The sequence below is a fragment of the Thunnus thynnus genome, chromosome 9 (genome assembly GCF_963924715.1).
Source record: "Thunnus thynnus chromosome 9, fThuThy2.1, whole genome shotgun sequence".
In the NCBI taxonomy this organism is placed as follows: Eukaryota; Metazoa; Chordata; class Actinopteri; order Scombriformes; family Scombridae; genus Thunnus; species Thunnus thynnus.
The window spans coordinates 10937926-11082104 of NC_089525.1; the positions used below are offsets into that span (position 1 = coordinate 10937926).

Consider the following 144179-nt stretch of genomic DNA (forward strand, 5'->3'; position numbering starts at 1 on the left):
AACAAATTTCCCAAAATGTCAAACTATTCCTTCAGCCTTAAAAGAGAGTTGTCTCATTAGATTGCTTGGCACTGTTGGAAAAATAGAGATGAGAAAGTGAAAGAGGTTTGCTACAATGATGTCAACAATGGATAGTGAAAACAGGAATATAGAAGCAGGATAGAGACAATAATGATGGTAATCTGAGGTGTTGAGGACAGTTTTCAGCATAGTTAATGGGAATGGTTACGCTCCAGTCTCTCTATAGGCAGCTCTCACACTGTGGCCCTTCATTCCTCAGAGCTTATCCTTTCACTATCTCAATCTCTATCTTTTTCTCAGCACAGCATCCACCTGCAGTTAACTGGTCCCACCGGTGCCTTGCAATTTAATGTTTACATGGGCATTAAAAGCATTTCATTGCAATCCTAAAACCCTACCGCTACATTTTCGCTATGTTCCCCTTCGTTGCTTTTGGAGTTAACCCATGACAGGTAAGACTGATTGACTGATTGAATGAGAGATTGCAAACTCTAATTGGGGTGAAGTGCCTCAGAATCCCAAGTGACTAGCCACTGTGACGGCTTAAGGGAATAGTGAAGTCCCACAGCTATGCTAGGGGATGGTAAAAATTGAATTTCTGATATGATAGGAAGACTTTCCTTCCTTGTGAGTCTTGATACATCGTGTCCATAGGGAGGACTTTTCAGTCTGTTGCTGACAGCTCTAATAACAGCCCAAGTGGACCTGAGGGCAGAAAAGGCAGGAGCTCTGTGGCCAGGAGAGTGTGGCTCCTTCTATCAGGGTGCATACTAACCATGTACTGTTTCTCTGAGCATGCACATAGTCAAAATAAAAAGTGTGAATTTGTGTGAAATCTGTATTATTATTGTATCAACAGAAACTGTACAGCTTTATCCCTGAGGATAAAATGATCAATGCTAGTTTGATAAAGATAAGATTGGAGGCAGATGTGTATGGGTGTTATTATGTGGAGACTAAGATTAACAGTCTGTTAAAATCATGCAAATTTTCTCTTCCCTACAAGCTATATCTAAGATCAAAGAGTGACTCTCAGGTGGATGCCCAACTTTATAGCGAGTCACAGTGTCAGTTTGCCTTTCCTGAAGATAATCATCTCACATCATTGGCTACAGGACTGAAAAAATAACTGTACTTATTGTGTTGTTTTTGTTTTTTTTTTGCATTCTGCAGCCGTGATGTTTTCCAATGTGGGGGATACAATGGTTGAGGCTTAAGTAACCTCCCAGCCATTTCAAGTGGCAGCCGGGTAAAGACAGAAAATAAGATGTTAATGTCGAGGGAGTAAGCAGCTTATTTCACTTACTGGATTATTCTATTTTCACTCCCTCTGGGCAGAGATCCAAATCCCAAAGTCCTCAAGGGAAAGCAGCTGCTCTTCTAATTGATCCAAAATGTTCATGGTGTGGTTCTGATGGCTAAAAGTTTTCCTCAAGTGGACATTTTCTAACTTTATAACTTTTCTATCTTTATAACTTAAGCAGTACTTTGCAGACCAGGAAATTCACAATGAATTTTCCTCACCTCTGGTGTTTTTTTTTTTTTTGTTTTTTGTTTTTTTAGGATTTTAGGATTTTCATGTTCAACACACACCTAAATCTACAATATTCTGAGCCAAAGAATCTTTAGTTAGAGAGCCTTTCAGTCTTTATTTATACTGCATGTGTGATTTTTAAGTTCATGTTCAAAATATCTGAAATTTTCTGCCAGGCTATCTTGTGGCCACATAACCAAAATATCCCTGGTTAGATTCCAGCTGGAGACCTTTGTTGCATATCTTACCCCTCTCTCTCTCCACTCATGTACTTCCTGCTTCTATACTGCTACTCACCATCCAATAAAAAGGGGGAGAAAAAGCCAAAATAGGATCCTAAAAAACCTAACAAATTACACCTACTACCATATATTTTAAGGTCAGTGCAAATCTGCTAAAAACAAAAAAAGACCAAAGAAGAAGCAAATCAAATTATGTTAAAAGAAAATATAATGTTGATTTTATAGTTGTGTTGTTGAAGTGGAGGGATAGTGCAGTGATCACTTGGCTCTTTCACATTTATTGTCAGTATTCTTATCACTTACTATTGTATGAAGCTTTGTGGGCAATTGCTGACTTAAGAGTGCAAACATAAGAGTTAATTTCAAAGTTGATCTATTAGCAGAGAGTATGCTGGCTGAGACTAATCAATTCAAATAGCCAGAGGCTTTCTGAACCAGAGGTCCCCTCCAGCGATAATTTTGTCATGTTGTTTCTAATCCTGAGGGGCTGTATTTTTAATAAGGTACTCTACTGGTGTACCAAATGCAGTTGTGGTTAGTAGTCCTGAAGGTTGCTTTCTGTTCCCAGTCCCAAACAGAATGCTATGCCATGCTCTATGAACAATGTTTTCAAAGCATTTTAATTATACTTTTGTGAATATTCTATTCTTGAGGGACCGGGTAGCTATTTACATGATCATATGCAGGAAAAAGAATAAAAACATTTCACCAAAACTTTAACAGCAAAGAGATGAAAGGAAGAGTGATGTAAATGATAAGGGGATTGATAATAATAAATTCTCTGTGAGATTTCTGTGCCTGACAGGAAGTTATTTTTTTAAGCAACCTCTGAGGCAAGAATGATGGGGTACAGGACTGGAGCCAGTTGAGAGACTATGTGACTACAGTGGCGGAAGGAGGATGTGATTTACTTCATCCACAAATTGACAGACTGCACAAAGGAAAGAGATTCACAAAAGAAGTGCCTTGAGCCTTGCCACAGGTAATACCTAGGGCACCAGCCAACAGGGCCTGGCTGGTTGAGATTAATGTTAAATTACAATTTCATATCTGTTGATCTGAAGAAAGACAACAGAAAACACTTTAACCACCTCACCGGTCGACACAATATCATGGGGAGATATGTCAGCTGGCTCAGAGTGGAAGCCAGTGCACAGGGCTGAGTGTCTACGCCACATTAATTCATACGTGTTCCTCCTGGACATGGCAGCTGTCACAGTCATTTAAGAGAGATTTATCTCTGTCCCTCTCATGGGCAGTCCTGTGACATTTTCATTTGTCACATGACAGCAAATCACCGGGCCTATGTGTGGGCAGTAATGATTCTATTTTCTGGTAACGCCGCAAAGACAAGGGCAGCGGCACCTGAAACATGATGTCATCACAATGCTTATTTATACTGATAGAGAAACAGAGAGAGAGAGAGAAATAGAAAGTGAGTTTAAGACAGAGAGGAAAAGAGATTCAAAGAAAGATGGTTACGCAACAGGGGATTGATGGGAAAGAAACCAAAGTGCAGCATTAAGTGTTCTTGGCTAGACAGGAGATGATAGGGGAGGATGTGTGTTGGTATGTTTTATGGAATGGATGGATGGATGAGGGATGGTGGGAGGGAAAGCAAGAAGCCGAGGGTTGTAAAGGTGAGCTGACACACAACACACAAGGAAGGTCACTGAGGTGTGTATATGGTGTTGGGGTGCCGTTACACAAGGCTAACTGACTGCATTTAAAAATGAAAAATGAACTAAGGGCATGGTCAAAACAGACTAGATACTGAAATATGGACCTTAACAAGTGAGGCTGACACTGGAATGATCTTGCCCAGCAGTGTAGCATTACATACTTATTTATGTACACGTAAACACTTAATGTAACCTCAGCACTAAATACAGGAATGTATATTCAAGAATGAACAGGAATGGATTACACCAGCTAGTTGTAAATCCATCACAAAGTCCCTCCTAACTTCTTAGTGACTACTATACCCCATTTACAGCTAGTAAAATGTTAATGCAAGATGTAAATACACACAGAAGGCAGACTGTGATCAGATCAGCCAGACCACACTTGGAGGTGGTCAGGCTCGCATTACAGTGTGACCACTTTCATAAGGACAAAATCCACCTAACTTAGCAAGTTGAAAGGTCACTTAACTCTTATTCATCCTACAAGCTTAAGCAAGTCCCACAAAGGCTACAAATAGTAGCAGTGGCTAAAATTCTTCCCTTGCTAAGAAATGAATGAATGTAACTGCCGGTCCCTGTAGGTATGATTTTTGTGTATATGCATACAAACAGTATAACACTAGTGTGTTTTAGACTGAGTATGCTGACCTAACAAACCTGATCACTGGTCATTCATTCTAATATTATTAGTGCATTGTTATTCCTCACTCTAAAAAGTAATATATTAAAAAGCAAATGTAACCCCCATAAATTTAACAGAAAACATTCAAATTCAATTGTGGGGTTAATATTGCAGTTTTCAAAATATTCTGCAGGCTAGGTGCCTGCAGAAAGGGTTCATATTCAGGCGAGGTCAAAGGGAAAAAACTGGAAGGAGAGAGAAAAACAAGAAGAAAAACAAGCAGAGTCCGGTATGCAAGCTAGCTACAGAGAGAAGAAAAAGTTGTTAATACATTTTAAAGTATTTATTGACCTCGCTATTTTGTTGTTCACAAGAATGTTTTGGAAGACCAGACTTTGATGGGTTGATGATGATGATGACTCTCCGATGAGTGTATTTTATTTTTTTGTGCCAGCTTAAGCCAAATGTAGCATGTGTTCATTGAAAAAAATTGGGTTTTTTTCTATGGTTGATTTCTGAAAGAGGATGACTAAGGATTTTCAGCGAGCGGGAGGCACAACAACAGCCGCTGCTGCATGTGGATTTTGGATGGATTTTGGATTTTCAGAGCGACCTGAGAGCAGAGAGAGATAAAGAGAGAGAGAGTGCAGCGGTGATCGAGCAAGCTAGAAAGTAAATGAAGAGAGCAAGGTCCTGAATCGTGAAGTTGTGAATCAGATAAATAAAACATTATTTTCTGATTGTTTCATGGTGGTTACGTTCTAAAGCACAAATAAACAAATCCACATCTCCACACATCCCTGCAGGAAGGTGCCACATTGCCAGATTTTGTGTGAATGCAGAGCTTCATCCTGTCCGCTGTGGCCTCTCTGCTCTGTGTGAGTGTAGATCAGCCCCACTCTCAGTCAAGCAGACACATAGACCTGCAGCTCTTTTTACATCCATGACACAGAGACAGAGAGCAGAGGAGAGAGATTGAGACAGCCGGGGACCTAGTTGCTACGCTATGAGTCCTGACCATAGACTGTAAAAAATAGTGGACGTAGCCAATGTGATGTCACCCATTGGTTTGTGGACTCCTGTTCTGAGGCCTCGAGTTTGCATTTTGACCTTCGCCACCTTGGATTTTTGGAGCCAGAAGTGACCATATTTGGATGGGAGGGTGGAGCTGAACCTAACGCAAGCTACTAGCTACTAGCTTGGTTAGCATAGTGCAATTACAGTCTATGGTTAACTGTGATAATGCTAATGCTAATGCTAATTTTCCCCAGCAAAAACTAGGCTTAAAACCATTGAAACAAAATGTACTTACTGGAAAAAAATTGACCATCCAACTCCTTAGAGGGTCTTTTAGCACAACCAAATGCTAAACTTTTTTAAGAAGATTTTTTTAGGTGACCAAAATGTTACAGTTGACTTTTATGAACTGAATATGCACTGAAATAGGTACAACTACCCCTATACTCGGTGAATCGTTATAACAATGGTTACATTACCTAACCAATGTTGTTGCTGTGGCAGCGACTTGCCTGTGACAGCACCCACTGGTCACGCAAAGTGGCTACAACCTTAATCATGCATAACTTTAAGCCCAATAAAATTTAAACAGTTGAGTTATATAAAAATTCATCACCTATATAATCTCAACCCCGTGTACCTTTATTGGCTCGGGACTACACACCCACTGCCCAAAGGTTGGCACCCAGAAGCATCCTGAACACAGCAAAATAATAAGAAAATAAGAAAATACAGGCCGAAGGCAGAGTCACTGCCATACACTTCTGGTGGTTCATTAAAGGGGATTGAGAGGGATTATTTTTCATGAGTCTATACATTGTTTTTTAGGAACATCCTGCATAGTATACCTTCAAACAAAATATAGTGGGCCCCTAACTGAACTGAAACTACGTAGTTGCTGAAAAAAAAAAGCTTATTTACTTGACCGAACTGAACTGAACTAAACTTCAAGAAAAATGAAACTTGCATCTGAAGAGGAAATAAACAAGGACTAAAGAAAATGTATTGAACTCAAAATGTAACATTACCCGGGTATTAACAGAGACTGAAAGGTGGACAATTTAATATCTTTTCTTTTTGGTTTGGTATCTGAATAAGAGCTCTGAATGAAAGGGACAAATTTAAGTTGGTTTGTCTTATTTTAAAGGGTCTGTATTTTTTTCATACAGCCAATCTAAGTGATTTTTTACAAAGTAGTATTTGTATCTTACTTATCATCCTCTTTACAGGGCCTAGATTAAAGACACTGGTGTATAACTATTTAACTGGCTTTTAACCTATTTCACTATAATAAGTAGTTACACAAACATTGGCTTTGTCAGTTGGCTTAGTAAGCTATGTAACAGTAACAGCTGGCAGTTAGTCAGTGAAAACATTTAATGGCAACTAATCTCTACATAAATATCAGTATTTGTGGGGAAACCTGTTTTAATTTAGCAATGTATAAATCTCCACTTAGTCAAGACTTAAGTAGGCTAAACTCGAGCATATGAACAGCTGGTGCAACCAGCTCTTGGTCCAGAACACCATTTGTTCGGCTTTGAGAAACCAACTGGTGCCAGTTGTGCCTCAGCCAGGCTCAGACTTCAGCTTTTGGCACATCCATAATGCCTGGACGTTTAGATTCAACTGCAGACACAATCAAACTTCTAATATATGAAGCATTGACCAAGGAAGGTGAAGATGAAACCACCGCATAAATACACAAACGATGTATGGTCATAAAGAGGCGGCTACAGAGCAACTGACAAAAGAATATGAAGAGTGAGCTGGATAAAAAATGACTGAGAGAAACTGGCATGCAGACAGATCTGGATAAACAAAGATTTCACAGACAGTTAGGCGGTGAGAGACATACAAAGATAAACATACTCAACCACAGGCAGATGTGCGTATAGAAAGAGAAATTAAAATGCAGACAGGTAGACAGAGGCAGCCAGGTGGATGCTGACTAACACTGAGTTGTCTGCCACTCTGACATCGCAGCTCTGACTATAATTATTCATTATCCCCCCTAACTCGAAAATCAAACATTTACATCCTCCCCTTCAGGTGGTTCACAAATGTCTCCATTCGTCTCTTTCACTGTCAGTGACTGTGTGCACTTTGATTCACATGATTCTCGAGGTGGATGCAGATCAGATTATCGTATGTTCATTCCACAGCAATCCTTAACACAATCATTAAGGGTAAAAAGACAGAATACAGCCATCAGAGCATGAAATTAACAATAAGAGAGCTTTATTTATTTTTATTATTAGTTTATTTGTCAGGGACGATGCAAAAATACATCGTAACAGGTTAAAATAACATGAAACAGATGTATTACATATAGGATTTCTAGCCAAGGCTAATTTGCGACCCCTGTCCCTGGTAAGGCTTTTCTACTTAAAATAGTCATAACATATCACTACCAGAAATATATTAATTAAATAAAGGTATGACTACAGTGCATCACTGAATGACTAAATAACCCAGAGTAGCAACGTATCAGCTTGTTAGCGATCAGTCAACATCATTAGTCAGTACTGAGGAATGTAGATCGAACACCTGCACTGAAATCTCATAAGATGTTATTAGGCAGTGTATCCTCAGGGCTTTCTCACACATGCTGAAGCTCCTACTAGTGGGCTCTTGCAGGTCAGGCCATACAATTAGAGTTAAAGCTGAGTTTCTGAGCCTGAGAACAAAGAGCTAATGGAGATTAATCACAAGATGTCACTGGTCCTGGAGCTGAATTATTGACCATTTTGCACAAAAAGACCTTAGGTCTGTGGTTGTCTGTTGATTGTGAGCAGATGAACTACATCATCATTGTCACCATCCAAGAAGGGTTGAATCGAGGGCAAATGATGTAGGGGTGTGCCCGAATACAAATACATTATTCAGCAAAGCACAAATAGTGGGTTTTTTTTTTTTTTTTTACAAATATTTGTTTCATACTAATATTTTAAAAATTATTTGTTTTGGGAAGAAAAATAAGCCCATGTCTAATACCAGCGCACAGGTCGGTTACATCGCTATCTCAGTCTCTCTCCTCTGCTCCGATGAGGGGAGTCACATCCACCTTTTACATGACGCACATTTCCTAATTTGGACATCACTCCCAGAGTTGGGGGTGTTCCCCAGAGATAAAGCTGAGCTACTGACACACAGGAAGTGCTCCCAAGGGACTCTCCTTAACCTGTTGTTCCACTTCTCCTTTCCACAAAGTTAGGTTGTAAAAAATAGGCAATAAATGAAAAGTGCAAAGCAAAAATCACCTTTGATGTTCTTCTCTACACATTACATGCTGTGCTGTCTCTGTATTATGGGTGTATATACAGGTAGAGGTCTGTCTGTAATGAGGCGATGAGTAAAGTTTTAGCTCAGTAGTCAGCGCAGTCGTCTATGATCTGGGAGACTCCGGTTTGAGACCTGATGTGAGGACCTACTTCGTAAGGTAGTTTATTCATGAACACTTATTGTAACACTTTAATTTTCTAAAATTAAAAGTGTAATAAAAACAAAAACAGGATTTTTAAGCCTCTTTCCACTTTTATTTGAATACAAATACAAATAATTTTGCTGCCTCAACAAATACAAATACAAATACAAATACATGGCTCTCTGCAAATCACTAAAATGATGAGAGGTGAAATGTTTTCAAATATCTATAACCAAGTCCAGTTGCCCTTGATTCAACCCTCCTTGAATAACCTTGACCTGGATGACTTAGAATCTTCACAGACATTATCACCATCATCATCATCATCATTACCAATACCAGGATTCTGCACCCGGTTATTACCAGCAATCACCATCCGCAACCTCAACAGCAATGTGTCCACAAAAAAATGACAGGACAGCAGCTGTTACTGTAGGTTGGATAACAATAGGGTTAGAAGAATGAATCATTCATTCTAAGCTGCAATAGAGGAGGGAAGACAAGAAGATGATGTTCAACTGTTTTTTAAAGAGAGATCGATAAGAATAAGTGCTCCAAAACAGCCCTTTCATCTCATACTGGGAGCCACATAGGTATTTTACTGAAATGAAGCTAGAGACGAGAGACAGAGCTGAGAGGAAACTAATTCAGATGATGACACTGATACAAGGGAACAGAGACAGAGGTGAGGAGGGGGAATAAGACAGAGGAGAGGTGAGACGCCCAGGAGGGGGTGCAGTGTCAGTGTAAATTGGAGGAGAGGGGGGTAGATGGAGATTAAGGGCCAAAAGAATAAAAAAACGTGTGGGAGGAGGAGAATGCGAAAGAAGAAGTGATATGGGGGATCAAGCTGGATCTAAATGTGTGTGCATGCATACAGTAAATGGGTGCATGCATGTTTGTGTGTGTGTGTGTGTGTGTGTGTGTGTGTGTGTGTGTGTGTGTGTATGGAGGTGGTGATGGGGGGGCAGTGAAAAAGGGGAGAGATGCAGCGTAAATGAGAGGGTGAGTGGCATAAACAGAGAAGGAGAGAAAGCGAGGGAGGAGGGGGCTGCACAGCAGCTCTGTGGGGAGATGAATACAGCTGTGCAGAGAGACAGAGGGAGATGCACAAACAGTAGAACAACCAATACTAGCTCCACACACACCAGGACCAAATAATAGAAGCAACAGTGATTTATCGGTAGATGGAGTAAATACTGGGCTATAATCATACACAGCGGAGGAAAGAGAGCAATCCCTGGCACTGGCAACACTTGGGACGCAGAGAGAGGCAGAAGACTGGAAGAGGAAACAAAGGAAAGAGAGGAGCAGGTGGAAAGAGAAAACCAGAAGATTAGTGTGGCATCACTGGAATAGGTAAGAGAAAAGAGAAGGAGAACAAACCTGAAATTTGTTTGCATAAAAAATGAGCAGGTATGCAATTTTTTAGAGTAAAAATAAAAAAAGAAATTTAAAGTCAAATGTATATTTGGAAGTGCATGCACAGGCAACTCTGAGCTAAGGTTAAGAACAGAAAAAATATACTGTGTACCACAGACTATTATGCTGCTCTGTAGTCCAATACATGGCTTTAGGGAAAGCGGTGACAAGTTAAAAGTGGACTGGAAGAGGAATGAAGGAATAAAGGGAAGCTCGTAACACAAAGAATCAAAGGTGCTTTAGTCTGAGCTACAAGAAAATGCATGAACACATGAAAAATGGTGGAATTAATTAATCATATTTGGCAAGTGTAGAGAAAACAAATACAACTAACAACCATCTGTGGTTCATTTTGCCCATTAGAAAAGGAATGTGTTCATACATCCTCATTCATAATGTCACCACTGTGTCAATAATAAACTGAATATTCAATAGGACTGGTTGCTGATTCTCTGGCATGTCTGATTAATATAATTTGCATTCAAACATTACTTTGGGAATAGCTGGAAACACATGCGCTGCATGATAGATTTAGATTGTTTTTGATGAAAGTAAGTGGTAAGGAGAGCTGAAGTCTATTGCTGAATCCTTGATGAGTTAGAGACGGGATTAGTTATCTGGCAGGCTCTGTGAATAAACCATGAGGTGGTGGCCACATAAATCAGCAGATGACAGACTCTACAACACACTTGCATACAAGAACAAAGACAAACATGTTAATATGTAAGTGGGCTCGTGTATCTTTATCAAGACAGTGTCTTAATCTCTTTCTGTGTATTAGTGCGCGTGCGTGTGTGTGTGTTTGTGTGTGTAAGCCAAATGGAGCAGCTAATAAGATATTCATGAAACACAGAGGCGGAGATCAATACAAGTCTCTGCTGTATTTTACAAGTATGAGGGCAGGAAGAAAGCAGTTTATAACATTAAACAGTGAGAGTGGCTGCTGCGCTACACATTTCCCCTAAGGTTTGTAATCACTTTCAGTTAGGTGCTGCCACCCTATGGTGAAACTGCATTATCCTGCGCTCACGACTGAAACCAACATGTGTTGCTGCTGTAAATGTGCAGGATAATTATTTGTGGAAAGCAATAATTTGCTCATATTTTGGCCTCTGTCACATTTTCAGTTGCTGACCTCTGCCTGCTGATCCACAATGCCTGTCCAGCTGTATACACTGCTGATCCTCTGCCTGACCTTCACACATGGGTGAGAGACCTGAAGTCAAAAACACACACAGGGTTAAGGATACATGTTGATATTGATATTTATCAGGTTTCTAAATCGTTACATCTACACTTGGCAAACATGGAAGCAAAATGTTGTTCTTTCACAGTGCAACATTCGACAAACGAGACACCACTAAAAGTCATTTAAAATCATTAAAAGCAGAAATACAATCACTAAAAACAGATATACACTGGTCAGCCATAGTCACGTCTTGTGTTTATGCTGCTGAATATGTTTGCGTGCAATAACAATCCTTTCCTGCATACTGCGACAACTTTTATAGTCCATTTTCCATCTCTGGTCTCTCCTTTCATTTTCATCTCTCCATTGTTATCAGCGGTTGTATGTTCCCAAGCCATCACTGGGGAGAATGGAACGGCTCTCAGCTTCAGCCAACGATTCAGAAGTTGATGAAAGGATACAACCGCTACCTCAGACCCAATTTCAATGGTAGGATGCGGCTTGATAAGAAATTGTTTCATTAAAACATCTTAGAGTTGAGTTTAAGCCCTCGTTGCAAACATTTCATGCAGTGGTCATTTTTCTTTGTCAAAGCAGCCAGTGCTAATGTAAGCTGACTCTGTTTCTGTCTTTGATAGAGGGTCCTGTGGAAATCGGAATGAGTCTTGACATTGCCAGCATCGATGCCATCTCTGAAATAAATATGGTATAGCACATTTTGCTATTATTTTTGAGTGGCAGATCAGACCAGTGTGTGAATGAGGGAGCAGGTGAATGAGTGTGTGAGTTGGTAAAATGAACGAAGGTTTCTGTTTTCAGGACTACACTGCAACTATCTTCCTCCGTCAGCGGTGGCGTGATTCCAGACTGGTGTTCCCGGGGAATGAGAGCGTGAGTGTGGATGGACGACTTGTGTCACTGCTCTGGATCCCTGACACCTTCATCCCCGACTCCAAGCGTTCCTTCCTGCATGACGTCACAGTGGAAAACCGCCTCATACGCATTTTCAGCAATGGAACTGTTCTCTATGCTCTTCGGTACTTTCTTTTTTTTAAAGGTTTAAGTTTATTGATTTGACATTTACTGACATTTGATACTCATACTTGTAACTGCGTTTGTAGAATAAGCTTTACAGACTCAGCTGACTCTCAATTTATGAGGAAAAAGATACATGAGAGGAAGGAAAAATGTACTCACAAAAACAACATGAAATGTTGTTTTTGTGATTGCTGTGGTAATCAACCATGAACTGCCCTCGGGTTCCACAAAAGAAAGAAGAAGAAAAAGCAGTTATGTATCATCACTCAGTCATATAACTTAGGGAAATGCCACTGAATTTCTGTATTCAGAATTTCTCATGCCCTTCAAACAGTTCACTTTTTGTTAGATAAGAGTTGCCGTGTCCCCTGAGGCCATGGTGAAAATTTGACCTGACGTCTAATCTCTCATGTCACACCAAAGCAGGACTTTTATTATGACTAGACAGCTTTATTGAGGACAGAAAGGGCAGTTTTGAACAGTAGCATTCTTCATTCTTCTGGAGTGCAGAATACCATTTTGATTTGCAGTGTCCTCACTGCATAACTGCATAAATAGTTGTTATACATGAGATCCATCTCACTTTGGCCTTGATTGCAGAGGATTTAGTATGTAAATGAACATGTTGGTTTTCTTACAAAATTAGTATAATTTGATATAGCAATATATCAGGACACTATGATGTCCTGAACAATATTTCCACTAATGATATAAGTAATATATCAGGACAAGAAGTTCAGTTATAAAGCTCAGAGGCTATTCATGAATTCTAATAAGTCAGCCACTTATACATAATAAATGCACAAGATAGATGGAAAATATCTATTGTTGACACTTCAGATGTTAGTCTTTGTTCTTGTGATTATTGCAGTGTTGCTCAGAGAGAGAGTTCTTTGTGTGTTCACAAATTATTAATTGCCCTGTCTTACATCAAAGGAGTAGCAGTGTTTTGGGGGGAGTTTTTGGTGGTTGTTAATGATCTCGCTATGAATACACAACAGCATCACTGCTACGATTGCCTGCAACATGGACCTGACCAAGTACCCTATGGACAGACAGGTGTGCACCCTGCAGTTGGAGAGCTGTGAGTACCTGTGAACGCCACCCACCCCCTCATCAACCCCTCATCAAGCCAAGTTGGTGGACAAAATCATCCCATTCCTCACCACCTTCACCATATTATTCTCATCATCATCTTCATCAGTGTAGTGAGTATCAAAATGAATACAAAATGTTATGCGTAGGGGCTGAGAATCATCAAAACTCAGTGTGTGTTTGTTCTTGTGTGTGTGTGTGTGTGTGTGTGTGTGTGTGTGTGTGTGTGTGTGTGTGTGTGTGTGTGTGCATGTGATCAGGGGGCTACAACCTGCAGGATGTGGTGTTTTACTGGACTAGAGGGAATGATTCAGTGAAGGGTCTGGACATACTGAGGCTGGCTCAGTACAGTGTAGAGAGCTACTATACATCAGTGTCAGAGGCTGTGTATGAGACAGGTAGGAATATTTCAACTTTCAGAACTCCAGTTGACATGAAAATAAAATATACGTAAAGGAATTATGACAATATGTCTCGTAAAGCACAACACTTTTTTTCTGTCTGTGGTTTAAGAATGATGTGTGTTTCTATGTGTTTCCTCACAGGAAATTACCCTAAGTTGGTGCTGCATTTTACGCTGCGTAGAAATGTGTTGTTCTTTATCTTGGAGACGTATGTTCCCTCCATCCTGCTGGTGGTTCTCTCCTGGGTCTCTTTCTGGATCAGTCAGTCCTCTGTACCAGCCAGAACCTGCATTGGTTAGTACAGCATTTCACTGTAGGTTTATGTATGTTGATGTTGGTACATTTGAGCACAAACTGGAATTACTATCACAGTCATATCATCATAATATTGCCTTTCTATGTATTGATTCGCACAGTATAGCTGCCTAATTATATTATAACTTTGTCATACGTTTAAATGGACAACTGTTAACACTGAAAAAGCTCCCAGTTGGTGGATGAACCATTTTATGACCAATTCTTTTATGGTACAATTAAGAGGAATGAACAAATATTTTCTCTTCAAGGAATATATAACTTACTCTATTGACACTATTTTAATTGAAAATCGTATTCCTGGTGTTGCTAATATGTCTGGAGTTAATGTATAACTTATTGTGTGTTTATGTGGTATCTAACAAAAAGATGACTATGACCTCAGCCACTTGACAACTCCTGAACTCATCAACTGTAAATATGCAGTTCAGTGCACCAAGTTCAGAAATGCATTCTACTGTTGTGTATTCATGGACAAAACATACATGTCAATACATCATCATCAGTGCATCAAACAGACCTTTAGTCTTAAGGGTGGGAAATGAGAGCAGTAGAGGATGACTTGACCTGGATACATCTCTACATCAGAATTGATTTCCAATAGACTGATTACCGATTCAAACACAATCTTACACAACAATATTGTGATCTGTTCTTCAGGGGTGACTACAGTCTTGACAATGACCACTCTGATGATGGGAGCCCGCACCTCCCTACCCAATGCCAACTGCTTCATCAAGGCCATAGATGTTTACCTGGGCATCTGCTTCACCTTCATCTTTGGTGCACTGCTGGAGTACGCCTGCGCTCACTTCTACACCATGCAGCACCATACCATAGAGGATTTACACAGGGTGAGCAAGAAGTTTACATTTACACATGAAATAAAAAAAGATCATTGCAACATCTATCTATCTATCTTTTAGGATCTTTTGAGAGAGTTAAATGAATCCAATGGAAATGGCTCCATCCCCATTGTCAGCTCCACCCAACCAAACCACTCTGTGGAGATGGGCTCCAGCGTTGACGAGCCCACGGAGCAGTCAGTAAACAGCAACACAAAGAACGATGCTGGATCAAAGGAGAACATGTCACGACAGGGCTGCGGCCTGTCATCAGTGAAGGATGCATCACGTAGGGCTGCATCCATCTTCGTTGTGGAAAATCCACACAACATTGATCGCCATGCCCGCACTGTTTTCCCCACTGCATTCCTCTTTGTCAATATCCTTTATTGGCTTTACTATCTCTTCCTCTGAATGCTGGTTCCAAGATGCTGCCTAGTTAATTTCTTCATCCTAATGATGCTCTACCTCCTTATTTGTGACCCAATACCAGTCGCCACTGCCTGGATCTAAAGTGACCATACAAACTTTTGGTTAAAGCCTTTTTGTACCACACATATTAAACCGTTTTGTCTAACAGATAAGGCTACAAATTAATGAAAAGCAGCTGGTTAGGATCAGAAAGCAAAAATGTATCTTGGTACCACAGTCTGTATTGAAAACTATTATTGATCATGTATGAATGGATGGCTAGCAACATATTAACATGTAAAATTGATTACACAAAGCCTGTGTTTGCCTATTTACTGACAAATCCATAGAGCAAATGAGGATGAGTTAACTAGCTACAAAGAATAGGCTGCCTGAACTGCATCACACTATACTGTGCTGCATTGAATTGCCTTCATCAAATGACTGATGTAGATGTGTTTTCTCTTGTTTTAGATTTCATACGTTTGTATGAGAGCATATTCTGTAGGTTTACGTCACAGCATATCATGTGATATTAAAAGAATAAATCAGTGACTGAGAATGTGTTGTTGCATTGTATTATTTTATGACAAATGATGAAAATAATTTTAAGAAGCATTCAAGAGCAAATGTTTGGGAAATAAGACACATATTTATTATTCCCTTATCCAGGTAGGAGAACAGTAAAGTGCAAAAGTCAACCACAGGTTCTGCAGAAAAGTTGTTAAAAATGACATATAGTGAGATTTTCCCACTCAAGAAAGATTGGTTTGCATTACTGAATAGCACCACGTTGTTAGTCATTCAATTACCTTTAGCAAGAGAGCTCAACTGTGTGCCAAAAGGGTCAAGTGGATGCAGGATTTCTTTCCAACCAAATCATTCAGCAGATGCTTTCGCAGAATAGCACAGCTAGGAGCAGTCAAATAATAATGATAGTCAGCCCTCCTAAGGCACATCACTGAATACTCCTGACAGGTTTGTCTTGTGATAATGATGAGAAATGAGACCTTGAACAGTATAAAAGTATAAAACATACAAAACAGTAGTCATGGCTCACTATGTACAGGCAGAAAAAATTACATTATGTCATATAAAGACACATCATGGCTTAAACTGACTTCCATCCTCACACATCACATTTATATTGTTTTATATTCCCACATGGAACCTTAAAAAAAATCAACATTTCACCTACTGCAACACTGGTGCCAACACAATCCTGTGTTGTCTTTCCATTACAGTACTCACTGTGCTTTTCAATACACTTTTCTTGTGTCTTTCTTCCATAAGCCCTAGTTTATCTGTTTTCTGTTTGCCACATTTGAATCTCAGACATTATTTCAGACAATGATATAGAGACAGACTGTTGTCTGTGGATTTCTGGCATTTGGAGACCTCTTAGAAGGACAGAAGGGTAAATATTTAGTAAGATGTACCTCCACCTAGTGGCTGATTTCTTTCATTACAACATAATTTCCTCAGTAATCGAAAATGAAAGAAGTGAAGTTTGTGCTTTGGGATGTCGAAAAGGAAGGTTATCCTTTGTAGGATTGAATGTGGCAACAGTCACATCCTGATATCCATTATATCTTTCCACAGTCCTTTCCATGATACTGAACTTAGGTTCCTTTCTTTGACTCCCATTCCTGTAAAAATAGAAAAGAAGCAAGTGATGGTAACAACATGAGAATAAGGCATCAAAAGTTCTATTTCAAATGATTGCAGGTAAAACAAAAATAAATGGAACCAAATGAGAAAATTTCATTTATACAAGCCCATGTTTGTAGATGAGTCATTTCCATCTCAATACAGCAAATGGTAGAGCTGGACAATACTGTTAAAACATAATGTCTCCATATTTGTAAGCTTTGATGAAATTAAGAAATCTAAACACCATTAGATTCAATTTATCTAGAGTTTCATTGAAAATGATTTAGTTATTAAATCAATGGATGTTAAGGAAAAATTTTTTTTAAAATTGGAAATTTAGAGGCAAAGTTAAGGTTCTGGTTGAGTGGCTGTATAGCAATGCAAATTACTGTTATGACCATGAATTAAATCATCAAAGCAGGTTGTCAATAATCAGAACATGGAGCACATCTATTAATTTTTTGTTGCTTTCCAGTTTCCTCACTGACATTTTGTTCGATATGTTCACACATTCTCAAAAAAAAACGTACTGTAAATGTAGATGAAAGAGCTTAAAAACAGTAAAGTCACTGTGACAATGACAACAAACCCAAAGAACCCAAAAGTTGCAAGTTGCATTTCCAACAAAACTACTGCAAATATATTGCAATTAAAAACTCCACCATCCTGAGTGAGTTGTATCAGGGTGACTACAAAAAGGCAGCAGTAGCTGAACGTAGTGATATGTAATGTCTGTGTGCGCTGAAAGAATCATGTTCCATCATTGTCAGTCAAGTTCACTCACACTTACAGATACTTGATTGTGAATATTCAATGTTAAAGCACCAACACACACTGACTATATATCTATTTTTATATGGGAAGTGTGAAAATCAATTATATGATGACACATGATGCTGTGATTGTATTAAACCTTTGTGGAGCCTGACAGACAAATCTGTCCATAATGACAGATGAGGCTGAGGAGTTATTCAGGAAGTGAGTGTAAGAGTTAGATCACTGTTACCTTTGCCTTCTGCATGACAGTTCCTGTAGAAGAAGCATACACAGATGGAGGTCTCTTACGCATCTCTAGAGCACAGTTAACTGGTAAAGACTCCATGTAGATATTCTGGGTCTTTTTGCTGGAACCCTACACAAATAGAAAAAAATCAATAAAAATGTATATAGAGGCAGGTGTGCATATATTTATCTTTCCACTCAAAGCACCCAAAATACCTTGACAGGTGGTTTAGCCTCCACTGGTGCACCAAGCGCTCCACCTGCCTGGCTCTTCTTGAGGTTTTCTTTGACTTGGGTCAGTCGGAGCTCCAGGTCCACCCTCTCTGCCTCCTTAGCCCGACATGCTTCCTCCAGTTGAGAAACACGTTTGTTCAGAGAGGGCTTCCTCTTCTCTGCTCCACGGGAACACAGCGACACATACAACATACAGAATTTATGTTTTCATGTCCTCCTTTAGATGGTGATAGTCTCAAAATTCGTGATGGCTTTCAAAACAGAAGTACATTTTCACAAGTGCTGTACTTATTGTGGGTACACCTTTGGGCTACTGCTTTATACATTAAAATGTTGCATACATTTTAATACACCTGTTAAAAAAATATTTCAATATCACAACAATAGAATTTTCACTTGTAATGGATCATTTTGACATTGTGGTGTTGCAACTTTTACTTTAAAAAACGATCTGAATACTTCTCCCTCCATCGCTGTCAGCAAACTACAATATGTGTAAATAGAGGAAATTAATTTGATTAAGGAGGAATTTTCATAGCCATGTTGTTGATTTTAATAACAATTAGATGTTTTATTTATCCCTGTAGGGCAATTCTCTTCTCACATCACCATCTAATAATGGAGGTCAGACTTCAGGGTCAGACACAGGGATGCAGTATGTAGACCAGAAATGCAAGCCTTCTGGTTGATTTGAAGACAAATTCTCAGACATCCAGCTCCCAAAATATGACTTATATGCAAAAGACGATAGCCAATGCATTAGTAGTAGAGTGGTTCCTGAAGACTTTCTGTAGTAACCAAGGTACATAAACACAAGTTGTAGCTACATTGAAGAGCTGTAGGGTTGTATCCACCTTGCAAGGCAGCTGGATTCGCGAGATCATGACATCATGAGATCACATGAGAATCCATCTTGTCAGGCTTCCAATTATGAGCTTGTTATCAGCGTCGTGAATCCAGCTGCCTCGCAAGATAAGACGCTGATATACAGATGGTTCATCCATTCACCTGCCAAGTATTTTTTGAAAGTACCTGCCCTTTTCCAAACAGTTTGCATGGACGACTTCTCAGATGGTTCTGTGTAACAAACCATCTGGCGCATCAGGTTAGGGTTATATCAGATTGCGAGAATGATTTGTGTAGGATGTGCTCTGTGTTTTGCTCTGTATCTTCTTACCAGAAGTCGTCTTCAGCTCTTCCTTCAGTTCTCTCTTCTCCTGTCGGAGGGTCACGAGTGTATTTCGAATCCCATCCCTCTGTCTTTCCAGCTCCTCTTTTTCTTTCAGGTAACGCTTGGCATCCTCCTCTGCTCGAGTTTTCCCATACCTTCCGTACTGGTTGGAGTCTGGGTGAAGATGAGAGAGCAAAGGTGAAGGGTTAAATGTGCAGGGGTTATGGGAATGAGACGAAACATCTCACGCCGATCTGTCTGCCTCTGCTTATCGATGTCATGCTCCTCACGTGAGGAGACTCACGCATGACGACGCTGCTTCTACAGGTCATACTTAAGTGTACCTTACATATTTTGACCATTCTCATAATTCAAATAAGGAATTTGGGAAAGTACAGCGATATGACGTGTGAATAAAAGATAAACACACACACACTCATGCAGAGAGAGAGGTCAGGAGGCGAGACAGCGGCTCTAATGTGAGTGTCCAATAAATCTCAGGTTACATCCTGAAGCTCTCAGCCCTGGAGAGCGCTGGCTCTTTGATGTTTCAGAACCGTCACGGCAAAGGCCTGAGAAACAGCACTGAGAAGTGCCGACACACACCGATATCATTTTCCTAAACCCAGGATGCTCATCTTCTTTATTTGTATGGCAGAGGCCAACTGACAAAATGAGCAAATGGGAGAAGCGAATGAGGAGGGAAGAGATTATGGATGGAAAATGAGAAGATGACTGAGAGGGGAGAGGAAGAAGGGGAATATCGAGCCATATGAAAGCTCAAATTTCATTACTGCTGGTGGACTGTATGAAGAGTGTAAGAAACTACTGCACAGCTTTGCAATCCACGACTCCTGTGTGACACACAACTATATTAAGAGGTGCCATCTGTATTCTTGTTTTCCTCGGAAGGCAGCAGACTGCTATCCTTATTTTTTCCTTCATGAGACAGATGGAAAGCTGAGAGGGGCGTAATGCTGAAAAGACACAGAAGGGAAGCATCTGAAAAGTTTTTGGTCTACAAATAGTTCAGGACAGGCTCAGCAACACTGAACACACAGCAGTGTTGCTTTGGAAAACAAACCAGATGCACTTACTTGAGCCTGTTCGTTTGAGGGAGACTACTGGCTTCTTTCTGTCAGAGTCACTGCTGGAGAAACTTGAGCGCCGCTTCCCTTGATTCCCAGACTGCTGCCTGCGGTTCTCCACTGGCTGGGTGGAGTAGAGAGGGGGAATAAGGAGGAGGGGATACATGACAGATGTTGGGGGATGCAAAGACGGAGTTAAAACAGACAAGCAAAGTTTTAATATACAAACTCTAAGCAGTGACGTAATCTTTAGATTTATTGGCCGCTGAGGTGTGTGTGTTTGTAGCTGTAGGTGGTGAGAGGTGTGTGTTTAAGTGCATGTCAGTGAGGTTAAGAAAGGGGTTTACAGGCTGTAAAACTGCCATGACCTCTTGCCTTCCTGTCACCAGTGTGATCGCTTTTTCCTTTTCCTCCCCCTTTTTTTCCTCTCCCATGCCCACACACTAGTCTTCCTCCGGCCGACAAAAAGCCATCATTGATAAGCAAGTAACAGAGCTCTGTCTGTCTGTTCCAGTGAATGATCAGGGGTGTCATATTCAGACAGTGACAGTCATCCAACAGCTGCACACACACAGACACACAGCTTCTAATCTCGTCACATCAAAGTAAAGCCTCACGTATTAGGTTTGACTGAACTAGGGAAATGTGTGTGTACGTGCGTCTGAGCACGTGTGTCCCACCTGCATGTCCTCATTAGGGACCTCATCATATGTTCTGGAGTCTGTGGAGGTACTGCTGGAGGATGTGGCCCACCTAGGGATCAGAGAGAGAGCAGAAATGTAGTCTGTGTGACGTGAAAACATCGCTGCTCTGGCCGGTGGCCTTCCTTTGACCTCGTCCAAATATCCCAATATCCCCCCCATCACTGTCTCACTCACAGGAAGGAATGCCTCGCAGCGTCGCGGATGTTAGCAATGGTTTCCACGTCAACATAGTCGTAATGCAGCGACTCTGGATCTGTTGCGGAGCCGGTCTCTGCCAAGAGGATGCCGAGCCATCTGCCAAGCTCCTCAGAGCTTGCTGCCTAAAAACACACAGGACAAAAACGACAAATATCATTCCTGAAATCTGAATATTAGAATATTAAATTGGTATTTACTGTTAGCAAACAGTTAGCAGACGCAGACCAATATTAGCATATATTTGGAGTCAAGCTTCTGACCACTTGACAATTGTACATTCAATATTCACTTTCCTTGTAGCTCTGTTTTGGTCTCCTCCAACTCCTGTGGTAAATATCTGGCTCTTTAGCAGCTAAATGCTCCCTTGCTCACCAGCTGATTGCCAACTTTGTCTGTCTGCCATTTGGTGATGGATAGGTAGTGCAGTGGGTTTATCAGAGCTTTTCTGCTCAAAACAGCTGCATACTGATGCTCAAAATTAGGTTGCTAAGAGTGAACCAAACCAGTAAAGGTGCGGGCCATAAAGCCAAAACACTGAGCTAAAAAATGCTTAAACTGAGGGGGACTAAGGAGAACTGGGTTCATCACTATGAGTGACCCTTTTCATGTTACATGTGGTCATTTGATCTATTCTTAATACAATAATATTGATCGGTGCAGCTTTAAAATATGAAACAAATTTCACCTCCAGAGCAGCCACCTCCGTGCTGGCCCGCAGGATTCTGAAGGCAAAGGGATGTTTAGGTCCCAGCCCTGGCACCACCTCACAGCCATGGAGAGGAAGGGAGGGCAGGGAGGTCCGAGGGTCTCCTTTGTCATGGTAGAAGTGCAGGGAGCCTCTGCACACACAGCACCACTGTTCCCTCCACACTTGGTTCACCAGCACCGACAAGTAGCCTGCATGGTAAGGAAGGACAGAATAATGATGCGTATGCAAGCTTGGTGACCTGGAGAGCGACCGTGAAGCGGGGTCTGACCTTGTCGAGGGTCACTGTGGGCAGTCCGGGGATCTCCTGGTCGAGGAGGCTTCTTCTTGGAGAAGCTGATGATGCGTGTGATCTTTCGGCCTGCAGCGAAAGCCCCCCGTTTCACCTTACCTGAACCAAAAATTAAAGGATTTAGCAGCAGCCTTTTCTCCAAATTTATCTGTCATGTGAGAATTAATACACTTAAGGGATAGTTCCATGGTTAAATAAAAAGCTCTCATTTTTGTCTGGTAAATATAAGACTGGAGCCAGCAGAGGCTTAGTTTGGCTTGGCACAGAGATTGAAAAAACTGGGGAAAAATAGTGGAAACGATAGCCTGGCTTTTGCCAAAAGTAAGAAAACCCACCTACCAGCACCTGTAAAGCTCATTAACATGTTAAGTCTTAAGCGATGATGACAAGACTCCGGGAAGTTACAGCACCCAGCCAAGAAATAATCCAACACATACCCCTCCATCAAACCACAACATGCCGTTTTGGTTTTTGTATGGATTGAACTAATGAGGTATAACATGTTGATAGTGAGCTTTAGAGGTGCTGGGAGGCAGATTTTATAATGTTGGACAGAGCCAGGCTAGCTGTTTCCCCTTGTTTCTAGTATTAATGCTAAGCTAAGCTAACCTGCTGCCTGGCTCCAGCTTCATATTTAGCGTACAGACATGAGAGTGGTATCAATCTTCTCATCTGACTCTCAAATAGCGAATAAGTGCATTTTCCAAAATGTCGAACTGTTGCTTTAAATTGTGTAATGTGTCTTGCCGAACTTGCTAAAACTGCAAATATTACCCAATGAAAATGAAACAGCTGCAGTAATGATAGCAGGGTGTGCTTGTCTGTCTCTATCTCACCATTTTCTCTGCAGTTCTCTCCTGTTGACACACCAACACTGTCTGAATCTGATGTGTTCCTCTCTGCAGACAATCTCTGAGGGAAGAATACACAAACATCAACACACACAAACACATTTACACATTTAGGTTTAGAGTCTCAACAACAGCATCCAAGTTAAAACGCACAATCTGCATGCCAGCTAGGATCGAACTAGAGCTGACTCTGCTCCACTCCTCTTGTCCCTGTGCATCTGCCTCTGGATACTTTCACATACAGTCTCACAACCATGAAGACGTGACATAATGAGACAAACATACTGGCAATCTCCCTTTTCTTATCTCCTCCTTCTTGCCTCCTTCGCTTCCTGTGCTTTCATTTATAGCATGGTTTATGTTCTGACAGGTTGGTGAGCTTTAAAGAGGATGTGCCTGTTTCAACACTGACTCAGAACCACCCATATAATTGCAGTCTTAACACCCAGTTACACCACGCATCTCCTCTCTGTTCTGCAAAGCAAATACAGCTATCACTGTGTACTGTGTCGAGCCGAACAATTGTTTAGGAAAATTGACGGTGACAACACAATTGCTGCTTGCCACTGATTTTTCTTCACCTCAGGTGTGAAAATGAATTATGTCTCGAGGATGAAAAAGAAATCGACAGGGATGTGCTGAGATGTACACTTACCTTGTCAAGTTCAGTTTTTCTTGGAATGATGGGAGACACAGATTCCTCGGGTCCTGTGCTCTGACCGCTCACCTCTCTAACGACCTGTAGAGATGTTTTATATATGTCACTCCCGACTGTAAATGTTGTCTTTCCTCATTGTCAAACCCACTTCCAGTGACTGTCATTTTGGATATTTCTGCATGCACACATATCATGCCAAAGAACAGCTCACCCTGAGCCATCTGTGGGCCTGCTCCTTGCTTTGTACCGCCAGCACCAGTGTATCTCCATTAGGTAAGGTGAACCTGAGTTCATGGTGCTTCCTCTTGCTGTCTTTAGGAGCGTAGACCACAGTGCACTGGGGCAGCAGCATGTCCACATAGGGGCATGTGTCCTTAGAACTCTTGTAACACTGCAGGAAGGAGAATACATGTGAAGATTCAAGGAGAGAAGGAACTCCAGAGGCTGTTTGTGTGTGTCTTGTTGTGGACGTGCAATTTCTCACCTGTAGTCTATTCTCCCGTATGACGGTGAGCTGTTTGGCCCACTGGCCAAAGCGTTTCTTGCGCAGCAGGAAGGCACAGATGCGACAGTCCCTGGCAGGAGGCATGGAGCTCTCATCCGAGGGCCACTGGTGAGTGACGCCAGGGCTCCTCTCCTCCTCGTCCTCCTCGTACGACTCGTAGGAACTGCTAAGAGCATCAGAATCATTGTCTAGGAGAGAGCAGACAGAGAGAATATTAAATATGTGCATGCATAAAACTTTTCCTTTAATCAGATTAATTTGTGTGTACGAGTCTTCTTAACTCACAGGAGTTTTTGCGGTGTGAGTTTATGCAGGTAGTGGGGTAGTTGTTTTCAGCATCTTCATACCCGTCCTCTATAGAGTTGGGAGGGCTGGGCCTGACTGAAAATTAAAGACATGAAAGAAAATCTCTAATTAGTCCTTGAGTTCCATCACACACTTTATTATACTTTCTAATTATGTGTATGTAAAAGTGATATATGACTATGTTTGTATCATATAAGTGCAGAGTACTTAGTGACTGGAGTAGTTTTTTACAGAAAAATGACACTAAGGGCAACAAGGCGGGAAGATGCTGACCTCGTGTGATTATGTATTCGGGCATCTTTCCAGGACTGAGGGGCACTGCCTCCTCATAGTACTCCTCAGGAGGAGGCGTTGTGGGCAGAGGGGGAGGAGGGTCAGCTGAGTGCCGAGCTGGGGAGTCTGCACAGCTCTGCTTACGGAAACACACAAACATATCTTACAAATTTCCTCCATAACCATTAAAGGTTTTTTTCACAGCCAACGAGCAACTTCATCAAAGAGACAGAGAGTATAACCCTTTAAATTATATCCATAAATTAGACACATGGGCTCTGGGTGGATCCCCAAGTCTTAACTCTTCCAACAGCTCACAAAGAGATGTGTGCATGGAAAACCCCCACAACATGAAATATAATCTTGCTGTTTTTCTTTTATTTTTCTCCACAAGTCATTTAGAGGTGTACCGGTAATTGTCCCACATATTTATGGAAGGGATAAATTAGGAAATCTGGCAACTTGCCTGTTTTAAAGTCTCGGTTTGTGTGTCCTTGTCTTGTTTCAGATCATCTGTCACGTCCTTTAGGTCTCCAAGCTCGCAGTCTATAAATGACAACAACCCACACTTTATTTATATGTATGGAGACAACATAATTGTTAATGCAGCTCTTATGTACACATTTATAAAGCACCATGTTGGAGCTCAAACTCACCAAATGTCTCAAAGAGGGACTCTACAAAGCTGGTGCCATTTCTATACACTGCTGAGTTCATGTAGATGTAGTCTGTTCCTGAAACTAGATGAGAGGAAAAGGTATACACACTTACTACACCGTAACAAACTGATTGTAGTTATGACATTATAATCTTTAAACAGCAATCTAGAGCAATGGTTCCCAAACAGATTATGTCAGTAAAATTGTGAGTGTAGTTTGCTTGTTTTTTATGTGTAAAAACTTTTGTTTTAAAACTCATGTTAGAACAAATTCAGTGACCCTGTTTGTCCCCTCTCTAACCTGAGGGCTGTATTTGCTGCAGGAGGTTCCACACGGAGGTCTTTTTCTCCTGAGTGGAGGAGCTGAGGTTCTCTTGGTCCAGCATCTTCAGCAGTACGCCCAGCTCACTCACCAAGACCTCCATCGCTGCACAAGGGGGGCAAAGGTCAGAGGGCACGGGTTCAGTGTATCAGCAGAGAGGGCAAAGGTCAGTATGACAAGTCTAACCCCAGCAGTACGCTTTGCTGTTGCTGTGTCCTTTCATTTTCTGTCACTTTGCCTCACAGTTTGTCAAGCTCAATCTGCCACCTTATCACAGAGTCTCCCTCCTCTCCCCCTCTCTCTGTCAGTAGCCAGACTAAACAACAACAAAAGGATAGAGTGACAGGAAACACGTTGGCTAATTGCTCATTAACCCAGAAGAAAACTGGAACTGACGATACTAAAAATAACAAATCTTACACGGCATATTAAGGGAAAATCCTGCACAAGGGGCAGAGAGCAGACAGACAGATGGGCATAAAGCCAAATTTCAATCAACGGTTGCTCTCAATGCTGAGAACGTAAATTAAAAGCCCTGCAAAGACACTAAAGATGTTGGCAGGAATATGAGATTCTGACAAGAATAACTGAAAGGCCTCTTTACAGAGTGCTTCGAGCAGGCCAAATGTACCAGCAAGCAAGATTTTCATTCACAGGGGCTCAATGTTGTTCTAACAGTTGGGAGAGTTTAAGTCATGAACAGACCTCTTGCTAAACACACATGCACACATGGGGTTTCACAGGGCTCTCCTGGTTCTGTAACACTTTGAGGACTCAGCTTATAGGAATATATGATTCACATCATATGTTGATCTGAGAGGTGGGACCGGTCCACTCCCTGTTTTCAGAGCAGAACTTAAATAAACTGTCTCACAGCACCCCAGCTGCTGGACACCCTGAGAACAGGTCCGCAACCTGTGTGTGTGTGTGTGCTACCAATAACCCTCCACATCCCTCCCTTCTTTCTATGTTGTGTTCATCACTTCTTCTATATTCTTTTCCCTCCGAATTGTTGTATGTTAGAATACATTTTTCCACCTCTATAATCCGAAAATCCTCAGAGAAATCTAACAACTGGCTGAGGCACTGCTGACACACTTGTCTGCCCCCCCCACCCCCCCTACCCTACCCGACACCATTTTCACAGTCCAGCCACATTAGACCTGCTGAACCATGCATCTCGCTGGGGTCAGCCACAGGACAGCCACTGAGCCAGAAAAGTCTTTGCACGGTGGGCGGTCACATGGCAACGAGACCTGTTGCACTAAGCAAACACAAACACACACACACATAGACGTGCACAAAACATGTAAGACCCAAAGAGGCGCTTATATGTTGTGTATTTAGTAAGGTCTGTTGATAGTGAACTTCAGTGTACCTGATAGTGTGTGTGTGATGGTTTCATTTACATATTAATGAGTTCTGGCAGAAAGTTGGACTGTTAGACTCATGACCCTGACACAGAGATTTTGTATGTAATCAACATTGAAAAGTAGAAGATGTATCTGGTGTTTGTTAGTGATGTGTGCTCTACATGCAAGAGAGAGAGAGAAAGCTGCTCCCACTCCTTAAAGAAAGACATATTTTCCTGAGGTGGGTCTTCCTATGGGCTTAACAATGCCCTGCCAAGGCTACAGTCAGTAGGTGTGTGTGTGTGTATGTGTTTGCCTGTATCTGTTTAACCATTTTGTCTTCTTTACTAGTGTGGTTTCCTTCTATTGTAATAAAGACATGCTGGCAGATAGTCTCTCCGAGAAGTGGGCATGAGGAACTGATTCATGCAGGGTCCTGGAACGTCTATTTTCCTAATTACGATCCAAGTCACCCTTGGGAAATAAGGAGAGGAGGGGGGGAGGAAACTTATGAGAGTGGGATCACTTGGCCTTGGTGAATGCTGTCTCACTGCCAGAGGTTCCAGCTGTTTAGATTCTGGCTCTAGTATACAACTGGGCTTCCCCTAACCTTGTGGAAGACAAAATCTTAACCACAGCATGAGTCATTTGTTGCAGCGAGAAAATTGAAATTTACACAAGTCAGCACTAAATCAAACAGAACACAGAAATCAAGGCAGTGCTTTCGAGGAGTTGGCCTGATATAGGAGATAACATTCATAAAACTATTTCACCATTTCACAAGCTCTGAAAAGCTGATTATCCAATTTGACGATTACAGCGTTATTCCACCTGTGCCAAAGACCACCTGTAAGTCCCCAGTCATGCCTTTATAATCAACACCACACTACCCACATGGTTTCTCACACATCTATAGCAGCACATGATCCTTTAAATCTGTGCTGCAACTGCTCATAGGTTCTGTTTGTCTTTGATGTCCTTCAAAGCCAGATTAAACCGACTTTGTGCCCAGCACCTGAGGGAAACCATGCACAAGCTTGCATATGCTAATAATGCTACATGAAAACAGGGTGGATGCGGTTTAATTAAAGTCAGACCAAGGTGATATTGAAATATTTACAGCTACAAGGAGTTTAATCTAAAAACTTATGAAAAAAAATACCCTGAGGGCAATGTTCACCTAAAAACATACACATACAAAGGATGGGTGCAGGCAGTGCACCATGCCTGCAGGAATGTGTAATGCTATTCAAAGCTTTGAACTCACTCAACAACATTTACCTCCTCACACTTGTCTGACAATTGCTGTTAAACACCACACACATTCCTCACCTTGTTAATAGTGCATGACTCTGCGAAAGTCTGTGAGTGTGCATGTGTACACTTTTGTGAAGCGGAGAGAGTCATTTGTTTAACAGTGCAGACTCAGACCTTTAAAAGAGGCTTACATTAGCAGACGGTCTGTACAAACTCTACAAGGGACAGGGAGAAGAGGGGGAAGTAGGGGGCGGGGGCGGGAGGGGGGGCGGAGGGGGTGAATAATGTCAGTGAGTTGAGCACCTGTGCTAACATGTCCAACAAAACCCTGATATGAAGAATAATGTGACCTCAATTGGGTGTCAGGGTTTTTTTTCCTCACTCCTTTTCATGCCAAAAGGCTTTCTTCATGCTGAGCTCACTTCTGCCACACAACACACACACACACACACTTACACACACAACTTCACAGTATGTCGAAAGTGACAAAATTCAGTCATTGAGCAGCGACTCTGTTTCACAATATTGTTGCAGGCAGACATTCCAGCTAATCACAGAAGAATTTGCATCTCACAAAGAGTCTCTAGAGGTTGGAAAAATTACAATGTTTCACTATTGACTATGAGTTTGAGTGCCAAATAGTTGCTTTCTCAACAATTCAGCATCACTGCCTCTCTCCTCTATTTCAGCAAGCTGGCGTGATGCTTCAGACATGAAGTAAAAACATCACCCGATGTCTCATATTCAGTCTCATGTTTATGACACCTTTACAGCTCCACAGCTTGTATATCTTTACTTTGTTCTGCATATTTGCATATCTTTACAAATCCTTGCACCTTCTTTCACTTTAGATACCTGCTGTTCTAATATACAGAAAACACTTACCCTCAACAGCAGTGGATGAGAGTCCCACCATTTCTCAAGGATAAGGAGACAAACTGGTTCATTCATACACCAAGCAGATACTGTCAGAGGTATTCCAGAGGCACAGCCTCCCTGTGTGCTCTGTCCCGTGAAGTCTTTGTTGTGGAGGTAAGGTATAGTCTGCCGGCTGCTGAATTCACACTCCTACCTCTTCCCTCCTCCCTCTGATCTGTTATCTTCTTCTCTGCCTCCCTCCCACACTCTGTCTCCCCTCCTCTCTTTTCTTTTGGGGGGTAGGGAGGGAGATGGTGGTGCTGTGTGTATGTGTGTGTGTGTGTATGCCTATTGGATCCCCCTCCGCTGTAATCCTAGGGATCGTGTAGCACCTGGGAAAGGCTTGCTGTGTAAACACACACACGTCCACTAATAGCTAACTCACATTCTTTATTCTTTCACATACCTTCCCTCAGCGTGCATTATTAACCTTTAACTAGCTGTCCACAAAGTCTGCCATCCAGGAGATAAACCTATGGACACACCAGGCATTGTGCTGCTTCTTTACATTAGAACATCTTTACCAATATGATATATTGTTAAAAGATACCAAGAAGGCTGGTGCTCTCAGTGCTGCTTTCTGTTTGATGCGTTTACTTGAAAATGTAAAGTGAAACACAGAGAGGAGATTGAGTAAAGGTGGTGGAGGCAAGTTGAGACTTTACAGAGTTACACGTGGATGACTCGTTGCCTTGAGGCAGACTGATGAGCCCTGACACGATACAACATGCTGCCTTCAATCACGCTGGCACTAATGCTGCACCAACAAACCCTCAAGCACACATGGACCAATACACAACCACATGCACAACAATGCAAAAACTGACACGTACAGACAAAACATGCTGAATGAAAACAATGTCAGGCCGGCTGTGGGGCTGCCTGGTGCACAACACTGCACAAAAACCACTGTTAAATTACCAGATAAGATTCACTAAGCAAGCAAAATATAAGGATCATCTGTTGTTTTGAAACTTGGATGACCCCATAGGATTTTTTTGATTGCACCTATTTACACACTTTAGTAAAGATACATATAAATAAAGGGAGGGGATAACAAAAGTATATATTGATCATGTTTGACCCCAAAAAATCACAGCATGTCAACTGATTTTGGTAATTTGATTAACTGGAAATGTATTTGGGAATTTACACCACTAATGTCCAATATAAACTAAGGCGAGTTTGGAAATAGCTTATTTTTTGGGGCCCTGCTATTTTAGTTTACAGTGTATCCACATGGTGCATCCTGCTGCATAACACTGTGCTCAATAAAATAACCACAAACTAACACATTTAAATCCAGCATAGGAGTACTGGTTGCACTGGACATAACAGGAACATGAAGGCATCAGGGTACATACACATGAAACAGAGCAGAGCAGAAGGTTTGGGGTCAGGAGGGGCCCAACAGCAAATTTTTTACCTGGGGTCCCCTAACAGGTTACAGCAAAACATCCCTGCTTCTAGCTAGTTCATCATGCTTTGATATAAGGTAGCTGTCTCACTGGAAACGTTTCTTGGTGCAAACAGTGCACTCAGTGTAACTGTACATTTATCCGCAACAGTAACAGCGTTAAATTTCATAATAAGTATTGGATGTATTGCAATTAAACTAAGAATAGCAAAGTTGTCTCCATGTTTCATCCATTGTTTTCTGGTGTGTAACCTCTAGAATGACTGACCAAAACTAACTTTACCAAAAGTTTTAAGGAAAAAGAGCCAGCAATAACAACAAAAATACACATATCGATATCACAAAAATCAACGTGTATTACAGTGAAAATATGTGTACATATGTGTAAGTACAGTGGAAAAAATAGCATGAGACAGTGAATGACAGATAATGACTATCAGAAAAACAAGACAAACCATACAAGGTTTCAAAATATCTGAATCCTTCCTGGTGCATTAGTGTTAAACAAGAAACATCATGTAGACAGGAAGTCCTTCTAGTGTCTAATGTGATACACACAACACTCCTTGTGTTGTGTATGAAGCAAGGTCTTGCCTGTGTATGAAATGTTTCCCAATTTTCTCCCAATCTTCTAGCTGTGACAAATGCCACAGACACACCCTGCTAGGCTTAGTTATGGCCTTACAAAACCACTCCGCACTGTGACTAAATGTGACCTCTGACCTCCAGGGTAAAGCTGTGAACTCACACAGGAGCGCGGATGCCAAAGGAGGGACGGGAAAGCACACTACATGCTGTAAAACACACATCGCTTTACCTTGAAGCACAACTGGGTACCTTAGTTCTCATGTGTATTCAGGAACTAAGTCTACAATACCAAACATAGGTATGACCATAATGAGACAAAGCTGCTGTTAGAAACTCAAAGCACTGTACCATCTGTGACTCTCCAAGAGATCAGTATCTAATGAAAACTGCTGAGTTTTTCTTGGAAGTCTCCCCTTCCTTATTGTCTTTGGACATGTTGGGTAATAGTCATTTCCCAATCTTATTCTGACATGAAAGAGCACTGCAGGTTGATGACTCTGAGGTGTCCAGAAACTTAGTGTGGGAGTCTTTCTTTCTCTATCCACTAAAGCCAGCTGTATGCAATGACCCAGCAACCTTTTTGAAGAGAAAAGAAAAGCATATTTTCCTGAAAACACATCATCTTATCTTACGTCAAGTGAGTCACAAGAGAGGTTTTTAAGTTAAGAGACAGCAGGGTTTGAATGTTATCTTCATGCCGTGTGAGGGTTATCTAAATACCACCATCCTACTCAGTCATCAAAGCTGGGAAATGCATGTTTACAGAAAATAGCTGATTCATAAGGTTTAAAAGACAGATGAAAAAAAAACAGACGTCATATCTGCTGTTCAGAAAAAACAGGCTTTATCGTACCCTTTCACCCCATGTAGATCACTGAGGTGTATGTGTAACCTACATGCTAACAAAGGTGAGGTAAACCAGATGGCCAGATGTGCTTAAGGTTTTTAATTACATTAAGAGCTGTGCCAACAATGTCTTCTCTCACCAGCCTGTGCCCTATCATGATGAGATCCCCTCCCACTCTACTCCTAAGATTCCAGGCATTTCCCATGTGTGACGGTTCTCCTCACCCCGGTAGAAAACATGTCTGGGCATTCATCAACTGATATCTGTGGAGCCTACAATGAGTAAACTGAGACAGTATTGGTTCATTGGGAAGATGATACACATCAGTATGATGATAAGAATTGTGACTTAACAGAATTTTTGCTACTGTTTGGCCTTTGTGGTCATCATTTTGGTTAGGATATGAGGTGGATGAACTGAATTGATTCATGCAGTAGATTTCTTAAAGCTGCTATAATCAATAGTTTTATATTAACATTGAATCAAATGACAAGGTGCATGTGAAAGGGCGCACCCGTATTGATGAACCCGCAGAGAATTATCACTCAACTCTACAGTTCCCTTTAACTCTATGATCCTCACAGACCGATTTTGATCTTATTCTGCATGCTGCCAACAAAATGTTTTTCCTGTCCTACTTTATTAATGGGCTGACCAACTGGTATGGGGATGTCCCATATGCCCCCTATAGAGATGGACTTCCTCCCTCTGCTGATGACATCAAATATCACCTCCTGCCTTCTGTTTCCTCTTCCTGTCAGCTGACTTACGCCCACTTTTACTGTACTGTCTCTGGTGACCCCGTTCTCGATGCACACTAGATCCTGCAAAAGATAGCATTGAATGTGTCTGCTTTCAATGCAATGCTAAAACTGTATTTCAAAGAAGTGACAATATAATGGAACTCTTGAATATACCATCATTACAAACCTTTATTTAGCTTCGGTATTCCCCGAGAGAGTTAAAATTCCTTTCTCATGGCTTTAACCTGCACATTTGTCACATGGTTGGACATTTAGAACAAAGCTGGTATATGGTAACTACTGCATACAACATGAATACCAAATGCACACTTACAAAACAGGCTGGAGTGGAGCAGCAGGTGAGGCGAGCATGTGGAAAAAATTTATTTGGTTTGGAGAAGTCGTAAAGGTATACAAATTAAGGAGAGAGGGGAAAAAACATGTTCTTCCCACTGTTTTTATTATACACGGGAAGATGCTTCAGGTCATCATAAAATACAGAAATGATCCCACACTCTGTGATACTCACAACTGTACATGCAAATACATTAATTACACTAGAGATGGAAACAGGGAAATACTGTAGATGCTTTGTGGGTGCAGTAGGTTCTGTCCGAATTGTTTAGTTGAACCAGAAATAATTGGCTGATGCATTGACTGACACAGAAACACAATTTCATGATCTCAAATTAGGATTTGGAGCACACATTCCACAGCGCAATTACTTAATCTCCCTAAAGTAGGACAAGGCTAAGGTTAAATTAACCTTCTTTGCAAATATGTGTAGACATCACTAAAGACGGGTGTGTGTGTATCCTGTGTGTCCATGTCTGCAACAAATTTCTAGCTTGAATGTCCATCCTCACTCCTTCTATTCAGGCCACTCTAATGAGCTTGTCACAGAGAGAAATCTACTCAGTCATTAGGCCTCTTAAGTGGCTGGGATGTTTCCATGGTGATGGAGTGGGAGAATTATGGGTTTGTGCACTCCTGCTCACCTGTTTAAGCATTAACTGGCTTTTGAAGGCTGGCCACGAAGCACTGAAGCTTTGATGTTCCCATTTACTGAGCACACACACACACACACACACACACACACACACACACACGCACGCAACATAGCTTCACAGCACTTGAATATATCTAAAATCTGGAAAACAGCAGTGATAGCAGGGAGCTGCTGGGGATTCTGTTTGCTCAGGCCTGGGACCAGACTACATGTTATCAGCCAAAAAATGGCCCAATTTGACAAAGCATGACAAACAAAGATGTATTCAGTGGAAATAATTTCATTGTGTATTGTGTGCCATGGAGGAAAACAGGCAATAAGGAGTCTTTTACACCTCATAATGCTCCAACACAAAGACTAGCATGTCAGAATGTTTCCATTGTTTGCCTCAAGTAACAGTGTTCCCTCTTCCTCCAAAAAAAAAAAGCTGTTTATACTCTCAGATTTGTGTCTCCTGAAATCCTTTACTTCCTCCCTATCGTGTCAAATCTGATAGCCCACACACACACACCAAGTGTGCCTGTTTAGCGCTGAGATACACTGGCAAACTCTCCGGGGGGATTCCTCTGTCTTTTCCCATTGCATTATGGGATAGGCCAGTGACCCTGTACCAAAACAACTGGCCAGGTGGCAGCAATTGCATCTGGGTATTTGTCAATATAAAGTCAGGTCAAAATTCAAAAGTCACAGAACTTGGAAGAGTTTTGTCTGTGAAACCTCTTCTCACTCTTTCTCATTTTTCATCTTTTGCTCTCTGATTTATTCAGGTCCAAGATGGCAAAGAGGGCTTGACTCAGCCTGCTGCCAGACAAAGACCCTACAGTGCAGTCAGTATTATTCAGATCCCTTATCTGCCCTGAGTCCTATGAGATCACCACAATGCTATGTCTCCCTCACAGAAAAGTATTCACAAACTGAGAAAGATGCTATTCTGCAAGTGGAAGCACTGTATTACTGATGTTGCACAGACAAGGGTAATATACACAGAACACACATGCATTCCCACAAACACACACACACAGACACACAAAGGGGGAAAAGGGACTGCTTTGTCTCCATTAGGGATGTTTCATGTTAATGGGATTATGACTGGAGTGCTGTCTTCAGTTGTGCTCCAGAAAATACGACATACTCTCTCTTCTCTTCTGACTGTTATCTGAATCTCACCATCATGTAAGGCAATAAGCTCTGCTTGAGGGTGATCTGAGGTGCCTTATGCGTTTCTCCTTGTGTTGTGCAGAGCAGATTTAGAGCATTTCATTTTGACATAAAACTTCAATCAAATGAACAATTTTAAATTAAATGAGCGATTTCACTTGTATTGCAAATTTTCACAGCATGAAGCAAATAAAAGCAACAAAGAGGTAAAAAGGAGCCATTTTTTTCCTCGTCAGTTTGATGAGGAAAAAAGGTGGCAAATTTGCAAAGTTGCAATTGTTGCAGAAAGATATTATTACATCATAAGGCAAATATGGAAACTTGACAGTGTCAAAGGAAAAGGCAAGTTGTATTTTACCAATAGGAAAAGATAAATGTTACACAGTGTCTTTAATAAACATCACAAAGTCATCTGGTCTCATGACATGATATGAAAAAAAGTTATCCAACAGCATCTGTTGCCAACTGTTATACCTGGAGGTGGACCAGTGGTGGCATGAAAAGGCATCTCACAGGGTTATGACTAGAGATAGAATATGAAGGCATTACACCTTACTGTAACAATGAAGGTTTCTCATTACATTCCCAAATTATAAGGTTATGCTAAACAAATAAGATTTGAACGCCGGACTTTGTTCAGACGAAACTTCCCAATCACATCAATGAAGCATCAATGAAAACTTTACACACTTTACTGGAGTGCAGTGTCAGGTAACCACCTAAAAAAAAAGAGAGTTTTCTGCTGAAGAATAATCTTATGTCACACTACATGAACTGCATTTTGTATAACTGCATCCAAGAAGGGACTAAATTGAAAAGGCAAAGAGTGGGTTTAGACCATGGAAGGTTTGGGTCCATCCTATCACATGTCTGATATATGTATGTCTTTTCAAAAGTGCCAAATAATGTTTTTTGAGTAGTTTTAGACATGAATACATTTATAAACTGTCTTTAAACTACAGACTGTTAAAATAACTGTTATCTTCTGATTACATACCAGACACCTATTTTGTCAGTACCATTTGTGCACTATACTGTTTGAACTGATAATCTGGGTTTACCCCAAAGACAAAAAAATACCATTTCTACACCTGTATATTTTATATGAAGCATGCATCAGTGTTCAATTATGACTTCTGTCAAGTAATATATAGTAAACCTAGATGATAACAGGTTCTTATTCTAACTACTCTCTCATATTCTGCCAAGTCTCTCCAATAAATCTGAATTGTCCCTGTGAGTATATTGCATCTACCTGCATACATGCACACGCCTGAGTCACTTTTCACTCTCTTAAACAGAAGAAAATACCACAACTCTGTATCATATACACTCTATGGTCCCCTGCTGTAATGTTGTGCAGCATATCTCCATGGAAACCCTACATAAACAGCCGAGCAGAGAATGACCATTGCCTCCACACAATGCGCTAGTGCACACCCACTCGTGCACACACTTACACAAAATACCCTGCATGCATCTCAGCCATGTGAATCACAGTGATCTCTTCATCTCATTGGGGTTAAAGAGGGGAATTCCACTTCTTATAAGGCTGGTCCACAATCATCCATGATTTACAGCTCATGCATGATGGGGCACATATATGTCATGCTATATATAACACCGTGTACTATATGTATTAGCGTCAGCATGTCTGCAGACTTTTTATGATAAAGTCTGATAGAACAAACAAAAAACTAGAACTTATGAACTTTACATGTATAAATAAAAAATATATGGAAGGGAGATTACCTCTGCTTACGTACATCCTGGGTCTTATTATTGTAGCTGGTGTTCCAATTGGTTAGAATAACATTGCATTCATCAATCATTGTAGAGACAGTGGACAGGAGTAATGGAAGCCTCTGATACTTTTAAACAGTCTCAATCATAGTCCGACTATCAAAAAGCAGCTATTTGGACATCTAAATGAAGGTGATAATATTTTGTTGCCTAGATGAATGTCTTATGATTGGTAGATCTACTTCCAGGACAAGCTAGAGGCTGACTAAGATGTGCAATGCTGTATTGTTTACAGTTGGATGTGAAATGAAGAGGTTAAACTAAATAAAAGGATGAAGATTTGTTGTTGTTAAGGCTCCTGTTTCCTTGTTCACATTGTCCAGAGTCCAGATACATATACAAACAACGCTTTTTCTATGTGAAAATGCAGATCACAGCACAAATAATGAGAAACATGGCATAAATGCACACACAGTGAGGTCACTGGCACGATGACGACAGCAGACTGCATTATTATTGTGCTCATTTGCCCCGCTAGCCTATGATGTTTTATTTAAATGCTACCCATTTGAATTCAAAGCCACTACTTTTCTATATGAGTAACATATTTGAGGGAAAAAAGTCTCTTCCCATAGGCACAAACATACACAAGCACAGAGACGCTCATGCCTACAAACACACAGCTTCTCTTTTCACTGATTTCTCGGTGGAATGTGGATATGTGGGGCACTCCGACCATCTCATTAGAGGAAAAGGCATTGATGGGGTGAGGATTCCATCTGCATGTAGTAGACATGTGCTTACATGAGCAGTATGTTTCATTTATGCATCATTGTAAAGTCCATAGGGGATCACTGTTTTGTCCACAAGTTCTTCCATATGCTCCCAGACATCCAGACAATAGCTACGATTCATCGAAGCTGCTGGGCTAAATCACAAACAATCCCAGCACTGCAATGCATCACTTTGGGGACAGCCTCTCCCCTCTCACACCCACCTGATGCTCCACTTCTCAGAGTGCACATCGAGGCAACAAAACCTTTATCACGCTTCTTCTCCAGCTGTCTCGGGTAGTGCATTTTAAGAAGCTCCCATTATTCAAGCCCATACCTGCCTATCATCAACCTTACCAAGCTTCATATCTTAAGTCACATGCAAGCTTTTATCATCAAAAAAGGGTCAAAGTAAACGTTAAAGCTAGTGCTGAAACCACTAATAGAATCAATACTAATCAATGAACAGACAACTAATCGACACCAATTTTAAAGCTGCAATAATCACTTTTTTTTTTTGATTAACAGTGGGTCAGGACGTCGCCTGTAATGACAAACCAAGAGAGAATGATCCCCTGACTCTGCAGCTCTATAGAGCTTTTAAGTGTTTTTTTAGCTCACTGTTTTGGTTGTCTGCCCAGCAACATTACTGTTTGCTTCACTCTCACTGCTCTTATCAACCTTGTCACCAGCAGCAGCAGGAGGTGGTTGTTTTTTTGGCTAAAAGTTCTGCTACACCCACTTTTACACTAACCAGCTTCAAACACCAGGCAGACAAATTTAGCAACAGACTAGTGAACATGTAGCATTCAGCCGCTGAAGAGCCAGATATTTTCCTAAGGAATTGGGACACACCAAACCAGGGAGATAAGGAGAGTAAATAATGAACTCACATTCATCAGGTGGACACAAAAACAATTCCAAATGAATGCTAATGTTGCTCCTCATCTGCTGAATGAGTAAAAAGGCAACTGTATGCTTACATGTTCACCATATCACCTTGTTCACCTTGTTCTGCTGTCCAAACCCCGCCAAAATAAAACCAATTAATATTGCTTTAACAATAAAGTCATTATTTCAAGTCGTACCTCACATTAAATTGTCAAATCGTCTATTTTTACATCAATAAGTTTTTCAACTGTTGTTCAGACAAAATAAGCAAAAACAAAGGGCCAGCTTGTAATCTGCATTTGTTCTTATTCTCTGACATTTAATGGAATAAACAACTAATTCATTGATTGATTTATAGCTGAAATAATCAATACTTGCAGCCCTATTTAAAACAAGCCAAGGAAAAGTAATTTGGCAGGAGCTAATCAAGGAGCTCAAGGACCATATAAACAGTAGGGTTCCCCCAAGGGAACACCAGCCGTCACTGCGTGTTTTCTCCTGTGGTGTTTAACCAAACACAAAGCTCAGATAGAGTCAGTCAAGCAAAATTCCTCTGTGCTTGTGAGTGTTTGCATGTGTTTGTGTGTGTGTGTGTGTTGAGGGAGATGGGAGTGACAGACGAGGATTTCTCTAAACCTGGACAAGACCTAAAGACACTTCCTCCTTAAGATATTTTATGTACACACCAAACACATCCACACGTCTACATAACGTCCACATAATCCACACAATACTGACAAGGTGAGGAAAGATGGAAAAGAGGCAAATCATCAGCAAAAATGGCAAAATTACACATGACTAGTATAGCTACATGACTATAAAGAAGACTTTTTTTTACTAGCAGACCATGAGGTTGTTAAAAAGGTGCTGGAAATATGAGGATGAAGAAGAAGATAAAGTACCATGCATGTAGTTTGTCCCATTTCCCTTCACCTCCATAAAGTTTGGCCTTATAATCACTATCACATGTTTACCTGCCTGGCGGCTCACAGCAAGTCTAAGCACTTAAGTCTTTATGGCTCTATAAGCAGTAACATGATACAGCAACATCAGCTGAAATGTAAAAAAATGATCAAACAAACTTGAATCAGCCATAAAGTAAAATAATAACTTCATATTTGAAAGCCTGAGCTGGGTCACAGCTTACCCTGTTAAAGCCTTCGCTTCTCACCTCAAGCCAAAGCTCACAAAAGGGGAGCAAGTGTATTTGTTTTCAGTTACAATGTGGAAAAATGTTGTACGGTGCAGGGGGGCGACTGCACCCCTCCCAGAAAACACACACATGGGGCGGAAACACATTTTGTATTTCTAACTATTTCAACACAAACGCACTGTAGCTCTGCAGGGTTCTCTGTAAAGAATTCACTGCTGGTGGTATCCGATATCAAACAATGAGTACCATGACCGCCTAATCTCCAAATATCTCATCTCCACATCCAGATATTTGACTTGACTCGGGATGAGTGAGATTCACTTTCTAGAAAAACAATCAAGCTTTAGATCAGCACTTGGTTTTCTGCCTCTCCAAGCAGCTGGAGGGAGACTGAAGCAACATTATTTATATTTCTAAAGTGCTCTTCCATTGTGTCTTCTTAGATGTTGTACACCTTCATGGGTGTTCTCAGACAGTTGATTCCTATTGTGAGAGTCACATAATATGTACAGCCCTATGAGAGTGAGAAAGAAGGGTATGCAGAAGGGTACACAGAAAATTAAAGAGGTAATTAAGTTCAATGAGAGCAGAAATTGAAAAAAACCTGTTACATAGGCTACTCCCAGCAATAACCCCATGTTCCCAGTAAAACAAGTGGACAGTGGGGTGCTGCAGTCAGAGATGTGAGAGGAAAGCAACACACACAGTGGGTGTGTGAGGGTTCAAACATTGAACAATTAACACATAAAGCAAGCATGCATGTCTTAATCCACTCAATCTGAATGGAGGGACGCACAACACTCTGAACTCGCCCTACTATCAATCTCTTTTGCATTGGTGTCACAGGTTAAGAGTGAACTTACACCTGGTGCCGTTTGTGTCCATTCTGCCGGTGATGCTGTCCATGAGAGAGCTGCCGCAAACTTAGTGTAAGCCCATGAGTGAGTGTGTGAATGCGTGTGTGGTGAGGCTCCTGCTGACAGATACAGTCGATACATCACAGATCTGCAGCCAGGTCGGGAACTTCAGGCAGGCTGCTTCGCCGCTGGGTCCTAGAGTCCGCAGCTCTACGTACCTGCTTACATAAAACTCAGCGCTAGGTGGGTATACAGCTTTAAATGTTTCATGAAGTTAAAGGAATAGTTCGACATTTTGTAAACAAACTAACAAACAAACAAAAAACAACGACAAATGCTTATTGGCTTTCGTGCAGAGTTAGACAAAAAGGTCCACTCACTCCCACGTCAGTTGGGTAAAAAGGTTAGCTTAGCTTAACATAAAGACTGGAAACCGGGGTGGTGACAGCTAGCCTGGCTCCAAAGGTGACAAAATACACCTACCAGCACCTTGAAAGCACACAATGTCTTGTTTGTTTATTTCGTACAAAATTAATAAAAGAAGTAAGCATAAAAACAAAAAATTGACATTTAGGGAGGTTATGTTGGGATAGCTGCTCCTCCCTGATTCCAGTCTTTATGCTAAGCTAGTCTAACTGCTGGCACCAACAGTTATATATAGTGATTGATTTTCTCATCTAACAGACCCTTTTCCCGGCAGAAGTGTTGACTTGAGCATGAAAAACAGAGGTGTAATTAATACCATTAAAGCCTCTGCAAATTTGGCTTGAAACAGTAAAAATGCATATGATATCAAAGTTGAATGTCTCATAAACTGCCACAAAAATCTGAGTGAAAATAAAGGTCCATAACTACTAGAAAACCTAGTTCAAAAAACAGCACTTTTCACCGTTTAGACCATTTCCCAAGACTATGTAGGCATGGCAGATCACATTTAGATTAACACCCGCACTGGCTACTGGGGGCTGGCTAACTACAGTAGCTAACAATTGGGTTTCCATGAGGGGCCGCACTTCTAACTCACTGAGCCTCGTCTCCAAAACGGTAAATATTCTACATTTATTACATGTACCATTATTAGTAAAGCATGTAGGGGAATATCTAAACATAAGACGAGAAGAGAGAGCAGGAGAGCGAGAGGGAGAGAGGGAAGCCATCGTTAACTGCTAAGCTAAAGTAAGTAGCAGTTCTGAAAAGTATGTGACTTGCGAGAAAGTCGCTAAAAGAAGGAGAGAGCTAAGAGTGCTAGTGTACATTTAAATGTAATGTAACAAAGAATATAGCTAAATTAACTGGGTTGAGATGCAGAAACACTACCAGTGACACAGAAACTCTGGCAACCCGAAATAAGACAATGCGCTTACCACAACACGTCATGTCATATATGATTGGTTCGTGGAATTTATTTCGTAATTTTCATAATAAATATTGAAGCATGCCCTAACCCAGTGTCAGGAAAGTTTACAAAAACTTAAATGACAATAATTCGAATGTGGATTGAAACTAATTTCTAATACTTTTTACATGCTTACTATTGTGTACATAAGACCCTAAATTACATTTTTTTAATTACAAATTTGGCTCACCTAAATGCAATACAGCCATCATTAATGATAATAATTCCACTTGTGCTTTTCCTGCTTTGAAAAGTCTAAATGTCTGCCATGAAAAAGGTCTACTCAGCAAGAAAACGAATAAGCCTATTTACCAATATGCAGTATATATTACGTGTGGTGATGTTTCCCAACTATAAATAAGAACAAAGGAGGCAGAATTTGTTTTTAAGTTTAATTTTTAGTGACAAAATCAAAAATAACAGTATTCAAAGGAAAGTCTTCAACAACCCTGGATCTTTGTCAGTGTGTTAAATACCTTGCAGAACATTTCATTGTGAGTGATTATAATCTCTGTAGCTACAAAATTATTGGATTATCATTCTAAAAGAATATAAATAATAATGAATGTACATGTATGGGTGACTACTGTCTTCTAAAACATTTAGTCACCATCCTATTGCAATGAGCTGGAAAATGAACAAGAGGACTGAATTGGTGTTTTCTTTTATCTATTAAATCTACTGGATTGCACATTCTTATAGGTTACCTTACAGCTGCACAGTGACTGTATCTATTGGTGGCCTTTAACTATGTAACCAGAACATTACATGGAAGTGATCTGCTAATCTGTATATTTGCATTCTCACTTTGGTTTTCATGTTCAAATAAATCAATGCAGTTCACACATACAATTGTAAAAATTTTGTCCACTTCCCATTGCTTCTTGTTTGTTTCTATATCAATCAATGTAAACCAGAGAGAACACAGTATTTAGTGTGAGAGAGCAAAAACAGGGGAATGGGTAAACAAAATGCATCCTTATGAACCAAAGCAAAATGTGTTCTCACTCATTCATTTTTGTCATCTAATCATTCACACTGGTAAAGTGTCATAAATGATATACTGTAACTACATTCTACTCATTCAGATTGCTGGTGCTGCACACTCATAACTAAGAGAGCATAACAAATAAGGCAAAGCCAAAATTCTCCTCATTGTGTTTTAGTACTGCGGCTCTGGTCACATACATCCCCTCATGTGGCCTTATAGGGGCACAGTCATGCCTTCACCCATCCTTCAGGCTTAAGAAAAGCACAACACTACTGTACATGGCATCCGCGCCTATTGCTTACACACCACTCCATCACACAGACACAGCTGCACTGGCAACCATGTAACAGTTTATCAGTCTGTCTGTGCATAATGTCTCTGTGGCCTTCCCTCTGTATCCCAGAGGTCCACGCTGGTGTGACCAGAATTTGGTTCGTCATGTGAGGAGATCTAGAACAGGTTCTCAGCCATGGCAGTGAAACTGAGTAGAAGTCTTCCTATGTCTTTCTTTCCTCCCTACAGTTAGTCGAGTCTCTTGCTGTACTTATGGCAGTATTCAACAGACGTCAGTACATTATTAAAAGAGACGGGCCTGTTTCTTTAGCTCGTTCCTCTTCCACAGAGCCAGCCGGTCAAAATCCTCTATGGTCATGCCAAACACCTGGACGAACTCCTCTGGGGACAGGTGACGCTGGGAGACACGGGGACAAAGAGAAGACACACTGTTAAAAGATCATACCAACTTCATATACCTCCACTTCACCATTATTTACACTTCGACCAGGGACGACTTCCTCCCACCACAGTTAAGTGACACATTCATAATTTACCTCTAGTCTGGCTCTGTCTACGTCTTTGGGCAGCCTGTTGCGCCCCCTGGTGGTGACAATAAGTGCTTCATAGGGGTAAATCTGCAGGGAATAGAGAGGAAGTCATGCTTTATCTCACTTCAGAGATTTCCTAAAAATAACACTGGGGTTACGCTACATGTAGGCTAACTTACATGGAATGAATTATTTAAGATATTCTGTTAAAACCTTACCTTGTATTCTGCTGGGAGTAAAGAGAAAGAGAATTAAGTCAGTACAATAGAGAAAGATTAATAACTTACATTAATGTGAAGAACATGTTTTAAATTCATATTAAATTACCTCTGCTTCCCCAGTTGACCTCACTGTCATACTGGTACTGGTAGCAGTCTGCACTCTGAGGCTGCAGGTGCAAAGAGGGACAATGAGTTAAACAAGAATAGAAAGAGGCATAGTTTAGACTAAAATATTGCTTATACATATGTAAACATAAAGAGTAATAACAGAAGGATATTATTCAACTGCCTAATAAAACAGATCCATCAAAAGCCCCAGACACGTATGATAAATTAACATCTAATCATGCCATGTCTCACCCTCTGGATGCCGTTGCGTCCATATCCTGGTAGCGAAGCTGACTTACAAACAAAATCTAAAATACAGAAAACGGTATTAAACTGTTAATATAGTCAAGCCAACAGTGACTTAAATTTCCAGTTATTTTCAAACAGCTGCACATGCACATGTTGGCCCATTGAAATCATATATCAGTGCCAAGTCAGCGCCAGAAGATGGCGTTAACCACTAACAAGATGTTTCTGAAATTCCAGATGTGCCCACTATATAAAACTGGAGCCTTGTGGGTGTTGGGTTTTTGAATTCAGCACAAATACATAATTTGAGTACAAATCACAGCCTCCACTCAAAAACATTTTAAAACAGCGAGTATTTAATCGAACTAGAAACTTGCCGACCAGTGAATTGAGGTGATCTACAGTATGTGCTGGCATTTCAGGATATTAATGAAATGATGATGAACTCACCGCTATCAGTGCTGTACTGAGATCGAGGAGCTGTTAAAGAAAAAAAAGATCATAGAGTTACATGACACCTTCTAATTGCAAAAAAACCAAACAAATATTACAGGATGTTTAACCTGCCCTCCTCGAAATTCCTCAAAACATATTCAAGGAATATTATTATAGATATTTGACAGGCATCTGTCTAGTTAGAGGAAGGATTGAGAAAGAAACAAGAAAAGGAGTGCACTGGGTACCCATGAAGCGAAGAACACAAAACATCAAAGGTGCAGGAAGGCAGAAAGAGGCCAGGCAAGACTGGTTTAGGGAAGGAGGAGAGGAATCATAATAAAAAAACAACATACAAACACAAAAGCAGAAAGAGACACATTGCACGCTTCACCATCTACCATCACAACACAGCTTGTACGGTTACAAGCCTTTGTTGCCTTTCAAGTGTAGCCAACGGAGTGCTATTCAGTTGTGTCCCCTCCCATCTGAGAAACAGCTTTAATGAGAGATCTTACTGCTCATAAATAAACCAGGATATGGGACACCAGCTGTGAGAGCGCGAGAGTGAGATAGATACACAGATAGATGGATGGATAGACAGAGAGTTAACAGAGTAGAATATAGAGAGCGATATCGGGAGACCGAGGAGGAGGAAAAAGCGTGCGAAGCGATGAGGGAGATGACAAAATAGATGGAGCAAGGAAGTGAAAAGAAGCACCTAAAAAGGGAGCAAAGAGATGAAGCAAGGAGGCTGGTGTCTGAATTTCAGGGGCTAAAATAACAGTCTCAGTATGCTGCATGATCAGTGAAGCTTGGCCTAATAAACAGAAACAAGTCTGGTAGCTTTAGGCCCCTCCATTCCTGCTTCATCACATCTCGAACATCTGCACACGTGGTTGAACATTCTGTTTTCAGTAGCTTGAAACGTTCAGATCAGTGTGTGATCAGATATCCCCAAAACAATGACAGGCCACATGTGCTGCTGCTGCTGCTGGTCTACAACAGGTTTGACAGCAGCTGTTCTCCCCTCTCAACATCTTTCCATCTTATAAACCGCCCACCCCCTGCAGCAGCCATGACCTCCTCCCTGACCTGCATCCACAACCTCACTGCCCTCGCCCCAAACCTTGATAACAGCAGATATTGAAACTCATAATAAGCTCTTGTGGTGACATATACACACACAATGGGAGGGACACAGACATGGCTGCACAGTTACTGGGACAGATATACAGTCAGAGGTGCGTAAACTTGCAGAAACACAAAGTACAAGAGACAAAGGGGGGAGATGCGTGGGGGGCAGGGTGGATCCTTACATCCGTTGACAGTGTTGTTGTACGCCGTGGTGCCGTAGCCTGTAGTATTGAGTGTTTCCTTGCTCCCACTACGAGAATTCCTCGCACTGCCCCAGGGGTCGTTGTCATAGGAACCAGATCTGGCTTTCATCTCCTCCTTTAGGATCATCCTCCCGATGCCACTCCCAATCTGAGAGAGGCACAGGGAGTGAGGGAACGGGCAGAATAGGGGAAGAATGAAGAAAGAGACATTAGGGAAAACTGCTAATTTATTGTACAGTGAATGCAAGATGGTGAGAGAAGCAAATAGAGAAATGGAGGATAGTTTAGGCGCCATACCATAAAAAGTGCATTATTTATGGGTGTTTCTGAGGTAAGGGGGGTGGTGGGTGGGGGTAGGGGGGGACTGGTACCCGATGTTGAAGAAAAGGAGATAGAGAATAATGAAGCTCTTACTCTTTGAAGACTGTGACTCCAACTCTCTTCATCTCCTCCTGTCGAGAACCGTCTTCTCGGCACCCGATAGGCTGAGAGGGGAAAGAGATAAAAGAGATTCCCTCGTGTGAATATAGAGCTCAGAGTGGAACCCAGTAACAGAGTGGAAGAGTGAATAAATATGACAACACAGAGTTACAAAATGAACTGTACTCCTATGCATTTGGCCCGGTGGAAAATGAAAAAAAAATGCAACTTCCAATGCAGCTTGCTGCTCAAAATTGGTGAAATAAGTCTTTCCTACCCTTGGGGGAGCTGGTGTACGGGTAGTAGTCAGACTCTGACTGGGTGTATGGCTCAGGAGAGTAGGTGGACAGTCTGGAGGATCTGAGGATGTCCTCGCTGGTCCTGCTTTTAGTGGCTGAGTCCAAATGATTGTCTGTGAAGGAATGGATTGAGTCAGGAGAGAAAAGGGAAGCAGACAGGACCAACGTAACCGGTAATTCTTTTAAAGGGACAGTATGACATTTTGGGAAATATATTTATTCACTTTCTTGCCCAGAGTTAGATGAGAAGATTGATACCACTCTCATATCTGTGTGTCACTATTCAACATATTATATCTCCTAAAAACATCAAATTGTAGTTTATGCCACACTATTCCTTGGCTAGGAGCACTTCCTGTATTTTCTGCTAGCTACCTGGCAACATCACAGTAATGACAAGACACCACGAAGAGTCACTGTGTTTACTAGTGAGCTTTAATTGATTTTTTTAAAAACTTTGGACAGAGCCAGGCTAGGTGTTTCCCCCTGCTTACAGGCTTCATGCTAATCTAAGCTAACTGTGTCCTGGCTCCAGCTTAACAGACAGATACAATATGAAAGTGGTAAAAAACAGTCTTCTCATCGATCTCTCAATGAAAAAAATAAGCATATTTCCCTAAATGCCAAACTATTCCTTTAAGACAGCGCACCGCTCAGGAGAAAAATGTGTTCATGATGTACAGCAAGAGGAGTACATTTACGCCACATATCCACAGTCATCCTCCCACTATTCCTGTCAGAGGAGATCAATATTTCAGCCAATAGCATGAAAATAACCAGCATTAAAATGAGTTCAGTTACTGCTCAGCCTGAGGCACGCAGTCATTTCATGAGTGGTGCAAGGCGATGATATTGATGTCACTCTGCACTAAAGCACAGTCAATGGAAGTCAATGGGGTGACATGCAGTGTAATGTCAGATAGATCGCTCTTCACTCTGTTAGCCATTAGCCACGCCTGCCCCGATCCATGACCCACTGTATTCCTATACACATGTACACACACGTTCATAGTGACAGCTGATTGAGACTTCTGTCAGGGGAAGTACAGTACAGTTGTACAGTGTTGAAATGGGATGACCAACACAAGAAGAGAGACACATACTGTACACACAAACATAGACATACATACAATATCTATCTACCGACAGAGAACGAAACAGCGAGAGGAGGGAGGTACTTACAGTGGCAAGGTCACCGGGTAAAGTGGAGCAGAATTGTGGAGGGGTGTGAAAAAAAGTGATTGGATGCAATAAAAAAAAAGAGGTGAAAAGAAAAGGGAAAGATTATTGGAGCGTCCCCATGGGATATGTGACAATGTGAGAGCTTTGCTACCCATACAGAGCGCAAGGACAAAGCCAAAAGACAGGGGTTTAATATTGTACAGCCTCTAGTCTATACAGGTAGCAAACTTGTTAGCTGAATAGTACATAAAAGGCCAACACGACTTCACATGTGTCTGTTGTGGCTTTGGATTCACATCAATCGTGTTTAGTGCTGAAATAAGAGAAAATAATAATCAATAGCTGTTTAGGAAGACATTAAGTACCAGAAGGATCAATGTGACTGATGTTGAAGTGTCTACTGAATGTCAGTGTTCTAACAATGCAAGCTGAAGGGTTTTCAAACTTGTCATTGACAGTAGATGCTGAATTTCTTCGTCATATGCAAAAACCTGTCGTTACGGCCAGTGATGTACTAATTGTAGTTGAGAAACATACTATAGAAGGGTGAAAATGTCTATTCACAGGTCGGCACAGTTCACTAACTAGCCCACAAAGAACAACACAAACAGAACAGAGGAACATGCAGGACAACAAGACAGATAAACTATCTTCTTCAGAGAGTTAAAAGCCTTTTACTAATGTCATGTGACGTGGGGGTGGTGAATCTTTTTCTTCTGGATTTTTATACTGAAGCACGCTACCCAGATGGCTGAAGTGCATTTAAGTTTAATTACTTGTAAAAAAGGCAAAAATAACTGTGCTGACCACATCGCTGTGCTATTTGACTGAGCGACAACATAAATCCACACAATTAAGAAATCAGACTGCCCTCTCACATACTCCCTCTGTTTTCTGCAAAAGTGAACACAACAGCAGCCTATTGCTTGAAAACAACCCGAGTAGCATCTCATCTCCTTAAATCATACACTGACAGCTGGCTAACAAGTCCAGGCTGAGAAATAAAAAAGAAGTCTCCACAGCAAATATAAATTCCAGTCATAATTCAGTTTGCCATTGTGCTTTGTTCCATTGTTCTGGTCTATTCTAGTGAGTTGTGTGTCCTCAGAGTCCCATGTACTCAACACTTGTCACGCCTGAGCAACCTTCACTTCATTCATGGCCTGCTCCAACCCTATTTGCAGACAGTAACCTGTCGTGCTGCGGGAACCGCACGAAGAAGCAGGCCTGCGCTTAGTAAGCTTGTTGCATGCACACTGAACATGGTTCTTTTACAATCAGCCACTAATGCAATAAGTCTGATTGATTATCTTCAAATTTGAAACAAGTTGCACAAGTCAAACTCTATTTCCTTCGTGCTTTCTCTAACACAGTATTGGTCCTTTCCATTTATCTGTTTTTGTTTGTGATGGGTTCACTTTCAATGATAACTGGAACATCAATACGAATCGATACTAAATCACGAGGGGCTGCTGAAAAAAACATCAATAGGTCAGTAAACACGTCTATATCGGGTACTCAAACACAGCACGACTAAACTGACAGGAGGACAGGCAGGCTAAGGCGGGGCTAACTGCACTGTACCCGTTCTCGTATAGATGGGAGCCTTCCTGTAGATGTTGGGGTCCCCTGTAGCTGAGGAGAGAAAGAGGAGATGGACAGGTGAAACGTGGAGGAGTGAAAGGAGGAGAGGCTAGAGGAGGTGAGTTTCTATTGGGATGATGGAATGGGAGGAAGGAGGAGGTAGGAGGGATGGCAATAAAGGAAGATAAAGGTGCAGTATGAGGGGAAGAATATGCCAGAGCAATTATGTGCGGTATAAAAATATGACTTAGCCACATTTTCACAACCCCTCATTCCCACGGAACTTAAAATAACCTTGCTGAATGATTTGTATTAGTGAATTATGGCTGATGAAATCCCCCCACCCCCTTCTCTGGAGTTAATCTATGAGATTCTGAGCGGTGCAATGAGTAGTCCTACCTGGTACATGAAAATGTTTAGGGGGCTGGTTTGTGGTGGGTGTGCTTGACCGCCCCTCTTGGCCGTAATAAGGTGAGCTTCTGCCACTCTCAGAGCCTGCAGCCAGCCACAGCCAATCACAGCAAAGGAAACATGAGCATGAAGGAAAGTCTAAACACAAGTCTCATCCACACAGATGAAATCCCAAGAGCCCCAAACATTCACTCAAGTTACAAAGTGATATTGACATTAACTTTTCCACTTGTGTAGTGACAAAGCAGTAGTAACAGGCTTCTTATGATAGTATTTACAGTGTCAATGCACATGTGTAAGAGTTAAATGAAATGACAGCCAAAGAGCAACAGCAACATGTGTGGTAGCCAAACAAGTATTAGAAGTGAAGTGAAAGACATTCTGCCCTGAGGTGGTGAATCTGTTAATCTTTTGTCACCGCTGATATTAAATGAGGGCATATTTGTTGCCAGTATAATAGTGGCGATGAAAAACAGATGGAGATGACGAGCACTTTGATCTCTCTTAAAGGAACAGTTCGATATTTTGGGAAATACACTTATTTGCTTTCTCGCTGAGAGTTAGATGAAGAAGATCGATACGCTCTCATGTGGAGAGGTGTATCGATCCTCTCATCTCACTCTCTGCCAGAGAAAAAGCATGTTTATTTGTAAAATGTCCAACTTTTCTTTACTTCACTTAACTAGAATCTACAAAATTAAAACATTCTTGGGCCCGGAAACTCCACAAACTCTTTAGTTTATGTTCATTTGACATTAAGCGCAACATGACTGACTTAATTTTTTCCCCCCAATTGACTAATATGAGCAGACAACCAGGAATGAATGCCATATGACTCACCAGGGTAGCCATAGTGCTGCGGAGAGCGAGGCATGATGGGTGACATGCCTTGACGACCGTATGTCGGGGAGTCAATATAACCTGGACTGGAGCATCGCCTCTGCTTCACATCCAGGCTGTCGTAGTCCTAGAGAGATAAAGGAGAAGCGGAAGAGGTGAGAGAGGAGCAGGGGGGCGAAGAAGAGACAAATAGCTTTACGACAGGTCGAAATGACAACATCACACTTGTTTAAACTTGTTTTAAGTGAGCTGCTACTCACGCTAAGAGGAAGTGTTCTTACCTGAGAATAGGGAGAGAGTGTCCCAAGTGACTGGAGAATCAGTGGAGAGAGAAGAGCTGTTATTTATACTGGAGCACAGTGGTGTAAGAAAAATAATATGTTATACAGTATATCATGTATTTACAAGACCACAAGGAAAGACCAGATTGTCTTTTTACATTTGATCTATGCTCTGTTTTATCCTACATTGGATGGATGATTAGTGAGGTTTGTTGCATGGGACAAAGTAATGACTTATAATCATTTTAAAGTTAATTAAAGGAATAGTTTGACATTTTGGTTGAAGTTCTCTGATTAACATACACAAACTGTAATGTAAAATCATCAAGCTGTGGTTTTACAGGGAGTTGCGGGCTGGGACTTTTTTCGTCAGGCATGTCCATTAGTGAGCTTTAATGGTGCAGGTAGGCAGATTTTTTTTCTTACTTTGGACATAGACAGGCTAGCTGTTGCTTCACACTACCAATCTTTTGGCGTGGACACAGGAGAGTGGTATCGATCTATCGACACGAAAGTGAACAAGTGTACTTTCCAAAATGTTGACCTATTCCTTTAAGTATGGAGTATTTGTACATTTACCAGAAAATAATGTGAATTTCCTGAATGCATGCAGTAAAATCCACCGGTCTGGAACTTCAAACAAATACTACAACATAGTCATACATACTTAAGGCTCATCATTTTCAACTGTTAACACATTTTACCGAAAAATACCCAAAATTTTTAATATACATATAAAAGATTGGCTGATTTTATGTCCCTGCACATACAGTACAGTATAAGGACAAAGTTCACTGCTGTTTACAGCAAACAATGTCCTTTAATGATGTTGGCAGCTCAGTAAATGCTTCTGGTTATAAAAATGGTAAGAAAATGCAAATGAGTTCCTAATTATGCACCAGAGTATGTAAGTTTCTAAATCCCATATTTGACCAGATTTTTGTTTTATTGTTTTTTTTTATGAGAGTTTAATCTAAAAAAGTCTAAAAAATTGAAAATAAAGAGCCCATCAAATACCATATGACTTATATCTGATAAAGACACACAACTTCTTATCAGATAAGTTCAAATGTCAGGTGTTATTTACAGCAATGCACCATCCGAAAACTAAAAAAACGGTTTCTCCCAAAAACAGACCAATAATGAGACCAGTGCTTAGTTTGGCCTGGAGTGTGTAGCAGTAGTACCTCCCCATAGCTGTAAGTGTCTAGCCTGTCATCAAAGTTGTATCTGTGGAAGGGCTGGTATGAGGAGGATATGAGGTCTGGCTGTTGGACCTCATATATGGCCTTGACCTTTGGCAGGGCAGCTAGGTCCTTATAATCTAGGATCTCATTCTCCACTCTGGCCTGGAGAGAGGACACACACACACATACACCCACCAAACACAGAGACAACAACAACGAGACCCAACATCAACCACATGGACAATGCACAGTAACAAAGTAGAATGGAAACTCCACCAGTGACAGCGAGCAGAACGTGCAGCGGGCGGTGAGAGGAGCGAAGCGCCAAAAGAGCTGATGTGGCATGTAGTACACGTGTGTGTGTATGTGTGTGTGCACTCATCAAAAGTACACATGTGCGCTGCAAAAACCTGACAGCAATGTAAGTTGTTGACCTTCAGGAGCTCAGCATGTGTGAGAAAGCGAGCAGAGGAAGCAAAGAGAACTAGAGAGAGAGTGAGGGAGAGGAGACAGTATGGACGACAAGCGTGCTTACACAGCATTTCTCCCTCATCCATCACCTTAAACAGAAAGGTCATTGATTATGAGATGAGAGCAGAGTAGGGCAGGGCTGAGCAGAGAGCAGTGACTCCTGCTTGCATGCAGACAACCCTTGACATGCTAATACTGCCAACAAGCAGCAACACTCAGCAGTCTGCCAAGCAGCACAGTTGGACACTGTTTCATTTCTGGCTGAAGTCTCGTTTTTTCAAATGGAACTGGTCCAACTCTGCAGGAGGCTGAGTGAAAGCCTTCACATTAACCTGAGATGTTAACTAGTTTCCAGTTATTTATATATATTTTTTCTGACCAATATGGTCAACTGGAAGGCATTGATTTGTTGTTTTGCAGGACATCTAGAGATGAAAAATGATTGGATCACAAATTTTCTCATTTACCTCTGGGTGTATCTACTCATGCAGATAGTTTTGGTTATATCTGTCCAGGTTTTGACATATCTGTCTCTGAGATTTCTTCTGCAACCCAACACACAATGAAAGTGAATAGAAATTTGTTTGTGGTGCTTACAGATTTGAAAAATGTGTTTTTTTCCCAGAAAAATGTCCAAGTTACTGTGGATAACCCACATTTGTACCCCACTGTAAACAATTTTCATTGGAACTACTGTCTATCAAAGAAATAGTCCCTATGAAAACAGTTGACAGCATCCACAAAGTTAAATTTTTTACATGTTTTGACAGCATGTCAGTGACTGTATTTCACAGTGTAGTTGGAACATTCTTCAAGGTGAAATATAGCCATTGGAATATTGCAGCTGTATGCAACCTAAAGGTTAAAAAAATCCCCTTTCAAGCAAATTTAGCCCAATTTTAACCTAGACATTCAGGCTTTTGAACTACAAATCACCAAATTAATGCTTGCTGAGCACTGATGCCTGAAGATTGTCATCACAAATACAGTATAACACACAAATATTGTGTTAATCTTGATTTCTTGATGAGGAAACATGGGATGAAAGAAAGAACAAGTGTTTAGAAAGTTGTTTCTTTCTTCTTTCTTAATCCTGACACATCATTAATGACGACAGAGGTAAGGACACAAGGAGTGAACAGGCCAAGGGAGTGAGCAGCCTCTCAGGTTGGTGCTTAACTATTCAAAACTATGTTTGGTGCTTGTGTTTTTGGTGTAGCAATTTTAGGGTTAGTGCAGTAGCAGCTAAAAGCTGCTGCAAAGTCAGAGGTTACTTACACATATAACCCTACTGGGAGAGCCAATGGAGGAGCCTGGAGGAGAGATGGAGGTCTCCGACAGGCGTCTGTGCTGTGAGGTACCGACACACAAAGAAAAGTAGAGAGCGGAGAGAGCACACCGTGAGGAAATTGCAGTTTTCATTTTATTTTAACTTTGTCATTTCAAATTCTATCTCACCCTAAGTCTCCTCTCTGCCCTCGCTGCCTGCTTGCATAATGGGTGCCACACCTCACACCCTGAAGAACAGCGAGAGAAGGAGAGAAGACAGATTGGTGCTGGGTGTTCCTATATACCATGCATTCGTCTACATGAGCCAGTGTAAGCTATTTGTGTGTGTGTGCAGGTGTATGTGTGTGTATCCGTTGGCATCAAGTTTCACCTGTCAGGTACATTTCCTCTCCCTCTTTGAACATCAAGTTACAGCGGGCGCAGCGAGCGCAGGTCGGATGGTAGTGTTTCCCTCCCGCCTGAGGAGAGGAGAGGAGAGTAGAGGAGAGGAGAGGTGTGAGGGAACATAAATTACCATCATAAACAGTTTCACAGAGTAGGGGCTAATCTACAATTTGGGGGCCCATCTTGAGCAGGTCATTGTCTCCATATGTTTTCTACTGTATATCACCTGACCCCAAATGGCCTCATAATGTATTGAGACATCATAGCATAGCCTGTAGTTGTTTCATCAGCATGCAGCAGTGACATGATAGCCACCACCCATTCTCCTCCATGCCTTAATTAGAGCAAAAGATCCCTGTAGGTCAGTCACATGAAGAAATGTGTTGGAGTGGGTGTGTGTGTGTGTGTGTGTGTGCTACAGAGAGAAAGAGGGAAGTAGGTGGCTGTGGAAGTGAAGGACACAAGAGTGCGATACATGTCCTTGGACATCCTGAATACCCCGAGGGAACACATCCGAACTCATGTTGCGCAGGTGAAAATGGACACGTGAAATGATGAAGTATGATGTCATTGTGCCGGGTTCATCTGTTCATCAGGTCCAGTTCACGGTCCTGATGTTTCTCACATGTGTCTCCGCAGGGCTGACAGCTGAGGCGTGGCCCTGTCCCGTCACCTCTGCCTTCCTGACACACCATTAGAGAATTTCTATTTATAGAAGCACTGCTGACATGTGGCGTGTGTCAAGGAGACCTGAACTGTTTCATCTGAACACACCCAGCATGTGTGTTTTGTGTGTGTTAGGTGAGTCATTTAATGCAAACATGTATAAACAAACGGAACAGCAGAGGCTTTTCCGGCTTTTTAATAAACTGATATGTGATCTGCAGGAAATGAATGTACTCTCTCCAAGAACTGCAAATGTATAGTTCTTAATTGTATCTAAGCTGCATTTTAACCAATCCCTGCTCTCACAGTCTGTCTCAAGTTTCTCTGAAAGGAAAGCCAGAAGAGGATGCTGCACGCCAGCATTTCCATCTCGTGCTTTCCGAGCAGCAGAGCGTTTACCGTCTGTGGTCATATGGTATCAGTACAGCAACTGCTGTTACTGTTTCTAATGAGGCCCCCATTCTCTTCATGGCATTAATAGGATGCTATATTTATTGGCGAACAGAGATACCGAGGGAGGAAGGGAAAGGAAATAAGTGAAACTAAATAAAGGGAAGTTTTGTGCTCCTATGACTTTCATTTCCTCTCCTTACTTCTCCCTGTCTCCATCTTTTCTAAACTACTCATTACACTAACAATGTTTGTCTCTGGAAAGTCGGACAGAAGAGGAGCTCTGTGCTGCTGTGGAGCACTCGAACAAGCCTAATGATCGACATAGACACAAACAGAGACGGATTACATTTAGATACATTATATTTTCAATGAAAGAAACTTCACCAATTTTAGAATAAAACTATACTTTACTTTAAAACAGATAAATGGAGGACTTATTAGTATCTGTGAAAGGACCCAGATAGAGTTAATATAATATTCTTGTCTTACATTTCTACTGTATTTTTGGCGTGTTAGTGTTCTGGATCAGACTTCTTGTAAATCAGTTGCGCGCTACATCTTAAAGAAGTGAACCATTATGATATCAAAATCTGACAGAAGAGACACACACACACATGTTAAGAGAGCGAGAGAGAGAGACATAGAGAAAAGAGAGAGAGAGAGAGAGAGAGAGAGAGAGAGAGAGAGGGGACTCACAGATAAAGGCTGACATGTCCCCATGTCTATAAATAGCCCAGAGAGACTGACAGTCAGGAACAAAGCACTTTACACCAGCCTTTCTGACAAGCAAATGAGCACAGGGACAACAAGGCCCTGAGTGTGTGTGTGTGTGTGTGTGTGTGTGACAAAATTTTACTACGTCCACTCCCTTTCCTTAGGTCCCAAAAGACAAAAGACGCCCTCCGGAGACTCTTCCAAAACATTTAATTAGCATCTGCACTTTATCACTTCCATTATTTTCAACCCTATACTCCCCTCATTATTTTCCCTTCACTTCTACTTAAATCCATCTTCCTCCGTTCGCCTCAGCTCCTTCCCTCTCTACTCCTCTCTCCACCGCTGACTCCTTCATCCATCTCTTTTTAAAATTGCCTCGGCTTTCTGCGTCGTTCCTCCCTCCATTTCTCCCCTTCACTCCTCACACTGATCTTTTTATAACTCCCTTTTCCTCTTGACTGCTTACAGGTTGTTATAATTCAATCTTGCTTTTTGTTCAGGTGGGCTTATGTTCTGCTAAACTGTGCTTCTAGAGGAAAACAGCGGAAAAAGTGGATATGCACCAATGTTCGACCGGGCGGCTGACACACGGCAGCTGAATTTGTTTTGGTTTTGTTTTTATCACCCTCCAATCTTAAGTCGCTCACTCCCTTAGCACAGTGGGGCTTAAACAGAGACGAGGATAAAATGCAACTGCTCAATTCTGATAACGCTGATTACACTCAGTTACCACAGTCAACTCCCATTTGAGAAGGTCTGTATTGCTGTAAAATTCAGCAAAGTGTAACCTTTGTTAGGATTGTCTCATTGTCACCTTCATATATTTCATACATTTCATTTCGATATTGCGAGCAAATGCCAAGACACATTCTTTGTATGCTGAATACATGGTTAATAAAATAGATTTTGATTCTGATTCTTTGCAGTCCCATTCTCACCTCCAGAACTCTTCCACTGATGTATCTGCTGCAGGTCTCACATTTCACCCCGTACTGTGCGTGGTAATCTGCCTCACAGTACGGCACTCCATCCCTGCAACATAGAAAATATAAAAGAAGCTACTGTAGTGTATCAAATGCACAGTTTAGCCTCTCTAAAGAGAAACTGGATATGGAAAAAGTGTGGTTTGTTTCATCAAAAGCAAACACAGCAGGACATGTTTTCAATTTGTTTGTCTTTTCTGAGTGAGACATGAGAATCAAATGGCTTCAAATGTTTTTTTTCTCTTTTCACACTCACTTGCTGATGTACTCTCCGGTGAGGACCATATTGCAGGTCCGACATCTGAAGCAGCTGACGTGCCACTGTTTCTCCAACGCCAGGAGAGACTGACCCTGCTTGATCTCGGCCCGACATCCAGCACAGTCTGGAGAAAAAGAGCGCATCAGACAGAGAAAGAGCAAGATTAAAAAAAAAAAATGGCAAAGGAGAGAGAGAGGTAAGCATGCAGAAAGAAAAAGAGCAATTACAGGAGTAGAGGGAGAGAGCACAAAGTTAGCCAAGGTATAATTGTACATCTTTAAACTGACAGTATTCCGTAGGTCTAAAATTCAGGCCAGCAAAAATGACCCATAGTTACGTTTATGCCATCTAGCTGCTGTAGTAATTATAACCCGGGGAAGTGAGGCAGTTCAGGTGACGTCGATATAAGGTGACTTGATAAGATGATTTTGCCTTATTAGGAGGAGGCGAGTTGAGTGGATGTCAGATGGCAGAAAGTAGACTTTGCTGCAAGAGACCAATGTTCGCCTCCGGCTTCCAACCACAAGTGTCATGTTTTTTTTTTGCAAGTCAGGACCAAGCTGCTAGCTCCAGGTCTGAAAATGCAGACCAATGCAGAAGTGCCTTAAACCTGCTTTCTTTCTAATGGCAAGCAGGGGAGGACTCCACTGGCTCCAAAAATAAGTCAGATTGTATAGAAATCTATGAAAAAATCTTCTCACTACTTCTCACTTGATTTATTACCTCAGTAAACACTTTCCTAATGAGTTTATGGTCTCAATCGCTAGTTTCAAGTCTTCTTTAATACAGCATGATGTTCATTTTGTAAATTATGGCCCCATTTAGAGTAAAATTGATGATAAAGCAGCGTATGCTTTAGGGCGTGGTTACCTTGTGATTGACAAGTCGCTACCACAGCGACAATGTTGGTCACGTATCATAACCCCAGATTCTATAAGTATAGTAGTAGCCCTTTAAGAGCTGTTGCTATTTCACAGTGTGCTCTCAGTAAATGAAAGCTAATTGTGACATTTTGGTTTCCTAAAAAAGTCATGTTGAATGTCAAATATGGCCCTTCTGGCTCCAAAAATCTAAGATGGTGAAAGCCAAAACTTGAGGCTTCAAAACAGTAGTCAACTTACCAATGCCTGACGATACTGTAGCAATATTCACTTCTTTTATACTTCTATGGTCATTCAAGGACATTTTAAAAAAAAAGGTAACGTTGTGGTGTTGACCGTTGCCATAATGATGAAGGTTGCGTAACTTTAAGAAAGTACTAACCATGTTTCAAGTGATCATTTTAACCCAAACCATGATCATTCTTCAACCCTAACCAAGTATTTTTTTTTGCCTAAACCTAACCAGACATTAACAACAGCATTGTCACACCATAAAATCAGGGTGCAAAATTAACTTTTTTGTCGATGGCTAGAGAATGTCCAAATTTTACCAGCCACTCAATAGATAACCTTTGCAGCATTTGGCTGGTGCTAATTTTGTTGCCTCCATAAAACAATTATTTTTTAACAGTCATTTGTAACGGTTTTGGAAAGCGGCGTATTACGGTCCCATAGGTTGTCCTGGAGTGCATTATTATGGCCACTAGATGGCATAAACATAACCATAGGTTGTTTTTTGCCTGCTGAATTTTAGACCTATAGTGTTGTTTAATTATGAGGATGTGTTGTTATAAACACCTACTGTGCTTTTACTGCTATTGTGCAGCCACCTCCTTAATCAATAGCCGTGCTAATGTGGGATATTGCTGTGTTGTGAGCCTTGTTCTCTCAACAGTAAGCACTGTTACAACATGATTGAAAACAGGCAGGAAGCAAATATCACTGAAATAGCCCCAGGGCTAAAACAGTTGGATAAAATCCCCCTCACATGAGACATGTATGAATCTCTCTCTGTTTTTCTCTCAGTCACACACACAAGCAAACACAGTACACAAGCAACTGTATGTTCCATATCCCTCAGTAAGACACCCAGCAGGCGTTATTGACCACCGCTAACAGGGCCAGAAAGGAGCGGGACAGTGCAGAGGCTGCAAATGATGCATGGCTGCAGAGCGTCAAAATGCTGAAAAAAGGTCAGCGCTCCATTTGTTTCCATTTGGAAGACATTTGGCTTAGCTTAACCTTTTCTAACCCAGTCTACTGGCCCTGAGAGAAGCACGCACAGTCACAAGGGACCACTCCACTCTGCCCTGTCAGCCAAGATAAACTGTAAAAAAGCTGCAGTGTATTGAGTCTGTTTTCTGCAGTCCAAATACATCTTAGCTGTCATTTGGTGGTGATAGTGCTGAGTCTATAGGGCCAGGATCTCACTGTTACTGTGCACATTTGATTTTCTACTGAGTCATGATACACTTCCCATTTTAGCCATTGGATGAAATTGCAGTTAGATCATCTGAAAAATCATGCAACAGAGCTTGTGACATGAGAATGTTAGGTAAGGGTTACATGGTAATTTACAATACATGAGACGGGGTGGAAAACAGCTGCTGCACTTTCAAAAAGTGCAGCAGCTGTTTAAAAGGGTGCACACCACCATTCATTTTGCACTTTCATAAAGTTAGGGGGCTTGTAAGGAGAAGGATTAAAAATTGATGGTCGCAACTGAAGCATGAGAGGCTGAGATATCGTGACTTTTATCCCCTACTATGAGTGACATCCCAAAAAACCCTGGATCCTACATTTCGTATAATGCAATTTTGTAATGTCATTCATTAAAGCCTCCCTGTCCACATCCTTCAAACTCCACACCCTCAGCCCATAACACAGGCTTTCTGTGATACATTTTTAGTCTCTAAGTTGAAATTGGAAAAGAGATCTTCAGGGTTTTTTTCTCTCAAACTTTAAAAAGCTCCTCCAAAGTGACTGAAGACATCATATAACTGTTTTTACTTCCTGTGTAGTTCTCATGATGAGTAAACTGAACTTCATGTGTAAGTGACCCTTTAAACCCTACAAAATGATGGATTTAATTGGGTTGCAGAGAGGGATGGGGTACAACAAGGGTCCCCAACCAGACTCTAACTGAGGACAGTGTGTTTTACATGATACATGTCCAAAATATAAAGTTCATGAGGATATATATAAGCCTATATTGTCATACAGTTGTCTAGTTGTCATACAGTACAGATTTACACATTCAGCAAATCATTACAATATATCAAGTCCAAGTCTGATACAAGTTTGCAAGATTGTTATTTAGACATTAATCTGCAGATATATTAATTTCAGATGAGATAAGAGTCATCTTTAATGACACCCAAACAAGGATTAGGACTACAACTTTTTTTAAAGTTAGAAATGTTGTCAGGAGATTTGGCCATTGAAACATAAATAAGCAAACTTTCCACAGATAATACTTTCCATTCTCCTTAAATAATCCTTTTGTACTTGACAACTTGTGCACACACAGCATACATTAGCATTCTTAAACATCATGCTCGTTTCAAAAAATTACAGAAGAACAGGCTGTAAAAGACAGCGGATTACATTTTGTGTCTGCACTCTGAGTCCTGTCTTACAGACTGCCTCCTCATAAGACAGAGTGATGAACATGCACCTTGGGAGTCGTTTGGTTTTTATTCTCCTGAATGAAGCAATCTGGGGAGGACAGTTATTCACTGCCTCTCCACCATCTGCTATTACTGCACAGCCAGTGAGCAGCAGCCTGTTGTCTGCGTGCCACACTTAACAAATGATTCACTATCAATCACTATTGCTTTGTTGTGTGATCATAATTTGTCATTTTCTTGCCTTTTACCGTAGAGGGAGAGGGCTGTGCAATCTTCCCACACATAACTGTCTAATAACACACAAGATATATAGCTCATTATTTACTTATACGAAGTACAGTGTATGCGTGAAAGGTGTATTTGCTAAAGTAGGAATACTCTAGATATATAAGAAGAGGTCTAGATGATTCAACAGATGTGCAGTGAATACATAACATCCTCTATTCTCTGCATGTTTAGTGACGGTAATGACTGAATGATGTGTCTGTTTGCGTTGCATAATTCTCAGCTGGCGGATCAGCACGACAGGTCAGACCACTGATTTGACAGATACTAGATTAGCTAAATGAGCTAAATAGGCCTCATGGACACATCACATTAGACTCAGCGCGCTGTTGCGCCTGGTGGCCCTAAACAGAACGGACAAAGCGAGGCGGATGCTGGACTTACGGCTGGGCCCATGGATCTTGATCGGTTCATTTGACTTGACGAGTGTGTGAGAGCACTGCTGGCACACGCAGTCCTTTCCACTGAACGTCACTCTGTCTCCAATGGGGAAGGGTTTACTGAGGAGGGAAAAAAAAAAAGAATCGAGAGGGAATTAGAAAAGCAGCACACAATAGAAGATAAAATGCCTGCAGTGATTCTGTGTGTTTACATTACATCCAAGTGCGCACACAGAAATAACAAATGGGTGCTGGCAGAAACATGATTGGGTGACAGACAGGCCATAATCCTGCTGACACACGCTAAATACAGTCTGACATCCACTATGAACCTGAAAATACATTCACAAACAGTTGGGATGACGGGTTAATAGGACGCTGACTGTTGCAGGAGCACCTGGCTGCTCTGTGATTAAAGAGCTGATAATGTGATGCTGCCACAGGCTTCTAAAAAGGAAAAACCAGCTCTCTCAGTGAGAATGAAAACTTATTAGGGAGACTGTACGGAGTGCATACTGATCCTAACTGCCTCTTTCTCTCTGTGTCTGTCCGCCCAGTTTGCTCTGCCTAGCTCCCTCCCTACACAGCTGGTGCCACTATTTAAGATTAAGAAAAGTAAACACACACACATAGACAGGCAGAGTACGTGACAGCAAATCAGCTCCTACTGTATGAAATCAAATTGACCATATCATGATTCACTGTTTTGTCTCTCCTTCCTCTCCTTTTCGAAGCGACGGATTGATTTCTTTATGACTGGGGAGGATGCAAGAATGAATGGGGAGCTAAAAGGCTTAGGGAAGGCTGTTTAAAAGACATAGACGGCAATAATCCTTTTACTCCCCCGCCGAGGCCTGGAGCCGCAGCCAAGACCCAGAGGGAGGCTAGAGTCTCCAGCAGAGCTCGCAGTCAGCACACAAGAGTGCACTACATCCATGTACGCACTTAGAGATACACAGACGCACGCATGTGTGAAGGCAGCTTTAGAGGTTGTGAGCTTCAGAGAGGGTGTATTCTATCAGTGTTTCTGTCTGAATATGTGTTTAGAGGGAACTGGCACATGCAGTGTTCTCTTTGATATTATTCAAAGAAGGACATACATAAAATAGAGACGATGGTCGAGACATTTCACACAAATTATTCAACAAAGGCTCTAGTAAACACTGAAAGGGACGCAAGTTAATGGAAACTGATAAAGCGCATTATTTGTTTAGGCTTAATTTTAATTTCAGCCTTCAGCTGGTCCCAAGGTTAACCATCTGTTTCTGAACTTTTCCATTTTAATTCAGCCATACTGAGCAAAAAGCTAAACACAGAAACCTAGAGACACATGAAGCCTGTTTTCGAGGTTTGTATCTACTTCCAAGCATGACAGGCTTACATGGAGTAAGTGTCTGACCATAGCTTTCACAGCCTATAGTCCAACATAAGCTCAGAAAATGCGGTGATGGTGCAGAGGAGTGCGTTAGTCTGCGTGAGTTTGACCTTGTCTTTACCTGTGTGTTGCTCTCAAGACACTCTGCCTTGTCAGCCTTTCTCAGCGCTTTAAAAATTTACTCTGTTTACATATTTAATGCAGGTTTTTTCTTTTTTTTTTTAAGAAAAAAAAAAAAACTGGCCACAGAAGTACAGCTATTTCTGGCTTTAGAGATATACGCCCTCTGGCTTTGATCACCACTGTCTTTTTTTTTTTTTTTTTTGAAAGCATCAGCATGGAAAAGTGAAACTCGCTATCTGCCTTCATTAGAGCTGAGGCGATGATGACACAGAGGAAGAGAGACGATGATGGAGACATAGAGGGAGACGATGTGATGTGGATGATGATTAAGAGCAGGAAGATGATGACGGTAATAATGAGGAGGAAGGGGAGGTGGGAGGGTGGTGTGGAGAAGAGAGACAGGAGGGAGAGAAGATGACAAAAAAAGAAGAGGTACAAGAAAAGACTGTGAGCAATGTGACAGAGGGCAGATGGAGCAGGAAAGAAAAGATTCACCCTTCGGCTTCTCGCTGTCTCTTCCAGTTGACTCCACGTACGCTGAACACACACACACACACACACACACACACACACACACACACACACACACACACACAGACAAGACTGCTCCACTAACTGTGTCTCTGTCCGGTTGGTGTCAGTTCAGTTTTTTTTGCCCTCGGCGGCTGGGTATGACCGCATGTTTATCAGCCAAAGTCAAGCAGATACACAACAACAGACGAACTCAACAGTACCCTCCTGAAGGGAGGTAAATATAGATCGTTCTTATGTAAACCTATAACACATCAGAACAGAGAGGGAAGGAAGGAGAGAGCAACAGAGAGATGGGTGTTTCCACATACCATGCATATATATGCAAAACATGCACAGAAGAAGGACTTTTTAAGAGTGGAACATGAAAGAGAAGGAGAAGAAAGAGCAACGAGGAGAGTGAAAATGGTGAAACAGAAAGAGGAGCCAACAGGGATGCTGACTCTTAGTTCACTCAGGAGGAGCTTAACATGAGCACTGATGGAGGTCAGAGGAGAGATGGCCTACTTTCACTAAATCTAACAGCGTGAAACACCAGGTCAGCTCTCTTTTGGAGACGTGTCTCGACTAAGCAAAACGACAGACTGCTTGAGCTTTTCCAATTATGGTGACTTTCAGCAGCTGAAGTAATACTGAATCATGAGCTTTTAAACGGACCATAAAGAACTTCGCCTTCGGTTTTTTTAGTCCAAAAGATGCAACAAGGTGTTTTAATTTATATATTTGAATTAAACACAGTATTTGGCGAGCAGCATCATTTGAGGCAGGACTGCCCAGTCATGGCAGAAAACAGTGACTCACTGCAGAGAAAGAGAGAGAAAGAGAGCAGTCATGCATTTCTTATTCTCTAGCTCCACAATTAATGTCCTGTTCTCTGCCCTCTCTGTTATTCTCAAACAGGCTACTTCCACTAATGAATCATCACTTCTGTGCTTCATTACAGTACAGAGCAGATACAGATAAAGAAGTGATGAATATGTACAGTGTGCACACAGTTATAATACAGGGACTGTTAAGCTTGAGTAGCAGGGTAAATGTCTACTACTTGGTGTGGGAAATATGGGTAAAACCCTCAATCATATATGACTTTATATTGCAATATCAATATAGATCATTTTCTCTGGAAAATCTAATGAGAAACTGTTTATGGATAAAATAACCAGACTGGCTAACCGAGCATATTAAAGCTGCACTAATCAATATATTTATGTTAAAACTGGACTAAATGACTATGTGTAATGTGAAATGTAGTTACAAATATACAGAGAATTTGCATCCAGCTGGAGTCCCCCTCAACTCTTTGATGCACTTAGTGTCTTTCAGCTAATTGTTTTGCTTTTGCGGCCCAAACTACCATTTTGGTTGACTCCCACCGCTCTTATTAGCAGAATTTGAAGTCTTGAGAAATTCAATGCATACTACGTGCCCAGCACCAAATGGCAGAAAGAAAAAGTTCGAGACTAGCTGGTGAATACAGTGGAGCGTTGAGCAGCTAAAGAACAAGATACTCCTTGCATGAGTTGGTGGACACCAAAACATAGCTTAAAGAAAAGTGAATATTGGACTCGAGTGACAGACTAAATATGTAAATAGCACCTTTATAGGGTGATAATATGTCAGTGTTGTGTTTACAGCTTGTTGTCTTCATGAATTTAAAAATAAAATATACTGAGAGTGCAACAAAATTAATCTTAATGGATTTGGACATTCCTATTATTATTTTTGTCTTACTATACACTTTTGGAACTACAGCTCCCATAAGCCAGAGGTTAACAGGAAGTACAATGCCTCCATGGATTTAGTGAGTGGGCTACAAGTTGAGCCCCATATTTTTAGCTTCTATTTTTTTTTTTTAACATTTTGGCAAATTAACACCATCAAAAGTATGCTGAATTAGCTTTTAGCAGTTCTTCTTTGTAATACATCCAGGGATGTACAGACAACAACTAATTATAATAAATTACTTTGATACTGAAGAGAACTTAAAAACATGATGAATCTCAGACAATTTCTGGAATTATAAGGAACATTTTTTCTATGATTTGTGGACATTTATTCCAGATGGACATCAGAGATAATTATGTCCTCAGAAAGTGTGACTCACACTGAATCTAAAAATATGTGTATCATATCTGTGTGTTCAGATTTGACAGATTTTGATGCTAACTGTGCCATTCAGTGGCAAGCAGTATACCTAACAAATCAAGATACTTTATTACATTAAAGAAATCACATAAAAGTCCAACATTACCAAGAAAATCAGCTCTGCACATTGATTTGTGTCAACACATCTGTATTTGCCAAAGATATAAAAGGGTAACTACCACAGAATAAACGGTATAGTGAAATCACATGATGGTTGCCTCATGGAATATATAGTCATGTAGCCCAATAATATGTACTACTGTAACCTTGTGTATGGGAAACTGGGAGTCTGTTTGTGTTTGTGAGCGTGTGCATGTGTACCTGCAGACACTGCAGACAAAGCACTTTGGGTGGTAAGTGCGTCCCAGAGCGGAGACCACCTCTCCTGTGATGAAGCTGTCGCAGCGGTCGCAGCGTGTACCATATAGACGCTGATAGTCTGCTGTACAGATGTACTCGCCCTTCTTCTGGAAGAAGCCCGATCGTGCCAGATCACAGTTACACACTATGGAGAGAATGGGTGAGAGAGAGTGAGTCACTCAAAACAATAAAACATATGGAAATAACTGCGGATAAGGACATGCACAGATGTTAATAATATAATACTGTAAATGCTATTTTTGTCTTTCCACTTCCAAAAAAACACATTGAGGTTTCCCTTTTGTGTCATGTGCTCTTAAAATCAAATTATATAACATAACACTCAGCAGTATTCAGAGTTTAACAAGTCCTATTTTTCTATTTTTTCTAAGTTTTGTTCCATTACACTTGTGAGTTGTCCTTTTTTTCAGTCTGAACACCCTTCTTTTTTAGTTTGTGTGTGCATGTGTACTTGTTTGTGCTGTGTGTATGTTTGTCTTCACGCTTGGCTGCTAGGGAAGTTATTCAGCTCCAGACAGTGGTGAGCCAATTTGCTCTGATGGGAATATAATGATATAATCAGTGGAAAAGTCATTTTGTGCTAAACAACGTGAAGAAGTAGACAAAACAACAGCCCATAAGTTTCCAGCGTCATCAGAACATCGACTACAGACTCATTAAATACCAATGGGGAAGATACAGAAATCATTTGCTGTGTGTGTGCAAGGTGAGTGCTCAGTTTGTGTATGTGTGTGTCTCTGTATTGTGTAACCTAAGCAGACAAGCCCTTTGCCATCTAACTGAGAGTAAATTCCAGCGGGTGTAACAGTATAGCTAAGAGGCATTTTCACAGATCAGTGGACGGTGTGGTTGCTGGTCTCTGGTTTCTCCCAGTCTATGTGGTTAACCAACAGGAAGAGTTGACAGTTATTGTAACCTTTGACTGGAAACAAGACTAGGACAAACCTAGTATATGGCTGGACTGTGTATGAAATGCTAGAGGGCTTTTAATTTGAAATGATGGATACAAGAAGTGGCAACATGTGTCAACCAAGCCCCCAGGAAGTGCACTAGGCTGTGACTGAAGCCAATTTGACATAGGGCCTTTCTCAATACCAAGTACGTACATACATGCTAGCTCAGACTTGGCAAGTTCGACTCGGGAGTAGAAACTTCTGAGGACGGGAGGATGCAGTGCAGTCATTCTGCTGACAGCAGCAGCTCAGCTTCAACACAACTACCTGACTGTACTGTCACAAAATAATCTCAACTCAAAGCTCGACTAACTCTTTTTTTCTCACAAAACATACAATATCAGGAAAACCTCGGTTGAGCCCAACACCCACTGAGAATGAACCTGACTTACTGACGAGAATGCGGCCACAGCTCTCACTGCAGTTATATAAGGACTAAATGGCTTGCAGCAACGGTCCTAGTACCCTATAATCCCACAGCACCACCCACAAGGTGCCCCAAGGGACACACTCTTAAGCCTTCTCCAAGTCCACAAAACACATGTAGACTGGATGTGCAAACTCCCATGACCCCTCAAGTATTTTTGCAAGGGTGAAGAGCTTGTCCACAGTTCCACTGCCAGGAAACAATCGGCCGGAGCCTCCTCTCCAGCACCCTGACATAAGCTTTTCCCGGGAGGCTGAGTAGTGTGATCCCCTGATAGCTGAAGCACACCCTGCGGTCCCCTTTTTGAAATTGGAACCATCAATGTGATCTGCAAGTCCACAGGCACTGTCCCTGATCTCAATGTGACACTGAAGAGGTGTGCCGGCCATGACAGGCCAATAAAGTCCAGATTCAGCTCATCCACACCCAGTGTCCTGCCACTGAGGAGCTTCTTGACTACCTCAGAGACCTCTGCCAGGGAGGGTCCAGACCAAGAACAATTCATAGACCTCAATGAAGCGACATTTCAGGCATGTGGGATCTTTGCCTGGAAGGGGGACATTGGGGCACCCTCTTGGAACCAGGCCTTGGAGGGGAGCTCACCAGCGAGCATCTGGTGGCCACGCTGTGACCCGACAAACATGACACTGATGAAGGTCACATGCTAGGTAAAACAAATCCAGACAATCCCACATGTCACCTTTTTTCAAAAACATTCTTGCAACCAAAAACTACAACTACATTTATCATGTAACGCAACAACAACAACTATAACGTAACACCTCAGCTGGTAATGATAAGTGCATCAGCCACAAGTTTGGTCCAATAACATACAGGTACTTATTTGCTTGAGCCAGCAGCTAGTTTGCGTAACTTACTATGAAGACTGGAAACAGTGGGAAACAGCTAGCCTGGTTGCTATGGGTTTACAGAAGGTTATGTGCTGGACTTTTTGGCAACAATTTATTTTACAGGTTCTTTAATTTTGTAAACTAAGTTGCATGCATAGCAGTTAATTTTTAGAACATTTTACAGAAAGGGTGGTGCAATTTGGTACAAATTATTAGAAAAATATTTTTAAAAAAGGTTAAAAAGTGTTAAGTTGGTTTAGTTTTTTTTTTTTTTTTTAACAATCTAGTATGCTAATATGTTGTATAACACAAAACTTGTGTAAATATTCTAATTTCACTCTCAGCCAGAAGGAAAATAGGCATTTTTCCCGAAATGTCAAACAATTCCTTTTATACCACTTTCTGTGTCAATATTTAATGCTACTACAGGTCAGCAACAGGTGGCAACAACCACGGCTTGAAATTGAAGTCAATGTATAAGTCTAAATGCTAGATGCTCCATAAAATCCCTGGCTCCAATAGACTCTCATTCAAAAAGCATCAACTTCTCTTATGAAATACTAAGTCAATAAATTCTTTCAACAAGTCATTATGGTCTCAATCTCTAAATTGAGGCCCTCTAATAAGTGTGCTGGTGGCCATTTTGGAAATTATTACTCTGTTAATAAGATATAAAGATGAATACTAGCTTTGATGTCTACCGTGTGGGCATTGATTGACAGCTGTGTTTGACAGTTTGCTCCCTGGCTCCGGGACTCGCACTGAGCCGGACTATTGTCACAATATTTTGGTAAGTTTAATATTACTAGATGATGATACCTGCTGTCTTAGTTAGCTAATGTTAGCACAAGTCTGCATCACTCAGTGTTCCCAGTAAGTAAGCCTTAAGCCTTAGCTTAGGTCTGATGTAGCAGGGTGTGTTTCCAGAGCATGAAAGGCAACACCCCGCACTCCTTATTTGGAAGGTCCTGGCTCCAACTGGAAAGGACGGCGGCGACCATAAGCAGCAACTCTGGGCTTCAAACTGGCTCCAATGCAAACCAGCGGGGGGTTTTCACACCTTGCTACATCCATATTTTTACAGTTTATGGTCATCAAGCGAGATCATCAAAGAGAGAAAGATATGCCCAACCTCCCTTCCTGCCCTCCAGAAGGTGGTCCAACACAATGTATTGAACACAGACTCTCACTTAAATGACTCTTAAAGGAAGAATGAACTTGAGGGTTTCTTAGGCATGAAGAGTTGATTCTGACTCTAAGAGCACTCAGATCCTGCTGATAAGCCTGTAGTTCAGGTGGTGGAGTAGAGCAGATGGACTGGAAACAAGAGCAGAGGCTTTAAACACCTGCTACTGGTAGACAAAGCAGACTCCCAAGACATTAGTACCATACAGCAGAGAGACGAACAACCTGAGTACAGTTTGGACTAATAGGAAAGCGTACAACTCAATATCACGCACATCCTCATACCTGGCGACAGAGAATAATACATTTACTGGAACAGGGAAATTACAGACGACCAGAAGCGGTATTTTTATGCCTTTTAATTTTCCTCAACTGCTTTAATCAAATTCTTTCCTGAAGTTGGTAATTGATCTGACTGTAGTGGACTTCACACAATCACATACAGCAACAATTTCCCCTGAAAACATGTGCTGTTTCTACACTGGAGACAAACCACTGACTATTCACAGCATGAAAGAATGGAAATAGAATCTACATTTGAGAACCGCTGATTGTGAGGTTAACAACTGATGATGCACAGCAATCTGCTGAAAAATGCTTGTAGTACACTGCCAGTAATGAAGGTGGATTATGACATTGTAAATGATGCAGTATGCATTTTAAAGTTAGTAGGGAATCATACTGTTGTAGTGCAACGAAGCACCTTGAATATCAACAATTTACTGTTAATAAATAGCTTCAGACTGGCCATGCTGTAAAGGCTGGAGCTGCAGCTACAGGCTAAATTTGGCTCCCTATAGCCACCAGTTTTCAGTGTACGCTGGCAGGCACTGAGTTCACAGACACACAGACACAGACAGACAGACAGACAGACACACACACACACACACACGCACATAAACCCTTCAAAGGGGCTCATTTAATCTCAAGCTGTTTATGAGTGGAGCATATTGACTTAATGGTGTAATAAAAGATCAATGGGCCCTCACTTAAAAACAAAACAATCTCAGCTCCCACAGGAGGATGGAAACACATAAATCCATCCCTGATGGGGTAGCAACGTGCATATGCAGAGATAGGATGATGAAATGTGACAGTGTGTGTGTGAGATATGATGATGGATCTTTATCATCATGACAGGTCATTGGCATCGAGGCAAGGTGGGCTGCAAAAGTGCAGAAGGAGGGAGGAGTGGGTAGAATAGGGAAATGCATGAGTGAGTCCAGCACTCTGAGATTTAAGATAGTCTGGTTATAAAAATGTGTGTGCGCATGTGCCAACCACATTTCCAGAACCACTGAACAATGGCACTAAGCTTCAAAAAGTGTCCCTGCTGCATTTTCGACCAGACTAACTAAAGCTCTTACCAGAAACCCAAATCACATGCTATCTGATGCCTTTATGGAAAAAAGGGAATGGGAGAGCAAATATTTCCACATCTATTAAGCTCTTCACCATGGAAAAAAAATAATTGTGTCTTGAAATGGTCAATAGCATTCGCATGATGAAAACAATGTTTTTAATCTGCTGAAACTAAATTGCAGTAAAATTCGCCACCATCATTTTTTCTGGTTCTGTTTTTCATTCTCTCCCTTCTACTCTCATTTTCCCTCTCTCCTGTGCCTCTCTCACTCTCCCTCAAAATGACTTGCTTTTCAATCTGCGCCCAGATTGATTTTCAAATGACTGGAATCTGCTCAATTAGCCTAATGCACTTTATTAGCATACGGACGCCTGACCAAATCACAGCTGGGCGACTGGATGTGCTCAGACTGGATTGGATGGGCTGGCTGGACAGTTCACCTGTTCTGGCTAATCACATTGTTTTCTTCTGACTGGACGATTGGCTGGATGCATTGCAAAGGACGTCCCCCTTCCTCAGTTGCCATAGGAGACGTAAACCTTCCACAGTTGCCCTAGAGACAGCTAGGTCCCAGCCTGAATGATGTGGTGTTTGTGGTGCTGGTGGCACATTTGGGGGTGTTGTGGTTGAACTGGTGGATGTAAATATCGAATGTTATCTGTTTGAAATCTACTCTGATGGCAAAAACATTGAACTGAAACATTGTAATCAAGTGAAATCTTTACTTAAATGTGACATAAACTAAATGCTCAGTCATATCCAATTTAACTTCTCAATTTACCAGCAATAATCTCAGTAAATCTGTGGCCCAAAATGTAAGCAAAAAGTAAAAGATTGTAGCTTTAACTAAAAATATATATTACAACTGTCTTCACTTAAACAAACCACCTTGAAGTTCACCAAGTGAACGCACCATATACATCAGAAAACGGGATCAATCAGATTAAATCATCACAAACTTGATATTAATACTCAAATAAAATGATTTGTGTCTTATATATATAAAAATATATACATTTAACAGAAATGCCTGAACTAAACAATTTACATATTCATTAGTTAGAGGGAACTTTGAGGGATCCAAAGGTTCAGACTACTTTAAAAGTTTTGAAAAAGGACTATTCCTTTATAAAACAGCCATCACTTTTTCACAGCCTACTTTCAGGCTCACCCTATACGTTTCAAGTTCTCTCATTTCAGCTTCAACCATAAAGCAGAAGTTTTAAACGTATCCATCCACATGTTGCAGTTGCCAGCACAGTGGGTGGAGCTGGGTCAGAGCTTGGTGTCTCTGCGTCTGCAGAGATGTGGCTTAGCTTGGCTCAGAGAAGAAAGGCTTTAGTTACAGCCATACAACTAGCACCACATGGTGCGGACATCCACCCATAAAAACAACAGCCGAATACAACCAATGCAGAACTCGTCTGGTCTGTTTCACTGTCCTGTGAATGGCCTTTGGGCATTGCAATTATCAGTTTATTCTGTAGCTACTCGTGGGAAAGTTGCAGTTGGAAACAACAGTGACGCAAAATTTAGAATTTAATAAAAAGTTGATTTCATAGAAGAAATATGTATCATCTTATAAAGACATATTCAGATTTATTATCAATAGCTTCCTAAAACAAATCTAATCAGCTTTGCAAGGCTAAACTATATCAAAGACTTTCATCTATTTGCTCATTTTATGATCTTTCCCTGAATGGCACTCTAATGAGGGAAAGTGAGAGATGCAGCTTTCTTTCCCTCATATTGCTCCTTTTTGGCAACGCAAGAAGTTAACATCTAGAGATCAGAAGTCTGGTGATTAGAGATTAGCATGTAGGCTGGTGTCTGCAGCTGTGGTCATTAGAACCACACTGATTAGGCACCCACAGGGGGTCTGGATGATTGGGTATTTATCTCCAGCCAACAGACGCAATTAAAATTCCCTTCTCAAAGTCGGCCTAGGCCGGAACCCCAAAAAAGTCTTGACACCCCCGCCCCCTCCTTCCTTTCTCCTTTTTCTCTGTTTTTCCGTTTCAGGACTGTTTCCAAATCTTTGTAGCTCTGAGCACAAGGTCTCCACTTTATTTCAATTTACACCCTCTTTTTCCTCTACTACACATTATATCACAGTGTCTCCTATCTTTCCCCAATCCCCCACCCGTCTCTCTCATCGTGTATCTTCCCTCAGCTCATTATGCTGCTGTTAAGTCTTCATAATGTGCTATTAGGTAAATGGTCATGCTTTGTATAGTGCATCAAAGTAGCCATGCTGCATTATTCTAATTGTTTTAGTGCTGCTGTCAACATTATGCAAATTTCCAAGGCTTTTTCAAGATAATAGGGGAAGCCACAGACAGTTTAGTGGAGGGGCATGTTTGTAGCAAGGCAGTGACAAGTTTCAGCAGGGGAGGTACTCACCTATTAACCTCCACATCTGTGCCACCAACATGCAGCCCGGGCTCCTCTGCCCTCCCCCTGTCCCCCAGATCTAAGCCCCACTGACAGGGGGGAAACACTTCAAGAGTAAAAAGTGTTTTCTCAAGTTGTGCCAAATCGCAGGGTGGGAGAAAAAGCGGTCAGACAGACAGGAAGAGGAGTGAAACTAGAGTTTGCAGCCATGCTAGCAGTTCTGTGAGGCTGTACGTCAAGCCCCCAAGAACAGTGCCAGGCTTTGAAGCCAATTTGACAAAGTGGCCAAACTGTGGAATTACAACTTCTGGGTTCGACAGGGGCCCAAAAACATTTTTCCCATACACAATCATGGGAAAAGCGATGTATAAAAACGGTGGATACATTTTTTTGAGTGTCACAACCCCCGTGAAGTGACTCGTTTCACTATCAGAATTTGATCAATTCAGTTTGATCACATTTTGAAAGTCTATAAGAGCCGCACGATTGAATTGTTTTATCCCCATTCAAGTCAGCCAAAGGGCTAAACCAGAAGTTAGCTGTCTCAGCTGGTGGAATTAAGTCTCTAGAGAGAATGTTTTCATCTGGGTAATTTCTTTACAGCAAGAAGTGGCTTTTTTGGCTTCATGCGCTACTGAGCAACTTTTCATAGGATGATGGAATGGGGCCCCGCCTCCTATGCTGTATCCTGTTCTCTTTATACATCCATGCTGTACGTAGGTCCAATGCTTTGAGCTAAACGCTTACGTAATTATGCTAACATGCTTACAATGAGGATGCTAAAATGTGTAGCATGTATAATGGTGCATACTATTTTAGTTAAGTGCGTTAGCATGCTGATATTTGATGATTAGGACAAACATAACGGCTGAGGCGGATGGCATGCCATTTTTTAATTTAAAAAAAAAGAAAAAAAAGAGGGAGATGTGATCGTAGAAAATGGCAAGAGAAAAGTGAGGCAGGCAGCTAGCTAAAACAGAGAGGAATCGTGCATGAATGACAGGGTTCCCCCAGCATTTGGCCGCGGTAGTTGATGGAGACAGATGGTTGCCCAGTAGAGTCCCTTCATACCAGCAGACCAGCCCCGCTGTTGAGGCCTTCAGCTTTTAACCCTCTGAGGGCCGATAAGAGATTCAGCCGAGGGGAAAACAAGCGCAAATGAGATCACAGACACACAGAGATACCCAAACTGCTAGAGACTGGGCCTCCTACTATCTAGATGATGTACTGTTGTAGTGTGTGTATATGTGTTTGTCCAACACAGCGGGGTTTGTTGCTTAATGACGCTTTTTATCATTCAGAAATCAGAAGGAGAGCCAGACACTTAACACTGACACAGTTTTACACACACATACACACTTAAAGACAATAGGCAGGGCGTCAGTGTGTGAGAATCCCTCAGGACGGTGACGCTTGAGAGAGACAAGCAGAAGAATAATCCCTGTCATCTATCCCGGATCCCGCAGAGTCGTCGGGGAGAAGCGCCGTTGCCTGCCACGCTCCCTTCTCTCTCTGCCGGAATCTCTCCCTAGCAACCAGGCATTGGCGTGGTGATTGGACCAGCGTACCAGTGGTTGCTATAGCTACAGGAAGCTCCCCTTCCCTTTAACCCCCCGCTTTTTTTCTGTGCTGTGTGTGTCTCTCTCTTTCTCTTGTCTTTCTTTTCCTCTTTACTCTTCTCCCTTTCTCCCACTATCTTTCTCTCTGTCTGCTTCGTTCCCTCGCTGTCAGAGAGCAGAACGGCAGTACAGTAGGTTGATGTTATTAACACGAAGGTTGAGTGATGGGGGTTAATGGTATCCAAATGGAGGCTGGACTGACTGAAACAGGTCTACAGAGACAGAGACAAAGATGCTGCAATTTACAAGAGCCCTGGTGAGAACACAGGCTAGAAATGGAACATTAGCAGAGCAGTCAAGTATTTATCTGGCCTGTCTGTGTAAATCTGCTTTTCCCTTTAGCACCATTTTATGAGAAAAAATCTGTTTTGTCTCCAAAAATAAATAACTACTTGGAGCAGCCCGGCAGTTTGGAATAGGTTCATGTGCGAGTCTGTCTGTGTTTGCTTGTGTCTCTTCTTGTATACTTTTTTGTGTGTGTCTGTGTTTATTGTTTGTTGGCATGTGAGTTGGCTGCACAGGAAACGCGAGCCCATTTTACCTTTGCGGGTGATTTATGTTTGTGTTAGTGTGCGAGTGTTTGCGCTCGTGCCACTGACAGGCCCCGCTGTCTCTGTTGGAATCTAAGAGTACCAATTATGCTTCGGAGGCGGGGTAAATGTGGTCACTATGTCATTAGGCCAGTATGTACGAGTCAGCCCGTCTGCTGGTAATACACCACCACATCATCCATACAGCCAGCTCCACATAATCCACACACACACACATACATACACCCCTGCCGCCTTCTCTGTGTCCTGACTTGATGCATCAATCTGTGAGCTGGCTTCAGTCTTCTGTATTTTCCACAGACTTCTGTCTTGAGCTGATTGCGTGGCTGCTTCTTCATGCTATAATCAGCTGCTGTATAATGGGGTGAAATGAGAGGTTAAATGCACATGATTAGTGCTCTGTTCTTCCTCCGACTAATGCATGAAAGAGGAATTATGATAATGTGCCATCCAGAAGGCAATGTGGCTCGATATAGTGTGGGTAAAAGACAGGGGAGGATAAAATGATGGACGGGATGAATGCATGTATTTGTAAATGCTAAGTGAATATGTGTGCTTGCGTGTGTTCACAAAGTAACTCTGAGTGTGTAGTCTGACTGACAGCGTATGTTCATGATCTATTCAGTGGGGCATAGTCAGCCCTTTTCAGCAAATAGGAAACAGAAATATAGAGAAAGAAAGAGAGGAGAAGGAGGGAAGAACTTGGATTTTTTGTCACAGTTTTGCAGTGGGAGTGAAAGGGCTGAGGCACACACAATATCATTGGTCAAGGTCAATAACCTGGGTAAACACACTGATTATCTGAGAAAAAAAAAAGCCAAGCAAAGAACAAAATCAAATGTTGAAACACATCCCAATCAGAGTTCATGAACATGTCCGACAGATAAGGCAACTGGCTGCTGACAGAGGATTGTCACTGGTGAAATGGTATAATACAGTTTAGCCATTAGCCTCCAAATCGCGCACCCCGCATGCCAATGTCATCCTGTCCCAAGATGAGAAATTGATTTCATGCTTGAGCGACTGTCATTAGGAAAGAAAGGGAGAAAGCAAAAGAAAGAATGAGAGGGAGAGGAAAACAGAAAGCGTGAGAAAAATCCAAGAGAGAGATGGTCGGAAAAATGTAGAAATTTGATCTTAAATCCTGCTGTTTCATTTGCAGCCATTCAGCCTGAGAAAATAAACAGAAAACTAATGAAAAGCAGACAATACAAGCACAGACAATAGAGAATAGATGGAGTTTCCGAAGTTCAAAAGAACATGCAACATGTTTGTGTGTGAGGGGGGATAGACGCCGGACAATAAAAGCTTTAGAAAACTGCTGGCTGTGCAGAGGCCCATACAGGAGAGCATATTATGAGCAGGGTTGTGGCAGAGGCTGGCTGCACAATAGTACCCCATTGCCTCATGGGATGAGGAGAGCTCTCTGGAACATGAGAGGGGAGGGCTGTCTGATAGGTGCATTTAACATGATGCTCATCGATGACAGTTTTCCATTACTGTACAGCTGCTATGAGTGAAGTGACTGGGAGGGAGAGCAGGAAAGGAAAAGGAGAGGGAGAAATGAGAATCAGATTGGTATTACACCAAAGTGATGATGTAATGTTTAGGCGACACAAACAGCACCCCCATCCCCCCTCTTCTTCTCTTTTCTGCTCGCTTCCTGTATTCACCCCCCCTTTTTCTCTGGGGCACAGAATAGCGCCCACCGATTGGTTAATAGCACCGTAGAGATGCTGAGAATATCCACCAACCAGGGCCCGGGTGCCCCTTCACACCGTTACCACAGCAACCCCTCACAACCACAGTGATCGTGCATGTGTGTGCACAAGTGCACGCACACATGTATGGATGTGCACGCTTGTATACATAAGTGCATGTGTGTGTTTGTGCACTACGAGCATGTGTTTTCATGTGTGTGACAGCTACACATAGCATGGGAGCATGTTACAACAACCCTCCAATGAATAGCCTTCAGTGAGTTTATCTACTGTAGAACAGCTTTGTGCTGTGCAACACTGTAGTGCAGCACAAGTAACAACCACAAGTTTCACAGCTTCTTCTCCTCCAGAGCTGCTGAAAACCTGACTTATATAAAAAACACTTTGAAATATCATCCAGGAAAGTTTGCACTGAAAAATGTCTTTCTCACCAAATCATTTATTATTTAACTTACTATGAAAAACTTTTTCTAAAACAAGCAAAAGGAGAACAGTATGGTGGGCTAATTTTATCTCATGTAGTATAGGACTGAATGATTTATTAAATATGGGCATTCGAATAAAATATATTATGTCACAGTCTTGTGAAAAATAAATTGTAAGACACTGAAAAGGTGACTGTAACAGCAGCCAGCATGATGTACAACGTAGGGCGGCAACTAATGATTACTAATGACTAATGATCTTATTATCGATTAATCTGTTGATTATTTCCTCAATTAATCGATTAGTCTCAATAGGTCTATAAAATTGTGAAAAAAGTCAATCAGTGTTTCCTAAAACCCAAGACGCAACCTCAGATGTTTTGTTTTGTTCCGACCAACAATCCACAACCCAAAGATATTCAGTTTACTGTAACAGACGACTGAAGAAACCGGAGAATATTCACATTTGAGAGGCTGCAATCAGAGAATTTGGAAATGTAAAAAATGACTCAAAATGATTAATCAATTGTTGTTAATTAATTTAGTAGTTGGCAACTAATCGATTAATCGACTAATTGTTACAGCTCTAGTACAAAGACAATGTTCAAAAAACCCTCTACTGATGTGTAAAATCAAGACAATTAATAGCCAGATTTGTGCAAATATGATATAAGTCAATATTAATGACACATAAGAAATAATGCATATCCGGGGAAATATTCAGCAGGATTTAACTGAAGCTACTTAAATATGTATTAAACTATTATTCTTTTGCATGGGCAGAGATAATCAGATGCAAAATGGAAGATCTAAGCTTTCTGTTACTTAATTGTAAATATCTTTTTCTTCTTTTTTAAATTTCTTCATGGGGCAAATAATTTTAAGAATGATGTTGACAGTCAACAGTGCCAGGTCTGTAGGTATCCAGTAATACACATCACTACCTGTCCATTTTGGTATATATACTGAAGAACAAAGGTTTTGTCTATGTAAATCAGAAAACTGAAAACAATGCTTTTGCCTTCGTCTACACTACTCGGCAATAATGTCAAAATAATGGAGCTGAGCCCACAAGAAAAGAAGATGTCTGGTGAACAATGGGGGAAAAAGGGGAGAGATTTGTCTGAAATTATGTCAGATAAGTTCATAATTATGCAAAAATGGGTGTAATTAGATGACTGCTGAGTATACATTTTGTTCCTAATCTACAGTATCTGGATGCTTTTTTCAGAGTCATCTGCTGACTGAGAAGTAACCCATGACTGGCTGTCTTTGCTTTAGAGATGGCACTATTAATATAATACTGAGCATACTTGCTCTAGGCTGTACAGAAGCATGACAGATAGCGTTCTTTGGTTCTTTGATTGCTAATTCACAGATAGGCTACTTGACCGTCACAAGCCTTTTAAGACACGCGTTTAATTTTGTAAATGTGCAGGCTAATTTTATGTATCAGCGTCATGTTTGAAAAGGACACCGAGTCATTTTTTCCGGAGAAGTTGTCTCTCATTCAGTTATCTCATCACTCATCAGATCATCGGCCTTCTAAATTTTCTACTTTCATTGATGCCAGCTGCTGCTTCTTCAGATGAAATATAAACCCAGAAATATTACACATTCTGCTTGAAAGGGCTGCCATAGAACACATTAGTATGCAAATACTTGAAGACATGACAAAGCAGAAAGGCATTTCACACTATTCCTATTGTAAGAGGATGTCTGATTTTGTCACCACTTTGTCTATTATACAGTAGGTCAACAGTGCTCACCTTTAGCACTGAAAAGCTAGTTAAGACAGTGTCATTAAACCTCAGCGTACAACCAAAGGAAAATCCCCTCCATGTTGACAGTGCAATAACAAGCTACCTTAGCGGGAGTCTAAGTCCCCTGCAAGGCACCTCTGATCCGTTCCAATCCCCACCGTGGGCTAATAATAGCACTCAGCATGCTACACTAAGGAGATGGATTAACGAGGGGATACGTATCTGTCAATGTTTGTGTGTGGGGAGATGTGTGTATGTAGGGTAAGTCTACCACCGGAATCCGAGTCCCCTCTTCTACAACTTTAACGACATTTGTGACCAGGAACATCCACTCCTGGGGACTTTGCAAGATAAGCACTTGCTTGTTTGAACACTAACGCTGTGTGTCTACTCTAACACTCGTTAAGGATCATGTTCCCATGTCTTACCGGTGCAGGTGAAACACTTGACGTGAAAGTGAGTGTCTTGTACTCGCACCACCTCTCCTTTGCACACCTCCCGACATCGTTGACACCGGATTGGTCCAGAGCTTCGTTCACCTCCTGTTGAGCCTTGGTGATAAGCTGCTGAGGACAGAAAGACAGAATTTTTATATTCTATTTCCATGTTAAACAAAAGTATATATTTTAAACACCTGAATTGACACCCTTTTAGTTACTATTCTCTGGTGTCAAGCTTTCTGTTCTTCTACAGCACATCTGCAGTTTATGAGAATAATCATGGTAGATTTACCACTTGAAATTCTTCATTATTTTTTTGAAACAGTAGCTAGGTTTTCATCCAAATGTAATGTAAATCTGAACTGAATTTCCAGAAAATCTGCAAAAGAAAATTTGAATTAATGTGCATTTCCATTCACTGTCGGTATGTGAATATTAGGAGTGCTTTTCCAGTTCAGGGCCATTAAACCACTGCAGAAGAAGAGTTGATGTAATTAAAAGAGCACCAGTCATACCTCAAACAATGAGAAACAATGTAGAAAACATGGTATTTATAGTTTCATGTATTCATTTTGGAAGGATTACAGTATCCTCATTGCTCCTATTTTTCATCTCTTCAGTGGAGCTGAAGATTCAGTGGACGTTTATGTCACATGCTTCATGATTTTTTGTGATTTTTTTCGCTAAGTCAGTTGCCTTTTGCTTTTATAGATACACCAATTTTTCTGTGTCTGGTTTTTTCCACCCAGGTTTTTTTATGTGCAAAATAAAAATGCAAATAAAAACAGGTGGATTGAAATGCACCTAACGGGTCCTTAATTTTACAGAGTGATGACAAAAGCAGACTTCTCACCTCTAGCTAGCGACTGTCAATTGTGTCACTGTAACGGTGATTTTATCAACTATAGCTATGTAGAAAATTAAGTTAACGTTAGCTTCATAAGTTGGGTGAAAATATCATCTCTGGCTGACCTATTAATGTTTCAAGCTGACTCATTTTAAAATGAGAACTCTGTGAAGGGGTCTTACATGCACTTTGCTATAAGCTAAAAAGAGCATCCTTATAGTTGATAATCCATGTATAACACATGGAAATAAAGATAAATCATTGTTTTTGAATTGTTAAATTAAAAAATAAATTAGTTATAAATATGTTAAGTAAAAATGTAAGCATAACTCTGTTTAGCTGGTCAGCTTAGCGTTACATACTTGGACAAGCAAAACAAATGTTAGATTATTATACTTTATTATTTGTAGGTTCAAACTTTGTGTTTCATTTAAGTTACAAGAGAAAAGTTTTTTCACTCAATTTATAACTCCACAGAATAATGTAGTATGAAACGCCACTGGCTTTGGAAGTAATGCTGGGTTAGGTTACTACTGTAGTTAGCTAGTTAGCCAAACATTTACAGCCTACATTGGAGCAAACAATCACAATTTATTACATTCCTTAACATTTTGCTCTTGTATTTTGGAGAATGTGAAAAAGAAGAAACCACCAACCAAACACTTTTTTACACTGAATATCGCCTTTTCTACAGCCCCATGCACACCACTTCCACATGCGGAAAAATCCTATGCTTGACAGGCCTGCTGCATCTTGTTATGGTTTCTAAGCTATGATTGGACAATCACTGTTTGATGAAGGGGTTTAGTGAACAGCCAAATATGCAACTTTCTAAAATAGTTTTCTAATAGTTACTAGTGTACTACAAAAATACAATTGGCCAACCTCGTAGCCTGAAACAAATATAGCCTATAATTGTCTACTAATGATGTTAGATATTGGTAGGCTATTGTCGAACACATAGATACATTCCCAACAAACCTAATCAACATTTGTGAACAGCACAAAATGGAGAGTGTCTGCAGCCTCAGCAAATGCACCATTTTTAGTGTTACATAAAACTCCACCTCAAAAAAGGACATAATAATATTGTATTTATAAGAAATCCTAATGGATTTCAGCATTAAGCTTAAGAAAACTGCTTTTCTATGTCAAATGCAAATGTTTCTCCTATGTGTGCAGCAGTCCATCACCAAAATTAGAGCCACAGGTAAACTAAAGACTGTACTGTGCACAGTTCACGCAATAAGATCAGTGTGTAGCTCTGTCAACACTTTCTCTGAAGCTGTGAGGTCTGACACCTATGTAAGCTGGGTAAGCTCCAGGCTTTCTCTCCCTCTGTCTCTATTTTTCACACACTCATCCACCCTTGCACACACACACACACACAAATTATGTCAGGTTAGAAAGTGGATGGATCCCCTTACCACATTATGCATTAGCATACATGTCAGACTCCTGAAAGCCCGATAGCTATTTCACATTGTCAGGAAAGCAAGTTCTCACATACAGCCTCTACAGTAATGGGATGAATATCATCACAAGCAAATGGGTCAAAATGATAGATTAATTCGATCTTAAATGCGTGTGGAAAATGAATTTATCTAAGACCTCTTAGGCTATTAGAGGGTCATTAAAGGTTCATCTTCTCCTCTGAGCTATAAACAGATTCTCTTGCATCCACAAGCGAGACAACGAGCCTCCAAATACTGAGAGTGCGCCATAACAGCTGCGTTCATAGTCTCTTATTTAGCTTCATCTTCCTTAAGGAGCATCTGAGTGGTCCTACACTCGGTGGAAAGGGTATAATGGCAGGATAACCAGCTGGCTTTGCTGTCTACCTGAATAGCTGACTGAAGGACTTTGCTGCTTCAGTCATAGCAGCACCAGTATATGGGCTGGCGTGACGAAGCTCCTGATTCCATTTCACTGAATGAATCCCAAAGGACTTCCAGCACTTAAAAAGTCTAACAGCCTTACATGCCTCATAGCCTGAGCACCCTTTGCATGCTCAGAGCTTGATGACTGTGAGGATATACACCCATGGGTGGGGGAGAGAATGTATGTATGACTGTAGCTGTTTACTTTCCTGTTCGGGACAGGACAGTGGGCACTGGAAATATGCGAACATAATTAATTCCCACTCCGAATCTCCCACGCTCAAGTATCTGTTAGTTCATTGTTTCCCTCACAATGCTGGCAGCACCACAGGGACCCACTACCCTGCCTGATAAACGCCCGGCCACTGGTTCAAATAATGACACTCCCTTATAAATGTGTTCTGTACTGTATATATGTGTGAGAGAAAGCGGATAGGCAAGGGAAGTTAGTCTTAATGCGTCATAAAACTAAATGAGCAACACTGATCCCATCAGGTGTGAATGAGACATAATGGGAACTAACAGCAGTACATGCAAGCCTGTGCCAATACCTACTGGAAACACACAGGACATTTATTTACAGTGCTGACCTTCTGAAAGTGGGCCAAAACAATCATCTGGCACTGTAGAATATCTGCTTTCACAGCCAAAGTTGTGTAAAAGAAATAACAATGACTATTATCAGCACATAAATTATCCATGGGTGCAGTGTTCAAGGAAGAGGTGAGGTGAATGGCAAAGATTCTCAACAAGTATGTTTTAATGAATGAAATGCGTATTTAACTTGTTGAGTGTGTATGCCAAAAAGCTGCACCTAAGCAGAGAATCCAGGTACACAATCAGCTCAGGAGCTGACAAATGACGTAACTCTGTCTAATTGTGTTGGCGCGTTCATACCCATTCAATGCAGCCAAGCTCTCTTGGTCTAAACCCATTATAGAGCTCTTGAACAGCCCTCCATCCTTTCCCATGCTGACGTGTTGAGTCATTCTTCTAATGATAGCCACCAGACTACAGGTGTAATCCACTGACTCCAAATCAGTGGCGAGCGCCCTGGGGGGAATACAGCCTCCAGCAGACAGGTGATAAGAACAGGGCCAGGGTCAGAGAGGCCGACAGCATCCCCAGGGACCTAAAGGTGGCTGCTATTCCTGCCCCTGACCTGACAGCCCTGAGGAAGAACATACTGGGAGCTCAGTCACAGAGGATGCTGGGAGACTGGTGGTGACGAGTGAGAGGAGTAGTAAAAACAATCAAAGAGAAGCAATGCAAAGACCATTTGGACTTGAATTATCAAAGGAAAATGTGTTGTTTCACAAACCGGGTTTAGTTTTCATAGATTTGTATAGTTTTTGATAAGACACCCAAGCTTATCTGTTATATTAATTCATTGTGTGAATTTCTAACCACAGACTTAAGTCAGATTTAAAACAAGTCTTCAACCCCGTCACACTAAGCAGCTTATTTGTTAGGGATACCTAGCTAAAATTTTCATAAGCTAGTCTATCCAAAGCATAGTAATTCTGCCGCTAAGGCAAAATATTAATAGGACTATTACACAGATGTGACTTATGTAAAGGATGGCCTGTGACGACACAAAAGTTGATGTAAAAAAAATTGTGTTCTGCTCAGGTTAGTTATAGCTCCATGGTGATTTGTAAGCTATGTGCATGTGGTAGAAGACACTTTTTACATCCACAATTTTTATCACAAGCATTATTATGACCGGTAGAATGCATCGATCTGTGCAAAAATAGCCATAGTTAAACTGTTAGGAGATTCTGCTGTTGAGTTTTTCAAATTCAAGTTTTTCGGATTTTCTGAGCCAAATATTAAATCTTATAGAACTCCGAGGGTTTCCACTGATGGCAAACATTTCTCCTGCACACATCTAAATTTGTCACCGAATCTAAGCAGCAACCATAGCAGCTAAAAAGTGAAGCCACTCCAGAATGAAGTTCTGCTAATGGCAACAAGTTGCTGGCTGCAAGAAATCTCTGACTGTATTGAAGTGACTGGGAAAACCCACAACTCATCTCTTTAAATATGTTAAATATGTTCCAAAAGACTGTGGAGTTTCCATAGCTAATGTCACTTGTGTGTCTAGGTAGCAAGTTTGAAACAGCAATTTTAGCCATCTAGCCAGGGTCCACCCTGTTATCCAAAATAAGGTTTCTTGTCCCGGCAATTGAGAAAGATAGAGTCCAGCAGTGAACTCAAATACAAACTTCACTACATTTCTTCAGCTAGTGTAATGATATCACTGATGCTACATTCATGTTTTTCTACAAGCTATAACCATAGACTATAAACATGGACATAGCAAGGTGTGACGTCATCCAGTGGTTTGCATTTTTACTGTTTCTACTTTGTTATTGTCACGTTTGTCTACCTTTGTCTTTGATTGAGCCATGTCTGTTCTATGTGACAGAAAATAAAGTTTCTTGAATCTCGGATTGGAGCCGGTTTAAAACCCAGAGTTGCACTTTTAAGGTACTTCCACATTGGCTTCAGCCTCGAGCCCTGGTAGTTGCTGCTAGGCTAAAACACACCAAAGCTATCTGAGTGGGGGCCTTACTAGCTAAGAGGAATATGTGGTCTTTGTATATGTAGATATTTTCACAACAAAGCAAAATGTCACCCCTGTTCATGATTTAACGCAGCCAACGATCAGGTCTCTACCTGCCTCCCCCACCCCCACCGTCCCTTTATCACCCTTCGTCTCTGTCAAGACCTTGGAGAGGAGCATTTATCAAAGCTATGATAGTGTCCAGTGGTATCACAAACATACTGCCACTGTATGGAGAGAGAGAGAAGGGTCAGACTGCTAGTGACAGTCTGAATGATCACTCAATCCTACCAGAAGCCAAGGTCATGGAGACATGGAGCAGCCTGGAGGACAAAACATACAATACAGCCACAACGGTTTAGCTTTGTGCTGAATAACTCTACTGATGAATCTATTCATTCAATTAGAATAAAAAGAAGGCTTAGAGTGTACTTATGAACTGGCAACTGAATGTTGTTTCAATGCTGTCTCCAAAATTTCCTTTCCACAAAGGCTTTAGCTGGTATACAAAATCAGATTGAATATCGGTTTAGTATCCACTGTGATTGTAACTGCAAATGTACGACAAAACTATGTGCCCAATTCTATGTTGACCTGTAAATACGTACCAGTTGAACACAACTGTGCATGAATATTCATCTGTGCATCCCAGCATCTGTGTTTGCATCTGTGCATCTTTGTCTCCCACCTTTGTTCTCTGTGTTATTGAACTAAGGCGTCTGGCAGAGGGAGTGATAAATGGTGTTTGGCTCAGATTTGGACTGTTTGCCAGATGAGGCAGAAGAGCAGGAATCATATACAGTATGATACGGCCCCCATCCCTGTCTATCCTTGTTTCAGCTCATTCCTTCCATAAAAAGGAAAAACACAGCTGACATGGAAACAGAGCAGAAAATATCCATCATTTGATCAAGTCGTGTTTACTTATTTATCTTTACCAAGCTAGCAGCAGAAAATTGGGAATGTGTATCAGTCTGTAAATAGATCACTCAGTCCATCAGACACTTTAATCCAGACCAGTATATCACTATAACTGCTGGCCAGATTGCCATGAAATTTCATGTGGGTATTTAAGGATAATTTATTGAGTTTGTGGAATCCCTGACATTTGGTCCAGCACCAGCAGGAGGTCATAATTTTACCTCAACCAACACTGTGGTCTTTCACAATGTATCAGCAAACCTAATGTTAGGGGAGTGCTGAGCCAAACTCGGGAGAGACTCAGGAGCCAGACATTTCTCCGTTCTCTGTTGAAGAACGGCTGAGGTTGACACTAAGCTGGTTCACTTTAAAGGTCAGTCCACCTTAAGTGAACTTCGTCAGGTTAGGCTAATCCATTGTCACTAATTTTGGGGCTAACCCCCTTTACTATTCCAGGTGTTGGGGATGCAACAGACAAGACTTCTTTCGGTCTTGAGAAGCTGCAGCATTTATTCACTGACGCACTGTAGCCTGTACTGTACATTTACTGCCAGATTGACAACTTACTGCTAACCTTTTCCTCTGCTCCGCTCGCATTTACTGTCACTTTTCTGACACTTGTTCTACTCACTCAACCACATATATTACGCACTTCCCTAAGGGAGCTCTGCTACTCTTATAACAGTACTTTTCACCTAGATGTCCTTTGAAGAATGAAGAGAGGAAAGATTCTGGGATTTGAGGATTTGATGCACTAGTCAATGACTCAAAACAATGCTACGGTGTTATCATGCTCGCACAGTGTGCAAGTGAAAATCATTAGTAGTCCATTGATATTAATGATCATGTGAAATTTTAGCAGCGGCTCTCATAATTCTGCAGTGGTGCACTGAATATAGGGGAAACACTGCACTATATGGTTACCATCTTAGTCTCCCATGTTAGCATGCTTACAATTTCTAAATACCACTAAAAACAAAGTATGATGATAATGTTTTTAATTTTCTAAGTATCTGGCCATAAACTTAAGTATTGGATAAATTAAAAGACCTCATGTTCCTCCAGAGGAAAAGTCAATTGATCATCAAAGTCATGAGGATTCATCATCTGGGAACCATGACTATCTGTACACAATTTTGTGCCAATCCATCAAGTCGATGTTAAGATATTTAAGAAGTTAGTGGTGCTCAGTGAAGTCAGAGGATCACCAAAGTAACTAGGATGCATGGTAATCATCCAACAGTTGTTGAGATATTTCAGTCTTTATGCATTCAAACCATACAGTATGTCTTAATCATTACATGAGACACAGCACTACTTGTTAAAGTTAAGACAGAAAAATGGGAATATTATGTGTAAAAACATTCAGTCCAGCACACTGTACTAAATTTATCTTTGCCTCTCTGATGTGTTTTGTCTGAGAACTCTCTACAGCACAGGGAGAGAGAGAGAGAAAGAGAGAGAGAGTGATGTATGGCTCTGCAGATCCCCTCAGGTCCCTGAGCCCAATGATCAGTATATTGATCAACATGTGTTTTATCACTCCCCTGAAACACACACTGTACATATGCACTCCTTAGAAAAAGAGCATCTCAGAAATGGCCTGAGTTATCAGTTTGGTCAAATATTACATAACTGTGTTGTTATAAATGATTATATATCAGTTTTTCGAGTGCATGTATGTCTAACTGTGCTAAACTGAAGTCCTTTCCACCAGAAACAAACCTGCTACACCCACAGTCCAGACTCATCCGCCAGCCAGGCAGAAAATAAGAGTCTAACTGGACACACATACAAACACACAAACCCAGTGACCATGAGAGATAGAAGGCCCAGAAGATGAAGACAGACAGTCAGCGCTGTGTGTAATTACTCTGTGTGTGTCGATGGCCTGTGGGCTATCACACCCAATGCAGCGGAAAAAACTGCACACAGCACAGCCTAGCAGGCCCATTCATGTCCAAACCTTAAGAGTGCTGAGAGCAGAGGGGAACATATGTTTGACTGACTGACTGGAGGAGGAGAGGAGAGGAGAGGAGAGGAGAGAGGAGAGAGGAGAGAGGAGAGGAGAGGAGAGGAGAGGAGAGGAGAGGAGAGGAGAGGAGAGGAGAGGAGAGGAGAGGAGAGGGGATGAGAGGAGAGGAGAGGAGAGGAGAGGAGAGGAGAGGAGAGGAGAGGGGATGAGAGGAGAGGAGAGGGGATGAGAGGACAGGAGAGGAGAGGAGAGGAGAGGAGAGGAGAGGAGAGGAGAGGAGAGGGGATGAGAGGAGAGGAGAGGAGAGGAGAGGTTCTTTCCTCAGCTCTGATGCTTGCTGTGTTTTATGCCTAAAGCCATAGTACAGACACATGTTACACCACCATCTGCCTGCTGTGACAAAGCTGACACACACACCCACACAGGGTTAAATACAGTCATACAGTTTCACATACTCAGGTGCAAACCACATACCACAGGTTGATGGTTGACATGTTATTGATGTGTGTGTTTGTGTGTGTTCCTGTTTGAGCACATGCTTTTAAATCACAAGAGCTTGTGACAGCTCTCCACACGCTGGCTGCATGTGCTCCCCCTCCTCGTGTCAGCTGAGGAAAGCATTCTGAAGCTTAACAAAAGAATTCTACGCATTTTCTCAGCAAGTGAACAACTGCAACACCACTCCCGGCACGCACGGCACGGGGACTGGCAGTCAGGGAAGGCTCGGTACCAGAGGGTTAAGAGTACTGGATGAATAATGTAGTGCCACACAATGACAGGCTAGATTATGAATGATGCAGTAATACCCAGTTCCTCCTGTAGACACGGGAGGACAGGAAGAGCCCGTCACCATCAGTTCACCGAGCACTTGGCACACATCAACTGGCCTCACTGACAGCTAAGGGACAGGAGAGGAATTTTTTTGGAAAGAAAAGTCTTTCCTTTGGAGATCAAAGCCTGCCTTGCGAGTCAACCGGTGATAACTTGTAAACACAATGCACAACAAGAATGTTCACATGCACACACAGGTGACCAGCCAGCCCTAGGAAAGCCCTGATTCAGCTGACAGAGGATCATGGTCAGAGTCAGCTGATACAAGGTCAGCTTAGCATCATGGCAGGCCCCGGGCCGGTGTAAGATAAGTATGACAGGAGCCCTCGGGCTGTCATCCTTATTCGTCATGTGCTGCTGCATCACAGTCAACTTAACTCCATGACACCAACCAACCAAACAACGGCTAGGTCAGAATCCTCCAGCGCCATAGGTTTCCTGCTCCTCCAATCAACATGTTAGAAGACAGGTGGACTTTTATGAAGAGGCAACAGCTGAAAGCCTGGGTGGTCTCCCGAGAGAGGTCAAATAACTGTTCTTTAAATTGTTTCTTTTAATTTGCTAAGTGCTTTGAGCTACAGCTTGTGTATGAGAGGAGCTATGTAGATAAAAGTGTATTATTATTATAATTATGATAAAATATTGGTGGTGTGTGGTGATGGTGACAGAAGAGAAGGAGAAAAGAGATGAAAGAGAAGTGACAGACAGAGAGGAGCAGACATTGGGAGGGCCCAGGCAACAGCTGTTATGTGGATGAAGAATCCCAAAAATGCTCTTCTATGGATGAACTCTAGACAAATGCTACTTTGACCTCCAGATATACTTAGCTCTCCTATCCCCTCAAAACCTGCTCCAAGTCTATTATAAATAAATATTAAAAAATACACACTATTTAAAGAGGCATCACATTTTCTGTTTTTTCCCTGAATGTGAAGGAAAATGACAATTTCATATAACTATGAATATTACAATAATTTGAGGTGATGGGAAACTGTAATTGGGTTAAATCTTGTTTAAAAATCTTTATTATCACCACACTTTCTCTAATCTCTTCCATCATATATTGAGTAAGCTACTATTGTTCTGTGGTACTTCTCCTCTCTGCTCTCACCTATAGATATTGTCCTTGCGCGTCAAGTGGAGAGGATAAAGCGCGCAAGAATGGACTTACCACTGGAACTCATGATGCCCAATGTGTTTCTTATCTAAAACAAAGCCGCTTTGTCGAAAATAATCCCATAAAGCACGAGAAAATCTTCGCGGAGCAGTTTTACTCCTTCCAAATTGTGTGATTAAAAAAAATGAATATCCAGTGGACGTAAATGATGCTCCTCACTCTCCGCAACACTGCTCCCAGTCAATTTCTGAGAAGGTGGACAGAGCCAGAAAGAGGGCTAGAAAAAATATAAGAGGAATAAAAGAAAGCGAGCTATTTCCAGGGATTATTAATTCCAAACAAAGCTCCTGCTTTTGCTGTGTGGGAATGTCGGTTGTTTTTTTTTTCCAGAGAAACAGTCGCCGGTTAGAACACAATGCTGCTCAGTCGGATTCCACCTTCACATTTTCGCTCGCGGCTGACTCCAGCTCCGCCGCGCGCGCTCTCCCTGCTGCGGCTTATGCTGTCAACACACACACAGTAAACCTCTTCCGGTACTCACTTTCAAAGTACGATGAGTGGCCCTGATTACTTTTCTGTATCCAAGCATTCACGCCACTTAGACAACAGTCTCTTAAAAAACAAACAAACAAACAAACAAACAAAAAATACTCTTAGTTAATCCGTAATTTACCAATAACAATATAATAAACACCCTAATCTAAATGAATGATTCTTTAATTTGTCCACTACTTTGAAAAGGCGAAAACCCTTGAAACACCTTTCAAATTTTAATGATCCCCCCCAGACATGTTTTAAGACATATAAAAATGCTCTACTTTGAATAATTATTTGTGTGTGATGTGTTTATTTCCATTTTAAAAAGCTGCTACTCCTACTACCTAATTGAAAAATCCAGAAGCTATGAATATGCAAATATATTAAATGTTTTACTCAAAAAATGTCTCCTACTTCCCTGTAAAGTCCATTCTCAGTATTAATGCACTGGATCAAGGCTTCATGTTTCCACATTATATTTGTGTAAGTTGCATATTGGACCACAATTGCCTCCATTTTTTAATTTTTTTAATTTTATTTGCATACACATAAGACTGACATACAAATAAAAGATGTGACAGGAGAGGTCAAGAAGCCACAGGCTTATGCCATGGACCTTCCCTTAACTTAACGGTTATATGCCCTTAACTCAGATTTTTGTTGTGCACAGAAAAAACTTTCTGCAGATGAATGTGAGAACAGCCTTCCAGTGTCAAACTCTGCACGTACAACATATTGCATAGTGAAGATCAAACATTCAAGTGAAGTAAGAAGTAAGAATGCACAAAACACATTTTTTGAGTGGTATTTGGGGTTCTAAAAAGACCCAAACCAAACCTCTCAGACACACCTTAAATAGCTCCAAATAAGTAATTTCAGGGGGTATGTTATACCTTACCCTTTAACTTACACATTAATGTGTAATATGTTACATATTCACAAGGCTAATTATTAAGTCAAGGTATTGTTAAACTTTATTAGGGGTTCTAAGGAGACTAAAATGAAATCTCCTTAAAATAACTTGATTTCAAAAGCTTATAAAGTACATTTAAAGGGGTACATTTCCCTTTAATTTACACATTAGGCTAACGTGTAATGTAGTCTCTTAATTATCTGCCATTAAGAGATAATGCATTGATATAAAAACACTGCAAACACTAACATTAGACCAGTCTCATCTCTATTTCTGTTTCTGGTGTATTAGTAGACTCTGTACTAATCTTTCTAGATCTAGGCTGTAGCTGTCATAATTCAGGTACATCACCTGGCTCTGGACGCCCAGGTAACCATTGACACACCATTCTGATTTTATTATGAAAGCAGATTTGCCTCTGTGCCGGTATTACTCTGCCTATCATTGGTTCACTTGACAGATCTGGCTTTTTCTCCTGGGTTAAGCGACGTCACTCTGGGCTGCTGTGGACGCTTCGGGGACAGATAGACACCAGCTCCATCACACTGCAAAAAGTGTTAAATGTTCAAAAGTCATTAGTCTCAGTCTTAATTTATTATAAGACGAGGTGAGTGGTGAGATAGAGACCACCACTGTTTGAATCGTCTCAATTAATTAGAAATTAGTCAGGCATCATGTTGACACTGAACAGTGTGGCTCAAACAGTAACCTTTTCAGAAAACTACAAAGAATTCTTGAACTAAATTGTTTTTCTGAAATGACTAGTTGGTGTTTTTCTTTTTTCTTTTTTTGCAGTGCGGAGCTGGGCTTATTGCTAAAACTGTTATGACACCGCCCTCTTCTGGAAAATCGACGTAAGCAAATTAGTTAATTGGATTATTGACGGTGGAGTTGCTGAGAGGAGGCAAGGTTAATTGTGAGACTGTTGACAGACATGCTCCGCTGTTTTTGATTGTAGAAACGCAGTAATTGATTTAACTAGTCTGTAAAGCAATGCCAGACATCACAGCTCGTAGACGGGTCTGAGTCGGTCCCAATATTCTCACTGTGTAAATTAATAACAGAACTGTCAAGCATTCTGACTCAATGTTGTTTGTATTGAGGAGGAGTCACCGTGGAAAGATCTCCATCTAACGGCGAAACACCTGCACATCTACTGTTTCCCAGGCAGTCTGAAGCATTAGTGACGTCCAGTCGTTTGAAAACAGCTTGAGTTGGCCGACTGAGACAGAAAATTGACATGACATGAATGCATTAAAAAGACTTGAATACTATTGTCAAAAGAAGTGAGAAGCCTATTCTCTAAACTGAAATCTGAACGAGGAATATTAAAAGGTAAAATAAGCAGATGGAAAATGGTGTTTTACATTAAAAAAATCTAAATATATTATTGTGTGATTTATATATGTATGCATTTATTTACATTTTATGTATATGTTATTATAAAGATAATAACATGCACTTTCAGTAGCCTTTATACAAAATTCATTTTAGTAGACAATACCATCAGGTTCAACTATGCATCAAATCCCGTTTGACTATTTGACAGTCTACTCTTTGTGTTTGTGTGTGCGTGTGCTGTTTTTATTACAATGTGTGTCTGCTGTTTTTATTAAACTAACTGTCTGCCTTGTCCCGTGTCCTGAGGAAGTGCTGGTTCTGAAGCCTGAAGGAAGCTGGACAATGGCGGAATGTGAGAGGCGCCTCTCTCTCTCCTTCTGCTGCCCTGCACAGTGCTACCTCTTTCATTCTTGAGCTCAGTACTTGTACAAGATGTACTCTCTTTTTCCTTTAATCTGCTTTACTCCTTCACACCCTTTCATTGTCTTTTTATGTTCAGTTTCGCTCAGGGAGCTTTGAAAAAATATAGTATGGATTTCACTACATAAGAAATAGCCTAGATACATACCATGTAGCCTCAGCTTCAACTTAAATCATCAGCTAAGTCCATGTACCAGGTTTGTACCCTTTTTTCCATAAAGCATTGATACTGCTACTGAAATGTAAAATGAAATATCACACACCACATTAAAAGTGTCCCATATACTAGTGTTTTTACATGTTTACTGCAGTACGCTATCTGACCTGATCCAGGTCAAAGCTGATAATGATCAGTATAGACAATGATTTACTGAAATGAACTATCTTGATCGGAGTGTGTGTATGTGTCTGTGGGTGTGACAGTACGTGGGTGGGTGCTTTGTGGTGTTGGGTGCTGATTGTGCTCCTGTGTCAATCCTACGCTGTGCTTTTGTCCTCCAAACTGATGGGGCAGAAAAACAGGAAGCTGGCCTTCCTGTGCACTGAAGGCAGCAGGGCAGGAGGCCACCAGGTCAACACAGTGTTGTCACTGCCTGCAGAGGCACCAGTGCCCCCTAATCAACTATAAAGGCAAACATCCCCTGATACGTGTTATTACTGGAATAAACCTGCTCGTTGTTGACATCACTCTGTTCCCTCTGATGGAAACTAGTTTCCTAAAGCACACCATTTGTCTTTGACATCAGCATTATAAAACTGCAACACTGAGCACAAATTATACTTTTTTATTAACCGCTGAACACATGATGGAGACATGATCATGTTTTTTTTTTTTTTGCAGTCCTGGTGTGTTGCCACATTGTATGGCCTAATCAACCACTCAGTGTTTTTCTGTTGGAGGTTGTGTCTTTTGTTTGTCAATCAGCCCATGTGTCCACTGTCAGTAGCACTGATCAGCAGTATGCTGCATTCTTCACTAACCCTCACAATCCTTGCCCTTTGTCCAGCTACATAGCCAGGGGAGAGTGTACAAACACACGCACACACACACACACACACACAATCTGCCATCCACCCTGTAACGCTATGCTTCTCTCTCCACCCATTCCTGTCTATTTGTAATTTGTTGCTATTCTATACACCCACATTCCCTCTCTTTTGCTGCCTCACACACACACACACACACTCACACATGCACATTCACACACACACACTTTTGCAAACAGAGCAGAATAAATGGTCTGTGTCCCGCAGCCTTGCATAGCAAATTGCATGATCACATGTGCAGTGCAGGGCTGATATTCTGTGTTCAGGGTGACTTTGCCATGGTGCACTGGGGGCTGGGGATACACAATCAGTTCCAGATTTTATATTTAACTAAGCAGGCAAAAAAAAAGAGAAAAAAACACACAAGAAACCAAAGCACCGCTGGCCTGGGGATTATTATCTCCCCACACACAGATATAAGGATGGACATGATCCAGAAAGTGAAAGAGTGTCAATGATAGAGAGGTCACTGCTGTACACAGGGAGGTAATGGAGGAGGTTGTTTTTGCATTGTCATGCAAGCACACAAGGGTATATACTTCAAATTTCCAGGTATTTCCATCAGAGGAATGCAGGCAGTGTGAAGTGATGTGTAGGACAATGAAAATGCACCACACCTTTGGTATGAAGACCAGTGATACCTCAGGTATGGGTTGAACAATTGTACAAACCAGCTGATTGTTGTCGCCTTCAATCTGCTGTCATCTTCTGATTGCGGGTGCGTCAAACCAAACTGGTGCGACAGGTGTTGTAGAATGAGGAAATACACTTTTGCTGCTCGAAATGGGAAGAGGAGTCACATAATTGCCAGAGATTAATAGCTTTTAAAAATAGGTCAAAAATATAATTGCAACCTGACCTCTTTCTACTGTTTCAATCCTCTTATAGGCTCTTATGTTTCCAAATTTTTTGACAGAAAGGAAGAGTCTGCGCGTGCATTGAGATAGTGAGAGAGAGAGAGAGAGAGAGAGAGAGAGAAACAGAGAGAGAGAGAGAAAACTTGCCCCAAAGAAATGATGGGAGGAGTTACAGCAGCAAAAAAAAAAAAAAAAAAAGAAAACTTCCTCAGTCATAGACATGCCGTCTGGGATAGTCTCTGTAGCGCTCAAAGGCACACACACACACTCACACACTCACACACTCTTACTGACTTACACGCTCTTACTGTGATTTCTTTCTTTCATCTTGCGATTTTGGAGCGACAGTGGAGAATGACGGCAGTTTCGGCAGCTGTCATTAAAGGCACTTCACCAGTTAAACGGTGAAACACACACCCACTGACACACACACACACGCAGAGATCCATAGATACACGCACATTCTGCCACACTCATGAGGAATGAAGTGAGAGGGGAGAGCTGGCAGCAACACAGAGGTAAGACTTGCTTTTTTTTTCTACTTTCAACACTTCTGACTTCTCTGTAAGTCTTACTGTATGTAATGAGCCTCATTCTGTTCAAGCAGGTTTAACACCACTGTACTTTGTACTTGGTCACATAACCATAAAGTTTTTGTCAATCCAATAGGCAGTGACTTTCATGAGGTGATTAGAATACTTTATTTAGTGCGCTGGTAGTTTGATAATGCAAGCAGAGAAGGAAATTTTCACTTAATAATCAAACATTTTCTCATGTCTCTACTCTGCTTCTGTCTCTATTTAGTCTATTTCTAATGAATTAAAGAATGTCAGATTGTGGAAATAAAACCAAAGAGCCTGAAAGCTTAATTTGTAGTTATAGTTCCACAATGTTTATTTCAGAGTTGTATAAATGCCGCTATGCAGCAGTGTGGAATCTCCCTGCAGGGAGCTCTGTCCTAGACACACAGGCATGTGAGTGAGCTAACAGGGGGTTAGTCTAAACTTAGAGCGCATAACCCCTGTCTCATATTACTCTCCGCTAACTCTTATACCACATATTCCAAATCTACAAACCCAGATTGCACTCACACACACACACACACCTCAAACGACCCTGTTTGTCATGCATTTGAACACAGCCAGACAGCGCTGACACCATATGTTTCTTATTAGGTTGAATGTTATTGTCATGGACTGCCGAGTGTCACAATTGCAGCTCGGGCTTTGCTGTGGCTTCAGACTGTGGGGGGGCTATAAAGTCCCTTATGGCATGTGGTCATTGGGCTTGTGAATCCCCGTCATTAAAGGCAATACACACTGTATTTTTGGCTTGTTGTGTTCAATCATATGTATTGTTTATGCGAGACTTTAGTAAAGCTGCCCACAGTGTGTGCAGTCATTCAGAAGAGGAAAGGTTTTTAATGCTCCAGCTGCCAGGAAACAATAGCTAGATCCACAGGTGCACAGTAAAAATGATATTGTGACTTATACTGCATGACCAGAAATCACATTGCATTGTTGGTATTTTTGTTTTAAAGTGGATATAGCGTTTGGCGGTTTGGAGACAACTATTTTCCCTCATGCAGCTTTTGGTGCTAACAAAGGCCTGGCATGTGACCTGCACATATCAGCCTTGAGCTGTCTGTGTTTATTAGATTAGATAGAATATGTTGCACTATGGTGAAAGAAGGAGAGGAGTCTAAAGAGTGTCAGGATATGCCTTGACACGCCTCCAGCCTGTTTACAGCTTTCTGCCTCACAAGATACACATGCACAGATTCAATCATGACCATTCAGCCGCCACATAAACAAGATGAAGAGACTGATCTCAGACAAGGATATAAGCCACTTTGTCTACAGCATGTCCAAGAAGTGGAACGATCTGGGCACAGAAAAGGAAGAAACAATGCATTTGTTTGCTTGCTGTGATCGGTGATTCGATGCAGTGGCGGCTGACACCAGTCATACAATCATGCATCATGTGAGCATCTCTTCTGTAATGTAAAACTTTTTCTTTTCCATCAGCACATCAGATCAGTTGGCTTGCCCATCTTTGCTCACAGTGTAATTAGCAATATGTAGTATTCCTAAACCAGCCATCAATGTTTAGAGAAATTTAAAACTTTTATCTTGCAGAGACGATAAAGTCGGGGTTCACAGTTTTTCAAGTCTGTCTTAAAACAACAGTCAGATGCCCAAATGATTTTTCTTGCCATAATCATTCCTCATGTTCATAATGGCTATTAGGTGATCCCTTCATAATGCACTTACAATGTAAGTGATGGGGGCCAAAATCCACAAGCGTCCTTCTGTGCAAAAATGTATTGAAAAGTTTATCTGAAGCTAATATGAAGCTTCAGCATCCAAATGAGTCAAATCAAGTAGATATCTTTCAACGTTACGGTCTTATCAGTGCTAAAGTCCCGCTTTTTGTTACTATACTTCCACTGCAGCTCAACAGGGAAACACTATCCGAGGAAACACAAAGAGGGAATTTTATACTAAAAAGACTGTAAATGTGTCAGATATCCACTTGATATAACTAACTCAGACTGCTGAAGCCTCATATAAGCTTAAGATAAACGTTTAAATGCATTTTTGCACAAAATGACAATGTGGACACACTGTGGATTTTGGTTTCCATCACTTACAATGAAAGCGCGAAGGGGATCTTTTTATGGCCAGTATGAACAGGAGGAATGATCACAGCGAGGAAAACCTCTTTTAGTGTTCATATGGGCACCTGACTGTTGTTTTAAGATATATTTAAAATTTCTGAACCCATCCTTTATGCATCAATGAGTTTCTCCTATTTTGGGTAAGCACGAAAATAGTATTTCTCCGAAAGTGAACAATAGACAGTAGTTGACTCACAGTGGTGGTATCAGTAAGGCTGGTGGTAAAGGGAAGTGAGAATGAGGCTAAAAATAATGAACTAGTCGGGGTCTATGTGTACCAGTCATGTTACTACCACTACTGTGACCATTCATCAAAGAGGATAAACACTAAGTCAAACGTTTATTCAAAATATAGAAATAAGGTTTCCTTCATTATCAAATTACATTTCATTTCTAAAGTAGCTTACTCAAACAAATTCCATTTGCTTTTACATAAGAAATAATAAAGCTTGAAATTCAGTATTGGTTATTATATTTCTGTGTGCAAGGCAGGAGATGTGCTTCTTTAATGCAGCAAGAAAATTCAGCCATTTTACTCTAAATGTAATTTTACCATCAGTAATCTGAAGACTTAGATGCCCACTTTCCATTTATTTTGGTTGCTTCATCCATCCACAATGTTACATTAAGTGACATGACAGGCTAGGCTAATCTTCATAACTATATTTTAGAATATTCTCATATTAAAGCCACTATGTGTATTTAAACCGTGTGTTTTATCCAGCTTTATCTTTTTCTTTGTCCTGTCACAGTGTATAGTGAGATATTTTCTGTTGTACTCAACAGTGCATTTATGGTATCCACCAGTAAAACATCAGAGTATTGTATCACTCTGTACATCCTACTGAGAGCTTCTTTACATAAAGATGATAACATTTGTTTGCCAGTTGGCTGCTACATGTCCTCATACATTAGTGCATGAACATTATCAGTAATATATGATTATGACACACCCAGATCAGGAACATCACACTTGGTGTGGTGTTAAATATTGGCACTAATTGGATGTTTTGTTTCCACCTAAGTGAGCATATTGTGCTACTTACCAACCAGTTACATGGTGATGGTTATGTTATGCCTCTGTCTGCAGACTGGATGCTGTAGAGAACATCATAATATCAGTCGTTTTTTACCCTTTTAAAGAAATTCTCCAAGGGAGCCAATGCTGCATTACAGGCTATTCCCTTCTCAGATAGCAAAAGGTCATATAAGGTCATTCATTCTGACCTTCCCATGGCAGCAAATTCTGTAGAGTATAAGAATCCCTATTTTATATTTACACCATTTGGAACCTTGAACAATGAAAAACTGGACGCTCCCACCACCTAATCTCATAAATCCATTTTGTACCTCCATATTTTTGCTTCACGGTGACCTAACAGTGCAGGATGATGTCACTCTGGTGTGCTGATGCCATATCATCTGTCTGTCTGTTACTCATCTGATGGCTGAGAGCAGAGTTGTGATGTGGATAAACTGATCCTCGATCTATGGCACCAGGCAACTCTCACTCCCCCCTCCCTGTGACCTTGAAGCCTGTCCCTCCGTGGCATTGCCTTACAGTGGATCAGCAATACATTATCTGAGCAACACACACAAAAGACACACACATTGTCTTTGTGACACACATTCTGTGCATATTTTCACACAGGGAAACTCTCTCTGAGGCCTGCCCCCCACACACTCATACCAATCGCAGAGAGTGCTTTGTGCTTTCACTGACTGACTGGGCAGCGACTGAAGAGAGAGAGAGGGAGAGAGAGAGAGGCTGGTGGGAGGAGGTAGATGGAGACAGCAAGAGACAGAAGGATTACAAAGAGAAGCAGACCCAGACAGATACAGAAGAAGAGATACGGCTTGCAAAAGGGGACAGAGGAGACACATCCAGCAAATACTAACTGGTGGGGAGAAAGAGTGAGCGGGACAGGAAAGGGAATACAGAAATAGGAAGGGAAATGGGGCTTGTCCAACAGAGAGGAAGAGAGTGAGTTGTTGTTAAAGAGGCTGGGGGGGAACTGATGGGATGGCATTGATCTCTGGGAGCTGCCGGCTCTTGGGCCAGATGGCGTCTTGTTGCTGCAGACCGCTGCTCAACTCCTCCTGCTGTGGACCGCTCATCAAAGTCTGCCTCTCCTCCTTCACAGGTCGGTCCCAGCCCGCTCTGTGTGCTACAACTGTGCCGTCATGAGACGCACTGCTACATTCAGATAGGCAGACAGGAGCATAGGTCAATAGACAACATGGGTAACACGCTTAGCCAAGAAGGTAAAAAGGGCATGGTGTGTTTCTGTCCTGTACTATAGCAGCATGACTGTGCTTGTGTTGACTCAAGCAGTCCCGTTGGTGCTAACTATGCTCTGTGTTGTAGGATGGACAAGAATAGGCTGTTGTCCTCTTCAGCATAATGTCATGTTGCATTGTGTTCCTAAGTTGTGCGCCCCATTGTCTTGTGGTGAATGCGTTGCATCAAGATAATACTGTTCTGTTGTGTTTTTGCACTGACACAGCATGCTGAACAAGAAGAAAAATGGCATTTCAATGAAAATGATTACTATTTGGTTCACAGTATCTTCCCTTTTTTTTCATTTAAGATGGTGTCTAAGTGTGTGTCTGAAAACATGTGACTGTGTTGACGTAAAAGTACGTTCTCAGGAGTCAGGGGCAGGGCAGCTGTGTGAGTCTGGAGGTTTCTCTGATGTCAGTGCAGCTGTGTGTCTGTGTGTTCAACGTCATTGTACCCCTCCAAACCCTGATAACTCCTCACACTAACCTATGGCTCAAACTTTGCATTTCTAGTGTAAACCGCTGTACTCGTCTCCCCCAGTGACATTAACTCCCACCCCTTGCCTAAGCAATAATACGTTTTTTGAAATGAATGAAAACTTTGAAATATTTTATGTTTAATGGATAAAGGGGATCATAGAGGGAAGTGAATGCATTCTTTTTTTGGGTTCATGTTACACTGATTTGTTCCTCTTTTCACAGACATCTCTCCCGCTGAGCTGGATGCTCTTTGGAGGGAACCGCCATATACCCTTGGGGGAACAAATGAACACTTCCCTGGAAATGACATCATGACTCAAGGTAAAGTATGTTGCATAATCTGAAATCGTGTTATTAAAGACTCCTCTGTTAAGTTTGGAGCACAAACAACATCATGAGGCTTATTTGAGAAGGAGTGGTGTTGCTGTCTCTGTGGTCACAAACTGAGGAAGTGTTTGGGACATCCTCCCTGCACAATGGAACAAACCAGGGGGAAGCCTGCCGCCACTTTATGGTTACAGCCAGCTGTTATATATATATATCCATCTGGCTGATATTTATAGGTTTTGAAACGATTAAGATCCTGTTTATGTGCTGAGGAGAACATACTAACTTCATATACTCTAATTCAGTTATTCCCAACCAGGGACACAGCAGTTGCCAGGGGGGTATTTGTAAAGATTATGAAGTCGAGTCATTAGCTAAACTAATTAGAAAAAAATGGAGATTACGATAAAAAAAAAAAAAATCCATATATTGAGTCAGCTGTAACACCTGAACACCTCATTTTGCACCTGAGAGTACTCAAAAACTAGTTAGCAAGTTAGCAGATAGCAGTTGGATTAGTAGAGAAAACAGAGAGCTAAATGTCATGGATAAATGAAATAGTCATGGATAAATTGTTGTAAGGTCCAGCTTCTGCCAATCCCAAGTGGCAAAGTGAATGTTAACTAAACCAAACTAACCTAAATATTGACAGTTCAGTTGTATGAAAAAAGTCTTGCAACAATATTCACTTTTACATAATTTATAGTGCTATAACATCCTGTTTAATATGTAATGTAATGAACGTATGTGGACGTTGGGCATTGATGAAGGGATAACTGAGTTCATCTTACAAGACTGTGGGGGTACATTAGACAAAGATTAGAAAAAAGCTATATCAACCTGTACCATGCCACTAAATACTGACCAGAGATATCTTTTTTATCTGAAATGACAAAACAGAGATTATTATCGTGTGTCATCTGGTAACAGTTCCAGTAAAATCTTGTGTTGTAATTGCAGTGTACTTTGAACCGCGCTTTTGATGACCTTCCTGATAAAATTGTTTCCACATATTACACACCTGCCCTTATCAGACAAAAAACCTAAATACAATACAGTGTTTAGGAAACAATGGCTTAAACCATACAGGGTTTAGTCTTCTACTGTGCTTCAGTGTGCATAAAGGAAAGCCACGTGCGCTCTTCTTCTTGCCTTGAATCAGAAAAGATTGCATCTTAAACTTGATCCAGCACTTTCTGTCCTGATTTTTTGTCTTCTTTCAGGCACAGGTGAGGAGGAGGACGGTCCAGTGGTGGAGTCAGGTGAAGGAGGGGTAGAGCCAGACAGCTATTGGAAGAGGAAAGAAGCCTTCTGTAGAGGAAGTACTGTGTCACTGGGAGAGAAATTCTCCTCAGGTACATTTCAAAATGCTTTTGCCATAGTCCAATGTCTGATTATGTTTCTACTAGTTTGTACATCAGCCAGTCTAAACTAGTTATATCTTATACACAGATGCATTTCCCATGAATATTATATTCATGCATACTGATGAAGCATTTCCCTGTCTACTAATGTTTTACTCACTCAGCAGTTTAGCTCCATCCATCACATTCCCCCAGGTTCTTCCTCTCAAATGGATTTAAATGGCCACACTGAGGGTCCAGTAAGAGGTCTAATAGCTTTGTTATTCCTCTGAGGACTAACATTGTGCTCATAAAGCATCTCCCAGAAATATGAGCTCCTGCAGAAAATCTTTAATGAACTCCTTAAAGTTTTGTCTCTCTTGCAATAAACCATCTCATCCCAGTCTTAGTTTTAGTTAGTTTTACACAATTAGACAAATGCAGAGATGTATTCATGCATGAATTAACAAAAGGATTTTCCTTTGTTTACACCCTTACTGATGACAGAAGGGATGAATCTTCTTCTTTAAGCTTATGTCTCTTCTCAGCTTATTTCCATGGTATTTGTTTTCTGTTCCGTATTATTCCAATAAAAGAAACAACTCATCTCATTTAAGTGTGATTAATCACAGAATTCATCTTGATCTTTTGCTAGAAATTGTGCTGTTGTTCACCGGGCAGCGGCGCTCCAGTGTGGATCCTGACCGGGCCCTTCAGGAGGCCCTGCGCACTCGACTAAGAGTGGTGGAGAGCAACAGCCAGGACGTCATCCAGCTCTTTAAAGTGAGTGACAGTCAGACCTGACAATACAGATGTTCCACAGACATTACTGCACTTACTAAAACCTTCTAACGTCATAATGAACAATAATGTGCCTTAAAGTATATTATATAATGCACTACTGTGATCCTGTATATGTTTGGGCACTTCATGGAGATGGATGGATGTTCGGTTACTGAAACATGAGACTTTGTTTCTGCAGGACTTGTCTGCACGTCTGGTGTCTGTCCACGCAGAGAAGGATAGCTTTGTAATCACATTCAAGACTGTGGAGGAAATCTGGAAGTTTTCAACTTACCTAGCATTAGGTAGGACTAATCAGGACTGTTTTGGATGACATTTTACTCTTATGTATTGGAATTTTTTGGTATTAATGCATTTATTGGATTTTTATACTTGCAACAGCGTTGATAATGTAACTGGTTATTAGTTGTGATATCATTAGAGTTGTTAGCATAAGTAGTATTAGCAGTATTTGTATTTGTACTCTCTCCCAGGCTACGTGGCTCGCTGCTTGGAGAACTTCCTGTGTGATCAGTCCTTCTGGCTGGACCAGGAGCTGCTCAGTGACTTGGAGATCAATGTAACAGTGGATGAGGAACATCTGGCCACCCTCTACCTGGGACTTTTGCTACAGGAGGGTCAGTATTGCTATGCTTCACAGTCAGCCATTTAATGGAAACTTGATGAACCTTTTGAACATTTTCATTATTAACACAGAGGTTGGAAGAGTGACAATGTTAGTCAGATGAGTCAGTGCATCTGTAATTAAAAATCTGTAGCTTGGTTCATTAAATATGTGGCTTTAGCATGACTCTAAACTGAGCAGTGCCTTGTCCTCTTCTTCTACTCCTTGACTGTAGTGACTATCATATTCTTTAAAAGCAGTCATGGTTAGATATATCTTGAATCTGGTCATTGTTAATTGTACTGCAATTATACAGTAATTGACTGCAGCTGCCATTTGATCCCATTATTCTTAATCCATTTTTTCACTGACCTCAATTAACACTAAGAAAAACTAAGGAATAAACTACCACATACAACTTTGCACAAATTATAGCCTTGGACACCTTATATTTAGTTGAGGAACTCTTGTTCCCTACCGTGCACAGCTGCAGTAACCCCTAAACTACAATAAACTTTTTTTTACCAATCAGCAATATGATCCCATTTCTATTTCTGACTACAGCTGCCCTTTGTGTTCTAAATATCTTCCACAATTGAATTAAATTGAAACTGAATCTCTGAATTTGTGCAATTTGCTCAGATTTTTTATGCATTACAAAATTAGTGTGCCAGTGTTCTGCTAAAGCAAAACTATTCTCCCTACCCCCAAGAATGTCCATTGATTTGCTCCTGCCTAGTCTACACAGACATCACTGTTTTCTCCTGAACATTTCCCCTAGGCAAAAAGCTTTACGGAAACATATAATAGGCCTGCAGTGTTGGCAAAGAGTGATGAGAATTACATTAACTTAATAGAGGGAAATAAAAAACATCCATCATTTGCCAGTGACTGAATGAGGGCGCAGCAGCTGTACAGTAGCAGTTTCACTGATCTTTAACTTAAGTGTGGTGACTTTTATCAACACAGAAACACTGCCTGAAAACGCTTTGTACGTCTGGATTTATACATTTTTTTATTTGGGTTGAGGTTGCCTACTAATAAATCAGTGTCTTTGCAGGATCCTTCTTCGCTAAGGCGCTATTTACAAGAAGTGAGCAGGATCAGGATGATGATGAACAGCTGTCATTCAAAAAGAATGACTTGCTGATGGTGAAGGACACAGGGCAGGACATGTGGGAGGGCACCATGCTTTCCACAGGACAACATGGCCAGGTGCCTGTCAACGCCATGCAGCCACTGCCCTACCCCTTCTATCAGTGAGTCACTGCTCATATGAGAAACCTCTGTCACAAATCCCTTGATGCATGCTTTAAGAAAAAGTAGGATTCACACAATCTCTTGTCATTTTTTTGCTGAATAACCAGAGCAGCACTACAGTTGATGACCAGTTGTACCTATGAGTTTGACATTTATTTAACTATACTTCCTGTTTGGTCAGGTGGTTCCTGAGGAAGTACCCAGGCAATACTGGATGCTCGCCAACAGAAAAGGAACCGTTTGAACATCCATTTGGTAGAGCCATACAGACATATACAGTCACATGCTAACACACAAGGCACATTGTATACTATGGTTTTCTCACATATGTACTATATGCTGAGCCCAGGTAGTGATATTTAAGGCAAATATGTGTATATACATTGGCGCCTTTCGGTGGTAGTATCAGGAATGAAACGTGACATCAGCCTGCCAATATACACCCCCTTACCAACTGATCTGACCCTGGGACAGGTTTCATTTCTCAAGAATCAAAAACATATGCCATCATAGTAATTTGGAAGATGCTGTAATCAAATATAATTGTACATATGCTAACTTTGCCACTACTCTAATCAGTATGTTTATATTTGTGTCAAATGACTAAGGGTAATAGTGAAAGGGATTGCTCGTACTGACAAAACCACATAAAATTGTAACACAACTCTGCAGGCCATTTTAGCTCTCTGGAGCACGTTAGCATCTTTCAGCTCAGTGTTTTAGTTCTAAGGACTGCAGCTTTGCTGTCATCAGTGTTGGTTTCAGACAGATTTAAGCTTTTTTCAGCCAAGAAACACTCAAGATGCAGTGTGTGTTACCTGACCAGCATCAAATGGCAGTTTGATCCTGGCAGTTTGTTAGCAACTAGCTGAAGAAGAAAATTGAGCATTTAGCAGCTGAAGAGCCAGATATTTCCATCAGGAGTTGGTGGAGAGCAACATTAATGCAGGTAGTTTGGAAAAGAAGTGAAATATCTCTAAAACCAAAGTCAGACAAGATTATGAATGTCACTTTTTAAGTCTCTGTGTGCACTCTGAAGGCTTATTCTAGGTTGAATGAGGTCAGCTTATACCATAATTGAATTTCTGGATGTCTATTGTATGAGAGTTCATCAAAAGAGGTCAATACTTCCTCACAAAAGGCGAGAAATACATTGTCTAGTGTAATTGTCTGTCTGATGTAACTTCACTGTACATTGTGTTTGTGTCAGTAATTTTACTGATTACACACAAAGAAGGTAATATCAAACCCAACCACTTCCTGTTTACTGGAACACACAGCAGTGCACACCCACAGCAGATCAATACTAATATGCTGATGCATATACATATGTTAAAGAGTAGCTCTAACCCATATGCATTTGTGAAAAGACTTTAAAATAGCCTGTTGATTCCTCACTATCATATAAGACATTATAGTATCATATTTATCATTAAACTATACACAATGACCAAAAGTATCAAAGTCTTTTTGCTTGACTTAATCTCATTCTCCTCATTATTTACCTCAGTGACAGGTTCATGTGTAGCGGTGGTTGACTACAGTCCAGTGGGGCAAGACGAGCTCCAGCTGAGTCAAGGTGACATTGTGGAGATCCAGGGTCTACTAGTCCGAGGCCTGGCCGTGTTCATAGGAAAACACACTTCCACAGGACACACTGGCTTTGTACAGAAGGCCCATGTCAAGCCTCTGGACACCATACCCCTGTAAGATGTCCCACATAGTTATGTCATGCATGCCAGAACTTAGTGGTCTGATGATGTTGTGCGTCATTGCAACTTTAAAGCACTTTATCTTCATCAAATCCATATTAGTTACCTCATGTTTATAGTCTTGCGCTTATCTTTTATGAAATCCTATTTAGTATATCTGCAGTCTGGACGGGATGGATCAGCGGAGGAGGCCGGAGAGACAGCTGAAATGATAATGCTGCCTTTGTTTCCCCCGCACAGAGATGGACAATTGGTCTTTCTGACTGAGGAGGAGAGGGCCAGCCTGGCGCAGATTAACCCATGTAGCTCTGAGCCAAGTGACAGTGGCTTGCTGGAAAGACTCTTCTCATCTGACATCAGCTCTGTGTACAGGCTAGGTAAAGCTCAAGCGATCTTGTACTTTTTGTTGGGGGTTGTGCCACTAACTGAAATATAGGTCATGATTGGTTTAATGTGAAGCTCCTGCTTGTTTCCTAAATAGTGGTTCTGTTTTTTTATTCATTCTGGGGGAAAAAATAGTTTCCTCCTCTCCTCTATCCCCAACTGGAACACTGACTTAAATTGATTTTCCTTGTGTGTTTCCAGATAGACTGGATGAGTCTGACTTCATGTACATCAGGAATCGGCCAAAACATGGTAATGATCTACATTTAATTGTGTTTTTTGAGCTTAATGTAATGAAACAGTGTGATAACTCCAGACAGAATACAATTTGTTTACCCAAGTAAAGATATTTCATTAAAAAGCTCAAATCTAATTATCTAATTTTACCAGTTTATTTACACTTTTCCAATATTCTGTAACATCTGTCTTCTCAGATCATAAGGTTCTTACAAGCACCCGTCAGAGCGTCATTTCAGAGAGAGGTGGAGGGACGCCCCCCTACCAGTCCTCTCCTCGCCACTCTCTCTCTCACTCCTCTCCTCGTCTGTCCTTCTATCACTCCCACAATCCTCTGCCACGGGAGGGAGAGCGCCTGTCCTTCACTCTGGACGACACTTTCAGGGAACTGGACGAGTTCCAGGAAGATCCGCCTCTCTTCTTAGAGGAGAACAGCTGGGAGGGGGAGGAGTCGGAGCTCAGTGACCCTACACTGACCCTGCTCAACTGTGATCACTTCCAGGTCAGTAGAGTCCCAGTTCAGTCATTCATTTATTTATTTATTACAAACCAGGCCCCCCAAGCTTCAGATTGTAGGCTTTTAATCCCTGTCTTTTCTCATTTTTTATGCCTATGGAACTTAATATTACCACTTGATCATATTTTATGTCCATTCAAGAAATGTAGTACTGTGAACTACATACAACTTTCACCATATTTGAAAGAGCAGATTTTAGGCATGCCTTTAATATGGTTTATAAACACAATTCTGATCAGGACAAGCATTTAGTGTGTGATTTGTAAGTGGATTTGGTAGTGAGACGGAGGCATGAAGAGAGAGTCACTGTATGTCTGCACTGATGAGTTACTCACTGTTTATAACATCTTTTTGGCACCACCACCAGACCACAATTTTTAATTTAATCTTTAAACCAATTTCTCTTCTGAATTTCAAAGGTCTGTATGAATATACTGATGTGGTCTGCTCAGTTTCAGTTGATTAATTCAACCATCCCTTCAAGGTTTTGTCAAAAACTGTATTTCTGGTTGAATCAAACTTGATTGTATGTCAAAAGAAACACCTTGAGGATGATTTTGTTGTGGCTATTAAAGCAGATTTTGATTCTAAACCAATTAGTCAGGACTTGGAGTTGACTTCACTCAATCGTGCTGGTTCAGACAAACTTTGGCCTATTGGTTTGAAGATGCCAATACATATTCAAGTTCACCACAATCCACAGTGTAAAGTCTCAGGTTTGAAACTTGAAACAAGAATCTGTTTTTAAAATAGTAACTGTGGGTTTATTTTCTTGTGTCGGCCCCATTAACTCTATTTATACTAAACACACACAGCCTGTCAGGAGACTCTTCCTAATTCTTTCGTTTGTGTGTTATTTCTTCCAGGAGGACTTCCTGCCTCTGTATGACCTGCAGTATTCCTTCCTGTGGGTGACCTTCAACGGGAAGAGTGAGGATGAGCTATCAGGGCACCTCGAGAGTGTCAGGGAGTGTGCCAAGAGGATGGACATGCACTGGGCACATCGACGGGCATGCTTTCTCCTGGGAAGACTCTGTGCCAGAAAGCTTAAGCTCTCCCAGGTTTGTGCTTTATAGTACAATGGATTTTCCTTATTATTACAAGGAACATTTTCATTAGAGGGACAATTAAGTGAACATAATAATAATGTGCAATAGCCATTAAATTAAATAAAAGGTTAAAATACTTTCAATAAACAACAATTACTATTGTCAAACTAAGAGGTTTGAGCTTCTGTTAATAATAGAGATGCTGCTCAACATCTCACAATAAAATATGTTTTCTTATCTAAATTTCAGTCTATCAACTATATAGTAATATAGTTCCCGGGTATGTTATCCTTCATAAGTCTACATCTGTAAGAAACCAGCTCCTACATATAAATTTACTCTCATCATCAGGCACGAGTGTACTTTGAGGAGGCCCTGAGTGTTCACGTGGACAGTTTCTCAGACACGCCACTCCTCATCGCTCTCACCACCAACCTCACCGCTGTCTATCTGAAGCAGCGTATGACAGACAAGCTGCCCCAGACCCTGGAGAAGGCCAGTGCCCTGCTCCTCTGTCTCCCCAGCCACACCTTCACCTCCATGGACGAAGTTGAACTGCTGAATCTGCTCCTGAGGAGATCTGTGGTCATGGGGGACAAACAAATGGAGGCCCGTGTTTGCTACCTCATCTCCAGCCTATTTCTGCTTCTCAGGAAGACCGATGATGCCCTCCCCTTTGTTGAGCGACTCCAGTTTCTCACAGTGACTCTCTCTGCCAGTGAGGGGCGGCCCATAGTTCCTTTGGACCTGAACTGGCTCTTGAGCTGGCTCTATCATCGTAAATACATGCCTTACTTAGCACTGGCCTCACTGAGTCTGGACTCAAGACAAGACCACCCCCTCCATGACGCCTTCCAGAGGATTGAGTTGTTTATCAGGAACTCTGTTCGTCTGAACCCGTGCTGGAAGGAAGGAACCTCCCTGCTCCCTGCACAGATTGTGGTTTACCTTCAGCAGGCCTTGGCTATAGCTGAACAAGGGGAGGACCTAAAGACCCAGAGGGACCTGTCTCTGGGCTTGGCCTCAGTCTACCAGCAGTACGATGCTCTTGATAAGGCAGTAAGCTGTGCTCAACAGGCAGTGGAAACAGGAGGTCACATCAATGAGGAGGAAGGCTTTCAGGCCTCTGTGCTGCTCGGCTGGCTGCTGGTGTTGACAGGCAGGGCTGAGAGGGCTCAGAGTGTCCTACAGCCACTGCTTACATCACTTCAGGTACAGCACATTAGCTAAGTTTTAGTTTTCCTAAGCTCCAAATGAGTATTACGTGTAATCTGTGCATCTGTGTGTCTCTCTTCAGGGCACGGACAGTCCCACTCAGCGAGGTGTGATCCACAACCTATTGGCTTTGTGTCTTAGGCGACAGGGTCGCGTCCCAGAGGCAGGCTGGCATCTCCACTCTGCCCTGGTAATCTCCAGGGAAAGCGGAAACCAGAGAAACCAGGCCCTGGCACTGGCCAACCTGGGCTGCCTGGCCCTGGATGTGGGGGCATCCTGGGTAGCAGAGCGCTTCCTGGTCAGGTCAGATATCCTCCCTATCATTTGTCGTATAAGTGGCGCAATAGAGAAGCTCTGACAGGAAATGTTGACAAAGAGTTATTTATTGTGATGTTTATTGTTTTGACAGATCCCTGCACCTCTTTCTGGAGCTCTGGGAAAGCCCCACAGACGAGGAACATGTTCAGACCTACCTTTGGCTGGGCCGGAGCCACAAAGACAGGGGGAAGAGTCAGGACATCAGGGCGTGTTACGAAATGGGGCTATTAATTGCACTACATGCTAGAAACCTACACAGTAAGTACAAGTTAACACATTAAAGGTGTGAACATAAAGTCACATATTATCAGTATTAAGGTAATGGGTTAGCTGAAACGCTCTATTGATTATTACTCCTTTAAATCTGAAGTAAGACTTTGTTGTACCTCATATTAGAGCCTGGAAGTACTAGAATTTGTTCATACTGATATGTATGATGTGATAAGCTTTATTTGGCCAATAATATCAGTAATGCCACTGTCTAAGTCAGGCTGAACTACTTATAGTTTTATTCAGAATCAAACACCACAGTATATTTCACTTCAGGCACCACAGGTCACCAATGTGCTGTGTTTTCTCATAGGTCAGATGGTCGTGGCCAAGGTGCTGAGCCGGCTGTACGCTGACATGCTGCTGTATGGTCAGAGTATCGTCTACTATGAGCACTGTGTGTCAGTATCCAGAGAGCTGAAGGACAAGAGACTGGAGGGAGAGTATCTGGAAATCCTCAGTAGCCTTTATCTCTCACTCAACACTGAGAGGTGAATTTCTTTCTCTCTTCATCTTTCACAATCTGTTTTGTTTTGTTTTTTTATGAGGAAGACAATAATTAATAATAATCAATTCCTGATTGTGTGCTACAGATCATCTCGTAAATCTCTTGACTACACCAAGCAGAGCCTGAGGATTTCTATTGATTTGGGCAAGAGAGAAGAAGAATCTGAGACCTGGTTACAGGTGGGACGCATCTATTATCTCATCCAAGAGGATGAGCTGGCTGACATGTACCTGCAGGTGAGAAGGGCTGGGGAGGTTAATATTTTTCAGTCCATTTCTTTTCCTGGTTCTGCTCTTTGCTATTCCGAAAAACTGGTCTTCACTGTACACAGGAGCTCCTCATTTCTAAACAGCAAAGACAGAGGCTTTATCACATCCTCATTAAGCTGCTTTGATTTCACATCAAATTTCAATTTTGAACATTTTTAATGTTTCCCTTATTATCACAATTTATAATCAAATTCTCACAAATCGGATTCTAATGATGGATATACAACGATTACTATAAATTAAGTCTCCTGTTTAATTGACAGGCAGCAGTAAAGACAGCCCTGAGGATGAATGACCCTCATTTTGCCATGTGCATCTACGAGGAGGCAGGAGATGTCTACTTTAAAGGCCACAGGAACAGGATGGCCTCACTGCCTTTCTACAGGGTAAGTCACAACACAAAATAGAATATATTAATAATATATTTGATGTATTTTGTTCACCTCAAAGCTACAATGTCACGAGGAAGTTGTTCTCATGATAAACTGTTGTTTGTTTTATTTTAATTTCATTAAATGACTTTTTAATTCCAGACAATCTTGGCATCTCATTTAACAAAATGATTCATATTTTGCTTCAGGATGGCAGTCTGCCATTTGCACGAAGCATCAAGGACATCCATTCAGAGTTCCGCTTGTTGAGTAAACTGACTGAACTGTTGATGAACCAGGGAGAGCAGGAGGAGGCTTTGCAGTACGCTACACTGGCTGTTCAGATCGCCAGCAAAACAGGTACTGAGTAGAAGCACGACCTGTCATAGAGTCAGTGCCATATAACTGTAAAGTTACTTTTAAAGATGTAAAGCTAGCTATGGTGCTGCTAGTTCAGTTCTACCATTATTGTTTTTCCTCAGGAGTGAGTGTGAATGAGAGGACAGCCTACCACCGGCTAGCTACAGTCTACTACAGCCTGCAGCAGTACGAGATGGCAGAAAACTACTACCTCAAGTCCCTGTCTCTCTGTCCGCCTGTCCTGCAACACCCCAGAGAGGCTCACTACTACACACAGCTCTACTGCAGATTGGGAAATATCACTCTACACAAGCTCAAGGTACAGGAGCAGTTTCAGCATTGCATGAGCAGACATATTATTTAGTATAGTATGAGTATGTACAGTACATTACTCAAACTGCTGCTGAAATTTACATACTAAAGGAACAATCTGTAATCCAAATCTAAACAAATGCAGACACCAAAATTCAGAACATTCAGTTTTAAACCACAAGCACTCCAAAAGACATCAACTAAATCTTACTTATCCAAGTTATTGATGTTTTTCAGTTACTCTGTATGTGAAGAAAAATGATTCAAGTTCATTCCTGTGGTCAAGAATATTAAAGATTATTGAACATGTATTTACATTAACCCTTTAACATCCACCCTTTTTATAGAATTTTCACGTATTTGGCATACTGAAATGGAAAAGCTTATAACAGAAGAACTGTAAGGCCATGATGCATGTATTAGGCTTCATTTGACAAATGACATCTTCTAGTTTCTGGAAATGTGCTTGTTTAGCATGTGGATAAAACACAAACAAAACTACATCAGTTCAAATAAGGCTCAAAAGTGTTTTTGGTTCTCGTCTATGATGAGTCATATTTGAATAACAATAATTAGGACATGCTTTATGCCACAACTATGCAGAACACCATGTACCTTTTACATCTTTTCAACCTGTATAAAATTCCAGACCTCTAGGCCTAACCTTATGGGAGGTCGCTAGTTTTTAGTTTGTGATGTCACTGGTGTCCCCGAACCTCTCCAATCGTCTACCATTGGCCAAATTGTGCCAATTGCTTTTACTCATTACCACGTGATGCTACCGCTTACAACTGGCTTAAGCGGGTCACCGGCAACTTGGTGGATGTTAAAAAGTTAAACACCTTTAACAAATCATTTAATCTCATCTTTAATTTCTAAAATCTTATTGGGTTTTTGTTCAAAATAAAAAACAAACAATAAGTAAATAACTTCTCACATTGAAGACATTCTATTTTTTTTAAATGTACTTGTTTCATGAATTTTCTGTCAAAAACAGATAGAAATAAATTAAAATAGGACAATGTTTGCACCAAAAGAAAATATATTTTTTAAATCCTATAAAATCTTTCTTCTGACCTCTGTTTGGTGCAATCTCTCCAGGATGCTTTTGATGCAGTGGGCTACTTCCATTTGGCTCTGGCAGCTGCCTTGGAGGACCAAGCTAACCCCGAGGCTCTGTATGTGGTGTACATGAAGCTGGCCGAGATCCATGGTAACCACATGCCCGATGCTCAGCTGTGCCAAGTTTACAGAGACAGAGCCCAGAGTCTGAAGAGAGTTCTGGCTGGAGAGGAAAACATGGTTGATGCAGACACAGAGTCTGGCCAAAAGAAGGAAAATGTTTCTGATGCTGATATGGAACATACAGAAAATTCAGCTGAGAGAAACGGCATCTTCACTTCTGCACCTGGAAATGAAAACTGTGACGATGACTCATTTCCAAGGACTTGTATGACCCAGGTAGACGCAGGGCATGAACGTACAGACACTATTATTGAAGATGGCAACAAGAAAGAAGATCACAGCATTCATCATCCTGATACAGACAGTCCTTTTGTGGATGCCTTGTCTGAGACAGAAACCATCGCCAGTCAGTCGTACAGTGACAGTATTTTCACAGAGTCCTTCGACACAGCAAAGGAGCAGATCACAGACTCCAGCAGCTCCACTGACACTTTACAAACTTACCAGAGACAAACAGATGGGAACGATTTGATCAAAGGCCACTCAGACTTTAACACTGACCACAATGTGTCCGGGCAAATGTCTGCTAATGACACAGGTGACATCAGTAAGCAAACGGATTCACAAAACACTGGTTCTGACATTCAGGATGAGGAAAACGCTCCCACTAAAGACACTGATGTAGATGCAGATCTTCAGCAGAAAGATGGCAACCTTGAGAACAATCAATCAGATACTGACCAAACAGAGACTGTTAGCATAAACACTGAGAAAGCTGGAGGCGTGGACAACACGGCTGACACACATAGTGAACACGTGGACTTAGATGATGCCTACACATAGTCTCCCAGTTGCACTATAGGTTCTTCATTGACATTTCCTTTGTCTGGTCACATTTCTCTTGGCCAGCAAACTGAATGCAACGTTCCAGCCATATGGCACTTATTGTAGGAAAGATGATGTCAATACTGTAAAGTTTTCAGAGATTTAGTAAGTTTAAAGCATGTGCCTTTTGTATGATGCATTCTGTGGTTATTACAATGCATTGTGCTTGTAATATATGTTTTATAAATGTGTTTTTTTCTGTATCTCTGGAAGATATGTCTGGAAACATAAAGAATGATATTTTGTTTGCTGATTGTTTACTCTGTGCTATTGTCCTTTCAGATGTAGGAATATAGGGGTTATACAATGGCCCTACAGGTGCAACAGTAGTGGACAACAGACAGGAACAAAACAGAACACACAAAAAAAATACAATGACAATAAAACAAACATTTCAGGAAACACAATAGCATTTACAGTATGAAAACACATGACAGAATAAGGCTGATGTTATTCAGTAATTTCCTATTATCAACAAATCCCATAGTAAGAGTAAAACCTACAATGCCTTAGTCCATCTCAAGTAAACAATACATAAACAGAAGTAAATAATGAATTTGTTGGGGATTATTGTTAGCTGCAGATTATGTATGTGTGTACAATATGTGGTACTGATTCAAACAAACAGTCCCCACATTCAGAGTAATGAAGGAACATGTCACCCAGTGCAATGGAGTGACTGACAGGTGTGTTTTTCAGTGAAAGTCTACAGAGACAATACTTATTAAGATCAATTCATTGTTGGTTTTGGTCTTTTCATGGTGTTTTTTTTTTTGGCAATATAAGATACATATTCCCAGTTTTATTCTTTAACAAAAGAGAAAACACAGAGACATTTGAGTAACTGGAAATGCCGTTACTGTGAGATAATTAGAGAAAGAAGGAAGTAGGGTCAACTGGAACAGTTCATAGTGCTACAGGTACTGTATACGGCTGCTGCAGGCATTGTTTCAAAATTTTGAATGAATTTAAATTCACTGTATATAGGGAAATGTTACATAAAAGCCTCTGAGAATAAGGATGTCACCACTGACATACAGTAACCACAGAGGAAAGAGTGTGATGAGGATTCACGAGGAGAAAACAATTGTCCAGCAACTCATCACTACTGTGGGAAGAAATTCAGGCCTCCTCAAAAAATTTTCAACTCAGTGGTTTCCCACATATGTCACAAAAATGCCATACATTTCTTCCTACAGTACATGCTAAGCACACATTTCCCACCTTTTGTTCAGCCATGCCATGACAGAGGATGGGCTGATGTCTTTTTTCTCCCAGAGGTCCAGTGTTTTCTGAAATAATGTTGTTCTTTCTGATTTGTTCATGTGGTATGTCCATTGTTTTTGTCACACTTGACACCTCTAAGCCACCACAGAGAAAAGAAGCAGCGCCTTAATTCTGACAATAATGCCATGTCTCAAAAGAACCACTAGAGAGTGCCATCATGTCGGTTTGTGCTTTGCTGTAAAAGCCAGCATGATGGTGTTGATCCTTAGTATAACCAAAGGAGGGCAGACAAAGACAATCTCTAGCTCTGGCCTGTGTCACATCAGCTGCTGCAGCCATTTAGAACAGGTGAGAGACAGAGGAGTAAAGAGAAAAAGATTTCCATCATCCTGCCTGGCAGCAATCCAGAGTGAGCATAATGGAAAGTGTCCTCTTTGTCATATTTTGGGCTTGGGTCCACCTAAAGTCCAGTAATGACATTATACATGTACAGTATCACACTGAAGCAAGAAACAACTGTGAAGAACAACATTTTCCTGACAATATGAGTTTAAAATACAGACATTACAGACAAAAATATCCAGTTATTTGGTCAGTACATGTGATTCTGCCTAAATTTAACCACATTTATGGAGAGAAAAGCATGCCTAATACTTGTATTATTGCTTGAAAAAACAGAAATAAGACATTAACTAGCCTGCATTTTATGAAACTGGCAGAATGTAAAAGAGCGGGCAGGAAAGAGAAAAGCGGTTAAGGATTACATTGTTGTAACACAACGAGCCAAAGGAAGGAATGTTTGCATACATGATCTGCATGCTGAACAGTGTTGCCGGGCTTCTTCCTTCCCCCACAGGCACGAGTTTAGCACAAGTTCAAAACAAGTCCAATTGTGCCAAAACAAGCACTGAATTGTTCTTCCTTTTTAAGTACTCCCAGGCTTATTTCAAATGATCTTTACAGTTTACAGGTTTACACTCAGCACTCTCTTGAATACTCATGCGGAACCACAGAAGCTCATTAATATCAACAGCAGAAAAACAAAAGGTTGAATTTTCTAACGTGGCCCAAAAATTCCATCACTAAACAATACGTGAAACCCTAAGTGCATAAAATGTAGAACTACCTAATTTCTTTGGTATAGGACACAGTGAAGGTTAAAAAACAACAAAATAAACTAGATACTGGTTTATAACTGGTCGTCTGAACACAAGGTAGTTTAATCAAGATGTTGTCTTCTGGCTCATTACACCATGTGACTTCATGAATAGTCTCTTTTACGTAACACAATTTCTTATGACTTCCTTCTTAAACAAGGGGATTGTCATTGACCTTTTCTGCTAGATGGCATTTTAAGATTGAGAAATAACAGTTTCAAAATATCACATTACCTGGAAACCTATGAAGCTGATAAACTGAGGGTAACTTACAGTATAATAAGAGCACAGAACTGTTTAAACTGTACTGTGTATGTATGCTAGTCAATACAACCCTTAACTGTCCTCTAAAGTTAACATCCAAAATTGTATGAAATGTCCAGTTGCATCGGAAAGTATGGAAGAGGGTTAGGGCCAAAACCTAAATGTATTTAGATTCTGGGATTAAAGTCAGAATTCTGAGATTAATTCTGACTTTATTCTCAGAATTTTTACTTTAAACTCAGAATTCAAATAAATTTTTAATATGTGGCCCTAATCGTCTTCCGTAAGAAAGTAAATACTAAAGCTGAGAAACTATTATAAGCCTATATATTTATCTGTGTCTAAGTTTTGCATATTCACCTGTAAGGTATGAGGACTAATGGCTGCAAAACAACCAAATTATATAAAAGATAGCAAGGAAAAAGAGATAAATATATATAAAATATAAAATAATATAACATACAACATTTTAATAGATAACATAAATAATGGATGTTAGCTAACAAACAGACTAATAGTGGATTTCGGAGGTCCATGAAAAAAGTGCAGCATACATACACAGAAATGCATAAAACAATGCATACAACGACAATAGAAGGTAAGAAAAATATATTCAAATCACGGTTCTCAGACATACATCATGAGTCTTGTACCAATTTATCACTTTCAGGGGAAGTAACCTTTTAAAGACCCCCCCATACAAGTCTTAAGATAGATAAAAATACCCTGCAGTGAAAAATAATTTTTGTCTGATATATTCAGTTACCGAGTTCAAAAGTTTAACGGCCGGACACAAAATGTCTCCTACATTTTTGAGTTGGAGGGGGACTTTTATTTTCATGACTTTAATGTGTTTGCAAAACGTACCAGAAAAGATGTGTCAGACAGCACTCAAGCCAACTGAGCCTTCAGGACGACCAAGAAGTTGCCCTTTTAGGAAACGTAGGCCCTGCTTCCTTTAGAGTCACAGTCACACCACCGCACATGGTCAAAACTTCCCCAGGGTGTTAAGTGATCAGTGAAATAGCGGAATGCAAAGTCTGTTAAAATAAAATAGGAGGGGCATAGAACGTACTTTGATGCACTTACTTCCTAAGACTTTGAGGATAATTACACAGTTGGAAAAAACTCTTGTCACACCAGAAAAGAGAAACTTTAGGTTTACTTTTGTACTCTGCACATATTGGATATTTAATTTAAACTGAACACTATCATGCTGACATCTTCCAAAGACAGATGATTTTAAGATGATTTTGATGTCAATCTCCTTGTCAGATACCAAAAATGATGACCTATAGTGCTTCAAAATCTTTCACCGCATCTCTGCAGTGCCTTAATGGAATTATAGAGTCACATGGTAACACACTGGTGTTCTAGTTAATGTTAACTGCAAGAGCCCATTTAGTGTTCTTAACAAAAAACATTGAGTCTTAGTGGAAACATGGGAACATAGCTGATTCGTCACGGTCCAATTTCAGCAGCAAGTTTTAAGAAACATGCATGCTTTGCTGTACATAGGACACACACACACACACACACACACACACACACACACACACACACACACACACACTCATCTTCACTTTTCTACCTTGCCCTGTCCTTGTCCACCTCACCTCTCTTCCCAGGGGATAATAACTCTGGCTACATTATCCTTCACTGTCCTAACAGATAAATGAGTTTATCACCTCGACACACACACACACACACACTTAGCATCATTTCTCAGTTTGTTCCAACGGAGAATGCATGCTCTCTATAATATTGAGGAAAAGTTACTGTCTAAGGTTGACTGCTCCAGTTAAGATGATCTTGCGGCAAACTGAAACATTATCCATGTTGTCAGTGCCCTCCTGTAACCTCATTAAGGTCAAAACGAATAACTATAGCAGCTCGTGATGAAAGTTTGGCCAGCAGGATTAACTCTGGTTTCATTTGTTGTCTATACAGGTTTTCATTAGAACAGGTTCATGGTGACAGTAGCTGTCTCTTCTCACTGGTTGTGACCTAAATGTGAAGTTGTAAATGTCTGGGAAGGTACAGTAAAACTGTCTTGGCAACATATAACAGGTCTTTCAAGTTCTTTGCACTTGAACTGGCTGGAACATAGTTTTCTTTGCACTTCAAGGACAACATAAATTTTGCCGTGTTCATACTCTTTAACCTTTGCCTTTCATGTGCAATTTTTTTATTAATGCATGCACATTGAAACAGATTTTCCCTACACGGATTAGGTCACTACACTGAACTCTAGCTGTTTTTTCTATCAAAACAAAGCTAAATACATCTTGGGATATTGTCACTTTTTACTGTGTTGCTCTTTTGTCATGGCAACCATTGATAACAAATGAGGTCCTTTGTGTGCATTTGTCTGATAAAACAGCAGCAGATACTGACATAAGTCTGATGAAATGCACCCCCCCCCTCCCCCCCCACCACGTACACACACACACACACACACACAAGTATTTACTATTGGCCTGAGTGGTGTTTTAAATACAGCACATAGCTTCCATTTCACATGGTGTGCTCCTCTGTTAAGTCGGGGTTTACTGTTGGATACTTCTTTGCCACCGGACATTAACCATGAGCCTGTAAGACCACACACACACACACACACACACACACACACAAACATACAGACACCTAGACACACTCAGGTGGTTTCCTCTGTACTCTAACCTCCACACAATACTATATGCATATTTTTAGCACCATATTAGGCATCCGTTGGCTTAACTCACAAGCATCTTTGTCTCTCATTTAGTAAGCAATGTGAGCATGTCAGGGAATGCTGGGGGAGATCATTCTGGTGTCGAGGGGATAAAAAGCAATTGCAAGTAGACTGGTTGTGACATGGCCTGACACGCCTGGCTGTGACAGGTCAGAACGATGAATTTTCCCTCTTGTAAGAGCACTGCAAAAATGTGACAACATTCCTTCCTATGTTTGTGTTCATTTCTTTTGGATTATTTAAAAGCGGTGAAATTTACAGTAACTTAAAAAGATATGTTCTATTGTAGCCCACCCGCCTGCGCCTGATTTTTGTCAAACTGCTCCCGTACATCACTCTTTGCTGCGGAGCAGGCTGGTGAGTTGTGATTATAAAGAGCTGCATGGTTAATGTAAGCTATCCATTTCAACAGGCCTGCTGATGAATGTAAAACAGTGAGGCTGCTGGTTATTAAATACAATCTCTGTAACACACAGCTCCTCTCAGAGGCATTAAGAAAAAGACTTAACTGCAGTTAATCAAAACCAAATTTTACTTCTTTAAAAGTCAATTCCTGCACCATAGTACACAGAATAATTTACAACATTTAGTTATCTCATCCTCTTTTGTATTCAAACCAAACTACAGCAGCATTACATAAGGGGTCGAATAAGTGATACTTTACAAAGCCATCAACAAATACAATTGCTTACTGTTAAGAATACAATGCCCCAGAGCCAGCTCTGAGTCAAATAGAGCGAAATTGATTGCTTGGAAGCAAATTATGTTATTTTGTTCAGATAATTGAGCCATTAGGAGAGAATGAAAAAGACAGAGCTTGAGCACATTTTGAAAATGCTACACTGCATCCTCTTTTGCCTGTGTCAGTGTGCCAATTCATTCACATTTAAACCAAAAGTCATCAATTATTAGCAGCAACAAGAAGAAAAAGATTAATAGAACTTGAAATAGGAAGCTGACACTTGAAATTAAGTCATGCAACACTGTTTTAAAATCCATCACTCATTGCTGACAGTAAGCAGTGAACTCATCATGTGCGACCACCCGCACACTCAGTTAACAACACTTTCTTGACCTTCTCTAAACCAAATCCAGAATGCATTTTTCATCATAGAAAACCATGAACAGATGTATGCAGTTTGTAGCCCTGCACTGCACTGAACTGCACTGGACAGTTTTTGTGTCATCTACCTTTGTTCTCTTGAACCACTTGAACTTTGAAGCCATTAACTCACAAAGAATAAAGCAACAGTTACATGATAAGTAAAAGAGAAGAAGAAGATATAAGGAATACGGCAGTAAGCATGCAAATAGGAGAATGAAGAATAAATCACTGTAATAAGTAAATTTGATCAAGGGGGTGAAGCAAATCCGTGTGATTTTTTCCAAATCAAGTTCAATTTACCCTGTAGGTTCATGTTAAGGACACCAGTTTTCATTTTATAGGCTTTTTTGACTTTTTATCAAAGAAGGAGATATTTTCTAACATGATTTTCATTTGGACTGATGATGGTACTCAGAGAATTTCATGTTGATCTAAGCTGTAGAAATGCACGTAACATTTTCTTTGGAAAAAATTAATGGGATTCCTCCAACCCGAAGACACTTGGATGAATTTTGCTGCATCACTTTCTGGTGTGACAGGGCCTTAAGAAGTAGAAGAAGGATAGTGTGTGGGCTGCTGTGCCATTCCATTTATGCTCATGTGTCCCAGAACGTTTTTATGCCATCATTCAATATACGATTAACCCTTCACCCTTACATCCTGTAATGAATTCCCATCACTAACATCACATCTATCCCATTGATATCTTGGTATTTTGCCAATTGATTTGCTCTGCACGTCACATTAACATGGATTTGTTTCTTTAACCATGATCTATTTCACTGCCAAAGGCTCCATTATTTTAAGAAGGGACTCAGGGAAAAGAGCTGGCACAGCACAATCCAGAGTCTCCATCTTCAAGGTTCGAGTCTTATAGACTTAAGCACATAAATCAGCTGTCACAGGCAATATTCTTATATGTTCTGAACACACATATGGCTGACTGCAGATAGGAAACAAAAATTAGTTTGACACATTGATGAATGAGAAAATTTTAGAGAGAGTGAGAGTAGAAAACATGTTAGTGGAATATAGCATGTTGGTGAAGTAAAATGTTTTTGGAGAGATGTGTTTTATTGCATTTTCTTTGGCCTTGAAAACAAAATGAAGCCCATCCTGAGGTCATATGTGCTTTTATAACCTCAGGTCGGGTGGAGCTAGTTTTTCAGAAGGGGACAGGCTATGTTGTGAGATGCTCCAATGCATGCACATACACTCACTCTCTCTCTCTCTCTCTCTCACACACACACACACACACACACCAACGTGCACATGCTAGTGGCTCTTGGGAGCGAAGGGACTACAGACACTGTGGTGCCTTGGTTCCTCTAGCGTCAAGGGACTTATCGATCTATCCAAGACAAAGTTTTCACATGCTCACACCCTGTATGCAGTATGTCACTGCCATGATGAACATATCTGAGAAAATAGTCAGATCCCTTCTTTTCAGATCGTTGTTTTTTTTTCAAACTGTGACTCAGATGACATGGTAGGTCTAGATATGGGAAAATTGCCTTTTTATCTTGGAGTCGCTAAAACCTGATTATAGATATTACCATGCATGGGCTTATATTTTGAAGGCAGAGCAGACTGTTTAAAGCATAAGTTGGATATGGTTTCTCGAAGTTTCTTTGTCGATTCTAGTATTGTCTAGTATTCAGATTTGGTCATTGAGCTCCACTGAGCACACGGCAGATCTCACAGACTTATGTCTGCACACATCTCTGTGGATCAGGCTGAGTGCACATCTGAAAGCCTGAAATAGCTGTAGTTCACCGGCCACAAGATGGCTTTTTGTGATTGGAGAGACTGATTGATGGTTTCATGCAATAGTCTCATAATCAGTGTTGGGCAGTAAAGCATTACTTTGTAACATGTTACAGTAATGTAATTACTTTTTCAGTAGTGAGTAGTATAAGGGATTACAATTTGAAATACAGTAATTATATTACAGTTACTAATCCCAGTAACGCTCTGTTACTTTTACACTTGGGGGTCAGTGTGCTGGCTGTCTTATTGGGATTAATGGAGGGTTGATGTCAGTGTGGTTTCTGCGTGGATTGCTGTATGTAGTCAGTTCTATTTCAGTATGTGTTAAATACAAAAGATGCAGTGTGTTGGTGTGGAGGATTTTAAGCTGTTAAAAGGCAACTTTGACAGCGCTGACGACTGAGTAACGTAAGTAAAGTAGTAATGTGGTACTTTTGCTGCTGAGTAATAAATACAGTTGTGTGATTACTTTTACAATGAGTAATGTGTAATAAGTAATTTATTACAATTTTCAAGTAACTTGCCCAACACTGCTCATAATAGTCCAAATTTATATCAATGATCAATCCACACTAATCTTTCCACTCTTGTCAATATGTGTCTATAAATCTATAGGTTGAGTGAAAGCATTAAAGATAAAGAGATTTCACAGGTGTAACCGATGTTTCACCCAGTCTAACAATGTACAGTATAACTTGTCATATATCTATGTAATATATCTTGTTAAATGACCCACTTTGTCAAATGAGGAAAAGAGAAAACAACCCTGTGGCCAACTGAAAGCGTATTATCTTATTCCAAAATACTTGTCAGCTTGTCATGAAAGCCTGATGTGCAGTATGGAGTGATATACAAAGACTGTTAGGTATGTTGTTGTGGTCATGTTTTTTTTCTGTAAAACTATATATCCCTAACCATGATAACTGCTCTTAAAGTTTTCAATCTTCTTTTAGCAGATGCACATTTTTTGCGCATGAAAGAAACCAAATCCACTCTGATTAAGTGCCAAATTTCGAGACATGTTTATGGCTCTATATATCTCCACTGTCCTCCTCCCTTGGATTTTTGGAATAGAATTAGGCACGCTGTATAATCTACAATTGCTCGGAGCATTGGGCAGGCGTGCAGTTTCAAAAGGAGAATGGAAAGATTTTCATAATATCCTGATCGCTTTTCCTGTCCATCATTCTATTTGGATCACATGTTGATGACTGGTTTTCCCATACTGAAATAGCCTGAGCTGCTGTCAGTGTGCAGGCCCAATTCACTCAGATGCTTCATACCTTCAGGTAGTTTGTTCGTATTTTAGATTTAAAAATTAAATTCATGTGTTTAAATTGTCTTTTGAGGGCATTGCTTGCACAAGAAAAGTAGACCACACACTGTTGTGCAATTTAATGATCACGAAAGACGCATCAATGAGGACATTACATGCAACAAGTACATAATTTATTTAAATACAAATGTTACAGCACATACTTGCTTTGAGCATACTTGCTTTTCATAAATACCACAGGACACCACATGTTGTAACAGGCTTCATTACTTCAACAAACAGTGACAAAAACTTGTGCGAAAGTAACTTGCAAAACGAAACATTTAGTAAACATTCAGCTGAGTGACCACATTTTCAATCTGGCCACGAAAGAAGTTCACATCTAATAGGTTTACTTTTGGCTGAAGCAATATTTATCTTTGATATATATATATATATATAAAAAAATTCACATTCACATACATCAACTAATTAGAATAGTCCACCAACGTCTGCACTGAGACTCTGCAGCAATCATTTCTCATGAGTCCTCAGTTTTAGTCACAAACAGGAAGGAGAACTTCCTCACGCACATGAGAGAGGACCACAAAGATATTATGGTACAAGTGAACAGCATAACTCTCCAGCCATTATTTGTTTATAGTTCATGAACTCAAAAATGGATTCAATGCTTAAAATTCTACAAATGTTTCATGAAAAAGTGCTATACAGTGCTGCTTTAAGTCAGTGAAAAACCTAATCTAAGTAACTGGGGAGCTATTTTTGTGTGGGGCACAAAAAAGGTGACTTTTAGTCAACAGGAACAGTAATGGATCAAGACTGCATTAGCATTAGCCCAACTGAGCCTTGATCAGTTTCAAATATGTCGTTCCATGACGTACATCAAAATGCTCAAGCTGTTTGTAACTATAAATAATCCATGTACATTAAATTTCTTTTACACTGAAAATATATGTGCCACATTGTATTATATCCCGTAAGACTTGTCTGTAACCCAGAATCCACTTTAAAAAGAATCTTTTATCTTAGCAGAGCTGGTATAACCGTATACCAGATGGTAAACTGGGTAATCTAGAGTCGAAGTTTGGTGGGAGAACTGAATGTACACTGTGTGCATCAGTAGGCATGGTGTATGGTTCCAAACCTTCGCCCATGCTTGGAATGTTGTAGTGTCAGCTAATCATTCAAGAGTCATTGCACATAAATGTGTTGTGTCCTACAGCATGGGGAGGTGAAGACATGAATTACATTCATTATTATATAGGCATATTGATGAAACAGTAACCATTAATAACTCTGAGACAGTCAAGGTGCAAGGAGAGGCCACTGCCAGGAGGGAGCAGTGTGGATATATACTTCACAACCCTACTCCACTTGGACTAAAATAGATCACTTTGAAAAGGTAATGGCACCAAAGTCCACAAAACACATCACCACAAATACAGATTTGACATGCAGAAGATCACTTGCGAAGTGCACCAAAATAAGTAGCAGATGGTTTAGATACAGGCTTGAAAATGTGTTTTCCTTTTTTTTAAGCCAGCAGTGACTGATTAATTAAGCGTCAATTCATGTCTGTGAATAAATACAATATCATGTCTTTTATCAAAATCTTGGTCTAGAATCTTCATCTGTTTTGTGCTTTGTGCATGCTGTACAGTGAAAGTGTTAAAAAACCCTCGTGCACATTTTCTTTGATGTAAATCCATGAAAAAGAAAAACAGGGGAAAAAAAGAACATACTGGAAAGCTTGTTTTTCGCTCGGCAAACATTGACGTATGATGACACCACATTTACGTCTATTCCTAAGGTCTGTGACAACAGTGCTGACCAAACCTAGCGATACAGTACATAGAGATTCAAAGTTCACAGTTTTGACAGCGTCAGCTGACCTTACTCCAGAGGCAACGCCACATGCACTAAAACACAGGTCACTAACACCGATTTAGACTGGCAGAGAATCCCTGCTCCCCGTCCTGCCTCCAGGAGCCACATTTAGCATGCTGTCACTTCGATCAGAACATACTAGTGATCGCTAACCTGACTGGGTCCGCAGCAGCACCTCTATCACTTCCCTTGAGAGTAATGCACGCCATTTAGACTGGGGTGAATTCTCTAGTTAAAGTCCTGCATATTAAATACTCATCCTTTATTAATGCTTGCCTATATCAAAAAGTGACAACAGTCCCAAGAGCCTGTGATCTTCAGATGGGTGATAAGAAAGAATCATTTCACGTTGGCCCTTTGGATCACAACTTCCAAATTGGGAATTGTTTATTTTGTAATCTACTAATCTGTCTCAGTTTTTTTTAATTTTTTTTTTTAGGAAGCCGTTATTTGATTCTCCAGCTAAACGGCAGAGATAATGGATTTATTAGTGTTTATTGGGCTGGGCTCAGCTGGATTGAGGCATTTCCTGGAGACTGTACACCAAGAAAAGGAGACTGACTGAAACTGACTGAAACAACTGGAACAGCTGAGGCGCTACTCAGCGGACTCCTGAGCGGCCGATCTAAACGTTAGTGGATTTCATGATGATCCAGACATCCGTTTACAGTGAGGAGGCTCTGGGACATGTCACGGAGAATTGAGAAAGGTGCACAGCTAAGGAGTGCTGACTGTTTGTCTCATCTCTGTTTACAGGCCTGAGTAGCCATCAGCACATCTCGGGCCTGGAACTTTGTTATCAGTTGGCTATTTTGACGGTCTGTTTATTATTGTGCGTGGTTTGTACCCTTGTGCCATGACGGAGGAAACGGCTTCTCTGGTTTCAGTAAACACTGTACATACTGAAACACAGCAACCACAAAATATAATAAACAAATGGGGCTTGTGCAACAATAGGGATAACCATTTCTGTTGCCACCGGCAAAAAGGAAAGAAAAGAATAATAGTTTGCTAACCCTAATGCTACACTTATGTAATGGCAATATAATGTACCAAATAGTGGGTGCATGTCTCAAGAATGAACCAGTGGACTGAATGCAAGATACAACTTGTTTGGACTATGCAGTAGCAAAGGTTTTACAACAATAATGCACTGGAATTTATACAACAGCTGCAAGCTTTAAAGGTCAATACCCAGGATTAACCATAATGTCGCCCTCTTTGGACCGATGCGTAATAGATATCTTTAGGGCTGATAATGGAATCTTGCTGATACATATACAAACTTACAGGCTTTATCAAGTGACAAACAGAGGATGGCCCCAGGCGTTTCTCAGCTTGCACCAGTGAGATGTGAGATAACAGTGAGCATTCATATCTCTTGTGCTATCAGTTGGCAACAGAAACTCCCATGCAACAGGCTGTAAAACATTAGAGCATGCAGGGAGCCAGGCCTCACAACACCGCTGAGCACTGAAGAGAGAGCAAGAGGGAGAGAGGGAGACAGGTTCTGCCACACATGGTGTTGATCATCTTTCACATTAGACAATCCATCAAAAAACTGGAAACTATATAAAGCCAAAAAATTAATCTCGGTTGGTTTGGAATGTATTTCTTCAAACAAAGCTGCAAAGAGGCAATAAGTTTGATACTTCTTATCCATTTTCTGATGGAAATATATTATTCACTATCCACACTGAATTAGTATGCCCCGAACAGAATTTACAGCCTCAAAACATTCACTTTGAAATCCCAAAACATTTTCTTGCTAGTAAATTATGTGATCTTTTGCCAAGAACACCAAGATAAAAAAAACACGGCTGCAAATTAAATTGGAGCCAGATAATTAACAATGACTGTGTATAATCCAGAGATCGTTTAGTAGAGTAAATAAACTGCTGAGTTACTGCCCTAGATTATCTCCATGGACAGTGAGTCAATGTGAAATAGTTTAGATAAATGGTTAAGAAACAAATATTAAAAATGTGGTGAGGTAGATGTAAAATCAACATAATAAATGTAACAAAAAGAAAAGTGATCTATCTATTTAATCACTGTGTTGCAGGAGGAAGAAGAACAGATTTTCCTCAGCTGAACATGATTATTACAGTTTCTTTAGAGCAGTCTCCCGAGACTACCAGTCAGTTTTATTGGCCTTACCTTCAATAGTCAATTGGAAAAGTTCATGATAGCAGTGTAAACATGAACGGATTGCCCTGTTGACAGAAGTGTCAGAGCTCCAAGTTTAAAGGACTGTCGTAACAGTCGTTAGGGCTTTGCTGCAATTCCCATTTGGGTCCACTGTTTTGTCCACAACGCTGCAGACCTCCGCTCCCTTCCCCATACACCCTTCATTGGCGTCACTGTCTTCTGAGCTGCCCTTACTTCTCCCCTGTTGCTCGCTCTGCCAACTGTGCCTGCTGTAGATGTATCCATTCATGGGACCGGGGTTGCTGAGGCGATTCCTCTTCATGCAGAGGATTTCCTTGAAGGCATATCTGAACTCGGGACTCCGGCAGTAAATCAGCGGGTTGAAGGCAGAGTTCGCGTAACCTATCCAGTTGAGGATCCTGAAGGTGAGGTCGATACCCTCCACCTTCCATATGGCAACCACCACGTTGAGCAGAAAGAACGGCAGCCAGCACAGAGTGAAGATCCCCATGATGATTCCCAGAGTCTTTAGGGCTTTGTGTTCCCGCAGGCAAAACTTGGCCTTCTTGTGGCCACGCCCATTGTTGGCCTCTAGAGATTTGAGGTTGATGTTGTCACTGTTATGAAAACGTCCAACGCTTTGGTCAATCTTCTTCAGCTGGCGCTTGGCCTCCTGGAAAACGCGGCTGTAGACGAAAACCATTATGACCAAAGGGATATAGAAGGAGATGATAGAGGAGGTGATAGCATAAGCCATGTTGGTGTAGAACTCGCAGCAGTTAGTGTTCTCAATGCACGCCTTAGCTTCCTTATCGTCTGATATCCACCACTTCATGTGGATGGGCAGGAACGATATCAAGGCTGCAATCACCCACACAAGCACAACCACAATGCGAGCTTTGCACTTGGTCAGCATTGACTGGTAGCGGAAGGGAGAAGTGATAGCCAAGTAACGGTCTATGGCTATAACACACAGGGTCTCGATGCTTGCCGTCACGCAGAGCACATCAGTTGCAGTCCAGAACTCGCACCAGAAACTACCAAAGTGCCAGGTCTTGAAGATGATGTAACAGGCGCCGAAAGGAATCACGATGAGACCCATTACCAGGTCGGCACAGGCCAGGGATGTGATGAAGCAGTTGGTGACATTTTGGAGACGCTGGAAGCGGGCAATCGCTGTTATAACCAGGATGTTGCCGAAGACAATGCACAGGACGAGTAAGGACATGATCATGCCCAGCAGGATCATTGTTGCCTCACTGTAACCCTCCTCATTCTTAGCTGGTTCTGATGACGAGTTGATCATCTTTGCACTCACATTGAGGTACACTGGGGGGGTTGTGCTTCCCATCTGAGGAGACCATATGTGAATGACACGCACACACACACACACACACACACACACACACACACACACACATAGCACAGAGAGAGAGAGAGGTGAAGATCACAATTTGAATCTAACAGAAGCCTGATAAGGACAGAAGAATGAAAACAAGCACTTTTCATTCAAACGGCATGTGCAAATAAAATTATCACTGACAAATTTGTACTGATGTGTCTGTTATTGGTTTTACAACAACAACAACAATGACGGCACTAACACCACAAAGCAAAATCATTACATCCTGCTAGGCTTCAGCAAGCACAGCTTACAAAACATGTTTAACAGGCTAATCAAAAATAAAAGTACAAACCTCCACAGGTAGTTGTCTTGCTTCCTGCCTCCCATACAAAGTAGAGATTTAACTATTCAGGTAGTTTCTGCAAGTATTCACTGTCACATGTCCTTCTTTCTACTTTCTCTTTATCTTATCCTCCGTGTGTCTCACTCACTCAGCCCTTCAGTTGAGCTGTGTTTCTTCTAATGTGTCTCCCAGGCTATTTGTCAGAGCCCTTATAACATGCAGTGATGACATCATGGTCAGTGCTCAGCCAATCAGACAGCAAGCCTGCGGAGGGTGCTGAGAGCTCCCGAACGTTTGAACACATTGTCCCTGCAGCCGCTGCTGCAGGGCAGCATGAGACAAAAGCTGCAAACACAAGCAAAGACTTTGAATTTAAAAGTTACATCTTTTTTAAAGTCTGCTAAATGACCTAAAACTACCAAACTAATTTTATAATGCATGTTTTGTGTTTAAAGTTAGGGTAAAACATTTTGTTCAGTGATGCAATCTGAGGACTAAAGAGATTTTGCAGCTGTCGCCTGTTCAGTCTGGATCAGATTAAAAACTGATGAATCTTTATAAAGTGAGAAAAAAGTTGGGTGCACAATTGATCCAATGGGCAAGTTAAACCAACTTCAGTCTATAATCATTGATTTATTGGGAGGTTTGCCTTGTACCACTCCCCTTGTCCTGACTAAACCTTGTTTTGCTCTTGTGGCTAATTTTTCTTTTCTGCCATGATATTTTAATCGTTTAAAATAAAAATGTATACTACAGCATACACTAAAAATTGAGTCCTTCCAGATGCATGAAATCAAAAACATCTGGGTTTATGTAATGCTATCACTCTGTATATAAATATGGACATCATGACAGCTCCCCAAAAGTGAAGCCAAAACATCGCAATCGCCTCCTGGTGGCTGGCTGCGGTATAGCACATAAATCCCGCCCTCTCTATGTTAGCGGATTGGATATGAGCCAAGCTGAAAAAAAATCAAAGTACACGTCAAATCAATTTTTCACAAAGATGTTTTCTGTCATTTTAGGTTGTTCTTATCACGCTGTTGTTTGTCCAAGTGCTAATTTTTCTAATAAGTTTGTTTTTAATTAGCTATTTGACAATATAACAAGGGAGTGTGACGTCATGGATGACAGCTGTGAAAGCCGCTCTCAAACCTCCGTTATGTGGTGGGACAACTTAGGAGGTGCTTGCCCACTGGCCGTCATCCCACCGCCCGACTCTACTGCGCAGACACAAGCAAGATGGCAGCTCTTGGCTTCTTTTTAGCAGAGCAGTAGGAAGTGGAGACACATCATCTATCTTTACGTACATTCAATAAATGCTACAAGGATAAATAGCTAAAGGTTAAACCACAGAAAATTCCCCTAAACATATTTCTGGTATGAATCTGCATCCATGGCCCTGGTAGTCTACCCTGCCAGACGTTAACAAACACTAACATTCCACTGCATCAGAAAAAAAAAAAGAATTTAGCATTTGGGATAAATTTGCATTTCTGGAAAGCTTACATAATCTATGCAAATACTGTAACATGCAGCTATTCACTGGGACATCTCTGTAAATAGACACAGAGCTTGGTGTTGGAACCAAAACTGTACCAATGACAGATGAAAAAGGCAGAGGGGTGACAGCAGATAAGCCACACCTCCAGTTTGTGCCTCAGCCCTGCTCATACTGAGTCAACATGATGTCTCTCCATTAAATAACAATCACTATGAATACATATAGTCATCCATTTTTGTGTGCAAACATACTGTAGCTGAGTGTGTATTTAAAGAGTTAGCAGGTTAAGAAACACACCATCTTATTTAAAGTGAAAGCTTTGATAACTTCCAGAACATTTGGGCCGGGGAAAGCACTGGAGAACTAAACTGCCTGTGAAAAGACTGCACATCACACACAAACAGCATTTACAGATTATGTCCAGATGTATAGATTTATTCAATGAATGAATGTCACACAGAGGCACACAGACACTCTTGACAACAGGCTGAGCTCCAACACCGTACAACCTTCCAAAATCTAACTGATATGAACTGTGGATGGAGAATTATTGGTTCATTATTCACTGCATTTTTGTCCTTGTCATGTGTTTCACTGTCTTTGCCTTTGGCAGGCTCCATTTAGGATTTGGTCTCTGTCAAACTCACACTAGATTATTGCAGTGAAATGATCATGGCTCTTTCATCAATGGCTGAAAATATGTTTTTTTCAGGTATTTCTTGCTGTGTAATGATTTGAGTGGAGGTCTCTTTGATAATAATCACAAACTGAGACAATTAAGTTTAAATACAGTATATAGGAGGTCAAGCTAGGTTTGGGAATAATAAACATTATGATAGATCATGGATCATAAACAAGGCTTTGAGATAAGTAGGTGTGTTTAGTTCTCTATGAGTGCTTGCAAATGTGTGTGTGTGTTCATGCAGGCCTGTGTTATCCTCACTGAGAGAAGTGATGATAGTTTCCAGAGCTCTGACCTTCAATGACTGCAGACGCCACAGGCACCGTGCTTCATCCCCACACTTCACAATGAGCTCTCACAAAAGTCCATATGACTGATGACGCAAAAATAAATCCGACCAGTAAATCCTTATAATCGGATCTCAATACTCAGCATTCATGCAGGTGTTACAAATAATTTTCTGTGACTCGCTTTTTAAAACAATACAGCTCAGTTGGATGTTGCGTTTCTACACTAGCAAATGTTCATCCATCCAGCTATTCAAAGCAAAGCAAAATCTCACTACCTACTGGGCATATAACCATGCAATGTCATGTGCTTGATAATCACGGCACTCATAGAAGGATTTCTTCTGATTTTGGTGACCCACTGACCATTTCTTTTGTTAAACACTTTGTTCCACAACAACTCATCCTGGCAGGTTTCCATGAATATATTAGGCCTATATTCATGATTTAAGAATTAATTCTAATGTTTTGTTGACCCGCTGTCTTTCTCTTCTCTCTGAGTGGGAGAAATGTCAAAATGCACGAGTTGCCCTGAAATTGACAAAGCTGATCTGAAGAGGCTTTGAAACTACTTACATTTATATATTTTTTTCTCTCTAATGAAAAAACTGTTGATTTCTTGGTCTAGAGCTCAGTCTTAAATGTCCTGCTGATGAACTCTGGGTAAGAGCCACATACCTTAAATGAAATGTAAATGTAGTTCTACTCAATGTCCTGTTTTGGAAAGCGGGAGTCTGCATGTTCGATTAATCATGACTGGTTTCCTCGGTCTGTGACATCTGTCTTCCTGTATCCTGTCACTCCCAGACAAAACCATTTCACATTTGGATAACCCTCTAACTGGCTTGGATAGTTAGATATTGTTCATCGCTCTATTTAGTCAGACACTGTTACAATAGATCTCTCTCACTCCGCACTATGTCCTCCTTTATCCTCCATTTCGTCTTCATAGAAAGTTGTGATGTTGCCCTAATGACCCAGCCTGCACCTCTCACCTCCCTCCCACTATATTTTTCCTGTAATCTGTGAGGAACAATACCTGGAGGCATTATTCCTCTAGGGAAAGCTTTCAGGAGCATGAGAGGAAATTAGACTACCTAAATACTCGCTCTCACTTGTTCTCTTAAATTTTAATTCACTTTCTTGGTATTACATTTGCCATATTGCCACTTTGCAAATTTAAAGGGATAGTTCGACATTCTGCAAAAATATGCTTATTTGATATCATGCTTAGATGAGGGGATTAATACCACTTAAATGTCTGTGCACTGAATATGATGCTACTGCCAGCAGGCGATTAGCTTAGCTTCACATAAAGACTGGAAGAATGAAAAACATTATTTAACTACTGAACTGAATATCAACACTGATACACAGTGGAATATGTGCTTTGTGGCAGATGTTCAGTCCATGCCATCGGAGTCGAAAAAATACCAAAGTAATAAGCATATGTATTAGTAAAATTGCACAGGGTTGCACTTGGCAAAGAGTAATAAGACAAGTGTAAGACATTCATACATACATTTATCTCTTATTTTGCACACAAGCAAATGCAATCAAATGTCATGTTGTGTGTAATCATGTGCACTCTTCAGACGATGCTGTTACCAGTTGGTAAGAGCACATATTTCACAGGCCATCAATTTCTCACTTCCAGACTTCTTCTCCAGGGGCCAACAAGGCAAAAATGAATGAAAATGTCAGAAAATAAATTTCAAATGGAGTGTGACGATGTGAAAAAAAAAAAAAAATCTGCTGATTACTGTTCAGTCATGTCTTATCCATTCAATCTCTGTCTGATTCAAGGAATTATTGTCCAGCCCAATTATTTTCTTATTTAATTCATAGGAACAAAGACATTCCTCTTAGGATTTATTCAGAGCATAATTGGTTCTGCGGTTCAGGCCCCTAGGGGACTGTGGCCGAGGTCCACCCAAAAACAAATTGGTGTATGACCATCAAGGAACACAAATCTGACACCGTTTGCAATGTTATGCAGAGTGGCAGAGTGTGTTCTACTTGTTGCAAGTGGAAAATATCCATGTTGGTATTACGTGTGGTTCAGATAAACAGAAACAGTGGGACTAAACTATTTCTACTGTATATTTCAAATGGATCAGACCATATTTAGACTGAGCAGTTACTACCCGGGTACGAGTCATTGTTCACTCATTTCGCCCCTGATAAAGTTCAGGGAGAGGAAGAGGTTGTAAAAACACTTTACTGTATTATTCAACAACTTTTGGGTTGTGGCTTCCACATGTACAAACGATTAAAAGAAAAAATGTCAGTATAAAGATTCGACCAACGTATATTACACAGGATGCTTTTGTGTTTCAGTGTGTGACCATAACACACAGATTTGTTTTAAAGTGTATAAATGTCATTTGTCTCACGCTCCACTTTCCAAGTAGGAATTTCAACAGTCTAAAAGTAACTTCTCTGTTCTGGCAACTACTACAAATCAACAAACTTTTCCCTGCATGGCATTAATGGTAATGAAAATAATGTCTATGCCAAGGTACAGTAAACTGTACTGTAGTCAATGAAAGAGGGCACTCCTTGAGCCTTTCTTCGTTTCAGAAATTTGGTCAGTCTCATGGGAGTCACTTTGTCTTATTCATTGGGGCACACAAAGGAAAACACTCACAGAGGGTATTAGACTTATTATTAGACACGTTTTAGAAGGTTAAAGGTTGAATGTTGAGACTGACTTAATGACCTATCCAGTTAACAATAATCTCTTGTAAAGGCAGCGATTCTGCCTTAACTTGTAGACTTAAAGTAACAATCTCAAAGATCTCTGTTTTGTTCTCTTTGGCGGCACCCATGATGTGTGACGTCAATAACCGTTTACTTGCAACGCTAACAGAGACTGGAAAAAACAGTACGCCACCTCACACACAAGTGAGTTGAAGAACGAGTCTGTTGCGTTAGCTCTCCGCATATCTGCCAGACCAACCACTGCTGGGTGACGGAAAACACGCCACTAACTGTGTGCCGCTTGTGATTTTTCCCAGGAATGTTGCTACCGACACCCAGTTCGTAATATTCATAATACTGCAAATGCAAGAGCTCTCATCAATGGGCCATAGGCCAAATCACCATTATGTTACCTCATTCGTACCTCATGCAATAGGTGACTTAACAGACATTTATTTAACCCTCCTATTGTGTTAGGGTCAAATTTGACCCATTTTCAAGTTAAGATGTGTGAAATATACTTTAAATTTTTTCTGATCAAAACAAGGCATTACATCCTCTACAATGGCCTCCTGAATACAATAAAACACATTTTGAACATTTTGATCTGTTGTATCATGGGTCAAATTTGACCCGTCAGTAATTATGGGTTGTTTATGCACAGAAATAAATGGTAAATGTTGCCAAACCATCATGAATAACAAAAATTACAACAAAACAAAAATAATAGTAATGAAATCCTACAAAAATAGTGTAATAATATTGTGTAATAATATTAAAACTATGTTTCATGCCAAGAAAGCATATCGACTTGAATTCAATTGTAGAGTGGCACACAGCAAATACGATCCAATGCACACACCCCAGTCTCTCTTTCACTCACACCCCATAGACACAGACACACACACGCACACATGCACACACAGAGACACAAACACAGATACACATCTCCTGTTCCCCAGCTGTATAGCAATATACAGGCTGGGGCTTTCTCGTGCTTTATTTCTCACATTTCACCGCACACCTGGCACAGCATGCGTATTTTTAATGTGTAAGAAAATATAAACAAGTTATTTTGGGAATTATTTTGTTTATCAGATCATCTCATGGTCTTATTTTCCTGTTCTGTTCATCATAAGCAATACAATAGATACATTGTGTCTATTTTAAACTAAAAATGATTTGTACATTGTAAGTTCAATGTGGTCTAAGGTACGTAAAATACCAAAGTAAGTGTGTGTATATATATATATATATATATATATATATATATATATATATATATATATATATATATATATATATATATTATGGTTATTGATGAATAATAAGTCACTTAGCAGGTAAAACATTTTACTGGATGATAATTACTGTTTTTTTCAGTGCTTGCTAATGAATTCAAACATGGGCCAAATTTGACCCATGAACACTAAAGGTGTAAACCCTTTTCTAACACATTAGGAGGGTTAAATGAAAATCTTCAAGATTATCATTTAAGGCAGGATATATATTGTGAATTAGATGGTCAGGGCCTGAGCTGAATTATTACTTTTATTTTATACTTCAGAAAGAAAATCAGAGGTTATGTATTACTGTCCTTGTGAGAATTTAATTAGTGTGTATGAATCTGTACCATTCAGCAAAAAACCTCCAGGACCTCCAGTCAGCACAGAGGGGAATCATAGTTCATCTTTGTTTAAAAAAAACAAAACACCAGCGACTTAACCCCATACCAGCTTAATACAAATAAAAAGAATCCTTCTTTCTCTAATAGTTCAAGGAATGTTCATAGCATCATGTGATGTTTTTACTCTTAGGTCTTGGTGTCATTTGAATTATTGTGTTGTCTCATTTACTGTTACTAGTGAATGTCAGGTGATAGCTGGACAGGAAATATAAATATAAATAAATGAACAGCCACCATTTTGTCTCCCAATCAGATTGAATGAAAGTAATAGACTAGAGCTATCTGAAGACCAATCCAGGAGCTGCTGAGATTATTAACCATTTAATAAGAACATGATACCGGTTAGTATTCATAGAGTGGAGATATGAATGCAAGCCACTTTCTCTTCACGCCTAACCTAGATTTTAGCCCTCTGTTTTACTACCTTATTGCCAGACAAGCAGTCAGTATTAGACAATTCTGCAAAGTCTTTAAGTTAGGAAAAGGTATGGTTAATGCGAGGAAAATAAAACACCTGGTTATGGTTACAGAACGATTGTGTTTAATTAAGAAGCAAACACTGATGCAACTCTGGTCTCCTGCATGAGAGTCAGATTAGCTACACGCCCATCCAACTATCCTGACTTCCACACCCCTTAAGGCTGATGTATACTCCTTCAGAAGCATTTGTTGGATGGTCAAATAGCTTTGGAAACCCCCTTCTACCACATCTTACTGGTAAGGAATTGAGGGCTGTGTCCAACAATGTCTGTTATTTTTCAAAACCAACAATCCAACATTTGCACTCACTTCATGTCCTGATTGAGGTGGAGGAGCCAAGGTTCTCTCTCAAGCTCTCTTATTCTTTACACAGTCACTGTCACTTTTCATGTTAACAACCGAGTACACTATGACTGCCTTCTAGAGAGTGGAGAGTGTTCCTGAAATTGCTTCTTACCCACTCTCTATGACGATTGGCTTTTCACTCCGTCTTCATGTGGCTGTTTGGAACAACTATCAACACGTCTGACAACATGTCGTACGGACTACCTCTTTTTGAGCATAACCCAGCCCTTAGATTTTGCCTTGCTACAAATAGGCCACATTACATCTGGCATGGGCACTGTATATCGGCACTGGATGTAAATTATGAGGTGCAGATTTGACCAATATGAACTTCATTGATGCTATAGCATAATGTATTTATCATATCTGACCTGTTGTAACCCACCACTTGTAACTGTTCAACAAAGTTTTTGTTTGCTCTGGTAAATTCAGAACCTTTAAATCACAATTTGCATAATTCACGCACCTGGGAATAGGCCTTTGTTGTTCCCACTTCTACAGTGATTAATCTGTGAATAAACAGATTACAGGGTGCGGGCTGGTTTCTTTCTCTTTGCCACTTCAGGAAGAGGTTCTACCTTAAAACCTCTGCGACATTGATTAATTGCAGAAAAAAAAGTAAACTTTTGACTCGTTCCACGCCAAGTTTGAAAGGGATATAAAACTAATCTGGTTTAGTTTCTCGCTGTAACTTTGGCAGACATCCAGCTTGTATAAATAACTGCAGTCTTGAATGGTTTCAATCCCCTGAAGCCATGAGTTGGGAATGAGATATATTTAACAAGAAGCATTTACTGTGAAAGAGAGCAGGACAGGGCTAAGTAGAGAGCACAGCACTGGTGATAGGATCTTTACGTTTCAGTGATAATACTTCAGAGGAGAGCTTACCATTCCTTCAGCAGTGTGTAAACTGAAAACAGATTCATGGAAATACACAACACAAGCTCAATAATTTAACACTTATTTATCACTCATTTGTCACTCTGTTAGAATGCACCACTCGTCTGTCTCTCTATCTGTGGTTATGAGCTAAGATGCCACCATCAACGAGCTTCTCCCTGCCCGTCTTTTGTTCACAGCCTTAGATAATTAAAGCAGATATACAGGAGATATTCAGAGGTTAACTTGTATTAACATTATACTGGTAATAATTAATATTATCTCATACTAAGTCTTGATCTGTCGGCTGTTTTTTCACTTGTCAACTAAAGGTGTAATTAATCAGCAGGCCCTATATTTCCAGCAGGTAAACAGTTATCTGGACCAGCCAGAGTTCATCTACAGCCACAGTTCAAATGAGTTCAGCCACATTTGTGATAGCATCACAAACTGGCTGAAACTTAAAAGCTGGACTCAAAACATTTTGAGATGTCACCAAAAAAGTCATTAAAGTACAGTCCGTCCCAACAGTCTGGGTGACTTTCAGATATCAATGATTTATGTATACAGAAGGCTGCATTTTATTATACCGCCCTACTTTTCTGGAAATAATTACAGTCAGGTGGAGACACATATTTGCTTTGATACAAAGGCCAGACTTTGGGTCAAAGTTATGCATAACGTAGGAGTTTCATTCTTTTTTTGGTATTTATGCAATGCACCTGCATGTTTTTTGAATTTTTGGCAGTTTACTGTATGATTAGTGGGCCTTAAAGAAATTCGAAGGGTATCCCTGACTAAATGGTGACAAAAACATATGCATTGAAATTAATGTTAGTGATGATGACTTTAAAGTAAACTTTGTAAATACAGCGTTGTATCAACTTTTGACATACAAATGTTCCTACACTTGTACTCCTTGTACGCCTAAAATGCTTGCACTGCTGAAGGTTTTGTTGGTCATATGGAAATGTGAATGCATTGCATCTTAATCACCTTTTTCCCCCAGGAGTCTTTGAACTTCTTTTTTTTTTTGCAATAAAAGGTAGCCTAGATGACTTTATAGTTCATTTCAGTGAAGCATGAAATTGGCCACAGACTGCAGGACATCCAGTCATTTCTTTGAAATGAAGAGTAATGTGTCAAAAGAAGCATAAAATTCATGACAAATGTGAAATTAGTAGAATGAATTGAGAAATTATACAATAAAAGATTGTGAGCAATTTCTATGAGCCATTATCATTAGCATACGTAAGATATAAATCATTGAATTAATTCAAAATTGAGTATTTTATGTTGCTTTCAGAGTCTTCAGTGCTACGGTTCAGTGTTACTAAGATATTGTTTTTCTGGTCCTAACACTGACTGAATCTGAACTTAAAAACTCATTTGAGCCACATTATCAGCAGATTATTATGTGCGTAAAAACTATTGTTAGAGGCATCTATAGTTTATTCCTCTGCTATGTAGATTATGTAAATTCATTAGATAAGTCCCGCTGATTTAAGCAGCTGTAGTGACAGTCCTTATGATGCTAACACTGATCAACCATAGAGCTGTGCATACTGCAAATTCAGAACAGTTGCATTAAAGAGATACAGTTTAACCATGATGTTGTTATGTAACTTAATTCTTCATTAAGTTCCTTAAGACTGTTATTGCATAGACAATCAGAATACCATAAACTCCAAGTGAACCATAATGGCATTCCTTTCTGAATGTTGGATTCATGGTTATATGGTGGCATACTCTTAGTTGAACCTCTGTAAATCTTTCACTGAACATATTTTTCATTCAAACTTTTGATTGATGCTTTGACCACTCAATGAGAGAGATGGAACAAGAGATGTTTACTGCCTTCTTGCATTTCACTGCTGCAATGTAGCACCAATGGAAACTTTGGCAGTGTATTTGTTATCAAAGAGCACACTAATTATATGAAAGCTCAGTTATGGTAATTCTAGGATGTCATGCACACACGTTCTGATGGAGATGTAAAAGCTCCTGTTAGCTGCAGTTGGAAAAGCTGATATGTAAAACATGAACACATGCAGATACATACAAACTGACACAAAGAGCTTATACACAGATCACACACTTTCATGTGTCTTCCTGTTCACAACTCTTCCTTTGATATTTTATTATTTTTTTTATTTAACCAGGAGAGTCCCATTAAGATTAAGAATCTCTTTTCAAGGGAGACCTGGCCAAGACGGGCAGCAGCACAAATACAAACACAGTTACAGACAGAAAACACAAAAGGAGAAAAATTCAAAAAAGGAAATAAAAACAAGCATAAGGAAACTCACATTTCAAAAGAGCTGTGTCACCAGGTAAATTACAAACATTTACAACAAAGGGAATCTGCCTCTAATTCTTTCATTTTGGATTTAAATGTGTTTAATGAGATCAAGTCATTCTGCAACATATTCCATGCGGAGGCTGCAGAATACACAAATGCCTTTTTTCCCATTTCTGCACAGGCATTTTGGACAAAATGCCCATATTTGAAGTCCATTTTTGCAGTTCAACATACTTATGTCATGATGTAAGATCAAGTCTAAACTTTCATCCTAAGGTTAATAGAAAAACTCAAATTATACCAAGAGCAATATTACCAATGAGGTAGTCTAGTCTGACCAGTTGCTAGTACTGACAGTTTTGCAAGAGCTGTTTCAACTATGTCTTTACACAGTGAGCCACTGCTGGCAGTGAGTCATGCTCCTGTCTGGCATTTAGATCAAAATAAATGACCAGGTCCTACCACAAAAAATGAACCTTTAGCTGCAGAAAGAGAAAAGTGTTGCTTTTCTGCAGGTTATGTAATACAAAGTCTGAGGTCATCAAAAACCTGAAGGTATAATGCATCAGTGCAGATTACAATCAGAGCAACAGTTTCCCATTTGCCTTTAAGGGATTTTCCTGATGATGATTGAAGCTATTGGTGTGATAGAATGTCATTGTCAGAGCAGGAAGTTGACGCTGATGACTGAAACAGAGGACGTGTAAAGGGTTAAAGAACTTAACAAAATATTTGTGTTTGGGTTAGGGACTGTATGAAAATGATTGGCAAGGGGAGGGGGCTGAACATTATGTTCACTTAAAAAAAAAAAAAAAGGAAGGCTCTACCTACCATTTGTTTCTTTTCCTTTGGACGCTCCCCTTGAGAAAGAGAAAAATTGCCACAACTCCCTCCTATATTTCAGAATAATATAACAGTACATAACTGGTAAAGTTCATTTCACTGTTAGACGGCGTAACCTGATTTGAACCGTAATAGGGCTGCAAAGTGGGAGGGTCCACTGGCTCCGGAAGTGTATTTCCCCATTCTGTCTTCCTTTTTCAAATTTTCCTTCAAATGTTCTCCTCAAAATTACTGAATATAGAAGCACAGGATGCTTGATCCTATAGAGTTTATATTACGACCACCAGTTTCATTTATTTCAACTTTGTTTCTGAGAAATCTTGCTTTGTCTGTGATTTTGGCATGGCGAAAGGTTAAGAATACTACAATACCCATGATCATTGCTATTGAGAAGAGGTCAGTCACAGGCACAAATCAGAGCTGAAATGTATTTATAATGCTTTGATGTTGAAGTTGACAACAAAGCAAAGCGCCACAGTTGCTGAATTCACTCAAAAGTGACCCAGAAATTAAAACTGAATTGATTTACACTTCAGCTTGTAAAATCACTTTTCTCAACACCGTAATCTTTAGCTTCCGTCTACTGTTAGCCGCACACACAACCGAATTTTAAGCTCTGTGATTGGGTGTTTCTTGCCGAAATGCACCTTGAGAGTCGTTAGCAGCAGTTAGCTTCCACTCTGAAATATTTACGTACACAGTCTTGTACCTTCAGCTTTTTATCAAACCAGATTTTTCTAATGCAGTTGTTCATCTTTTGTACTGATGATTTAAGTGGGATAGTTTCATGCCAATCCAAGCCATAGAAAAGCTCCTGCTGTGAGTCCCGTAACATAGGAAAAATGAATGGGATTTTTACTTCAGGAACCAGGGGGGCCTGAAATAGCTCCCACCACTTTGCAACTTCATATATTAATGTTGCAATAATTGTCACATAGCAACTAATTTCCTAGAGGATGCCAGATTGTTGTCCTCTGGATATGGCTCCTTTCCATAAATACACCTTTATGACCAGTTGCTTACACAAAAGCTATTTTTAAAGGCAACATTTAACAAACTCTTCATGAAGAATAAGATAAAATATAAATCTGGGATGGAAGAAAAAAGTTAAAGGATGAGTGTGTAGGATTTAGTGGCATCTAGCAGTGAGGTTGCAGATTGCAACACAACCAAATGAATACCCCTCCCCTTCCAAGTGTGTAGGAGAACCTATGGTGGCCACAAAACTCGCAAAAAATATGAAAGGCCCTCTTTCAAGCCAGTGTTTGGTTTGTCTGTTCTGGGCTACTGTAGAAACATGGTGGTGCAACATGTTGGAGGACCTGCTCCCTCTGTAGATATAAAATGGTTCATTCTAAGGTAAAAAAATCAAAATGGTTCTTATTTTCAGGTGATTATACACTAATTAAAACTTACTTAAAAATATTATATTCCATTTCTGCAAAGTCCGTTCGGCTAGATGCAGCTAAATTCTACACACTGCACCTTTAAAAGACCATCCCCTGCTCTCCCCCCCAAAAATAGATGACCCTTCCTTTACCAAAAAGAAAAAACATATCTTTTCTGACTCCCCTCCCTGCTAATACTTTTTGTACAGTCCCTCACAGATGGTTGAGGTTAGGGTGATGTTTTGGATTTAGGGTATGTCAAAGGCAGCAGGATCTGTAGCAGAAATGCTTGCACAAGAGGCTCTAGACAAGCAACACAAATCATTGATTTGACTGACAAATGAACCACTATCATGTCTAATGGTAATTCTGTGGCTATTGCAGTGAGATCCACTATGTTATACTTGTGCAGTTGTCTCACAGCAGAAACAGAGAAATATGTCGATGACACATCAGCATTTTCAAAAAGCTCTATTTCCCCATCAATGCTATGATGCAAGACCGATGTTTTGAAACATTTTCAAATTTAGTTTAGTTTATTAGCATCACCATTAGCTATTACACTAGGCAACAGCTACTCTTCCTGTGGTCCACATGGATGCAGGGCCAGCAGGTCCTCCTTGTTGTGTGTAGGGGCCAGCAGGGGTTACATTGTCAACAGTCTGTAATTAATATTATTATTTTTCCATATATACATATAATTTAAGAGGGATAGTATTTCTGACTCACTGAGTGGCTAGAGTATTTGGTTATTTTTGAACTTGCATAGTGTTGGTATACATGACAGTGTAGTCATGTGCTGTCGTCACAAACCATCAGCTGTCTGTGTTTGTGCATCTTGTTGTGTTTATCCTGCCGATGCAGCAACTGTGTTCATTCACGTTCAAAGCAGCCATGTGAGCAGGTCAGAATCGATCGACACAAACCATGACCCCAACTTTGCAGGTCAACAACCTCATACTGCCTTTGAAGATACTGTTGAGCAACCAAATTTGCTGACCCTGTCTGAGTAATGTAATGGAGATAGATGTAACTTGTTCTCCCAGTGATGAACCCTTGTAATCTTGGCCTGAGAAGGATGGGACAAGCCTGCAGGATGAGGCTAATTAGAAGTCATTATCACACTAATTACTTTATGGCACAATAGTGCAGCCTTGCAATTATACAAAAAATAGAAAAAGAAAAAAAAACACAGGTTACTAGACAGGACATCTGTCCTTTACTCTTCTTTCACAGCGTAGAGC

General features: G+C 40.7%; 5 protein-coding genes and 2 long non-coding RNA genes across 10 annotated transcripts; 4 read left to right on the forward strand and 3 right to left on the reverse strand.

The window, feature by feature from the left end:
* Positions 1–9477: 9477 nt before the first annotated feature.
* Positions 9478–15780, forward strand: gabrp (gamma-aminobutyric acid type A receptor subunit pi). Its single transcript, XM_067598797.1, is given in 11 exon segments — positions 9478–9907; positions 11098–11177; positions 11536–11570; positions 11573–11648; positions 11798–11865; positions 11979–12196; positions 13199–13281; positions 13553–13690; positions 13838–13990; positions 14672–14865; positions 14938–15780. Coding segments are annotated over 10 exon segments (1302 nt in total). The 5' UTR covers positions 9478–9907; positions 11098–11173; the 3' UTR covers positions 15271–15780.
* Positions 15781–15898: 118 nt separating this feature from the next.
* Positions 15899–40884, reverse strand: afap1l1a (actin filament associated protein 1-like 1a). Of its 2 annotated transcripts, none has more exons than XM_067598798.1 (19): positions 40601–40884; positions 25868–25993; positions 25565–25648; positions 25375–25454; positions 24909–25044; positions 24615–24710; positions 24309–24517; positions 24036–24215; positions 23822–23905; positions 23152–23227; positions 22295–22414; positions 22003–22214; positions 21294–21439; positions 21096–21168; positions 20425–20539; positions 19334–19501; positions 18139–18314; positions 17927–18052; positions 15899–16916 (listed from the first exon to the last, which is right to left on the reverse strand). In XM_067598798.1, exons 1-19 carry the CDS (start codon positions 40641–40643, stop codon positions 16890–16892), a joined length of 2277 nt encoding a protein of 758 aa, XP_067454899.1. In that variant the 5' UTR covers positions 40644–40884; the 3' UTR covers positions 15899–16889. The 2 variants fall into 2 exon arrangements, with proteins under 2 accessions (XP_067454899.1, XP_067454900.1); XM_067598799.1 differs by lacking the exon at positions 40601–40884 and adding an exon at positions 29383–29567.
* Positions 40885–42368: 1484 nt separating this feature from the next.
* On the reverse strand, positions 42369–90822 carry ablim3 (actin binding LIM protein family, member 3). The gene is made up of 23 exons (XM_067598800.1): positions 90143–90822; positions 79937–80074; positions 66197–66380; positions 61706–61821; positions 57523–57649; positions 57222–57315; positions 54494–54581; positions 54292–54350; positions 54112–54183; positions 52363–52524; positions 51176–51205; positions 50895–51021; positions 50043–50138; positions 49644–49694; positions 46856–46972; positions 46573–46643; positions 46138–46306; positions 44834–44863; positions 44387–44442; positions 44133–44193; positions 44024–44031; positions 43812–43892; positions 42369–43672 (listed from the first exon to the last, which is right to left on the reverse strand). The coding sequence occupies exons 1-23, from the start codon at positions 90153–90155 to the stop codon at positions 43559–43561; spliced, it is 2064 nt and encodes a 687-aa protein (XP_067454901.1). The 5' UTR covers positions 90156–90822; the 3' UTR covers positions 42369–43558.
* On the forward strand, positions 54904–57199 carry LOC137189127 (uncharacterized). The gene is made up of 3 exons (XR_010929590.1): positions 54904–55039; positions 55147–55308; positions 55505–57199. It is a non-coding gene; the product is annotated as an uncharacterized lncRNA (long non-coding RNA).
* Positions 90823–92032: 1210 nt separating the features above from the next.
* On the forward strand, positions 92033–92885 carry LOC137188745 (uncharacterized). The gene is made up of 3 exons (XR_010929506.1): positions 92033–92145; positions 92334–92392; positions 92645–92885. It is a non-coding gene; the product is annotated as an uncharacterized lncRNA (long non-coding RNA).
* Positions 92886–95162: 2277 nt separating this feature from the next.
* sh3tc2 (SH3 domain and tetratricopeptide repeats 2) lies at positions 95163–114821 on the forward strand. Of its 3 annotated transcripts, XM_067598803.1 has the most exons (23): positions 95163–95721; positions 100028–100148; positions 100869–100967; positions 102197–102328; positions 102972–103099; positions 103299–103404; positions 103594–103737; positions 104785–104983; positions 105166–105239; positions 106495–106690; positions 106937–107073; positions 107282–107332; positions 107515–107819; positions 108701–108895; positions 109235–110095; positions 110181–110401; positions 110508–110674; positions 111000–111177; positions 111280–111430; positions 111727–111849; positions 112044–112194; positions 112317–112513; positions 113608–114821. In XM_067598803.1, exons 2-23 carry the CDS (start codon positions 100124–100126, stop codon positions 114532–114534), a joined length of 4767 nt encoding a protein of 1588 aa, XP_067454904.1. In that variant the 5' UTR covers positions 95163–95721; positions 100028–100123; the 3' UTR covers positions 114535–114821. The 3 variants fall into 3 exon arrangements, with proteins under 3 accessions (XP_067454904.1, XP_067454903.1, XP_067454902.1); XM_067598802.1 differs by lacking the exon at positions 100028–100148 and having other exon boundaries at positions 95164–95721; XM_067598801.1 differs by lacking the exons at positions 95163–95721; positions 100028–100148 and adding an exon at positions 99650–100027.
* Positions 114822–124256: 9435 nt separating this feature from the next.
* On the reverse strand, positions 124257–130031 carry adrb2a (adrenoceptor beta 2, surface a). The gene is made up of 2 exons (XM_067598805.1): positions 129845–130031; positions 124257–129498 (listed from the first exon to the last, which is right to left on the reverse strand). Exon 2 carries the CDS (start codon positions 129496–129498, stop codon positions 128242–128244), a length of 1257 nt encoding a protein of 418 aa, XP_067454906.1. The 5' UTR covers positions 129845–130031; the 3' UTR covers positions 124257–128241.
* Between the last annotated feature and the right edge of the window lie 14148 nt (positions 130032–144179).

Coding starts and splice junctions, on each gene's coding strand:
- afap1l1a (XM_067598798.1), bottom strand. CDS start 40,643: ATGGACAGCATCACCGGCAGAATGGACACAAACGGCACCAGGT. Junction 23,906..24,035: donor AGGCCCACAGATGGCTCAGG/GTGAGCTGTTCT, acceptor ACATCTCTACAG/GTCGTTAGAGAGGTGAGCGG. Junction 18,053..18,138: donor AGGCTAAACCACCTGTCAAG/GTATTTTGGGTG, acceptor CTATTTGTGTAG/GGTTCCAGCAAAAAGACCCA.
- ablim3 (XM_067598800.1), bottom strand. Junction 57,650..61,705: donor CAAGATCCATGGGCCCAGCC/GTAAGTCCAGCA, acceptor CTTTTTCTCCAG/ACTGTGCTGGATGTCGGGCC. Junction 51,022..51,175: donor CACTCTCTCCCTATTCTCAG/GTAAGAACACTT, acceptor TTATCTCTCTAG/GACTACGACAGCCTGGATGT.
- sh3tc2 (XM_067598801.1), top strand. CDS start 99,907: ATGGCATTGATCTCTGGGAGCTGCCGGCTCTTGGGCCAGATGGCGTCT. Junction 103,405..103,593: donor TTCAACTTACCTAGCATTAG/GTAGGACTAATC, acceptor ACTCTCTCCCAG/GCTACGTGGCTCGCTGCTTG. Junction 105,240..106,494: donor ACCGTTTGAACATCCATTTG/GTAGAGCCATAC, acceptor TATTTACCTCAG/TGACAGGTTCATGTGTAGCG.
- adrb2a (XM_067598805.1), bottom strand. CDS start 129,498: ATGGGAAGCACAACCCCCCCAGTGTACCTCAATGTGAGTGCAAAGATG.